At 37.7% G+C, this 127,390-nt stretch overlaps 2 protein-coding genes across 8 annotated transcripts; one reads left to right on the top strand and one right to left on the bottom strand.

Annotated features, from left to right (window-relative positions):
• Positions 1–1,106: 1,106 nt before the first annotated feature.
• sulf2b (sulfatase 2b) lies at positions 1,107–89,403 on the top strand. 7 transcript variants are annotated; one of them, XM_087781253.1, is made up of 25 exons: positions 30,016–30,298; positions 49,616–49,666; positions 66,835–67,069; positions 68,183–68,303; positions 69,990–70,108; positions 70,173–70,324; positions 71,360–71,529; positions 73,666–73,816; positions 75,277–75,376; positions 77,574–77,649; positions 77,735–77,863; positions 79,858–79,914; positions 80,900–81,029; positions 82,873–83,125; positions 83,872–84,055; positions 84,192–84,288; positions 84,653–84,747; positions 84,829–84,888; positions 85,338–85,507; positions 86,387–86,529; positions 86,594–86,717; positions 86,780–86,816; positions 86,915–86,971; positions 87,111–87,184; positions 87,274–89,403. In XM_087781253.1, exons 3-24 carry the CDS (start codon positions 66,910–66,912, stop codon positions 87,139–87,141), a joined length of 2,616 nt encoding a protein of 871 aa, XP_087637379.1. In that variant the 5' UTR covers positions 30,016–30,298; positions 49,616–49,666; positions 66,835–66,909; the 3' UTR covers positions 87,142–87,184; positions 87,274–89,403. The 7 variants fall into 7 exon arrangements, with proteins under 7 accessions (XP_087637377.1, XP_087637379.1, XP_087637375.1 ...); XM_087781251.1 differs by lacking the exon at positions 30,016–30,298 and adding an exon at positions 1,107–1,124 and having other exon boundaries at positions 87,111–89,403; XM_087781249.1 differs by having other exon boundaries at positions 87,111–89,403.
• A 795-nt stretch (positions 89,404–90,198) lies between these two features.
• Positions 90,199–120,390, bottom strand: LOC148059470 (myosin-3-like). The gene is made up of 45 exons (XM_087782388.1): positions 120,323–120,390; positions 117,889–117,988; positions 117,716–117,819; positions 116,473–116,616; positions 116,145–116,301; positions 115,478–115,505; positions 115,192–115,285; positions 108,495–108,587; positions 108,361–108,424; positions 108,202–108,300; positions 106,826–106,929; positions 106,623–106,761; positions 106,437–106,555; positions 106,225–106,374; positions 105,102–105,272; positions 104,846–105,025; positions 104,646–104,778; positions 103,829–103,905; positions 103,672–103,759; positions 103,351–103,468; positions 102,676–102,799; positions 102,485–102,621; positions 102,243–102,413; positions 102,096–102,180; positions 101,287–101,529; positions 101,044–101,220; positions 100,750–100,895; positions 100,522–100,612; positions 100,301–100,458; positions 99,260–99,491; positions 99,063–99,189; positions 97,729–97,847; positions 97,462–97,658; positions 96,620–96,803; positions 96,383–96,548; positions 94,993–95,117; positions 94,816–94,931; positions 94,556–94,742; positions 93,201–93,410; positions 93,013–93,138; positions 92,855–92,945; positions 92,614–92,798; positions 91,626–91,721; positions 91,414–91,548; positions 90,199–90,381 (listed from the first exon to the last, which is right to left on the bottom strand). Exons 2-45 carry the CDS (start codon positions 117,986–117,988, stop codon positions 90,370–90,372), a joined length of 5,802 nt encoding a protein of 1,933 aa, XP_087638514.1. The 5' UTR covers positions 120,323–120,390; the 3' UTR covers positions 90,199–90,369.
• Between the last annotated feature and the right edge of the window lie 7,000 nt (positions 120,391–127,390).

Consider the following 127,390-nt stretch of genomic DNA (forward strand, 5'->3'; position numbering starts at 1 on the left):
TGTCACTAAATATAGCCCTCTGCAGAAAGGCATCCTGGGAGTTCACTGGTTTGTTGGCACCATAAGTAAGGTGGGTTAGAGCCTCCCACTACGTTTATCTGCCGTTTAAAATAACTCGACTGATTGTAATGTCCTTAAAAAAGTCGAGGAGTAACCAGACGGATCGATAGATTTGCTCCTTATGTTGCTTTTCACAAGTAATATTGTGCAACTGACATTCCAGCTTAATTTATTGACTGCAAACAAATATGTTTATTGATTGGTTCTATTTAAGTATTGGCATCAAATGACGAATATTTTGGATCCCTTTGAAGTATTTATAATCCTTTTTTACATTTGCAATCCACACAGGTGGCACACACGGAAAATCACTTCCTCCTCTCCATCGTCTCTCCCTCTCTCTCTCTCTCTCTCTCTCTGCCTCTCATCCATTCTGTCTCTCATTTCCCATTTGGTCCAATTAGTCTTATTAGCAGCTGTTGAAAAGGGCAGATAATCCTCTTAAAACTCAACTCAAACACAGAAAGCCAGCGAGGGACTTGAAGGAAGCCTGCAGGAGACTAAACCCGCTCCGTCTCTCTCGCCATTGAGCCATCGGAGGGTCTTTTGTTGTTGTCATGGTGACCCCGTCTGTCATCCCACCAATCACGGCATTGTTTCTTCGCCCGTGATTGACGGACAGCGATGGTAACCGGTGGCAACCACTTGTCAGAGCCGGGGATGATGTATTTGTTTCGGGGTGTGAGAGCCGAATTGCCGATGTTTTGCTTCTAAAACATGCCGCTTTTTGTTCTCGGGGGGCTTTTGACTTGTGACCCCGACGAGAAGTGCTAATCTGATCTCCGCGGGCTGTTGTTGGAAAAAGTTCTCAGGAGCTTTAAACTCTCATCATGCCGCCCGATTTGTGAGTTGTTTTCAGCTTGACTTAAAGCTAACCTAATAAAGTACCCGTGACCCATTAGCTTGTGTTTGTGGTGTTTAAGGGTTGTTACTTAATTTCACGCCAATATTTCTGTCACTAAGTGATAGTAATTGTCGCAATTTCTCTTTCAGATGCGTGTCGATGTGGTCAAGAAGTTTCAACGTGACTGACGCAACCAAAAAGCAGAGGAAGACTTAACATCGTAAGTTTTGAATCTATATTATTTGCTTTAATAGCAGTCATGTAAAAAAATAACAAGACCCTCACGCCTGCCTTGTTTTCTTAAATTGTAATACATAGTACAACTGAATGTACATTTGTTTGGACAATGGTTATTAAGATAAATAAAGTCGTCCCTTATTTATTGCGGCGTTTATGTTCAAACACACTCCGCGTTAAACTAAATCAATTTCAATTTTCACTTGATTCAAATACCACATATATTTAAGAAATATTAATGTAAACATGAGGTGCCATTCCACAAAACAACCCTCTGAGTAAAGGTGACCGAGGAGCTCCTATAATGCTTTGCCGCCCAGCCAACTAATCACAGCTGGCCATCATTTTGGACTTGGAAACAGAATTTAAGGTGCTGTTCAATTAAATGATGTGATTGTAACATTGTGAATCAAGACTTAAGCATTCTGACCTCTGCTTGCTTCAATATATTTAAATATAAAGTACTTTGTGCAAAAACAATTCTGCAGAAGGTGAACTGCGATATAAAGATGGACCACTGTTGTTCATACTTTAATTTTGGAGCAGTGTTACTACTGGTGTTCAATGATAGTGTAACATAAAACTATTTCAAGTTTATCATTTAAATGTAATTTCTCTTGGTTTAAAATCCAACTTTTCTTGGTTGCTCTACATGAAAAGGGACATAGACCTGTATTTGGTTTTTAAGACGAGTACAAACTGCTGTAGACAATAATGAAACTAAACTTTATACGTTTTCGACAAACCTAGAGCTCTACCTTTGTTTGTTATTGCGTGAAATGATTTGGGGAAATTCCCATTTTTACAGCACTCTTTTTTTACTGCAAGGTCATATATATCGAGCAAATATAAATCCTTAAACTATCTTCTCATGGTTTCTTTTGGCTTTAATTTCTTTTCCTAGACAGATTATCGAATTTCTATTATTCCCGTATTATCAGAAGTCGTGTATGTCGACTTAAATGAAGAATATCATTGATAAAATATGAGCCAAAGTACTTCAAAGATTAAAATATGAATGAGTCGGTAATTGTGTCTAGATAAATGATTCATTCCAGCTTTGTTACGCAAGATATGAAAGTATTAATCAATGTATTATTGTAGTATTGGAGGGGAAACCTGGGCGTGGGAGGAGTTTAGTGAATGACTTCCATACGGCTTTGAACAGGTTCTGGTCCTCTATCCCACGTCTCAGGAGGGAGACTCGTGCACATTTACCTACTTTATATACTGAAGCACATCTGGGATGGATTGTCCTGAAAAACTGCAGTAGCTGCCCTCAATATATGAAGAAGTATTCCAACTGTATCCTCAAGTGTCTAGAAAATGACTGAAGTTCTTTTCACTAGACATAGCACTGAATAATTGAGTACCCTAAATATCTCCGTCTGTCTCTAATGTAATGATTCTTCATCCGTCTTGCCTTTTTTTTTTTTACCCTGTAGTGTATTTTCCAAAAAATGTGTCCTCATCATTCTTGTCCTCAAATAACTTGACGTTATGGCGTCGAAACTGAATCGCTTGTCCAGTGAGGGTGACTTTCGTGTGAAGCGATCTGGAGAGAACCATCTTTTACTTGTTGTTTCCAGAGAAAGAGCCCAGTGTTGGGCAACAGCAGTCAAGAGAACTTTAAAAAATGAACTCGTAAAAAACGTTTGTGATGAAGTGATTCTCAGAAATGTCTTGTTTGGACAACCTTTTTAAAAACGTCATGTGATATTCAGAGGATCCCGGAGGATTAGAAAATCGAACACAAAAATGTCATCTGGTTTCTATGATTACTGGACGTCTATTTTAGGATCATTAATACAAAGTGGGCTTTGTATTAAAATAAAAAAATAAAAGATGTGCGCACACACAGTACCCCTTAATTTAAGAGTTTTTAATTTTTATTTGGTTTTAACTAAATTGATAATAAAATGATTAATTTAGTCATTAAAATGTTTATTTTAAGAGCTATTGATTTCTATCAACATTATTTATAAAAACTTTATTTAATTGTCAGTATATTTATGTTTACGCATCATCAACACACATTTTTGGTTCTTAATTTTTATTGTTCTAATCATTTTATTTATTACTCTAATTATGAATTTAAAAAAATTCTCATTTCTTTATATTCATCATCCTTTTCACACAGAAAATCCACTTTTTTATTATTGGTTTCGAAGCTGATGGTTCCTTTTAAAAAATGAATCTTCCACATTTGTCTGCGGTGAAATGTGAGCCAATTACAACCGCCTACATCAGATTGACTGAAAATCCAGGCCGTCTACAGACTTGTTGTCCACATTGATTTTGTCCATCTGCAGTGTGTCAACAAAGTCACGTGCTTTGTGGGTCAAACTGGAGCTTGTCATTCTGGCCTCAGACAGATTTGAAAAAAAATATTGATTTTTCTCTCCAGAGAGCCTCTCGCGCGTAAAGAAGCCGTCTGTCAGCGTTCGATGTGGACTTAATTGAACTTTAATGTGCGCGTCAATTAAGTTATCAACAGTTGATCGTATCATTCTGTGAGTCGATGTCCCCGTTCATGGATCTAGTGAGACTCGTGGGTCACTGTGGCAGCAGCTTTATTTGAACATTTACACGCATGTTGTTCATGATCCAGGGGCTCTACTGGTGTTGCAAAGGACGTGATTATTTTTTCAAACATACAACATCTATCCAGAATGTCTTGCCTCATGATAAGCTTTGTTCAGGAATTTAACAAACCTTTTTGTTTGTCAGAATTATATACTCAACTGACACTTGGATGTGCCATATTCTATCGAACCAGACAGATTCAATGGGAGATGTTCGGTCGGTAATATTGTTTTGTTCTTGCTTCAAATGAGTGTTGAAGTCAATTTTAAACCTAGAATATGGATTTTAAACTCTTGAGCGAGACATAAAATTACTTAATTATTTAAGTTTGGCTTCTGTTCCTGATGTTTGGCGCACGTGATGTAGATAATATACTTAAAAAACTTCTTATCTAAGGCAATAATGCTTAAATGTTATTTAGAATTTGGATAGAAAGTAAGATGTCTCTGGTACACATTGGTAAATTAGCTCTATATATAGATTTTTCTCCCCTACCTTCATTTCTGAGCATTAACTTTGACATTAAAATTGGATTTTAATTCGCTGAAACGCCCCACTAGCAGAAAACGGAGGCAATCCTCCTACAAAACAACTTGCAGAGGTGTTAAGCATGTCACGAGTAGATCTTCTGAGAAGCTGTTCACGCATGTCCATCTGGGAGGAGACCACAACAATAATCCCAGAGATGAAGGAAAATCGTTACTGTGGCTTAAGATAGTCTGAGAACTCCCTTCAGTCTGATGTCTGAAGAAGTCTTTAAGTCCTCTGAGGAAATAAAAAATTCAATTAAAAGGTTTTTCTGATGGGATTGATAAGGCTGCTAGTTTGAATCCTTGTTGAATTTTACACCAGCTGACGATTAATCCACGCTATAAGAAAAATAATTATTGATAATTTTTGACCAACAGAACATAACTACCTGGTAGTCCTTTAATTCAAAGTGGTGACAGAAGCATTAGTGTTTGTTTACGTAGAAGCAGAAGAATGTTCCGTCCCGAACCCGCCGTCGGGGATTAGCATTAGTGTAGACTTGAGGCATTGCTATGTGACATATTCATAAGCACTAGCAGTATATGCTTCTGGTCAGAAATCCCACTCCCTGCTGACCATTAGCTTATTAAAGTAAGACAACATGTCTTCTGCTGTCAAACGCCATTAAAGTAATTGGAGCAGACGTTCCGGGGGCATACGGCAACAAAAGTGTTTCGGCTCCGTTGGCCTCGCGTATCACAAGATCACTGCTGTGTTTGTGACGGAAAACAAACATTTGAAGAGAAGTTTGTTAGAGTTTAACGTCACATTTTGCGTCGCCTTATCTAAAGTCTCATTATTTTGTTAATATTTCAATTTTTACTTCAACATTCATAAGTAATTTAGTATAAATCTCGCCTGAAATGTTACTGTCGATCTCTGGTGACATGTCACTAGTGAACCTGGACATATGTGTAAAGTTGTTCACTTTTTTATTTAGATTGTTTGTTTTGAAAGGTTCATGCAATATGTTATTTACTTTACTTACTTGCTATTTGAATAACTTTAATTCATTATCACAACTTACCTGCTTAATGAACTCTGAGCCGAGCAGAGAACGAAAAAAGGTACTTTTTCTCAAACAATTTGGCGATTTTTAATAAGACAGCCTAAATGGGATGACGCCCACAGACCTTCTCTACTTATACAGATCCACCTCCAGAAAGAAGCAAGATTGCAGAGCTCATTACGATTCATGAAATCACCATTTGAGAACTCTTCCTCACCCACAGAGTGACATCAAACAATGCCGATATGTGCACAAGTCACGGCTTCGGGAGGGAAGACTTTGTCCTCGCCACGTTAATTACAGAGACTCCGTTTCGTCAACCCGTGAGTCACGGCGTTAATTTATTTCACCATGCGAGCTCTGTGAGAGAAGCTAATGGACATGAGAATGTGGGGAAGTCAATTGGTTGAATTATACGTGTGTCACACACCACTAAGTCTGAGTATATTGGTGTTTGGTTTTTATGGTTCTTGTCGTTGACGGTCGTTTGCGGGCGTTGTTTAGGTCGTGATTCATAACTTGGTGGGTGAGCGGTTTCATATTTTGCCTGCTTTAATGTTCCCGTAGGTTGTTGTTGAGTTCTGTAAAATAATGAATGTAATCTAACATAAACTAGGTAAGAGATTGTGTTAAGGATTCTTGTATTTGGTTGCGAAATGTCTGGACTATTCGGCATGAAGAGGTAGTGAATGCTTGTGCGTTTTCATCACCATCCACTGAATTTCTGGGTAATTTTGCCCGCAAACCGGACATCTGCAGAATTTTAAAAGGGCCATTCATCTTGTTTTTATCGCGAGCGTGTCTTCACACAGGCCTTCTGGATTAATCCACAGATCCTCCGATTAGATCACATTCTTGTATATAGACTTAATACCTGGTTACTCTAAAGTGTGTGCTTGTCCTGACCTGCACTAACCTTTTTATTTTTAATGTCTGAGTTCTCTTGAATTTCTTTTTAGAAAAAAAATAAAACGGAATTTTTCTGCCCAACCTAGCAACACAACCAAAGAGGTGGGCGGATGCTTGGAATCACCATCCTTATCCTGTCTCTCAAACAAACCATGGTGTGTTTTTTTACTCTACAACTCCTATTTATAATGGCTGGGATCCAAGGTGTGGCGATGCCCCAATTTCCCTTTTCCATTGTGTGTACAACTCATAAAGATTGGCAAGTTGCTGATAAACTCTTGAATAGAAGTGTGATGGCTAGATTAGAGCGGTTCCACATTTCACAATACAGAAGTCTACACGTGGATTTGAGTTGAGTGAAGAAGTGTTGGGAGTGTCCATATTATAGTCCAAAAGGTAAACCTGAGTGAAGAACAAACGCGTGACAAAAAGGGATACAATCTGGCGACTGTTGCAAGGCACATTAGTTATGAATAAAACTTCAGACACCAATTGGTACAAATGGGAATCCGTACCTTCCCCTTCTATGGATAGTTTTTTAAAAATTAATTTAAGTGAAATATTAAATAAAAATCCAGTAAAATTGTTACATATTGATCTTGTAGCCGTTGTTATATTTTTTTGTGTTGTAAAACAAACAACTTTAACAATCCATTCAATTTCTTGACTAGTATTATTGAACTTTGAATCAAGTAAAAACAACCAGGAGTGGTTTGAGTGACATGATTTCCATTGTGTTGGCTCACACGCCAGGCAGATAATCAAACCGAACAAAACAAGAAGTTGTCGTTGGTAAAGAATCGCAAAGTGGCTCGGTATAAACAAACTTGAGAATCTGAAACCCCTGATGATTATAATCGCCACATCACAGTCACCTCTTTTTTGTCTGCAGGGAAATAATGGTCCAGAAAATATACATAATCAAATGGAAATCTGACGCCCAGACAAGCGCAGGTGCTCGTGGGTCTCCTCTTCCGTCTGTATCGAAAGAATGTTTTGATATGTGACAGTGAAAGTGCAGCAGTAGAAGTATTGATTAAAGCGCGAGCTGGCTGGATGCAGATATTAATATTTGAAGCCGACTTCTAATGGAGTTCTTTGAAGCTGAACGGTTTGAAGTGCTCTGACACACAGTTAAAGCTCACACAGTCACTGAAAACACTTAAAAGAATCCCATTCCAAAGGTTTCTACGTAAATATGTAATCGTGCTGTAAGTTTCACAATCTCTTGCAGAAAAGAAGCCAAGAGTAAAACTTGGAAAAACATTAAGACCAGAAATCCAATCTTCGATAACAACTAAATTGTATTTTTCCTCAATTTCCGACAATAAATACTACATTAAAAAGTGAACAACATTTTGACATTTTTGTAAAATGCATTAATTTAGTTTGAAAATATGTGGTTTCTTAATTTCAAAACAGTTTTCTATCCTAATCAATCAATATACTTTATTGATTTCCATAGAGAAATCGCACAGAGAAATTCAATCTGTCTATTTTAAGAAAAGGGACATTATTCTTAGCTTCATACCTGAGAAAAATATAACTGTTTCACTAGATTTAAAGGTTTGTCGATCTTGTTACGATCTATATGAGAGTTATGAAGCAAACCATTAATGGAAAAAGGTTTGAAATATTTTGAAAATAAAGGCTTTTAGGGATAAAAGGGCTTTTGGTTCATCTTTTTTCATCCACTCCATTGAAGACCGTCACACGTGATACGGTCACATTTTCTTGCCACACTCCATGTGATGAAATATCTGAATAATTGACAAGTCTTTTTAATCTATAGTCCCTGTGATCTTAGGTGGAACACTCTCTCTCTACTCCCTCCTCAACACCTTGTGATAAAAACTAAAAAAAAAAAACGTTTTATGTTCCTCACTTATTCTTTACTTTGTGCAGCAATTCCTGAACAGGAGCAAGAAATTCCCCCAAAAATCTGTCATTCCGTGTTATCACTTCATGCCTAGTCACGCATGATGCATGTGAAATGGAGCAGATTTAAGAAACTTTTCAAGTTCCTATCAAACTGTGCACAAACACAGCGATACAAGGAGATAAGTGGAGTGAGTTACATTCTCCCCAAAGACCCCACTTAGGTCCGGGTTCACATGCTGCGTCTTTAATTGTTCAACCTTTGATCCTTTTTCCCTCATCTCCGCTGCATCCACTGGGATATTGATAAGGCTGTTCCCAGTGGGAACCATTACCGCCGACTCTTAGGGGGGGGAGAGAGGGGGAAAAACTATCCCTGCTGTGCTTGTTCCGATCCAACCTCTTCAGGTTGATGCTGTAGAAGAAAAAGACCTTCATTTATTATTGAACAAATGGAGCTCACCCGCTCAAAGATGGAGTTGGACCCGCAGAATGCTGAGTAGACAGGAAGTAGACGACGGCCTTTTCAACAGATGTTGCAAATGGGACACAATTGAATTTAGTTTTCTTTTTTTTTTGTAATCTTTGGCAAGGTTATGTTCACATTTAGAGCAGCCTGACTACAGCAGGGGATATGAAGAGCAAAGGAGATGAGGTGAACTTCATTTTCTAATTAAGGAGAGATCATTAAATTCACTTTCAAGTTGACCCAAGACAGTCTGTCTTCATTTTTCCAGGCACCTATAGAGCCCCAAATGTTTGAAGACTGTGGCCAGCAGCTAAAATGTCCACCCTTGCACAACAAAACATGTGTTTCTTATTAAAGACACACTCACACACACCAGACTCACCTTCATCTGTGTCGAGAGTTGCGTAAGCTGTGATCAGTCGTCGTGTTTTCTGGAATCGGGAAGCAAGAGATTTCCAATGAATTGCATGCAAAATGACTCATAAACACACGCATCTGCTGCGATGAGTTCACTGAGAGGGAGCGAGGAGTAAAGTGATTTTGGACAGGTAATTGTCAAAAGGGTTTCAGTAGGCAAGTCTGTATAGAGGCATAGAGGGGAAAGACCACTAGGCTGCTCACACCAGCTAAAACACCTGGATAATAAAACGGAATAAGCGTGACTTTATACATAGTAATTCAGATGTTACATTTATTATTTGAATCTGCTATTAGTGTCATGGTAGTTACCATGTTGTTAAACAAAAAACTTACAATAAAGCTTACCAGCTACCAGATGTTATCTTGGAAAAGGGCCAAATGTACCGACTCTTTTTTATAAATGAAAGTCATCAAATCAAAATTAACCAAAGTCACCTGTGTATAGTTACAGTACTATATCCATTAAACCAATAAATGCAAATTTTCTGTTTCTAGTGGCTTGTGATGTCAAGTTATTTGACCATAATAATAAAATAAAGTACAAAGACATTGGATTAAAAAGTTGACGTATGAATTTTTCATGGCACAATTTGTTTTCTGAATAGTGATGCCCTATCTGGCTTTTATATTTATGCGCCGCATGAAGCTCGAGGGAGGACACACAATAAAACCCACACATTCAGACACACATGGCATTAACTGGGCAGGGTGTCTGTTAGTTTGCTATGAGTCAGCAGATACAAATTTGTGCCTCAGGGAGTGTCAGTGAACCAGGACTTAACCACCTTCACTGTTTTCTATCTCTCGCTCTCGCATAGACACACATTGAGACACACATTTATATCTCCTCATATTTCATCCTATAATTGGTCCCAGTGCATTACTTTTTCTTTTTTCAACATTTGGGCTCTTTGTCCTCCATAATGTTGTTATGGTTTTCTTAAAATGACCCATATAAATGCTTTATAATATTTATTCAGGACATAAAGAAAGGCTGCTGCACACTTCATGCAGAGACCTGTTAACGTTTCGCCATCAACATGTGAACTGTAATTCATATAAACAATATACACTGTGAATCAGACTTAATCTATTCTTAAAAGTCCGCACAGTTGAGACCCATTCAATAAATTCAGGAACATTCCATGCGTGTCTTGTGCAAATCTCACATCTTTGTGGGACAGTAATGCATCCTCAGCCAAAACTTTTACCAAGCTGTATTTTGTTTCAATGTCAGCCGATACCAGCAGAATAAAACGACTATTTCTCATCTAGTTTTAGCAAACACACTGGAGTGTTTGATACTTGCGCTATCTCCCTCCATCTGGCCTCTGTCATTTCTCCTCCTCTGCTGGCCATATGTTGGTCATTAAGTTGTTAGTGTCTGATCAGTGAACCCTCGACTCTCAACATCTAATGACCAGAACCATGAGACTGTCGGGTACCACACAAGCTTCCCCATTAAGTTTGTTTAGTCTTTGAAGAAAGTACTTTTTTCTCAGTGCTGTGTCACTCCTGCTTTTCCACTGGCTGCAGTAAATTCCAACTTTTTATTTAAAGAGAAAACACCTTAACTAATGTGTTGATTTAAGTTTGTCTTAAATGGATGTAAGACCTCAATTGTACTCATCAGTATGTGTCTGTCTGTACAAAACTCTCTTCATTGAAATATTTACATTAGAACATGTGTTTTAGCCCTGCCCTCTGAAAACTTTTTTTTTTTCTGGAGATTAAATCTTGTTCACCATAGCCACGCCCACTATGCTGTCATTAGCCAAGCATCAAAGTTTATCGCCTCTAGTCATTAATCCGGGAAGTCTCCACCTTCAAGGGACCTGTTGTATAAACAAGACTCACCCCTAATAACATTCAAAATGACAAATGGATTCTGATAAACTATAAACTAAGCTCAAGTTGCTTAATAATGGTCTAGCGGTTAACAAATTTTAAAAAAGCAATCGCCCTTCACCAGTTTACCAAATTCATTTTTGAAGGAAACCCCCCTCAGACAGTAATAATCAATAGATTAACGGCCCCCAGAACTGGGGTTTGAGATCCCTTCCATTTGGCACCGCATCAATTGGAGCTCTTACTAAATTTTAAGAAGCAGTTTTAAATCTGATTTGTATCCTGATAAACCAATTTCAGTTAAAGAAAATGCAATAAATGTTCATCCTCTTGGTAAATGTATTCCTCTCGTGATTGGATTCGACTTTCATTTGACTAATTTGTACATGCTGCATCTCAATGTGGTGACTAATGCACTCGCGATCCACTCCAAACCAGTGTGACGTTCCAATACTTGACAGCAAGTTGGATTGGTTTTCAGTGAGAGTCGTTCCTTGACGGGGTTTGCTCTTCAACTCTTTTCTTGTGCAACAAAAGGTCTGGGGAAGTAAATAATCTTAGGGGGATTAGATATTTTTCACTGTCATGACTGGCAGAATCCAAGCCCAAATAGAAAGATTAGACATCTATTATGACTCTGAAACGTTTTTGGATCGGTGGCTGACGTGGGCAATCAATCAAAATGGATCATCTCGAAAGGAATGTACTCAAAATGTCATTCGAGCTCAATTCCATTACCTCAGTGTTCAAAGCCCAGGTGAACGAAAGAGCATTGGAAGGTACCATTTACTTTCTTACTTACTTTTTACATACTGATAAGATTGTTATTCACCCTGATCTTTTTGGGAGTTTACATCATGGTCTCGCATGTTTGCATTATTCGTATTTTACGTTGTTCTCTGGGGAGATTTTTGCCTGATCAAGCGAGTCTAAACCTGTGTATCCGAGTCGATCTACTGTTTAAACCGCGTCATCATCTTGACTATTTCCCAAAGCCCTACTCACACACCCAAAAACACACACACACAAAGACACACACACATGCAGTGAGCCTCAGATGAAAGGTCATATCCTTTTTCAATTGTTTGAAAGGTCAGACTTTTGCTTTACAAATGAATACAAGCATATACTAAATAATTCAGGGCTTACTTCTGCTACTAAATATACATTTGATAAATGATCTATGAATTCACCTTACAATTACACAGACAACTTTTGAATAATCGCACTGTACTTTTACTAGTTTTAAACTTTCTTCCTGCTTCCATTGAGATTTATTTGCTGATTGTCTAAAAAGTTTGAATTGCAAATTATTATAATTCTGAGCACTTTTTTATAGCTTTATTTGTAAATATTATTAGAACATTTTTGACTGCTTATGTATGTAAGCTTCTAAGCTTGTTTTTCACCAAGTGTCATCTTCTTTTGGAAGCAAGTCTTGACCTATCTTGCGAAAAATTGATCATTTTTATTTGTTTTGCATAATTGTAGTTTATTTTGATGGTTAATGCAATTTAGGGACTTGAATTTACATTATTTGATGATTTTTGCTGGAATGAACAACTGAGAGAATAATATAATAATCTGAATTGTTGATTTTAATGTGCTCAACCTTTATTTTGAAACTATTAATAACCCCTAATTTACAAAAATATATCTTAACGAAACTGAAAGTTATTTGTATTGTTAACCATTAAAAAAGAAAAACAAGTTCCTGAAAGTTCTGCTCCAAGAAAGAGTTTGCAAAAGCCTCTGTCAGCAGAATTGTAGAAACTTTCCATTTTAATATTCATGTCATTTGAAACCGTGATGGAGCACAGTGGAAGCAATTTAAAGAAAGGATCCAGTTTTTTTTCCCCTCGATATATCTCCGCACATTTAACCGAACTCCTGTCACGTCGTGGCCATTTCCAACTAGTTTCCCTTCTCCGAGGTCATCGGGGACACGTCGCTGTTGTTTGCTCTCCAGGAACGGGTCAGCAGCGTCGCCGGCAGATGGATAATCTATAATCCCTGATGTATGTAGCTGCCGCTGGTTTAAAATCCTCCCGCGGGATGACCTCGTCGTGTTCGGGGGTCAGGAGTCAACAGGCTGTATCCTGCTTATACAACTGGCCGTGCATCAACACAAGTGACAGGTGGTGTTCACGCTTTTTTTTTTTGTAACGGCATCACCCACACAACGCTTCCTCACATCTTCCTCCCTCGCTGCTGCGCACAATGATTGGATTCTTGCTGTCTGTTTATGATCTCGTGTGATATTTTAACAGGATTAAATTGCTTAATGTTTGCATCCTGTTTAAAATGACGATCGACCAATTCATTTTCACTAATTTTGTGCTTTAATTCTACATTTTTCTAACATTTGAAATAGCGATAATACCGATTAAGGGTCAGTTTTAAATGAGTTTATTAACAATGAAGGAAAAAAAGGGACACAATTCCAGATGGAAATTGAACATGCCACCAATGTTCTGAGTGACTTACTATGTTGCTAAGTTATTCCATCGCAACAGATGTGACGGATCAAGTGATGGAATTCACAAAGACTTCTTTGTGAAGTGAACGAGGTGCGACAATATCTTTAATGTGCGACAGTGACTCGAAGGTGGCTCAAAGGAGGGGATGGTAGGATACAGGTGCAGATGACAAAATAAATTGACATCACGAAAAAATATTTGATTTACAGCATCATGTTTAAAATAAAGTAAATTTACACAAAAATCGACCTAGTCCTATTAAAAAAAAATGAGTGGGGAAATTAATAAGATTTTACAAAATGTTAAACCCTTGTGTGTTTCTGGGTCAAGGTGACCCAGTGGCTGTAAACGAACATGTTTCTGGTATCCCTTGTGTTGTCACTGTAACACTACGTATGTATTTATGGAAGGTAGGAAGCCAGGAAGGTAGTCCCCCTTGATCCAGAGCCACCACAAGGGATACCACAAACACTTTTTTTTTTACCAGGCCACTGAGTCACATTGATCAAGAGGCACCAAAATGGTTTGAAAAATCCATCAGAAATGTATTTTCTTTTATTTTTTCAAACATTGAAAATGAGCTTAACTGCATTTATTATTAAATGGTTGCTACAAAAAAGAAACAAAAAGCTGGGTTTTAAATTGTATGTCATAAACAAAATTATAATTTCCATAAAGATACTTTTTAATCATCTCAACGACCTCGCATGAGCTTGTTAATAAAAGGCAAATTAATCCTTATTGATGCTGCACACATACCTTTATGAAACCTCCAAAATAACCAATGACTCCAGTGATGAACTCTAACCAATCCCAGGAAAGATAGTTATGTTTCTATCGAGTTTGAGAAATGAAGGTTCTGTTTTTCCTCTCCTCCCTCATCGGCTCACACAATAAATGTATCGGGTCCAACGTTGTTTACACAGGAAATTGGGTTTGTGGCTTCGCGCAGAACCGGTTAACACCGTGACCCCGACAACCCAAATATTGCATAACAAGTGTAGATTAGAAGAGGTGTGGAGTGTTATTTTACTTTCTCTGGAGAGAAATAGGTTTAGCAAATATTAAATAAACTAATGACTGAAGTAGACAACGAAAAAAAACGTATGTAATGTATCATCGAATGAATTTCTAAATTTCTTCCTCCCATCATTTCCCAGCAGAGTGACTCGGGATTAAATACCATCAGATTATGTCTGGAACATGACTATTTTTGGTAAGAACCTAAAACAGATGCAGAGTAATCCACTGTGGCTTCACTGTTCATTCAGACAAAGAGACTGGATGACCCCGCCGCTGGCAGACGAGCCCGTGTGAGAGGGGAGACTGTGTCTGGTTTCTGTCCTCAAAGAGATGCTTCCACTAGGGTGGCGAAGAGTCGCGGCCGAGGAGGACGAGGATGTTTGAAGGATTTAATTGTGTTTGAGAGAGGAAGAGTAGAGTCTGCTGAAGCGCTCTGGTTTCCTTCACAGTACAAAAAGCACTTGAAGAAGCACACTGGTGCGGCTCAACTTGGACTGCATTTCTTTCACAGTTTAGATTCTCAGCTGCCTTTATGTGGACTTTTATTCTACTTTTATTGAGTGGTTATCTTGAATATGAGTCGCACTCATGTTTGAGAGACGAACGTCTTTAACAAAAAAGATATTTACTTACTACCCAAGTATTCAGGTTTGAAATTCAATCTGATTTTTACATTTTTTTTAACTCAAACATTTAGAGACCATTAAAAAAAGAATAGTTTCTCACATGACCTTTTACTTTGTGAAACACTTTATCCTCGAACGTGCCGGCTCCTGCCTCGGAGCTTTGTCCGATTTATCTTGCAGCTACTCGCCCGGTTTCTCGACGAAATTATTCAATCATCTCCATGTTTTCCCGACCTCTGATAAGATTTTCTAGCCCCCGATGACCGCCTTGCTCAATTCAGCTGAGGGCTGAACCACTGATTCCTTTACTGTTATTTACTAAGATCGAGGGGTCAAATTAAACCGTTAAGGTTATAGACCGGTTATGTTATATATTCATGCCATGTTTTATGGGTTGCGCCATTATTGATTGTGGTAACACAAGTATTTGAAGCATAAAAAACCCTTTGTAAATTTAAGACCTCGGGCAGCACTTTTGCAAAACTATAATTGTTATTATTTTTCAGCCTTTACGGTAGTGAATCGCAAATTCTGCGAAATGTTATAATCCCAGTTATTCTATCTATTATATACAAATTCGCAAAAAATAAGTTGGTTAATTAACATTTCTTTCTTTAAGCAAAATTGTGTATAAATACAATTCATTGCATATTGATGTCCGAAAACGTATTACGCACACGAAGCATGTTGTAGAAGTTACCTGAAAAGTGGTTGAAAATGTTTGAAGAACTCCATCTTAATGATTGGTTAGCCCTTCCATGGAAGCGGGATTTTCTATCCACCAACATCCGAACATGTCCCAGCGTGTGATTGATTAGAGGGGAAACAAAAAGGGGACATTTGGTGAGGAAATCCATAAGCACACAAAAGAACAGTTGTTGGGGAAACGCTTTTTGAAAATAAGGAAGATAATTTGCATAGACTTATTTCCATATTTTAAATACACATTGCTATGTGTATTTATTTCCCCCTTAGTCATACATATAAGTGCATTTATATCCAATAGTAACAAGCAGACAAGAAAATAGTTAAAATACATGTCAATCTCTATTTCTAAACGCTTTTTTATTTCCTAATTTTGGCACTTTTTGCATTCCATACACAATTATGGGCTATATATATATAGACGTGTTTTGCAAACCTTCCCTCAATTGGTCAGTACTGGACAAGCTAGAGTGGAGGTCGGTTGTGAGCGGTTTACATGTTAAATGTGTTTTAAGTCGATGCTATTTTGTGACACTCTTGTATGTTTTGCGCACATCCAACAAAAACCCAAATGGCTCAATAATTCAATTAAATAATAAGTCAATTAAAACACACGACTTTCCTCTAATATCCCGAAAAAGCTATTTACGGTTTTCATGAAAATAATTGAAATATGGTTGATTTTTAAAAAAATTAAGTAACTATACTTTTGGTATCACATCAGTGGACATGACTTTACTTACTAAATGAATGATCTTTATTAGCCACATCTTGACATTCCTTAGATCTTCCTTAATCATATATTTTGTTGACTCAAAATCCCATTTAAACGGATTAAATAAAAAGCAAAGCCTCATGTCTTTCTGCAGCCTCGGTTTGCGACGGATGAAAGCCGCGCTTAGAGTCGCAGCAATAAACTGTGTCTGAGCCGATGCAGTGAAGAAGAGTTTCATTGTCCAACCTTCGGCCTGTAATCAGAGAGGAATCTGTTTAATATGAAACAAACAGTGGACTACTGTCTTCCCCTGCTACTGTGTGTGTGTGTGTGTGTGTCTGTCCGCTTGTGTGCGTGTGTAGTAACTTATAATAAAATGTTAATAGGCTCCACATGAGCCGAAATGAAATCATGCGATTCCAGTAAAAAGTCGTCGAGAACCGGTAGAAGACGGTTTGGGGAGCGAGAGCCGATATAAGGCGGCGACACTTCCTGCGGATGAGGAGATAGATTGGGAAATTAAAGAGTGAGAAAGTGGAGGGCTTGGGGTGACGGAGGAACACCAACGGGCGGCAGAGTAGAGAGGTGACCTCCTTCGGTATCGATCGGGCTTTCTCGGTCATCAATAACCTGATAGAGATCTGATAGGAGGCTGTCTGGACACACAAACGCACACATCCACCCACACGGCTTCTCGTCAGAGGAGGGAATGCGGCAGCGTTCTCCCAATAACCTGTTATTTGAGTCTGTTTTATTGAGGAATTGAAATAAATATATATAGGAAAAATACAGCACAATACAACAACCTTTAAATCATTTCCCCCAGTTAACATTTTGAGCTTATAAATCATTTATTTTCCCTTTTTAACCACTAATTATTCAGTTAAATTTTTTCTCGTGAGCTGTGTGACACAAATCCTTCTCTAGGAACCCATTGTATCGTTTTTTATTCTACAAAATTCTGTCCATTCTGTAATTTCCTTCTAATCTCCCGCGGAACGATGTTATCGACGTAATTAAGACTGTCGGAGCTTTTAGCTAAATGTCTTTGGGTTAATTCAATTTGGAGCATTTTGTGATGATAATTATTTTATGCAAATAAGACATTTGATCGTTTTTTTTCATCGAGTCGACTATTACTAAACTAAACCATGTGTCAAACTCATTCAGCAGTGTATTTTATTTTGAAGTGAAGTTTCTTCTTCTACATTATTGTGAAGTAAATATGAAGCGAAAGATTAAGTGAAAGGAAGACATTCAACTGCAACTTGAATGAGTTAAATAAGAATTAAATATCAACTCTGCAAACAACAAATACAAATTATACTCATGGGTACAGTTTTCTCATATGTCTAATGCTCTACATCAGGGGCCGCTGACGTTTTTCACTGCAGACTAGTTTAGTTTCGGCAAAATAGTCTTGGACCAACCTTCAGATAAAAACGGCAAATATAAAACGACCTGTCTGACAAAAAGGGAACGTTTAGAACATGAAAAATACATTGTGCTATAATGCAGGTTCGGCAAGAGCACTGGACTGGTTTTTCTACAAGATGTTCTTGTCAAGAGTTTGTTTCTCTCAGTGTGAATGCTGAAGGGATACTTTTACTACTACTTCTATTACGAATTCTACTAATTCTTCTACTACTTCTATTACGAATTTTACTTCTATTACAAATTCTACGAATTCTACTTCTACTACGAATTCTACTACTACTTCTTCTATTACGAATTCTACTACTTCTATTACGAATTCTACTACTTCTATTACGAATTCTACTACTTCTATTACGAATTCTACGAATTCTACTACGACTACTTCTATTACGAATTCTACTACGAATTCTACGAATTCTACTACGAATTCTACTACGACTACTTCTATTATGAATTATACTAATTCTACTACGAATTCTACTACTACTACTAATTCTACTACTACTTTTACTACTACTTCTAATACTTATTCTTCAACTACTAATTCTACCAGTACTTCTACTATGAATTCTACTTTTACTCCTAATTCTTCTACTACTACTACTACTTATTCTACTTCTATGAGTTCTTCTACTTCTACCACTTATTCTACTACTACTTCTACTACTAATTTTTCTACTACTACATCTACTTCTACTTATTTTACTCCCACTTCTAATTCTACTACTACTTATTTGACTTCCACTACTACAAATTCTACTTCTTTTTACATTTTCTTCTTCTCCTTTGTATTCTATATTTTCTTCTTTTTTTTCTTCTCAACCTTTTTCAGTTTATTTCAACGTTTTCACATCAGTCTTTCTCCTGTATGTGATCATTTCAACTGTTTCCACACATCTTCACTTTGAACACTAATACTTTTTAGCATTTCACTTTATAGATTCCGCAGATTCAGCATTAAAACGGCAGTTTCTTCTGGAAATGCACATTTTCTAGTTTTCATTAGTTTATAGTTTGTTTTTTAATAAATGTTAGCTAAACAAGTTCTAAGAGTCACAGACTATTGTTACTTCAGAGAAAATATTTGAGACTGTAATGACAGAACAGGAATTGTATAAATGTTTTTTTCTTTCTCTGCGGCCCGGTAATAAATGCCTCACAGACCAGTAGCAGTAATTGGACCGGAGGTTGGAAAACCTCTGCTCTATGTTTGACATTTCTCAGTAAGAATCTATACATTATACGTTGTTCTATAAAATCATGACTGGTGGGACAAAGCTTAAATTTCCATTAATTTCAATAGTGATTGAAAAAGTTCTGGTAAAATTCAGCTTGAGTTGCTTTACCTTTTCAGCAAAAAGTTTTGGTTGACATGCAACATGATGGGCCTGAATTTTAATGTGAAGTCTGCTTCAAGCCAGTCAGCGCTAATTAGAGAATGTGTATGAGTGTGTGTGTGCGTGCGCAGCATAAACCAGTTAAACTTGCATAATGAATAGCACATATCATGAAGGAAAAATAACTGAAGGATAATTGGTAATTTGGGTTTTTTTAATTGACACAATCCTTAGTTAATTGTGGACAGTAAATGTGTGGTTTGGATTCCTTCATCCACCGTCTGATCATATTTATGTTTATGACAGTCTCCTCATTACGACCACGACGCCGCTGTAGACTGAACTTAACTGTGCTCACCATTGGCTGTCAAAAGGTTTGGCAGGAGATGAGCCGAGCCCGGCAGGTACAAGGGAGAAGCCCGTCGTAGACTTGAGCGACGTGAAGAGCCGGGGCGATGATCACACGGGGAATATTCATTGGTGAAAGATCATAGAAGAAAGAGCCCTTCAGAAATGGTGCTCGTCCGGCCACATGAGCCCATGTTCTTTTAAAGTGTGAGAAGAAAATATTGAATATGATTGATCTCTCCTAGAGCTTGTGTCAAACTTGTGGTCTGGAGGCCACATCTGGCCTTGCCAAGTCCTTTTATTTAGAGTGTGGAATCATCAAAACTTTATAAAGTTTAATAAATCTTTGAGGGAAGAGGAAAACGGGGTTAAGCGAGTCACAATGAGTTATAGCAGCGAGGAAAAACATCCTTTTAAGAGGCAGAAAATGTGAGCAGAACCAGACTCCATGTGGGTAGTCTTCTGCTGGGACTTGCTAGAAATAAAGTAGAAACAGGAAGCAAATAATAATTTCTAACTCGTTTCAGAGTAGGCGGAGAGTGTAAAAATAGTTTAAATGAATTACAAAGAAAATAGGTGGAGAAACGCTGCATAAATGGAAATAATAAGCAAGTTTTAACTTGTTTGAGCATCCGTGAGTGATATCATTTGAGCAGGTGATAAATTAGAGATTTCATTAGAGAATCAAAATGTATGTGATTTTTATATTTGGACTATAGCGATACACTAATCTCAGGATATGATTCCATACGATATATTCAGCTCACCATGCGATTTTATTTTATACATTTCCATTCACTTGCATTATTTTCTGAACTATTTCATAGAAAACATAATTTTAGTGACGTCTAGTTTCACTCTTTTGGTGAAAAATAGAACGAAATTGCGTTGCATTTTGCGCAAGACAAAGTAAGGATTAAAAAGTGCCTAGATAAAGATATATATATATATATATATATATATATATATATATATGCATAAGTGCTTGAAATAAATAAGGTACCGAAACAGTTTAAGATAAAGAGAACATTTTAAAATATAAAATTCACAATAAAAGACGAAAAAGTTGTATAGAACTAAAAGCCAAAATACTTTGTCCCAACATCGACTGTATCCTCTCGTCCTCAGTCATCACTGGGATCTTGTAGGGTTTCGTCATCCCTTGAGCTGTGGAGGACGGTATGACTGTTATAGCGGCTGGAAGTTTAACGGCACAAAAAAAGCTTGGAAAATTTCCAATGATTATATTTTGCACGTACTTATTTGAGATATAGATCATAAAAAAGCTGTGATAAAATGAAATTAGATGTGTAAGCCCACACCCCACCCCTAAAAGAAGTGCTGTTGAAAATTAGATTGGTATCCATGTGACCAGACACGAGGATCTCGATGTTTTGCGAGGATGCTGACGATAAACAGATGTATTATAAAAGTTACTTAGCCTGAACGAAGAAGACGTGCCACAGCTATGCAATCATTTCTGAAGCAGGTGCAAAATTATCCGAAGGCCAGTGTTAAAATTACCATTCAATCGTTATTACCGAAACAATTTAAGGTGAATTAGTTTGGTTTTTTCGTGTAATGAAGTGTCCCGAGGGAGAAAATGATTAAAAACAGAGAAAACATTCTGCTGACGGCAGAGATGTAATCCTGATGCACTGCAAGCCTTCATGTTCTGCACTAATGAGTTTGTTTTTTTTATCACATTGTGAATATTAAATGTTCATCTTCACTCATTTTTACCTCGTTGTTGTCATGACGTGTGTTCTCTTTGTCAACGCTTGGGAGAGAAATACTGTTGTTTTTTTTCTATCTCGCATCATCTCCCCAGGTGTGTGCGTTAGCTTTTGGTAACTGGCATCCACTCGCACCGCGTGTCATCTTGACAAGCTACGTTTACTGGAGGTGTCGGAAAGATTAATGCTTCCATCGAAAACCTTTCCATGATGAATGGTGGCAGACGAAGTAATAAATGGATGAAAATCAAAGTCCATTAATATGGTGACTTATAGAGATTATGGATGTCATAAATTATACAAAGACTTTCAATGAAGTAAGTCAAGCTGAAGATAAAAGAATACAAAAACAATGAAGATTAATTGTCCTTCATAAAATGAAAACGCAGTATCAAAATTCCTTTAAGGTAAATATACATTTAGTTTGTCCCAAGACTTCTAAAAGAGTTTGGCCCCTCTTTTTGAAGAATTACACAAGACTGCTTTATTTCCAGCAATAATTTATTCAAGTTTTAAGATATTTATATGTTAAACATGAGACTCATAGGTTGAGTGGCGTAATGGCTCTTTATTAGCGTACTATAAAAAATAATAGAGGGCCAAATGTGGCCCAATATCCTTCTTTTGTATTGGTTACATGATGATAGTCAGTAAGACTGAAGAAACTGTTTTTAATCCTGACTAAAAAAAAATAACATTGGATTTTATTCAAAAGATTAAACATGTTGAAAGGAATGATGAAAACCACCAAAGGAATACTAATGAAAATGGGCTGCTGGACTGTGTTTTTCTAACATCTCACCTCAGTTGTTCTTCATTTTGACTGCAAAATCGGACCTAGTTCCCATTCTTTTTTTTTAAGCTCAGTGAGCTATAGAATTCATGACAAAGCACATGCCAGTAATATGCGTTTCACGTCAGACATTAGATCTGTTGCCATGGCTACCAACATATATATCCATTTTCAGTCTCCCTCCCTATGCGAATTGCCGTCGTTCCCCCCCAGAGGCCAAATTGTTCTGACCACCTGCAAGCACAAGTGCGCAGTCTTTCCAGTTATAGCTGCAGCACTAGTGCAGCCAGAATCTGTTGCTTGGTAACATCGCTGGTTGTCCGTCATATTGCACCTTTTGTTCTTAAGTTACTTTCAGATGCTGCAAGCTCTTTAGAAAGTTTATTGGAAGGATCATCATGCATCCTTGTGTCAACTTTTATCCAAGGCTACTTAACTCCTTTGCTAGCTGCAATGTGTTGGTACCCAAGATTAAATTTGAATTGTACTTTTGTTAAACCTTGGAAGTTATTGAACTTTAATCATATCTTGGAATCCAAAAAAAAAAGAAACTAATGTGAAAACCCAACTCTCATGACTCACATGTTTCAAATATCCAAGTCTTCCTCTCCAAGATGAATTAAGTCTGTTATTATGACCATGTTTTGAACTTATTACTTTATAGAGTTCTCCCCCGTCTGAAATCTCGGCGAAAGAGAGGTTACGAGAGCGGAGCCCATTATCATGTAATAATGGCTTCACTCCTCCAGCCAGCTAGCCAGCCACTTTGTTTATAGCTTGGGGGTGGAGACTTCGGGGAGTCTTCAGTGGGCATGACTTAAGAACATTTTCTAATATTAATATTTCAATCAAAAGAGTTTTATAAAAACGGACACATACTGATGAGTACAACTGAGGTCCAAGTTCCATTTAATAGACGATTGAATCAACACGTTTGTTGTCTCAAAAATATAAACACTTTACAATCAGACAAATGTTAAGATCAGTGATAGAGAGACGCATATTTATAAAATATTTAGAAAGGGGTTCCCCAAAGACGCTTTCTGATGACCCCCAAAAATGGACAGCTTTGACTCCAGAAACAAGGTCAAGGTAGTCACTAGAGATCAATCAAGTAACCAATAGCAAACACAAATTCCTGGTGTCAAGGGGATCTTGCTTATCCAGTTGCCATAAGGCATCTGCATCTGCTTTGCATTCATTTGCTTAACAGTCTTCTCCATTTCCCTCCTCGTCTTTTTGCAAAAAATAATCAGACTCAGGGTAATTTAAAGTCTCCTGGAATGTCTTTAAGTGGGTTTTTGGGATCTCCTTTGAAGGCGTAAATCTCAGAACTTAAAGAGCATCACCGGGAGATTATGTTTTTGCGTGTTTTGTGTGTTTTTTGTCACCAAAAAAGATGTGAATGGATTTTCTCTGCGAACAAACACGATATATAAATCATGGAGGTTGCGTAATTGGCGGAGGTATGGTTGCTTTTTGCATTTAAAATATCACCGGTTCTGTTTGGTGGACTTCCTGATTAGACGATAAGATGTGGCAGGAGCTCTGTGCACATCCCATAGACGCACACATGGCATCATTAATGTCACACCGACATTGGTACGACACATTTCTCTGAAATCCCAACTGGACTATTGCTTCACTTCTCCCATCTGTGCATCCTTCACTTCATTCAGCCACTCGACTCGCCGTCCTTTTAGCTCTTCACACTCGCATCAACGCCCAATATGTCCATTCCCTCATCCATCAACTGATATTTAGCTCTTCTCATGCCTTTTTTTTTTTTGGTGTCCTTTGTGTCCCCCCCTAATGACCTTCTCCCCCTCATTTCCCATGTCTGTCGGATTGGTATGTTTGTGTGGTCCTGACCGGTGGCTGTTCGTGTGCTGGGGCTTGACTGGGCTTCTAAAGACCGCAGTCAGAGTGAAAAGGAGAGCGAGCGAGCGAGCCAAGACGGATAGAGGGAGAGGGCATAGAGCATATGAGGATTGTGTCTGCTGCTGTGTGTCGGGTGTGTGTGCGCCTCACATACAGTGTACTTTTCTATACGTGCGGGTTCAGGGGGTTGCAGAGAAGGGTCAGTCTAATTTGCAGTTTGTTGAATAGAAACAAGCTCAGAGGATGTGGGGGTATTTGTGTGTATGTGTATGTGTGTGTGTGTGTGTGTGTGTGTGTGTGTGTGTGTGTGGGAGAACGTGTTGGTACAAAAACTGTCGGAACATTATGATCTGGCAGGAGCAGCTGAATTTTTATTTTTTTTCAAAGGTAATCCAACCAACTTTTGCATTTGAGGTTGCGTGTCGATAAAGGCTCAAATGAGTAGCTTATGAGATAAAAGTGATTCATCTACAGAGACTAGAAAATCAAACTGAGATAATTCTCTACACGTCAATCACCTCTCGTTGGCGGAGGTTTGCTGTGGTGTCCCACAAGGTTCTGTTCTTGGTCCGATCCTTTTTCACAATCTATGTGCTTCTACTAGGCAATTTGATTAAAAAATACTATACAATATAACTGTTATGACGATGACACCTTGGATGGCATCCTGGAGGCACACAAAAAAGGATTCCCCTTTGGCTCCCTGTAGAAGTAGAGGATCAGTCACGGTTACTTTAACTGCTCATTTCACTTCCAGCGCCCCTTTAAAATGGAGCTAGTGGGGGTCATTGCATCGAGCTTATATTTAAATAGGACAGTTGGGACTTCAGTCTGCAAAATTTCTCTCAGGAAGAATTTGTTCCTCAGTTGTAAACAAAGCTTTTTCTTATTTAAATATTTGTGACAGAATTCACTATTCATTTATATTAGTTTTTTTAGAGGAAGAATCTTTCTTTTAAATTGTCGTTTAGATTAATTAGTAAGTAAAATTCCTAAGCTTCTTATTTGTAATTTACAACAAAAAGAGGTGTCAATATTGAAGAAACGCTGATGGTTACGAGTCGTTTTTCCCCTCAAGGATAATTGTGAATACTTGCCGACACGACACCAATTTGTTTTCTGGATTGATTTAGATCACAATGACGCATCATGCTGTGGCTGGCTCGTGATGAGACGTGACACATCCCTGACATCCACAGGGAAGACTAGCTGGTAGCTCACCGTGTTCATCACGCGGGTCACCTCAGATTTCCAAGTACATTAATCATGCTGATGTCACTGTTTTTTTCCCCTTGTTTGACCTCTCGCGCTGACCTATGCAGACCGGGAACGCCTCGCTGTCTTGACGCTACTCGTAAGAGTCCAGACCTTCCTGTAACCATGTGAAACGTTTTATTTCAATTGCAGGGGTGACGCCATTTCAAACTCCTGGGTGTCTAATAACATAATTCTCCACAAAACTACGAGATCATGCACTCTGATGTATAGGTGTGTGTGTGAGAGTACTGCCGCCATTTATTAATACTGTCGAGACAGTAAGTGTTGTTCAGGTTGAAAAATGAATTACCCTGCCAGGCCGGTCGCCCGTTCATTCATCACCCCGGTCCGCACACACGTGGGGGAAACACACAATTGCACACATTTTTCTTAACATCGTGCTGTGATAACAGCAGCACCACCATGTTTCGCTAACAACAGTTTTCCAGCCGGAGCAGCACAACTATCAAATGTGTGAGTCACCGTTCTCACGCAAGCTCAGGCAACGTGAATCAAGTTTGTTGCTTACACACACGGCCCGACGATGTTTGTTCATCCTTCCTTTCAGATGTTTTATTTATTCGTTTCCAGGGAGTTTTGGGGGGGAAATCCTCTGATTTCAATTAAGAGTTTGTTTTTGTGTTTCTATGACCGAAATTGCTTGTTTATGGAAGGAGTTTTTGTTTGGAATCTCTGCGAGTTTTGGCAGATGAGGACGGTCATATTTGTAAGAAGAAGTCAAAAATCCAAATGCATCAAGTTGACATGAATAGTATGATATGAATATTTATATTCGCCCTTAAAAAATATGAAGTTTGTTTCTATAAAAATATGATTAATTTGAGTTTAGTTCACTGTTGGGTCAAAGCATTAAAAGTAAGAACCGTCACTGACCTTTACAGAGACTTTATGAATAAGTGCACGTTGCAGCTTGTAAAAAAATGCACAGCATCAAATAAAACGTAATGAAAAGACAAACACAAACAGAACCGTAAAACTGCCAGGCGGTGTGAGAGCAAGCATAAACAATCTTTAAATTGTGTCAATAAAAGAGGTTACGCAAGCAGACCAAAATTTACAGCTGGTGGCAGGTTTCAGTCCCAGTGGATGATGGGTAAAGTGACAATATGCCTGGTAAGATCCCAAGACTGTTTTACAATTCACAAAATGTAACGGACCATCTGCTGTTGTGTGCAAAAGCAAGATTGAGCGACTCTCTGACCCGCACTTTTCCTTCTTGACCTTCAGAACTAAAGTCAGAGTAGCTACCAACACAGTGTGTTATAACTTCTTCCAGGAAAAGCACTTGGACTGTGCATACCTGTGCCAAGGAGACCGCTTCACGAGACCGATAAACATGATTTCAAGAGACTTGCGTCCTGTCCAGTGTTTCCCCGGTCTCTTGCCCAATGAAAGGGATTAAGCGGCACCGGAAATGGATGAATTATTCTCAATTGATTATTACTTTCTGAAAAAAGATGGTATTTTCTCTGAAATAACATTAGACTGTGACTCCTGGCACGTCAACATGCTTGTTTTATTGAAGTTTACTCAAAATTTAAACCTGTAAACTACTGAAAATGAGTCAAAAAACCAAGCGAGGCTTTGATTTGAATCCTTGCGCCTTCATCAAAGCCTTTAGGTTCATCATTTTCTCGTGGGATTGTTATCTGGTTTTCTCCCCCCATTCTTGCCTGCAAGCTGCCATCATCTTCAACCACTTATCTATTGTCAGGCCAATGAGATTTTTTTTGAAGTCTTTACGACTTTCTTCCCGGCAGCCAGAACAGACTGAGTGATCCGTAAGTTCCAAGGCCGGTTCAGAGATGATCTCACCACATGACACCACATCTGCCAGTTGCTCTCCTCAAAACCTCAGAATATACCTATTGAATTGCTTAACCCAGAAGTAAAGAAGACTGCTGTAACCAAATTAAAAGATATATTGACTATTAAATCATCTAAAATAGTTGGATATGATTTCTGATTCTCATGAATTTTCCTCTCGGTGTCTCTGCAGTGTTGTCGGAGCCAAACATGCTGGTCCATTTGTCTTGTGACTCGATGGTATTGACAGCGCTCCTGCCTTTAGGGAGCCTAAAGAGAAAATCAACACCCTGCAGTAAACAGGATTAATGTACAAACGGTGTTTTCTTACTCAACAGAAAAAAGCTGAAGCACCAGGGATAGAACTACCGTTGATAGATTTCCTTATACTGGATGGTACCTCGCGGGCACAATAATCATTTTTCCCCACACAAAGATAGTACTGTATTTTGGATGGTAACAAAAACCGGTGATAAAATCTTCACACGCCACATGATCAGCTACAATGATACATTGAATGATATAGATATATTGAATGATTGATTCAATCATTATCGTAAATCAGTACGTTTTCTAAGTTTGCTCCAAATAAATTGTCACTTGAATCAGACTTAACTTGTAAAATACTGTTTTATGCTGACTCGAGTAGTTTCTTTTAGTGGCCAATGTGTGTTTGACCTTCATTAAAGTGTGTTCAATAATATTTATATACTGCTGAACTACTAAATATACGGTGCGAGACCTGCAAGATTTATAGTAGAGTTGAATATCTTCAAATGAGGGTTTGTTTGTGTGTGAGGTGGTGATGGTTGTGTTTGTGTTTACACAGTGTTTAATGGGAAGAGCATAAGCAGACTACTTGTCCTGCTGTAACTCTGCACCAGTCACTCTTCTCACCTCTCTTTCTCCCCCTCTCTCTCCCCCCCTCTCTCTCTCTACTAAACTGAGGCCACCAGTTACATGGACACACATGAGCAGCTGGGAGTCGTGCCAGCAGCTCAATTTGAGTCTGCCCTCCACCTACTTTTCACCACCTCTCTCTGCTCTGTTTCGTCCCTCTTTATCTTCACCCTCCCTTTTAACACTTAAATTATAAAATCACTTGTTTAATTTGAAAGTGATCCTGTTATGTTTGTTGTGTTGTGAATTAAGCGGTCATTAATCATCATCATGATATTTATTACCAAACACTTACTGGATAATCTGGGGCTTTATTAAGGGGATTCAGAACAACAGTTGAATTACTTTTCTAGCTTGTTCCGCGTATGTCCTGGGGTCACCCCCCTTTTAAACACCCATTTCAGTCCAGCCCGGGCTGGACTCTAGAAGGCTTTTATCTTTGCTGGATGTATGAACTGCACCTTCAGACAAATCTGATTTTTGGAGGGAAACCGTTTGGCTGCACACATCTTCTTGTGGTTATGTAAATTGCAACTATGACTGCTTACAAATGTAATTATTAAGTTCCAATTAAACCCCTCCATCAATGGAACTATCTAATCCCAAAATTGTTCATTGTAATGTTGTAAATAACATTCTTAAATTTCCTGTGTCAAATATAAATCATTCAAGCGTTTACTATGGACATGACGATGTCCAATGTTTAAAACTCTCACGGTGTTTAATTGGGTTATTAAAAAGTTCTTTATACTTACTTAATGCTTATTGTTTTATGTATTGATCATGATTTGTACAAGGTCTGCGCTTACTACTTTTTCTTAACTAGATAGGGTCCGTATAGCTGACCTTATTGCCTTGTAACACTTAACAGATGGACCTAAAACTATTTTCTTCTAGTGTAATGTGAAATGAAGGACATTTTAATCTTGACTGTATACTTGCTCGCTTAGCTTGACAATAACTGGGCTGGCTGTAGTCAGTTTGAAATCTACCAACTCACTTTTATCCATGTAAAAAGGTGAAGATTAGAATCTGAATCACATGTGTCCAACTCAAAGCCCGGGGGTCCAGATACGGCCACGTCATTTATGTGTTGATGGTTGAAGATGAATTAATTTGAAATCAATTGATCGAAATAAAACTTGTTTCTTGTGAACTATAAAAGGCGGCAGTTTAAAAAGCTATGCGAGATATACTACCAGCGTCAAAAATGATTAAGAGAATTTCCAACAACGGCTTACATGAAGGAAAAGACAATCTCACAATCAAACTCATACTTCCTGTTACATTTGGTATTTATACATTTTACTTGGAACATTCATTTTAACAATGTTTTCGGCCCCTAATGTGATTAAGTTTAACATCCCTAATCTAAATTCTCCAAATAGCCTGTAAAGTAAACACATTTATACATTGTTATACCAAATACAGGACATTTTTTATGACACGACAAGGTGAATGTATAAATGATCAGAGTAAGATGTATTAAAACAAATGGTAAAAAAATGACAATAATGAGTAAAAATGATAAATAGAATAGGCAAATTAACAAAGAATGTAATGATAAATATATCAACAACAATAAACATTAGTACACCAGTACAGAGGTGAGGGAGAGAGTATCAACAAAATAAAAACACATTTATTCATTAAATATCCTGACAGCAGCGGGCAGTAAGCAGCGATGAAATCTCTCCTTCCTTCAGCGTGGGTGTATAACTTAGTTTTTTAAAGGAATGCTTGAATGAGTGGTATTTCTGGGTTTAAAAAATGTTTTCCAAAGTAAAAAAATACATCAATAGGAGTATATTTGTTTATCCATCTTCAAATCATGAGGATTTGTTTTTTTGCTTGAGACTTTATTTAACAGACTTTTTTTCATTGTTTTAATCTATTTACCTAACTGCGTCATTACTTCTCAGAAAGTTGTCCGGCTGAAGTAGAGGCTGTGGTTCCCTCCGTCACACAGTCATGACAGTAGTTTTATGATTTGCCGTCCGCAGACTCCGTCCACTTTCTAACAGACATGCCCATTCCAGCCTCCTCATTGGCTGCTCGGCCCCTTAAGCCCCGCCCCTCCGCTCCCTCTCTCATTCTGAGGGGGAGAGTGAAAGTGAGGCGGACGTGTTGCAACAGATGGATCGTCCAGCCGCGGAGAGAAAAGCGAACACGCCGTCACTCAATTCCAAGGAAGGGAAGAGCGAGGGAAGAGAGAGGGTAGAGGGGGGGAAGTGGCAGAAGTAGTGACTTCTCTTCTGAGAAGCTGTGTCTTCAGAGAGTGGAGGATCAAGTGTGTATAGTTTGAGCAGAAGTTGGCTGGATTTGTGTGGAAGAGATGAGAGTGTGATCTGAGTCACCTCCTCCTCCCCCCTGAGGTCAGAGAGGAGAACACCTGCCGAGGTCCAGAGGGAGGAGAGGACTCCCGACAACAAGGAGAAGGAGGTAGGAGGGAGTGTTTCCATTCTACTTATTCCTTGTGTCTGATCCCAAGTTCCACAGCTCGTCATTTCTGGGATGATTTGTTAAGAGTCTTCAGTTCTGCTCTACTTCACTGAGCTCTGAGCTGCTTTGTTTCTCACTGCTGCTCCACTTCTGCGCTCGTACGTCCTCGCCGAGGCTTATTAAAAGTAGCTCCCCTGCTTGTTAGTGGTCAATGTGTTGGTTTGTGTATACATGTATGGCTTCCTGTTGAAGGGACACGTGGGTTTCAGCTGCCACACTGAGGTCAGCTCAGAGAGAGAGAGAGAGAGGACAGAACAAGCAGGAGAGGTGATGGATGAAGGGAAGAGGAAGCAAAGGGAGGTAGGACTTGACCCACCTAGTCCTGTTTTTTACACCACTATTATGTTTTTATAGTGCACTAACAAGGTAACAAATGGCTTCTCGGGGACGATAAATGTTCATTACGGTCATTAAAAACATGTCAGCCAGCTATATAGTGGGATCATAAAACAAATAAGTAAAGCATAAAAGGATACTGAAGCTATTTTCGAGGTGAGGCTGCTCGTTTGTTCGATGCTTATTTAGTTTTTTTCCTCATAAACCTTGACACGATGCTGCGATTTGTGAGGATATTTTGGTGACCACTTGTTTTATTCCTTAGGCTTCTTCAGAGTTTACTGCATGTGTAGTCAATTATTTGTAAATAATAATCAAGATCTCTTCTCTAGTTAACAACTTATATATTTTATACTGTTTTGTGCATGTTTGCAGAGAACATCTCTTTTGCCAGTGTAAGTAAAATTGATTTAAATGCGATATACCACTTTCACTATTGGCTTAAATAACGAAACCATTCGATCAACTTCAGAATTAACAAAAGCCAAATTAAATAAAATTAAAACTATAGCACAAAGAAAAGTTTAACACTTAATATAGTTAATTCTACAAACAATTCTACAAAAAGGAAATGACAAAATAATAATGGAACTTATTAAATGCTTTTAAATGCTTTTTTTGGTTTTTGAAGAGCAGGAATACATGCTGTTTAAATCATTCTTAATGGAATTTAGAGCAGTTTGGAGGACAATTACGTGCTTTCATATCAAGATAATAATGTAATATTTCACACTATGATATTGTTCAGATTATCAGCAGTTATTACGGATGTTTGCTTTCAGTTTTTATATTATACAGCATTGATTGTTGCGCCGTCTTGGTGATGACATCATAAACTCTTGATCTTCCACGCCGACGGCCAAAGTTTAATTATTATCCTTAGCCGACGTGACGAAGCAAATAACAAACAAACATGCTGACCTCGGCTCCTAAAACGGTTTGAGTCATGTTATAAACTGGCGGTGATGTCACTTAGAAAAACATGTGTGTCACACTCTGGCCCACAAGTGATTTCATGTTGCTGCACAGATTTGTCTGTCAAAGATAAGAAACGCTAATTTCGTGACCTTTATAGATGTTTAAGTGTTTTTCGGTTTAGTAAGAGAAAGTATTGATGTCTACAACTATACAGAGACTTCCAATAACGGTACCAAAAATCAAGTAGTTTGGGAATAGATAAGAAGCATGGATATAATTAGGTTGAGTCAAACGCCCGAAAATAAATGGACGTTTGTCAAATAAACATTTTGTTCCCATAACTTGCATTGTTTAAAGATATTTGACACTATCATGATTTATCTTTTTTATACGTTATCTTTCAATGAAAAATAGATACCTTTGTATAGTATCAAGGGACTATCTCTATGATACATTTGTTCCAATATCTTGGCGGATATTTCTTTTGCTTTAAATAGTAAAAGTTAAAGATGTATCAAATATAAAAAGGTTAATCTATCAGAATAATTTAAGTACTTATTTCTCTACTGTATGGACAAGCATCGCTCACTTGTGATGTATGTCAACGGAGATGATTAAGATTTACCGATAAATCATGATTATGTCATCTGATTTCATGATGCAATCTATTCAGTTGTAACTGGGAACCAGAGCAGTTTCTAGTGCGCTTGACATTTAAGTTGGCCGACTGAATGGGTTGTTCATGTTGACGTGAAAAGAAGTGCGATTATTTCGCCCACGGCTTGTCAGTCCCCTGTACCGCTTCATCCATGATAGCCCAAAGCAGTGATTGGATCCTCTTTCTCTTCGCCAGGACCGTCGGAAGGCTTTTAGGATTATTTAGCTTCATTAATCTTTAACTGTAAGTGTAGCAAACTGGTTCAAACTCAGGACAGCGGCTTGTCGGCACGCACGCCGCCATCACTCGCTTGTGCGGCAGTTGTGTAGCTGATAATGACACTGCCTCAAAAAACCATGTTGTGGACCGTCCAACCTTTTGTTCTCCCTGGTCTTCTCCCACTGAATGTCATGTTGTCTCCTCGTGTTTCGTCAACGCTGCCCGGCATGTCGTGGCAAACAAGCTCAGACTCATCTAATGATGAGTAGAAGCTCAGAGCATGGACAGGATGAATCGTTTGTTGTTCAGTGTTTGTTCAGAGGCTCCAGGATTTTGCAAAAAAAAAAAAAAGATCCAGGAGAAGCTGTGTGACCAAGCCTGTGTCTTCCAGAAACCTTTCATGCGTTTAAAAAATATTTATAATTCATAAAAAAAGATTTGCTGCACCTTGCGGTTTAGCTCAACAACACTACTACATTAAACTTTAAGCAGGAGTTGGAACATTAGTATCCCTGTCCCCCTGTATGTTCAAATCAATTGTGTTGGAGTTTCTATTGCCTCACAATTGACATTTCTTAAAAAGATTTTCATTCTTGACTGTAAAGAAAAGAGAATGATTGCGTTGCAGAAAAGGAATGTACTGGTGATAATGCCTATATTGTAGGGCTGTGTACAGGGACATCTGTACCATATATTGTGATACTGTAGTAACAAGTATACATTTGTAGTATTGTCGAGTACTTGACTCTGGTGTTGCAGTATTTACAGACCACATGACTCTTGACGAAGTCGTTACTGCTTTCATTCGTTTTTAAACCAAAATATGTCCAAACATCAGCTCCTGGAGTCGACTGTATCCTCTCGTCCTCAGTCATCGCCGGGATCTCGCAGGATTTCCTCGGTCCTTCAGCATTGGAGCTCTGCTTTTGTTAATTGTAAAATGAAAATAATATTGAATTATTTTACTTGTGGCACTTGTAAAAGCAAAAGAAAAGATGTGATTTAAAAAGAGCAAACGGATCTTTTCACTCCCCAAACCTCACTGTCTTGCAACTCTTTCCGTCTTGTATCTTAAATAATCAACTTTTCCTTCCGTGTCACACGAAATCCTCTCGGCGGACTTGTTGAAATAACATCAGCTGGTTGTAAAACTTTCAAGCTGGCACAGCGCGTCCGTGCCAAGAATGGAGTGCACAATGACATCATTACAGGCTCTCAGCTGATATCACTGGGGCGAAACCATGGCAACCACTGTTGACCCTTGAACCCGCTGCAGTCGGGATCCTGCGGGGCTCAAGAGGCGCACACCGAGGAAAACCAGCTGCATCCGAGCAAACCTTTCCATATCCTCCATGTGACTGATGCAAACATGACTCTTTATTCCTCTCTTACAGAATGATTTATCTTTTCAGTGAATGAATTCCCAATACGTTTTTTAGATTCATTATTCACTCCTAGTGTAGAAGACTGATTAAAGGGGATGGCGGGGGTCCGAAGCATGTGACCCCGTGTGTGAGGTCACGTGTAAAGATGTAAAGAACAGCAGGCGTTCCCTTGTGGAAAGGTATTTCGCCACACACACTGTTATCCTGCTTTCACATCCACAGGCCGACGGTTAACACTTTTCCCACGTCACGTTTTTGACTTAATCTCGATTTTCTTTATATTTGATGTGTCGCCGCCATCCGTTCGCTTTGGTGTTTGGATCAGTTGTCCGACGCGATCCACCCCCCCCCCCCCCTTCTCCGGCTGGTTTGAAGCGACTCGCCTTTTTTTCAGCCCTCGGGCAAGAACTGGACCAATTGTCGATCGTATCCTGAATCGAAGCACTTTAATGAATTCCGTTGTTTTCCCACTGTGGAAAAAAAACAAACGTTCAGCGCCTTCACAGAGTCGAGGTTGAGCTGCGGAGCTTCTCAACCAACCGTTTGTTATACAGCGGGCGAATAAAGCTTTACACCAGGGATGTTGAACACAAGTAGCTGACATCTTTTAGCACTCTAGGTCACTGTCTTGAATAGGGAATAGTAAATTCCTGACAAAATACCTTTTATATCATCCCTGTGCAATTGCTGACGACCATTCTCTGTTCCCTATCCCTTATACATATATTAAAACCAAAAACTTCCAAGTAGGAAACCAAGTATTATGATAAATTAATTCAATAAAGTTGTACTCAGTTTTTAGAAAGCCTTTGTAGTCGTGACAATAGCTGTAAGTACTTCAATGTGTTTGCATGCATCACAGTTGTCTGTCCTTGACTAATTAATCATTTTAATGAGTTCCCTTCACTCTGGTGATGTGTTTAATTTCTAAAAACTACTTTCCACTCCATCATTGTTCCAAGAGATAACTGCATTGAGCAGCACAGCCTCTAGGGGCAGCCGGTAGCAGTTGAGTGCTTATTATACATATGAACGCGCGCAGGGGTCAATTTGGCCGGACTTGTTTGCACTCTGGCTTTATATCAGCTGCCCATAAATCACTCCATAAATCTCCCGCACTTTAATTGTCCTTTTCACTTTGTTTCACTTAGACAGAAGGTCGGCGAGCTGCCTTTTAAAGCCGCTCTGATTGCCGTTCACCCCTCCCCGCGTCGCTCGGTGATAAACCTGTTCTCCGTCTAGCCCCGTTCCCCGGCTCCCTTGTCCTCCCCTCGCCGGAGCAGAATTGATGAAATTGGTAATTGTTATAGACTGCCGCATCGGCTCGTCGACCTTCAGCACCACGCGGTGAGCGGGCGGTTTTAATGGTACCGTTTCTTCATTTGTGGTCCAACACTTGTAAATCCTGAAGGCGACCCAGAGACTACCGGCTCTTGGATGAAGGATGGAGTTGTGATGTAAAAGATCATCACTTAGTGCTTACATTCAGAACCTTTAATCTAAGTATTTCATGGTGGATTTTCACTCTTTGAAGCTCTATTCATCTTAATTACCTCAGTTTTCTTCACAGAACAAATTTCTATTTTACCCTTATTGTTAACGTCCCTAATCTCTGGCCCTAATCTTATCTTAAACACTGGCCACTAGTTTGATACTTATGTTCTAAATGAAAAAGCGCACAATAAAATATAAATTGGTGTATTTATAGTAGCATCTCCAGAAAAAGAAACGGTAATTACTGTATTTATAAACGTACTTCAATAGGCTGGCTTCCTTCCCTAGATAGTTTGTTCACGGAGCAACACTAGACTCATGGCTACAGACAAGAATCTGTTTGCTTTTGGATATCAAGAGGAAACATAGAAAACACCCTGTTTATTATTATTATTATTAATTCTACCAACCTAAAATGTTTTTTTTGTTTTTTTAAACCCTTCTCTGAAACATTTTTATTTTCCTGTTCTTTCCACGGAAGTTTTCTGTGCGACCCCTTCTTTTTTACTGACAAAATAGTATTAATTTCCTCTAATACATCCTTATATTTTTGTACCTTTTTATAAAGTTGTTATTCCCGTTCTCTTCCGAATGTTTGTTTCAGCAAGTTTGTCTTCAATATTTAGTATTTTCTTCCTGCGTTTTTACATTTGAAAAACATTTATATGATTAGTTGTTCTTCTTACATGCTTTTGTAGGCCTCTTATGATCCATTATTTCTTTGTACAGAATGTTTTTATGCAGGAGTAAAGGCCAGTGATATATTTAATCTTACATATGTATCCATTAATGCATTCAAATTGCTGATATATGATATTTTCCAGTTCGCTCATAATGGATAAACATTGTTGCTGGTGTAGCATCCTTACATCCTTCCCTGCGTTGCTCAGGGGCTGTTATGACCCCCAGGAGTGATGCATTTAATGCCTTCGAATTGTTTCAGAATCAAGAATAACTGCGTTTGTTCGGCACCTTTAGCAGGTTTCCTGTTTACCAGCGCAGCTGTGCACAGCAGGAAATTTACAACCCACAGTGTCGTGATTCTTTCATCAGAGAAACGCGTTACTGAAGAGTGATTTATCAGCAGCTGCTTCAATACATCGTTCCGTATAGAGCAGTGGATATACTCGCGTTGAACCTTGGTAACCTTCTTGGAAATGTAAGTTTGATGTGTGTTTTTTCATGACTGATATGATAGATTTTTTGGGGGGAACCTGAATGTAGCTTAACAGAAAATAAACTTCCAGGACAACTTTTCTTGAGTCTAGAGCTCAAGTGTCAAACTGAAACCGCACGAGACGACAACATTCGAACCACAATCTGGGTCACAGGCTGAACAAAATGTACTGTATACTTTTTGTCGAAGTCAACAAGTGGCTGTCCTCGGAGAAGAGACTGAACAGATGTAACGTTGATTTGATTTTGAAGGATTTCAGGGCAAATTAAATCATAAAAGTAACATCTATACATACTAGTTTATTGAGTTTTATCTTGTTTTCTGCAGTTTCCAGATTTATTCTTGACATTCTCTACATCTTCTTGCTGTTAAACTGGTACATTTTTAATCACTTTGCACCTCCTATGATGCTAGGAAACATTTAATCAGTACATATTTTATTATTGATTTAATTTCAAAGTTCCTGTGGGCCACGTAAAATGGGTTCCAGGGCCTTGAGTTCCACACATGTGGTCTAGAGGAGGGGGCCACACAGTGGCAGCTGGCCCATAGAGGGCGCTGGGGCGAGGACCTCCCACAGTTTTTTTTTATTTCTTTATCTTTTAATACTTATAATTATTATTTAGTTTTAAAATAATCATCAATGTTAATGATTTCGTATTTTTGTTGAAGTCTTCTCACTGATAAACTATATTTGCAACGATTCATATCTGGGGTCTCTTTTGAAGAGCCCATCATTGACGTTTTTGTTACTCAGCAAATCATTCACACCGCAAAACTAACAGAGAAGTGTCGCCTCTGAGTATGATTTTCGATGACAATTACTATAGATGATGGTAAACGCTCGCCTGTACAGTAAGATAAATTGGTAGTTTGCGTCACCATTTTGGAAGTTTGAGAAGGTTTCAAAGGTTCGATACCCGCTCTGGACATTCTGAGATATAATTTTTTTGTTTTTTTAATTATTGTTTTTATTTGCAGTCCATTTGTGTGTGTTTGTGATAATCTGGTAGCAAGTACATCTGATGTTCTCGTGCAGAGGACAGGTTGTTGATAGTTTTCCTCTAGTTTTTTTTTTTTTTTTTTTTAATTTTGTTTATTCTGTATGATTGTTTGATTAAAATCTATTTTAATTCGTATATAAACACGGAGCATAAACATAATTATTCATCACTAGCTTTTAAAGTTTTGATTTCTAAAAGTAATTATTATTTTACAAACACATTATAAGTTAAGCCAATTTTTAACCAGTTCCATAAATGGTATAGACAGTGAAATGTACCAGAAAAGAGTCTCACCTAGAATATTTTTCACTTACCGCCAATGAGTCCACAACTTTTCAGCAGTTTTTGGCACTACAGACCAATATTATTGTATTCACGGACCAACTTTCAGATAAAAAAAGTCAAACTAAATCGCATAGTTTGTTTGACTCATTTGCACCAGTTTACCAGTTCATTTTTTTAAATAAACTTGACTTAAACTAGTGTCTTGACGGGTCATAAAGTCGCAGGCAAATTTTACTCGGAAGAAATAACCATCTTTTTTGTCTCCGTTGGAAGCGCGTAATGTATTCCTCTGTCAAAGTAGGTGAAGTATTTTAGGACGGTGCCTGTGCATGGACGCCCGGCTGCTACAATCATCTACACCACCAACGGAACTCCCAGTGGGAGACGAAAATCATTGGTGACCTTCCACAGTCTGCACTTCCTGCTTCCGTCTGTCTTCTCCCCTGCTCTGTCCGTCTCACTCACTCGCTTCTGTTTTATACTCGTGTCACGGCTAATGAAGCCCTGTGGATACACACACACACTTACACACACACACCCACACTTACACACACACACACTCTCCCGCCACACGCACACACACGGGGACAAATTGTGACCTAATGAGCGTCTATTCTAGAATCCAAACGGCAGAGTTGAGCGCGGTTGTGTGTCATTGTCACTTCCTCCTGCCAAGCGTCTGTTTTGATAAGAAAATAACTGAAAAAAGGGGTCGTTTTTTGTGGCCTTTTGACTCGTTCAGCTCCTTGATTTGTGACTTGAGTAACACAAAACTTTTTCAACGGATCGGATTTGTCGTTTGTTGCGTGTTTATATTATTATTTTTAACTGATAATAATTGGATAATGAAATTGATTAACTTAAGGGTTAGAATTTGCTGTTTTGGTGGTTAATATATTAAAAAATAATAATTAAATTATGCACATTGGATTGAAAAAAAGAAGGGATTAAGTAAATTCTCGTCCTAGATTTTTCTATGAAATGGAATATTTCTTTGGCCAAGATTAAAGTTACGGGGTAACCACTGATCAAGAGACGAATCTTGACTTCATGACATTAACTAAAATGCGACATGGAAGCCGTCGAGTGTCCGAGGCCAGGGTGGAGGACGCCCACCAGGCGACGTGAGCGAGGTGGGCAAAAGCCGACGAAATGGGAGGAGGTGACGGTGATGAGAAGAATGGACGCTTGAGAAGCTTTTTCGCTGAACCATGAAATGAGAATTTGAGGGTTTTTATTGATGGAAAACGCCCACACACAAGTGACCACTTAAAATTCCGACCTCATCCAGCACCGCTGACCATGTTTCATGGCAATCTCTTTTCTTGATCAAATGTTAACCCTCCCTCCGCCCCGCCCCGCCCTGCCCCCCCACTTCTCCCGAGTCTCCCCCAGTTTGTAACCGCCGCTGCATCTGTCAGCACTAACCAGCTGCTGAATTGAGGATTAAGTTTCCATTTTTCTCCCAACTTCTTCCTGACGTCTCATCCGTCAGCATCTTCCAACAACATACAGTAAATTGATGGACCCTTTTATACTTCTTGATTAACCTTTAGCAGAGGTCAAACTCACATTTTCCTCCTTAAATATGTAGTGAATAGACCGTAAATGTAACTTATTATATACAATAAGTCATATTTTTATATACATTGAGTCCTATTTTTTTAATGAAATAGTTTTACATTTTCAGGACATTTTTTTTCTTCTCATAAGGTAAGAGGAGGCTTTGCTCCATGAGCCCCGGACATGACATTGTAAAAAACTCGTGGCCACCTTGTTAAAAATCTGAATATTTATGCAGAAACAACTTTGAAACGGGGACTTTGGTTGTGGTTTCCAGTGAAGGTGCGCTAAGTTTGCTCACTCGGCTAAAACAAACTGAGCGCGTCTCCGCTGGAAACCACAACCAAAGTCCCCGTTTCAAAGTTGTTTCTGCATAAATATTCAGATTCTTAACAAAATACAATGAAATACCTACCTTCTAGTCTAACAAATGGTAGTGATATTAGGGTTGTACATTCTTCAGAATAAACAATCTGGTGTCAATAATGTGAGAACATTAATAATGTATAAAGAAAAATACTTTTTTAATGTTTAGTTATTCCACAAAACAATGTCTCTCATTGAGACTAATACCTCAATATTTAAATAACCATATATAAATAACACAAATGAGTATTTCATGGCCACTAAACTTTTTTTTTCTTTTTTAACATTTCATGTCTGGTAAAAAGAGTTTGAAGGTCACATTTTTTAATGACCGTGGTTCATTTATTAGGGCTATTTACTTGTTATAAAAATGGTTATGTTAAAAAAAGAAAAGCAAATATTAAATATAATGTAATAATTCAAAAAAATAAATGAGTTGAAAACGAAAATTAAATGCTGTTAAAATATTGTGATCTGTCAGTGTATTGATAGTTTCATACACCTTTATTTATATAGATAGATAGGTAATTAGATATCTTTTAAAAATTATTAAATTAAATGTGTAAGAAAAAATGTGTATATTAAAATCAGTTTTACGATTGGTATTTGTTTATTGAAACCATAATCTGATGATTTAATTGTTGGAAAAAAAGGCACAATTATTTATATTATTAAAGGACGGGATTAATTAAGTCTAAATTGGCGTTAATAAAATATTAAGTAAAATGTTTAGTATTCTCTGAGGGCAAACGAGTAATAAATGAAAAAATAAGGATAAACTTTAGGGTGAAAAGGGACATTTTAAAAGGATTGTTGGGAATATTCCACGGATTTCCTTTAGCAACAGACATGTGTTCACTGAATATAACTCAATAAATCAAAACGTTTTAAATGTTGCTTTGACGTTAATTTAATCCCACTTTTTGTGAATAAACCTACAATCTCCATTTCAATCCCATCCTGGAGTTAATTAATACGATCTACGCTTCCAAGGGTGGAGCAGAACTGGTTCAGCATATGTTCAACATGTAATGGTTGTGGGTGTCGAGTCTTCTTCTACACCCCGGCAGGCGAAACCGCTCTAATCTCCTTTATTTTTTTCAATATTTTGGGATCTGAATCCGAACAAGTCGACGGGATCGGGTTCAAGTTCAGGTCCTTTTTGCTCCCTGGAGGCTTTCGACTGTGTGGTCTTATTATCTCCTCCCAGTCAACACACTGAACGCCCCAAACCGACCACCAGCTCGGCTAATTGGAGATGTTGTATCACCTCCCTCGTGTCTCTTGCTCTTTCGCTTTCTTTCCTTCTCACACTCACACATTTACACACCGGCGTCCCAGTGGGAATTGGCAGCTCGGAGCGAATTGAGAAAGAGAAGGCAGAAAGTCATTACTTCTCGCGCGAGATTGTGTGTCGGCCAGTGTGTGTGTGTGTGTCTGTGTGTGTGTGTGTGTGTAGATGTATGTGTAATCCTACCATCAGTATGCTGGTCATGTTTTGTAACAGAAGGAAAGAAATTGAAGAGTGAGAGCGAATAAGGGGAGAGGAGAGAGGGGGGGGGGCGGAGAGAGGGTCCAACACCGAGTTCTTTTGATTACAGATGGTAAATGTGCCTTCAGTCACCTCCGCCTCCTCCTCCTCTTCATCGTCTCCTTGTTGCCTCTCATTCAGGGGATTCGAGGAGGGACGTGAGCAGAATTACACTGTACGAGTGTGAGAGTTCTGGTGGAATAAAACAACAAAAAAAAAGTTTAAAAATAAATCGAAATACTGTCGTGATATTTGAAGCTCCTGCTAATGTGCACGCTCGCGTTTTTTTTCCTCCCCAAACAATTGAAAGATGGGTTTTGAAATTAAAGATGCATGAAAAGCCCGCTGGGAAAGCTTGTGTTGAATGTGGAAGTGGTGTGTCGACGGGAAGTTGCAATTACCGGGTTCAGAAGTTCAAGCCCAATTAGGCGGTTCGGTGTCAGAGGCTTGAAACGCTGTTCAAATGTAGAGTCAGAGAGCTAGTTCTTCAATAAATTAGTCGATTTATTTTAATGTTCAACAATACATATCTATGAAATTTGGTTAACCTGATATATCGTTATGTTCATTATCACGATACTGTATCTATATTTAACAGCGCTGTGTCCATTTTTGGCTCTAGATTTAGATTTTAACATCATCATAGTTTTTATGGTTTATATTTCAATAAATTGTGTGTGAAAAAAAAATAGTTATGTTGTTATTCACTATTACATGCAAATATTTACATCAATGGCTGAGTACGAGAGGATACAGTAGACACCTGCAGCTTTTAAAGCTGATGTTTGGACATATTTTGGTTACAAGAAAAATGAAAGCAGTTACGACTTCGTCAAGAGTCATGTGGTCTGTAAATTTTGCAACACCGTAGTCAAGTACTCTGACAATACTACAAATATATCCTACAGTTATATAGATATATAGCGTATTGTTGCCCTTGTATCGTGATACGTTTCTCACTAATAAACATCATAGATGAAGCTAATTTTTGTTGTTTACAGAACAACAATTCTAAGTGATTGATGACTCACGTTGTCTAGATGGAAACGCATAAGACGGTGCTAAAGTTTTGCCTTCGAAAAAAAGTGTTGTTTCTCTACCCTTTTCTCGACAACATTCCCAAAACTAGATAAAAGAAGGCAATGTTTATTCCTTTCATTTTTGTTTTGCCTTGTTATTAAGAAGGTAAATAACCAGAGTTAGTGTGACGTGTTCTCGCCGTATGTTCCCTGGTTGTGACCCAGTAACATGAGCCTCACATTCCAGATTAATGATGCAGGTTGGATACAAACAATGAGTGCACAAAAAGCAACAGCCTTAAGCACATTTTTACTCATTCACCTTGCCTGAAAACGCACAAAAGACGTGTCTTTTTTTTTTTTTTGGAAGGCGTCTGAGGTGAATAAAAGGCACAACCTGACAGGATTCTATCCGCATGATTTACCTGATTTGAGAGGGATTTTAATATATGCACTTTTACTTCTTGACAAAAGATTCAGTAGTATAGTATATTTCATTGGAGTAGTGTGACTAAAATAAAATATTTTTATGCAGACTACAACTAATGGTATAAGGTGTTTTCAACGTCTGCATTTGTAATTTATCGAGTTATGAACGTCATCCTGCATTCATTCCTCACTCACATTCATATAAAGCTGCTGTGTACCACTGAGGTGTGTGTGTGTTATGTTCATGTGATGCCTGACTGTGGTTCCAATACATTTTTAGACTTTTGACAGCTACGACTCGCATAGTCTTATAAACAATTGAAGTAAAATTTAATTGACAAGTGTTTATTGTACTTGTACATTGTTTAAAAAGTTCTTAAATGACTAAATGTAGTGCGTTTTTGTAATAGTACTCTGCGAGGCGTACTATGGAGCGCAGTGGAGTAATACTATGGTAACTTGAAGAGTGATACTACAGGTACTTGCAGAGTAATATCACGTGGACTCACGGAGTAATACTACGCAAACTCGTGGTGTCATAATACGCAAACTCGTGGTGTCATACTAAGCAGACTTGCGGAGTAATACTAATCGCACTCACTGTGTTCTACTACGTGGACTCACGGAGTACTACTACTCGGACTCGCGGAATAATGCTACTCGGACTCACGGAGTAATACTACGCGAAGTAATACTGCGACTAGTAGTTTTGAGATAAGTAATAATTGACACATAAGACTTTGATGTGGGTCTACAAAAAAATAGTTTTTTGAAGTCTACTAGAATGGTTTTGCTGTAATGGGATTAGTCTGTGTTTGAATTGAGATAAAACCCTCTAGTAGTTATATTGTGCAACTGCTTGTAACCGGTTACATGACGGTTACAAGCCACAACTACACGTTTACATTTTTTTATTTTTAGCTTTGACTACCCTAAACGATTGAACAAATAGTGCTGATAGTGATTATTCCTGTTCCAAGCCTGTTGTAGCTGAATAACACAACACCTTATGAAAATCTTTGATCTTTTCCAACTTTTTCACAACGGTCAGATCTTTATTTCAGGTTTTTCCAACACCTGCCTTGAAAGCTTTACTTGTTTTCTGCTTTGAAAGAGCCGTTTTTATTTGCTCTCATCCATTTTAAGGTTAGAAATCAATCTATTTTAAAGTTCGATATGAACCCGATGGCCTCGACAGAATCCCAGCTCGTCTCCCTGCTGACGACTCGGCTCCAGATGACCCGAACTCCTCCACATTCCTCTTTTTGTTTTCTCACATGTTTCTGATCACTGGGAGAAGAGCGAGAGGAGATGGAGCAGAGAAGGCCGGAGGCGGCTTTACAACGGTGACATTTTTCATCTCGCTGATGCAATTCTGATTGATTAACTGGCTGCTTGATCGATCAGCGTCAGGGGCGGCGGGTGACATTGCAGTATTCTGCGACCTCTGACACCATTATCATGTAATGATGGCCAGTATTAGGAATTATGGCGATACGCGTCTGGAGAGAAACGAGTTAAAAGACCTTTTCTCTTGTCTCTTAATGGTTTCTGACGTTTGTGTGCAGTGTTTTCTGTTGGCACCAAATATTCCGTAACAATGGAACATAAATTCATTTATACAAACGAGCTTGTTTTCTGAAGTTTCCCGAGGACTTCCTGATATTTGCTACTTTCAAACAGTGTTTGCATCTATGCTAGCAGAATGTTAAACAGTATAGACTTGTTTTTGAGCTAATTCCTTTCTCCAGGCCACATAAAATGGAATTTGATCCATGTGCTGTTAAGTGATCATTTACGGAAAGACCTTTCGGCTGCTTGCGGTTTATTTTTTTTTAATTTGAGGTCGAAATACTGAATACATTTCCTTGATGTCGGAGATCACCAAAGCAAAAACCCTCCTAACTTAGGCAGAACGATTTAAAGCATTGCGATTCAATTTAGTTATATTATTATTTATATATAATTATATACATTTTCTTATGGCAAAGGCTGCGATTTAACAAAACAAACTAAAACGTGTACGCTGACTCTAAAGTAGATGGAAGCAGAAACAAAAGTGGACAGAGAAAAATCAATGTCAGTGTTTTTCATATACATTTACATAATATTTACATATTACATTTGTGTAGCCAGTTTTTCTTTTTCATTTTTGCACTTTAATTAGTGTGATATTTTAAATTATGAGTAATATTGTCCATCCAAGTTGTGTTTTGTTGTTTTAGTTTTAATATTTTACTAAACGTTTACTCAAATCTATATGTATCATCAGGCCTGGACTACAGAGAAGGACTTTAATATGTTATATGTTCTATCAACTGTAGTGTTGGTCATAATATACAATCATTCTTTAGAATGACAAAAAACTAAATTGAATATTATATTGAAATCAATTACATTTTTCTACCCCAAATTCTGTATCCCTCCTCCTCACTGTACAGACATGACTCTGAACAGCAGTGAAAGTAAAGTAAGGATATTTTTAAAGTTATTCCACACTTTCATGAAGCTTCAAAAAATGAGTCCGACAGCGCAGCCCTCTGAAACGGTTCATGTTTTCACTGGGAGTTTCACAGTGACGCCCGCTGAGCGTTTCTATACTGGGTGGATCTATAAGTCTTGCTAATACCGAGGAATTTCCGCATGTGTTTTGTCCAACTGAAAATCTCCCTTCGTAGCATCTCAACTCGACCACAGTCTATTTCAGTCTCTGCGTGGGCAGGAAGGATTGATGGATGGACGGACGGACAGATGCAACCCTGAGGGGATAATGGAGAAAATGAACGTATTGTTTTGATGACCCTCGTCGCTGGGTGAAGCTCTTCACCAGCATGTTTACAGCTCGCAACATTTAATAGGATCTGACTTCATCAGAGAGAGAGAGATGTGGGAGAGATAAAGAGCAGCGACGTGAAAAGTGAGAAAGACGGAAAGATGTCACTGGCCTTGATGGCGCTGAGGTCACAGTCTGATGCAAATAACCTCTAAAGATTTCTGATGAGTTGATTCATTTCGCCTCTTGCCATGTTTGCCCTCCATAGAGCGGTGATTTTTGACGTGAACGGTTGTGACTTGTATGCCATAAACAATGGCGGACGACGTCTAGAAAGGATGGCAGTGAATGGAGTCGCGATGGAAGGAAAAGTCGATCATCTTTTCCACTCTCGTAGACGAGGTTTTTAAAATCAACACTCGACTGTCGATAATGTCAATTTTCAAAAATGTTGGCTGGCTGAAGGGATGTTGATGGAACAAAGTGGTGGAAGAGGAATGATCCATCACTGACCTAACGGACACATCTGCATGCGATGGAGGAATTTAACTAGCTGAGCGCTGAGGCAGCATATTCCTCTGCCATGGAGCTTATTCCAAATGAATGGAAATTCAGCATGAAATCAGAGGAGAAACTTCTAACAATGATACTAGAATATATGGTTGTCAAGTATTGAAACTAAAATATTGACACCAGAATATTGTATCCGGATATGATACGAATTTTGTTTTAAAGTATCGATTATTTATTTGCTACACTACCTCAGAATTGGTTATCATAGTGGCCGTTTCCGTTCCTTTTTGCATTTTTCTTAAAAACAATTCTTGTAAAACTGATCTTTTCTTAATCCTCATGGTATTGAAAGTTGTATTGAGTATCTACTATCTTCGCTTATCGGTAGCAAGTTGAACATAATAGCATCGTGACAACCCTACTAGAACCATGTTTCTTAAATAAATAACTACTTTACTGATCAGGAATCAAACCTTCATCCCTTTTCTGAAAACAAAAGAATCTATCCATCCCTAAAAACAGTTGATGACCGTGATCAATAACATTTGCTTTAAATGAAGTCAATTTTTCAGTTTAGTTTGCAGATAAGTTGTAGTGGTGAGAAGCCATACAAGACCTTCCTAAATCTAGTTTAAAGGTCATTGGTTTCATTTCCCACTTCACTGTCCATGTGTCAAGAAGGTAATAATCCAAACACTACATGGTTTCGAGTTGATATATTCAAGAACTTTGGGCGAGGTTACAATCTTTCCATCCCAAATATGAACTCCTTCTACTGTTTGCCTCATTTCTCAATGCGAGGGCTTAAGAAGAAAGGGGGGGGGAAAAAAAAGGTTGAACAGCAGCCGAAAAAGGAATAATACCCACCTGCTGTTCCCAGCGAGCCAACATTCTACATCAGATTTTCTGAGTGTGGAGAGCTGGTGTTGTAAGTTGTAAGCACTGTGAAGCACAAAAAACTCTCACACTGGAGTTGTGCTGACAGGTCAGCAGTCCTCTCGTTCTAGGGGGAGGACGGGAGTAATAAATGAGGTGGTGGAGAGAAAGGTGAAGAGGAGGAGTGTGACGGATGACCACGGCTTCCTGTAGCCTTCAGCTATCAGTGAGAAGAAAAAAAAGAAAAATAAATAAAGAGGGGAAATCTCTCAGGATTCTTTGGAGGACGAAGCAAGTGTCCCTCTTGGCTCACTTTGCTGATGTTTTAGAAATATTTAAACCACAGAGATGGATCTATAAACATGAGGTGAAGGAGATGCTGAGAAGTTTGTTCGGTGCTCAGTGTTGTTTCCGATGTTTTAACAAAGATGAGTCACAAATGTTTATGTTAATTATTATCCCCAAGAATTGTCGAAATATCTGATTTATCTAGCTCTCATAAATGTAATTAACCTCTTACCCCTACTACCCCTTAACCCTTAGCTCTACCCCTTCGTCTACCCCTTAAAAAGCAGTCTCAAGGTCTAGAGGTAGAATTGGGACAGTCTGCATTCTGAAAAACAGATTCAGAAGAAGTCAAAATCTGCTGCAAAAAGTACACACAGATGGCAATGCACACAGAAAGATATAGCAGAGGTGTGAGGCAAAAAATAAGAATCGCCTGGAGAGATTTTCCATTTCCTGTCAGCCAGGCAAACTTCCTGTCACCATGTTGATTTACTGTTTCATTATCCTACCTGTGGAGCTGTAAGCCAGCCAGTGCGTGTACCTTTAAAATTCTCATTACGAGTGTAGTAGTGTTTTTCCAGATATTGTTTCAGAGTGTGTGTGTGTGTGTGTGTGTGGCTCGCAGTGATGTAGATATGTGCGGTTTCACCTCAGGCATGAGCCACTGACAGCAAAGGTAATTACAGATACACAATAAGCAGTTATGATTTGTGAGTTACACACTTTCTTTGTTTAAGAGACAAATTTGATGCAGAAAAGCATGAGAGCCATTACAATTACATCTGTTTACTTCTATACATGGTCAACATAAGTAAAGGGGTATTAAACATTTGTGAGTGGTCGACAAACCAGACAGAAATGCACATTAAAGAGGATTATCTTGCTTAATATTAATCAGTCATTCATATGCGCAAACAGGATTTTACAACCTAAATGTACAATGATGCGTTTAATGCCTTTAGCTGGAGCTTAAATCCATGTATCCCTGAATAAACTTTAAATAATCTCTTTATTTTCCCTTTTTATTCAACCTCCAAAGAGATAATTAAATACAGTTAAAATCCCAAATGTTTTTTTAGAACGATGATAAAATGGTGTTAAGTGCTCTGGGATTTGTGACATGGATGTCGTCTCGGTGTGTTCGAGAGGCAGAGCTTCATTAAGGCAGAAGACCGATTTGAAAAGAAAAACTGAAAATTGCCTCAGCTGCCTGTTTTTTTTCATTTTTAATGAGAATTCGCAGGCTAACCCAGTGACATTAATTTGACAGCTGAAGTTGAGTCGGGGAAAAAAAACACACAGTCACACCAACACCTCTCCAGACTAATTGTCATTAATTTATTTCACTTGTTTTAAACTTATTACTGGATTTTTTTTAGTGTATTTAATTATATAACAGCTTTTATTTGAAGGGATTCAAATTCTGTTCAATCTAACTTACCTAAGAAATGACATTTAATTGGCGTAGATAAGGTAAGGAATGGCCAGTAACAAACTAAATAAAGTAAGAATAACAACCGCCTCTCCTCGTTTGCAATGGTGAAGGACAGACTAATGCGGTTTGGTGCGAGTCCTTATGTGCGACCATGACGTTTGCCGATGATATGGTGATGGGAGCGAGGAGAAGCTGGAAGAAAGATGAGTTTATGTGAGAGGAAGGCGGAGAAGAGGGTGCGAGCAGGGTGGAAACGACTGTAACATAAAGTTTTGCGGATAATTAAACAAATTAAAATTAAAAGATAATATAGAACTAGATAAGATTAAAAAAAAAAAGCATTAAATGATGCTGAGATATCGTACAATAAGGTATTATTTATACTATTTATATGCTATTTTACATTTAATTTACATTTTAACTAAATATTATCAGAGTAAATCAAATGTATATGATTTTGATTTATTCAATATTTTAGTAAAAGATATTTAGGCAAAAATTAAGGTTATTTATTGCGAGGAACGTAATCAAAACCTCAAGAAAATCTAGAGAATAAAAAAATGGCTGATCTTCAGACGACCATTTGCTTCATGATTTAGAAAGCTTACATTTGTTCAGGCTTTTCCTTGATTTTTCTGGAACTCCTGTTGTGTTATCAGTTTTATCTTGCCCTTTAAAGTATATACTTTATTGAATATTGTTTTGATTGTTTAAGCGCTTTGTGACCCTGGTCTGGAAAAGCGCTATATAAATAAAAATTACTTACTTACTTAACTCGGATATTATGAGAAAAGAAGAAACATAATGTCACCCGTTAAAAAGCCATAAGTAAAGTAATGAAGCTGTTTTTTGTTCTTCTTCTCTACTGTTCAGTAAATGTTTGTGGTCATTCAGTTTCCATTCAAACAGATTTGTTGATGTGAGTTGTGTATATTTGTTTACATTCTGTTGTGTTTTAACGCAATGTGTTCGTCTGTGTTCCTCGCAGGCATCGACCGAGCTCAAACTCCCACAGCTCCAGGACGGCACGTCTGAGCGGGTAAGTCAATGTTCTAACATCATCTGTAGAAATTCCAACTGTTAAAATATTTCCCGATGCCCCGAAGGTTCCTCACTTTTCACGTCCGATGTGTCTATTAGAGCAGCCCGGAGTCAAACGGTCAAGCAGCACGGCGGCTAACTCACAAACTGATTAGTTCTGCCTTGTTGCCAGCAGAAGGCTGGCAACTGCTGGATACACACACACACACACACAGTGTCACACACACAACTCACAGACATGCACTGGTTGCCAAATGATGTCATGGGCTCAGTAGGATTTCACTTTTACTCTCAGAGGATCTTATTTCGGTCGTTTACCCTTCAAAAATGTACAGTTTTCTCCTGATCTTCAACAGGGATAGTTTTTAACCAAAACATACCTAAGAAAGATGTGATTTCTAACTGAATTCTGGCCTAATTGTTGTCGCGTGTCACACAAAATGAACGCTCTGGCGACTGCCGAACATCTTTAACTTATTAACAAAGGGATTATTTATAACCGTCCCTCTCGAAAAAGAAGCTTTCGAATTATGTTGTTGTTCTGTCACATTCCCACAGTCTTCTAATGCACAAACGAACGTTCCTCTCGTGGGTAAACAATAGAACATTGTTGTAATTGTTCAGAGGAGTGGAGAAATGAGGTGTTTGAAAATGACAGATTCTTCAGAGTCCTCTCTTCAGATTCTCATTCCTAAGGGAACGATCACATGACCAGGATGAGAATAACAGACAGAAATCACACACACACACACACACACACACAACTATTTATCTGTCCTGTTTGAAGTGGAAAAAAACGACTGCACGACCACTCATTAAATAGAGACAAACTGTCTTGTGAATATGTAGACGCCTCTAAGGCAAAACTAAATGAAACCTCCCCAAGAATCTCATGAAATGTTTGAAGCAAACAGTAAAAAAATAGTTAAAATACATTCATTAGCAGTTGAGGAAGCTAGTTGGCGCTGAATATCTTTAAAAAAAAAACGCGTTTGTGTTGTGAACGAACACGGCGAAAAAGTAGCACAAAACGCCAGCCGAAGTGTTTTCATTTCCATTAGCTCACCTATCAGCGCAGACCATAATAACCAGCGTCTGACGTGGTTCCCATGGCAACAGTGTGTGGAAGGAGTTCAGCAGTTAGACTCGCTCCTGCTTCATTTTTTTTTTTTTCTTCTCGCTTTTAAATGGTTTCCATCATCGACGTAGTTGGACTGGATTTGAATCTGAAAGCTCTTTTGTTGTTGGTTTGAAAAGACACACAAATACACACAATCCAGATTACTCACGTACACAGCGATTACTGGGGAGGGAAAAAAAGTGAAGTGGAGTTTTGCCCGATGAGAAAAATATTTTGACATAATCTTAGTTGGCAAAACCAAACCTGATGTAAAGTCTAGTTTTGTTACTAAAGAGTGAATAGAAACACAAAACAATTATACAGGAAAACTTCATCCGGTACTGTAAAATACATTTAAAAAAATAAAAAGGAACTAAATGAAGATGCAGATGGAACTCTCACCGGCAAACAAAAAAGTAAAGAAAGTTAAAAAAAAATCACATGAGTAACTAAAAGCGTTGACAGTGAGGTAACCAGCCCCAAAACACAAATCAATCCGAGAGAAAAAAGACGATAACAATTTGGGAAGAGACCATAGCTGGTCAGGAAAAAAAAACAAAAACACGGAAAAGGACAAACAAAATAAAACGATATAGTCCTGAAATTCTGTTTGTATCCATATGTTGGAGGTAAAAACCTTTTAGGTCATTTTACCCCTTTTGTTTTTCGGGCCTCCGGATCACCTTGACCCAGAGATAACGCATGTTTTTGAGGGATCCTTTGTGTTTTTTCCACAAAAACATTTGTTTTCGGGCCTTTTGGTCACCTTGACCCTGACATAACACGAGGGTAACAGATCTCCTGTTTAATGGGACAAGTACTTCAGGGTTTTGGAAGTTCAAAGGGTGTAAATATGATGTATTATGGCGTAGATTAGCAAATATATTAATGGGTGACTCAACATTTACCATGTAAATGTCAGATAAGGACTTTCCGTTTTCTCATACAACTCGTAAAAACTTTCCAAACTGCAATTTCAAACGTCGACTGAAGTGTATTTCATCTAAAATATCGCACTTGACCCAGTTCACCCAAACCATTCTTTTACATATTGAAAGGTGAAAATGTAATTGTGAAGTCAAAATGCTTTGCCTGTAAGGTAAACGTTAAGAACAATAAAAAAAACCTTGCAGGAATGAGTAAGTCCTTGTGGGCGCAAGTGTAGGAAGACGGCTCGCAGTGAATCCTTGAATCACAGAGACATTCCCACAGTTTGTTTCAATAAAATAGATGCGTTTGGCGTTCCGGCTTCTCTTTCATATGAACCTGCTGCAGTTTTTTAAGATCTGGCTCCGTTTCACAAGCACCTCTTTTATCACAAAATCTCTCCTCACGTCCCACGAAACCGGGAAATATTTTCCGGTTTGATCAGAAGAGAGCGTTCTTATTAAAGTGTGAGCAGCCAGAAAGTTACAAAAACTCTCATATGGTCTTGATCTCAACAGGTTTTATCAATTAAAGACTGCTGATAATTACTTAAAAACTTGTACTTCCATTGATAAGCGCTTAAGTATTGCATGCTTCAGAATACTTTAACTTGGAAAGTAACTTAAATAAGCCGTGGTCTTGAATTAATGTCTATTTATAAGATATTTTGCCATTTTCTTGGCGGATTCCAAAGCCTTGACTAGTTGACGAAAGCGCGACGTGTTGGTTTCCCATTTTTTCTAAGATAAAATGAAAAAAGAAAATCATTTTTTTAACTTTTAAGATATTGGCAGGAACTCTTATTCAATTTGGATAGATCTGAAAGCAAGAAAAGTCTGTTTTCATAAGAGACGGGTTTTTTTCTGGCTGTCATTTTGGTTTCATTTGTCAAGAAAAACTCTCATATTCCAACGTTTTTTTTTAGTTTTTTTTTTTAGGCATACCAGCAGAACACTGAGTCAAATAGCATCTCCATTGATTCAGATCAAACGTGTGTCTAGCATGAACCTACACTCCGGTTTGTAACGTCAATAACATCGTCGTGATGGAATTCTTGCTCCTCCATAGTACTGGGTGTTTTATTCCAACAATAAAAACCCAATGTTTGTGCAAGAAAGACTTATAGATCTTGATAAGAAGGAAAGTTACATTCTTGGCTTCCGAGTACAAAACTTTTCTTCGACCCTTTTTTTCCGTCACGTCCAAACTTATAGTCTTATAGCCTCCGGTGCTGGATGTTTCCCTCCTGTGCATACAGTGGGAGTCTTTACATGATGCACCCACACAGTGCAAGAAGTCAGGGACCCGTCAGGTGTATATAGTTTTGTAACCAGGTAGGAGGAACGAGATGATCCATCCCACGGCAGGAACATTATGGAGTGAGTGAAGGAGAAAAACAAGGAGTGAAGCAGACGAGCGTGAGATGTGTTATCTGACTAATGAACTCCTCTTATCAAGCAGCTGCGCTGAATGACAAGGAGGTGGTGGTGGGCGGGGGGGGGGGGCAGATGGAGGGAGTGACAGATAGATTGATAGACAGTCTTTTGTCCTTCGTGAAAAAAACGGCTCTTCAAAGCTTCGCCGGCCTGACAGTAGAACGCGCTGATGAAATAAAATGTTATTGAAAGTGACTCTCATGGAGCCGAGGGAGTGTCGCTACTGTTGAGCTGCTGGATATGGACCTGATGAGGAGAGCAAATCGTTTTGAGAGGCGGTTCTGCACCTGGAACTTAGTAAATAAAGTGGCAAGTTTGACATCCGGCGTCATATTTCTGTTGATCTTAGTCATGGATTTATTTAAAGTTGTATTGTTATAATTGGAAAAGGACCAATCTTGCGATACGATACATATCACGATACAGGTGCAACGATACGATATCTTGTGATACTAAGGACATATTTTGTAGTATTGCTGATTACTTAACTCAACTGGTGTTGCAGAATTTAAAGACAACATGACACCTGGCGAAGTCGTAACTGCTTTCATCTGTTTTAAAATCAATATGTTCAAACATCAGCTTTAAAAGGTGCTGCAGTCGACTGTATCCTCTCGTCCTCAGTCTTCTCCAGGTACAGACCCCTGCCACCTAGCGGCTGGAATTTTAAATGCAGCACGAAGATGAACACAAATGGCAAGAATATTTGCTTTTTTACTGTAGGGGCGTTAGAAAATATTCATATGGAAAAAATATCGCAATATTATTTTTCACAATATTGTATCAATATTCAACAGCACTGTATCAATACATTTCGGTCTTCAAAATCATATTTTATTCTTATAATTATTGTATTCTTTTTAAATAAAGTGTGTCTTAACACGATTTTCTTTTTTTAATTTACAATTACCATTAAATATTTGTTCATTTTGTTTTGCAATCCGGGGCCACTAGATGTCATCAGTCACCACATCTTCTTCAGCTATAAGAAACTGACTGAGGCTGAGAGGATACAGTCCACTTTGAATTGTGGACATCTTTTTGTTTCAAAACAGACGAAAGCAACGTTGGGTAAAAAGCTTCCTTTTAAAAGGCAGAAACCTCAAGCAGAACCAGACTGACGGTATGCCTCCTGTTTTGAGCGACGGGGAAACAAACAAAAGTATTTTAAATTGGATTAAGAGTGTAGTTTGTGGAGTTAAAAAAGAAATTGCAGTTATATATTAAGTTATGCTGGAGTTGAATCCATAAGAGTCATCAGCGCATGATAAACTGGGACGTGACTTGATACATGAACCATAAAAAATTCAAGATGTTAAGGAGGTGAACGGTGAAGCGAAGCGAACCAAGAAACCAAGAGAGGCGTAATAAAAAATGGATACTATGATATGTGTAAACATTGTGAGTTGGAGGTTATGGAGGTCCCCTCGGTTCCATAGAAAAATAACAGATGTGAAGATGATGCGGGATATTAATAAATCCGAGCTGGAAAAAAATATCTGTTTTCTCAAAACTATTAATTTTTGATGAGTAAAAGGCAAAAGAGGCAAATTTACATACGCTTCGGAGTGCGTCGTCTTATGTAACCTTGGTATGGAAGCAAATGTCTGCCCTCAGACTTCGAATATGAAATTCTAACACGTCATTTTCACAGTATTGAAACCCCTTTCTATGGAATAATGGAATTGTTCCACTTTAGAATAATATGTAAACAATATTCAGTGTAAACAATTAAAGGAAATACAATTTAAATGGAAAAAAACAAAAAATAAAATATATGAAAATTGGAGAGAAAATAGTGCTTGATTTTAGATGGTTCTTAAATTAATTGGTAGAAATCTATATTCAAAGTCTAATGGAACACATTTATTTCCATACTCCTTTTTTTTGTTACAACAAAATATTTACAATAATATAATCTTTTGAATTTAATCTTTTTTCTTTTTTTTTAACACATTGAATATTATTATATATAAGACATTAAATCTTTTTACATATTGAATGGTACACTAAATTTATTTCTACAAAAATTGACAATGGAAAAATGACTGAATAAAAAAAAGAAAAAAATCCATATTCAAAGTCTGATGGCACAAAATTATAAATACTAAATTAAGTTTTATACCGAATTACTTACAAACATGTTTACAATTGCATTTTTTTGGTGGTTTAAAAAAAATAATTACATTCACTTTTTTAATATTTATTTATTATTTCTTCTATATTTTGTATTTTGCACATTTAAATTTACACTGAAGTTTCTAGAAAAATACACACAAAAAATACTGCTTGAAATGAGAAGTCTGTTGATGCTGTAAAATGTAGTACTTATATTAGTACTGATACTGGCACACATTTACTTCAATACTACTCTCTACTAGGTGGTAGTTTAGGTAATTTTACATTAGGTTTTTTTTACATTTAATCTCTAATATTTCTTCTACATTGTGAATTTTATCAATTTAAATTTGCACTGAATTTGTTTTTAGAAAAATACACACCAGAAACTGTTTGAAATAAGAAGTCTGATGTTGATGCTGTAAAATTCTGTGTTATAAATAATAATCAAAGTCTTGACGGCACATATTTACCTCCATACGTTGGCATTGGCAAAAAAAAAAGTTAAAACTTGCAGTCGAAAACTTTACATTTCTTATCTTAAATTGACTATTTTGTTTCCATGATGCTGAATTAAACAGCATGTAGTTTTAGTGAAATATCCTCCTGAAGCGCCGTCTGTAAATTCACCAACCAAATGTTTTCTTGCAGCTAATCTAAGAAAAGGGAACTTTAAGTTAAGGATACAAACCGCAGCCTCTTGAAAAGCTGAAGGATTGTTGTTGATATAAAAGTGCCTCTCTCGGGATTGGAACCGTCTTTTGATGAACAGCCGAGCGGCTTCTCTCCGACACCGATTGATGTGATTAGCTTCTCTTTCTTCCAAATGAGTCCATTGATTCTGTCGCGCTCGACTGTGGCAGTTAAACAGCGGCAGCGTCACGGGGTTAATGTATCAGCCTCTACGGCGATGCTATGAATACTGCAGAGCCAAGTGTTAAGATTTAATTTTGTGTTTTCTTGCAGCAGTCACACGGTGTCCAGAGCTGAATCATTTATCGGGAGTAGATGCTCGATGCTGCTTCTCCGGTGCGTTATTGATGAGGATGATGTCAGCCGGGACACTTTAGCTTCTTGACGGGAACGTCGGACACCTGTGTCCTGCAGATGTGTTGTGTAACCCAAGACTCCTGAGAAAATGCATGTTTTAGCGCTTGTTCCAGGAGGGCCATCTTGTTTTTCTGGCCTCATCCAACTTGTTGTTCAGAGTGTTTCTAATTCATTCTAATCAGCCGACCTCAGAATCCACCATATTGAGTCCCGCCCACATCCCAGCAAACCGCTTTTCTAAACGTGTAGTATTTTAAAATTATAAAGGGAAAGCAATTTTTGTTATTTTGTGATGCAATGCTACGGAACTCAATCTCTGCTCTGGGATGTTGACATTTTTTTGTTTGGCCTTTGTTCCGTTTCCAATGAGTCATGAGCTGGAGAGTTGTCGGGAAAAGGCAGAACTCTAACAGAAGTGACTAATTGAGACCAAAGACACTGATTTTTTTTTTTGTTTTGTTTTCACCTTGAATCTTTGAACACATTTAATACAATCACTGAATTAATTTCCACAAACAAACAATACAAAATAACTGCTTGAAATGTATTTATTTATTTATTCTGTCTGATTTTGATGCTCAAAAAATGTAGTAGTTCTTTTTTCTTTAATGTTTCTAAGATGACCAGTGATGTCCTTTTCGGTTCTACAAACATGTGAAACATCTTAAAATAAATGGTAAGAACATTATGTGAAGAAGGAAAATATAGAAAAAATAGATCATTGTAAAAATCGAATTTGTCTTTTTTATAAAGAGTAAAAATGTGACAAATCAGGTTCGACTTTGTCTTTACATGAACATCTTACTCGATTTTTGTCAAGTATTTTTGTCTTTACATGAACATCTTACTCGATTTTTGTCAAGTATTTTTGTTTTTTTCATCAGTGAATTCACAAAACATGTTTTTTTTTAATCAAATACAAATGGGATTTTTCCTTTTTTTGTCCTGTTCTACTCTCAAATTAAAAAGCAAAACAGAATGAAGTTTAAGGGATTAATAATTCAGTCAATACAATAAGACGATTAGTAAAATTGCTTTCTATCATGTCAAATATTGAATCATTTTCTTTGGTGAATTTGTAGCACATTCATCTTAGTTTTGATCTATATATACCTCATGAAAATGATGAAACTTGTGTTTCATCATTTTTGTGTTTCATCGTGTGTCTTTATTTTCCATTTATTTTTTCTGACGCATCTAATTATTAATAAATATGTACACCTAAAACCATAACACTTCTAAAAGAAATGGTCCACAACTGCTTGGAATGAAGAACGATTGTAGTATAATTTTAATATTTTCGCTTATACTCACAACAGAGCTAGTCCTCCAGTATTGATGATACTTTCACAGAGATCCTCAAGAGCTCCAGTGCTTTCAGTGCCTTTTATCCCTTCATTACTTTTATGTTTTACCTCTGCTTTTACACCAACAAATTGGAGTGTTTGTGGATTTGGATGATCTTTTGGTGACTAAACGTCATGATCTTTCTGGTCTACGTTTTGTTCGAGGCTGAAGTTGTCGCACATGGAAGTGCATGAATGATGCAGTGAAGGAGGTGATATGAGTGGATGAGCGGCTCCTGTGTGCAGATTGAAGATGAACAGACTGGCACCTCCACCTCCCGGTACCAAGTGTGTGATGAATGCTGGACATTGACGGCGGCTCGGCCCTTCAAAGCAAATCATTTTGGCATCCAAATAATCTCTGGACGAAGAATTCTCTGGTGGACCATTAGGAATGCAATTGGATGATTTTTCAGTCAGGTGCTTGTTTTTTTTGTATGTCTGTAGCCATTGAGATTTAAACTTGGAACACTCTGTACTTCCAAAGCAACACATTCCGATTTAAATGTGTCCCAAACGAAAGATCCATATGCGACTCTAAGGGGGAACCATATGGTATGTTTTCTCCCTAAATCGCCTTTGGAATCAAATCAATATCAAGTGTTTAAATACTTATTTACGACCAACTCAAAAGGGGGAAATGATAAATATTCAGACAAATTGTTCTCCCTGAATTGAACCCCCGAATTTTCTCCTGTGTGACCTACTTTACCTGTGACGGTTACAGCTGGGTCATGACCAAAATGGGGGGATAAAAGATCGAGGTGGTTGAAATTGGATTTCTCAGATATGGGTCTCCGATAGGCTTAAGAGCTCTCTTATGCTCCTGAGATTTAAGGTAGCCTCGTTTATTTGCGCTGGCAGGCGCATTCCCGGAAAAAAGAAAAATACATTCTGGGACGGCATTGTTTGCTCGGACACCGAGGGATCCACGATGTTGCTGAAGATTAATATGGATTTGTTGACTGTACGAAAGCTCTCGTTCCATCTTTTGAGTTGCTTTGTGAATGTTGGTGTATGTAGAGTACAGTTCCAGTTTCGGACTATGAATGTTCAGATCCCGATCCTGCAACAATCCTTTTCTACGATGATCAGAGGGACGCAATTTTCAATTGCATTAACATTTCGTCATACTTTACTCTTTACAAATATTTTCTTAACAATCTAAACCCTATAGTTCATGCCGAAAAGTTCAAAAAACATTTAGAATGCAAAGACAAACTACTCAATTGTGGATTCAACAAAGAAGTTTGTTTAAATTCACATCCATATTCCTTATATTCATGGTTTCTCGTTTTAAGCATAAGTAGAAAAGTATCGGATCAGTATTGGATCGGTAGTGGGGAACTGCTAAAAAAAAACTTTCGGCTCAGGATAATTTGTACATCCCTTACGTTTCCCCAAAAATAAAAGAAAATATTGGTTAAAACTAGTTTGTTTCAAGACCCAAGAGCTTCAACTGAGCTCATTTGTTCACGCTTTTAATCCAAAAGAGGACATTTCAATTGAACCATTAGTGGACAGAAATAGAATATTGAGGTCTTTGAAGTACAGACAGGATTATTGTATGGATTAATTTATTGTCGGTTTGGCTCAACCTACAAGTCAGAACTTTTGTTGCTTTAATTTCAATCTTCATAGTCTTCAATATAATAGCTTTATTTTTCTTGTAAACATCCTGTGTAACTATATTTCTCTCTCTCTCTATATATAGCGAGAATTCTGACCCCCTCAAGTAGAAGAACTCACATTTCTCCGATCCTTAAAACTCTTCACTGGCTTCCAGTTTCTTTCAGGATCAACTTTAAAATTCTGGTTCTTACTTTCAGATCTATCTTACATCACTGATGTGATCCAGCCTTACACCCCAGCTCGGGCTCTGAGGTCTGTGGATCAGAATCTACTGATGGTTCCTCACACACACGGTTCAGGACCAGAGGAGAGAAATCCTGCCAGACTGTTGCTCCTAAGCTTTGGAACGATCTTCCTCTGTGTTTGATGATCTACTGACTCCTTTAAGAAACATCTTAAGACGTTTTTATTTGTTCAGGCTTTTCCTTGACTTTCTGGAACTCCTGTTGTGTTATCAGTTTTATCTTGATCTTTAAAGTATATACTTTATTGAGTGTTGTTTTGATTGTTTAAGCGCTTTGTGACCCTGGTCTAGAAAAGCGCTATACGAATAAAAATGACTTGCTTACTATAGAACAAATGTTGGACTCAAGAAATGTTAACATCCCTACGATATGAACTTTAGGTAAGTTAAAAATAAACTGCAAGCTCGCACTTATATGAGTTGAAACATGATACGTGATGAACCAAACGCTGGCATGTTTTAATATATCGTTAATTACTATTTCTATTTGTAATCCAATCTGTGAGAGACGGATGGGAGTGAAGGACGAGCAATGTAGAGGGAAGATACAATAGAAAAACACAGGAGGGAGGAATGTTGGAGCGATGGGAAATCCAATAGAGCGAAAGAGAGAATGTGTGCGCACTAGAGAAGGGTGTTCGTAACAAGGGAGGAGGAGGAGGAGGAGGAGGAGGCGGCAGTGGGAGGAGGGACAGGAGCAGTTGTACCACAAGAGAGTGTGCTGTTGTGGAGAGAGGAGAGTCGTTGCTGGAGGGATTATTGCCATGTATGCCGCCGTAGTTGCAGCTGAACGGACTTAAAAAGAGTGAGAGCGAGATGGTTCACCTGCTGGCAGAGCCTCGGAGAAGGACACCATGAGGAGAAGGTAGGAGTCAGAGGAGCCAGCGGAAAGATTCGGGGTCAATGAGGAGGACAAAGACGATTGTGGAGGAATATGAATAATGAGGAAGTGCAAAAGAGGAAGAGAGACAGAAAATGTTTTTTTGTTCTGATCGCCTTTTGTTCACGTTTAATTTAGTGAGTGTTTCTCTCAGTATATTATTTATTAACTTTTATAAAAGCTTCACTTTTTATTCATATAATTTGTTGTTTTATTTTAAATTATTAATAGTTGTGGTTCGATACAGATTCCTTGTTTTCGCCGTTCAGCCTCTGGCTCCGGAGTGAGACTGAGCAGCAGTGATTTGATATTTCTGCGATAAAACCTCTCGATATTGTGACCTTAACTGACCCGCACTTTTGGAAGATGCTCCCCTTTGTCATCGGGAAATGTAAAGATATCTGATTTCTTTTTAAGGTGTCAAAGTACAACAATTGATTCATGTTGGCTTGGAAATCTATCATGCCTTGCAGACATCTAAAAAACAAAAAACGAATAAGAAGCAGTTTATTTTTTGTTAAATACATTTTTTTGTACGTTGAATAAAAAAAATGGAACGTGCTCTATTGATTTGCCAAGTAAATATCGCTTCTAAAACTACCCTTTATGTGCTGGAGAGAGGCCAGTTCACCGAGGAACCAGGTGGTGAATAATGTTTCCAGACTGATTTTTGCACGTCAAGGGATCCCTAACTCAGAGCTGGTCCCTGTGGACTTTAAGATTGAAGTTTGCCGTTGGAGTTTGCCAACTTTATTATTCTAGAGAATTTAGAATCATTCGAGTTCAGGCTTCTACCTGTTTCATAAACCTTCAATACTGTCTTTAGATTTTTTTTTTTTCACTAAAATGACATTTATTAAAAGCAGTCTCGAATGAGGATTTGAGACGTGAGGTTTGATCAGATGTCGGGTCCGACCCTTGCTTCCCTACCAGCCGACAACCTTCTCAAAAGTTGAATCGCTCAATTCTAGCCTCGTCTCGTCCGCGCCAGTGATCCTGGTTTTTGGTCTTTAATCAATGCCCAAGGTTGAAAGATTTAAACTTTTTTTTTTTTCCACTCCAGCTTCTCTGGTTTTCCGGCTCTCACACCAGATCAATACTTAACCTTGCAGCAGTTCTTATGTTGTGTCATGAGAATTCTGACTTTTTCTTGGCAAACTTGCTCAGGCTTGTATGATGGTGATAAAGGATGATTGAATCGTCGGCTAACTTCGCACTGACGCGTGACTTTCTTGTTCGCTGTGAGAAATCCTTTTGAAGAGTCTGAGCTTTGATGAGGCAAAAAAAACACTATTTCAACTCGCATCATAGAGAATGTGTACACGAAGTCGCAACTGGAAAAAAAAAGCTGAAGAATTGCATCCTGGGTAATAATGGACAGCAATTGATCTGGTCATCAGTCAGGCTGTCTGAGTCCATAAAGGTCAAAAGATGTCAAATATCTCTGACTCGGGGGGTTTATTGTCAATGTCAGTGTCAATCTCGGCACAAGTCGCAGGCGGTACAAGCAGATGCTGATCTTCTCAGAAACAAAACAATATATTCCTGAATGATCTTCATAAAACACACTTTGATTTGAATATGGTTTGATATTTTAGAGGATGAAGTGTTGGTTAAAAAAGAGGGAGGTAGAATATGTGAGTGAAGGAAGTTAAGAGAAGCGTACAATTGCTTTGAATGAAGGTGCCGAAGATTGATAATGTATTTGGCATCCAGTGTTCTTGTGACAGAGAAAATGGAAGAGCAGGTGCAATGGTCGGGAAAAAAAAGGGAGTGAAATGTGTGACAGAGATGAGACGGAAAGAAAATGTTTTGATATAAATGAGAGGCGAGAGATGGCCGTATATACTGTACAGTTGATGGAGGAAGTAGTTATATATATTTATAGAACCAGTTGTAACCTATAACGTTGCTAGTGTTTAAGATAAGTTCAGAATCAAAGAACTTGTATTGCCAGTGTTGTGGTGAAATGCACACCTTTAGTGCCCGGAGTAAACCCAAACAAACTCCACACATAAAGGTCACAAGTTGCCTCAACCCCAAACCAGGAACGTTCCACCCCATGACAAACACAAAAATAATTTAGAGGAATATTGAAAATATCAAAATCATTTTTCAAGGTAAATGTAAACCAATGTTAATGATTTTTGACAACCCGTATTTCGGTAACATGCTCGCATATTAAAGTGATAAATGTGCCAAATGCAACGATAATTCCAACAAGAAGGTCTGTGCACAAGTTCTTTGAACGTTTATTGGGTTAGAGAGTGAGTCGAGAAGTGATTTCCTCATATTTAGGGGAGTGTCAGAAAGAGGGGAAAGACCAGCAGGCTGCTCATTTGTTCTAAACTAGCTGGAAACACCTGGATATATTGCACTGTACGATCAAACATAGGGTTAAACTTAACCTTGGAGAAATTGTCACGAAACACTGACTCATTTCAGTTCTTCTGATTACAATAAAATCCAAATAAACTAAAGATGAATTGTAGCAGTGAAAGGGTTTTACCAGCAAGCATGATGAAATCATCCTGAAGGGGCTATAAAGTTTCCTCCTTGAAGGGATTCCAGTCAGTGGTCAAGATGACTAAGCATTTGCTATGACAGTAAAAACTGCAGACCCGTTTATCGATAACGAAAGGTAAGCGCATCCATATTGATCAGTAGGGTCAAAATAAATGGATACATTTATGGCTCTGACATCTTATATACAGCCCTGACCACAATCACCGTTACCACGGCAACCCCCGTTCTCTTGTGTTGTATTGAACCGGCGAGTTGGCTGTAAGAAAAGCGTTCACCTCTGGCCTCTCACCCCCTTACACCACGACCCTTTGACCCCACCCCCAGGGTTCTTTTTGGGTTTTTTTTTTTTTTTAAACGGATCTCCTGCTGTAGCTGAATTCGCCGGCGCTGATGAATATGGAGGAGAGCTTCCCTCATTATCGCCGCGTCGCTTTATTGACACTCGCCACATTTCATACGGAGGCCGCCGTCGGCCAGCTGCATCCAAGGCGAAGCCCGCCCACAGCTCATGCATATGAATGAGCGCCTGTGACGGGACGGGGAGAACAGGGAGGACGAGGGCACGCGGTGGTGACGGGTGACAGAACGTACGATCCCGCGGGGAGGTGGGAGTTCCTCCGTCGCGGTTCAGGAGAGCATGATTTCACATGTGCTCGCGAGTAATGTATTCCGATAACGCCGAGGATGCACGGTTTGACCTTGTTCTGTTGAACACTGGCATGAATGGAAGTAGTTAACGAGAAGCCGCCGGGTTTATTGATCGGCTCGAGCTTCACACCTGGAACAAATGAAGCTATTACAATCAATACGGTGCGACGGGAGTTAATATTCAAACTGCTAGATGTAATTTGGTTTTGACTATTGAGCAACCCGTAATTAAACGCTCTGTCCAGCTGGTTCACGATCACACCCACAAGCTGTGTCGCATCTTGTTCAACATCAAAATAGTTTGAATAGCACTGAAACGGCACATACCTCCCCCTAAAAGCTAATTTCAAAAACATAGAAACAGTCAAAAAATACAAATACTAAGAACCCAAACTTACAGACATATATGTTTTTAAAATAAAACATTAAGTATTAATGAAATAAAAAGTAAGGCCAGCATTTTTCAAACGTCTTTACATTCATTTAATTCAAACGCAAACCAAACTACCTGTGCAAACCAAAATCCCATCACTTCTTAAAGAACCTCATCACAGCACCGATTTTTTTTGGAGTTTTTCTGTTGAAAAACAAGTATACAAAGGGGAGCCAGACTGTAGTGATCAGGTAAAAATGAAGCTGTATCTGGTGATATTGGACATAATCTTTCAGGGACTGGAGGACTCTATTTTGAAATATGTGTCTCATAATCCCAAAGATGAAAGAGGACTTGTGACAAGAAAGGCTGTTTTCATATTTTAGGGAATTTTAGAAGATTGGATCTGATTTATTTTTGAGAGGTTCTTAATCTCTTAAGTGAAGTAGCCGCGTGATCAACATATTAATAAACCTCTAACAAATATGTAACTTAAGAGAATTTGGTTTCCATTTAATCTAATCTTTAGCCCGGGGTCGGCGCAGGACAGAACTCACGTGGAGTCGAACGGAAATCAACATCTGGACTCGTCTGCTTTAGCGCAGATGTGAGCTCCATCATCTAAACCCAATAAAAGAGTTTGGCCCCACATCTGCCTGAGCTGGATCTCCCGGCGTGTCCTCTTGGACAGGATTCAAAATCAACATATAAGGGTTCTGATGGAAACTTCCTCTCGGACACGCAGAGGATCCTCAGTTGTCCAAATAATGTTGCAGGTTCTCTGCGTGATAGGGAAGAACTCTGCACCTGAACATCATAAAAGCACTAAATCTGTTGAAACGGTTCGATGTTACATTCCTCGAGTCTTTGTTCAACGCTACGTCATGATCAGTTTGTAAAAGGAATAAAGCTAATAACACAAAAGAGCCCTTTGAGTTAGTAAAGGTTAAATATGTCTCATTACATCTTTTTACTTCATATGTCCATCTTTTTTTTTGGTTCCAAAACATTTTTTTTAAAACCTTCAATGCAACTTCATACTTTTTTTAATCTTTTTTTCGACTATAAAAGAAAATTCTGAAGCAAAATCTTTCATTTTGTGCTAATGTGTGGTTACATCACACTTTGCTCATTGTTATTTGTTACAACTAAATGTTATTATTGTTATTATTATTATGAGGTGTGTTTTTTGACACAAACTTTATTATTTATACTTGAAAATAAACACATTTCCTATTTTTCTTTAATAATTTTGTAGCTTAAATATATTGTCACGTTAATGGCATTTCAATTTAACTTTAATCAATCTTTTTTTCCTCAAATAAATCCATATTATTATAATTTCTTGTTCCTATTTTTGCTTCTGGCTCTGAGAAGTGAGTGCCCCTCGCAGCTGTCACAGTTGGTTCTGTAATGTGGCACCTTTTGAATAATGAAAAAAAAAAAAAAAAAACATGTCGGGTTTATCAAGACAAACCACTTGTAAAATGAACCTGTCAGCTCAGCGGACTTTGCCCTCTTTTCAGGGGTACAAATGGCAGCCCTCCACTCCACATTCGTCCGACAGAAACCTGAGGCAGACATTGATCGTGACAGCTGCACAATTACCGCAGCCTCATTACAAACCACCGCTGAAACCGCAGCCATGTTTAATATTTTCACTCTTCCATGCTCGGATAACACAATGACAGGAGGAGCGAGAAAATATGATTTCCTTCCTTGGCGATTAGGTTGACTTAGAAGGCTAATGAATTCAGTTCAATTTAATTTAAAGTGTCAAATTATGAGGGAGACTTCTCTCAAGTCACTTTATAGTTTAAATAACACTTTAGAAGAGAAAAGGAAAACAGTTCCCTTGCGAATTAAGGGGCTAGAAAAACTTAACAGGCAGAATCCTCAAGCAGAACCAGACTCGGTTTAAATGTCCATCTGATGTAACATGGAAAATTAATTCACTTCACCTAACGTCAAGTACAGTATATTTGTTATAATAACTATTAATTGAAGACATTTTTAGAAGGTACTTTTAATTGTGGTTGATTTAATCGGTTTGATTTGTCACATTTGTATCACAAACAAATCCAAACAAATAATTTCTCTGAGGTCGACTTTTCCTCAGAATGCATTATGTTCTCATGAATGTATGTCAAACATGGTGATACAAAAAGCTAAAAAGAATCGGTAGAATCTGATATAAAAGGTAGTGATGGGCCGATGAAGCTTCATGAAGCAGTCTCATATTTTCCCAAGGACAGTAGGGGGCGCCCTCAGCTTAGAGAAAATGTGAGGGTTGCAATAGAATAGAATATAGAGATAAGAGTGACATCTAGTGGAATCGGAAAATAAGGACAGTGCTTCATGAATCTTGACTAATAAAAGGCAGCAATAAATGCATAATACGGACTTGGTAGCAATATTCAGATTGAAATAACGTATGGGATTAGTGTGAATGACTAAGATGGTATTTAAATTGTAGCTGAAGTAAAATGTTTCTACTTTGAACCGGACCAAAATGAACGTGTTCTTCTACACTCGATGAGACCACTTAAAGATGAGTGCTTTATCAAACACTCAGAGGGCAGAAAGCCACTCTTGTTGTCATTACAGCCGCATTAGCATCGCACACCTCGAGCTTGAACGCGCACAATTAGAGGCTTCTGAGACCTGGACCCACATTAACCATCCTAAGGTGTGAACGGAAGAAACCTCTTGACAAGACGCTACGGTGTCAAATTAGTTTCACACATACTAACGGCTATAATGTGGATGCTGTGACATGAAGATAAAACATCTTCTACTTGTTTATAATCCAAATCCATCGTTATCTGATCAGATTTTTAATTAAAAAAATGTTGTTCTTTCATAGAGGTTGAGACTCCGCTGACAAGAAGCAGTCAATAGGCGGACCTTTTGGAAGGAAAGGTCAGGGGGTCGGGAGGCCATGGCGGACCGACTCCTCCTCTTCCTGGTCGTCTCCGTGGCGATCGCCGACTCTCAGTTCCTGTCGGGTCAGCGCCTGAAGACCCGCATCCAGAGGGACCGGCGCAACATCCGTCCAAACATCATCCTGGTGTTGACCGATGACCAGGACCTGGAGCTGGGTGAGAAAACCACGTGACTCTTTAGACCACTTAGACTAATTAATGCTGGAGAACATTGCAGTGTTTGAAATAAGATGAAAGTTATGTTTGATGAAGTAGAACAAACAGGATAATTTGAGCTTCAAAAAATTAAATATTAAAATCAGACTCATACCTTCTTTAATTGAAGATATATTTTGTTTCTACATCCTTAAGTAGTGTAACGCAATCATTTGTTTAATGTTAAGAACTCTAAATAAGCAAACTTAGATTGGATTTAAAATCACAAATTTTCATTCCTGGAATTGTATAATTCATTAATTGTTTGATCGTACAGTGTAATATCCAGGTGTTTCCAGCTAGTTTAGAACAAATGAGCAGCCTGCTGGTCTTTCCACTCTTTCTGACACTCCCCTAAATATAAAGAAATCACTTCCCGACTCACTCTCTAACCCAATAAACATTCTACAACTTGTGCATAGTCCTTCTCAGCTACATTTAAAGAGTTTTTATAGAAAAGGGAAGATAAAAAATGTTAAATAAAGACAATAAAGCTATAAAACGGGGGGGATGTATAAAAGAAAAGACAAAAAAATACAGTTATACAAGTTTAAGGGTATTCAAAATGTACTTTCAACTTTAGTCAGTCACAGGTTCCAAAATGATTCAGAATAAAGGAAGATAAATAGAGAAATATTAGATTTGGAATCATTTCTTGTTACGTAATCATTGAAATAATCTTCAGATTTACATCTGATTAATAAAACGATAAAAACAATGGTTAAAAAACAATAATAAAATGAATAAAACGCGAAAAAAAACAGTTATGAAAACAAAATAAATAATACTAAGGAACAGTAACAACAAGTGCAAACACTACAAAAGTATAAAAATGCAGGGATAAGATTCCTAATTAAACTTTCTGTTGGTTGGAGACAGAAACATGTTTCTTCATTCACCTGCTGTTCCTCCTTGACTTTTGACAACATGTCAGAGTAGAAAGCAGCTGTCAGAGATGACATTTCCGCTGACCTTCTCTCGCATCGACGTGATCTGAACGAGCTGTTGAATCAATTTGGCGTCTGCGAGAGTATTGCACGTGCGTGAACAGATTCCTCGATTCCTCCACTGCAGGCTCAATGCAGGCCATGAACAAGACCCGGCGCATCATGGAGGAGGGTGGGACGTCGTTCTCCAACGCCTTCGTGACGACGCCCATGTGCTGCCCGTCGCGCTCCAGCATGCTCACCGGGAAGTAAGTGAGGCCCTCCGTCTTTTGTGCGCGGCGACGTACAACATGTAAACACAGCTGTAATGTTGCTCTGGAGGCTTCCATGCTGAGTTCTTTTTCCCTTTGGTGTTCAACATCCCGCTGCTAGCGCCGCGTAACACGAACCAGAGAGACGCACTGCTGTGACTGCAGTCACTCAAGTCACGCCTGTTTAGCCAACATGAGCTGGAAAAATTTCCCTCTAGGCTCAGATACGTTTTCCTGAAAAACTCTTTTACTGCACTATGTGTCAAACTCAAGTGTGCATCGGCAAGAATCTGGTGATTCAGGGGCAACTATGAGATATATCATGATACTGTAGTAACAAGGATATATGTGTAGTATTGTCGAGTACTTGACTCAGGTGTTACAGAATTTACAGACCACATGACTCTTGACAAAGTAGTAACTGCTTTCATTTTTTAAACCAAAATATGACCAAGACGTCAGTTTTTGAATCGGCTTGAGTCGACTGTATCCTCTCGTCCTCAGTCTCCACCTAAATATGTCTATACATCAGCTTAAAAAGCTACTGGAGTCGACTGTATCCTCTCGTCCTCAGTCTCCACCTAAATATGTCTATACATCAGCTTAAAAAGCTGCTGGAGTCGACTGTATCCTCTCGTCTTCAGTCTCCCCCAAATATGTCCAAACATCAGCTTTAAAAGCTCCTGAAGTCGACTGTATCCTCTTGTCCTCAGTCTCCACCATATTATGTCAAAACATTAACTTTAAAAGCAGCTGGAGTCGACTGTATCCTCTCGTCTTCAGTCTCCACCAAAATATGTCCAAACATCAGCTTTAAAAGCTCCTGAAGTCGACTGTATCCTCTCGCCCTCAGTCTCCACCAAATTATGTCAAAACATTAACTTTAAAAGCTGCTGGAGTCGACTGTATCCTCTCGTCCTCAGTCTCCACCAAATTATGTCAAAACATTAACTTTAAAAGCTGCTGGAGTCGACTGTATCCTCTCGTCCTCAGTCTCCACCAAATTATGTCAAAACATTAACTTTAAAAGCTGCTGGAGTCGACTGTATCCTCTCGTCCTCAGTCCCCACCAAATTATGTCAAAACATTAACTTTAAAAGCAGCTGGAGTCGACTTTATCCTCTCGTCCTCAGTCTCCACCAAAATATGTCAAAACATCAGCTTTAAAAGCTGCTGGAGTCGACTGTATCCTCTCGTCCTTAGTCAACGCTAGGATCTCTCAGGATTGTATTGTTCCTTTAGCTGAAAAGGACGGCTTGACTGCTGCCATCTATAGACCGGAAGTTTAATTACATACATTTAAATTAACAAAGAAATTGAATATTTGCATGTTAATATTTCGAATCATTTTATTTTACACACACTTCATTGAAATATAAAACCGAAAATAACTAAACATAATGAATAAAATGTGATTTAAAAGCTTCCAAAAAGATTTAAAATCCATACAGTTTTTCAATATCAATACATAAAATAAATAAAAGACAAAAACGCAATTTATTGGTCAATTGATATTTTCAATACACCATTACTTTTTGATATTTAAGTAACGAATGATCATTATATATACAGAGAGTAAAACTACAAGATAAAATCACAATCGGGCTCATACATCAGATGGACATTCTAAGTGCGATCCCTCCAGATCTCCATGATGTTCAAAATAAAAACTCCTCTTCCCAGGTACGTTCACAACCACAACACCTACACCAACAACGAGAACTGCTCCTCCATGTCGTGGCAGCGGCAGCACGAGCCTCGGAGCTTCGGCGTCTACCTGAACAACACCGGCTACAGGACGGGTACGTGAAGAAAAAATATCTCGACGAAAATACATGTTCTGACGGCGTCTTTCTCGCTCACCAGCGTTCTTCGGGAAGTATCTGAACGAGTACAACGGCTCCTACGTTCCTCCGGGATGGAGGGAGTGGCTCGGTTTGGTGAAGAACAGCCGCTTCTACAACTACACTCTGAGTCGGAATGGAGTCCGAGAGAAGCACGGAGCGCAGTATCCACAGGTGCGACTTCACACCTGACATCATTACGTACGAACTGCACCAGCAGGTGGCGATTGGGTTATTTTGGTCGGGTAGCAAGTTGGAGAGGTATGAGTGTGAGGGGTCCTTAACACATGCTCACCAGGAGCCTCATGTAATAAGTGGTGAACAAATGTAATTCTGCAAAGTTCAGGTGTTTTTACTCTTGTATCTCCTGCTGAGAGCGGCTTCTAGTGGTCACGTTGAGAACTGCACTAGAAACACATTGACGTATAACATTGACTTTTTTTTTTGTTTGTTTTTAATTGTGTGGATATCAAAGTATATACAGACTTTTAAATATATTTTTAATTCCCAACACTGAGGATCCTTGTTAACTATGAGAACATCATCTTTTATACTTCCTGTTTTTAATCAGTTATTTCAAAATTCAAAAAATAGGTGCAGGAATTCTAGGGTGAATTCTACTGGCCTCAATTATTATTGCCGGGTTGTTAAAGCAGTAAATAAATATTAACGTTACGCAAAATTGCTCATAATAATAAGTTATAAATGCAGTGATTCTCACAGGTATTTAGCCATGGATAATAAAAGAAGATTGTCAGCATTAATAACAAGATTTCGCTAAGATGTTAGTCTTAGTTTATGTTTACTAATTTATCTATATCACTATTTTTAATTATCATTATTTTATTTTAATTTTCTATTGTACAGTATTTAGTATGTGTACTTTATGTCTTAATTTGATGTGTTTGTGTCGTTAATCTTTATTATTATTTTTCAATTGCTGCCACAACCTAAATTTATGATAAATAATTATTGTATCTATTATATACAGTAAATGGTGTAATATTTTGTTTAATTATTCTGGAGAAAAAAATCTGTTAATTCACAAAGCAAAGCACACTTAAATTCTATGGCTTCCCTGTGCCTTGTTTTGTGCTTTGAGCTTTCGAACTTTTTGCGTCTTCCACTTCTGAAGAACTTAGTTTCCATTCGTGTAGACGAGGTTTGAAGGAAATGCAAATAAAAACAAGAAGTTTGTGTTTCTTCCAGGACTACCTAACTGATCTGATCACAGCTGAGTCCATTCGTTATTTCCGCTACTCCAAGCGAGTTTATCCTCACCGGCCCGTCGCCATGGTCCTGAGTCACGCCGCACCGCACGGACCTGAAGACTCGGCGCCGCAATACAGCACCGCCTTCCCCAATGCATCGCAGCACATGTAAGTTGTTACCATCGTAGCCACACACACACACACACACACACACACACACACACACACACACACTGGGAGGATTGTGTGTCGTAGCTGTTGTGTCTGGATTTAGCCTGCAGCACAAATTATAACTGCTCTATTGTTCACTTGGATTAAAGTGAGTCTCTGAGCCGATGGATGTGTGCGCTTGTGTGTCTCTTTTAATTTATGGAAAGTCAGTTTTTTTTGTTTTTTTTCCCAGTAAAATCAGGAATTATCCGCAAAGCCAAATCTATCTGCATCCTGGCGCTTTTTATGGTGGAGCTTAGGCTGCTTTAGGGGTCAAAGGTCAGAGGATGATTACAGTTCAGTGGGTTCGTCCTGTGGATTCCAAAAATGTTCACCAAAAAAAATAAATAAACCCCACTTTCATTTTAGTCTTTAATACCGACCGAAGGCAATTTAATCACATATTATTACGCATTTGTTTCTCTGGATAAAGAAAAATGTATATATACCAGTTTATTTCCTAACGTTCATCTACATTATAACGTTGTTTTTTTAAATTAAGATATATATTTATATAGAGATAGATAGATAGATAGATAGATAGATAGATAGATGGATAGTTTTGCTCTCAGTCTTGTGGCTAAGAGGTTGCAGGTTCAATCCCGGCTTGTGGTATAGTTGTGTAGTTATGTACACTTAACCCTTGTTGTTGAGATGAGTGAGCTGGCACACGGCCATCAGTGTGTGATTGTGTGCGTGTGCATGGGTGATAAAACAGGCACTATATAAGTCATAAAGATTTAGCACCTTGTTATCTTTCAATATGGAGTCGAGCTAAGAACTGCTTTAATTTTTACTTTTCTTCTCATTCTTTACTCTTTTTTTTCTTTATTTTAACAATCTTCCCGTTTTTTGGATTTCTACACTCGTTCTTCCTTCACTTCTAGGTAGTTTTTTTTTGTTATCCTTATATCTTTTTAAAAATATATAGATCTCTTAATCTTAAAATTACCTCAGAAATTAAATAAAAACAAGATTCAAAACACACACATGGTTAAAGTAAGATATAAAATAATAAATACATTAAATTTAAATACATAAAAATCAACGACCTCACCTATAGTTAAACAACTGTTTAAATCAAATTCTATGTGTTTTCCACTTTCCAGTATTTTACAACGTTTTTATATCTTCAAAAATCTGTGTACAAAAGTGACAAAAACCTTCTTTTTTTTTCTTCCCCAAAACCAAGTGACCCACAAATGTTATTCCTTAACGTCAATGCAGGATTCTGCTTTGGACAAAGATATGTTCAGTAATATTTTGATCTTTCCTAAGGTCACAAAGCCAGACTGTATTCAGTATAATAACTTTTTTTAAATAAATAAAAAAAAAGATCTTTAAACACAACAAAAAGTGAAATATTGACCCCTTATGTTGATTGCATTGTACGCAAGTGTCTGGAGTTATTGGGATTAAAGTAATTTTCCTGATCTTTCTTTATGTGGATCATGGTTTAATTTACCGATAATTCCGCCTCATTAATTTATTTCTCTACCTCTCATGAAGGCTTGATTTCCTCCTGAGACCTTGTCTGATGCTCATCATCCCTTTTCTTTCGTGGAAATGTTGACATTTTCTTCAGAGTTCAACCTCTGATATTCAGTCGCTCTCACTTTGAATCACCATATTTTAAGCTGCATTTGACCTTCAATTTTCTTTAAAAAAAATAACAAAAAAAAAGGTTAAAAAGTCAGCGCTGGTATCTTCATGACTATAGTCCATTAACAGCCCGGTGTGAGACAGATGTTTTCCAACTGTCCGGTTGTCGGGAAGCAGTGGGTCCAAAACCCGAGACGAGGGCGTCGCGGTTTCTCTTGTCTTGGGCGAGAGAATGGATGTATCTGGCGAGGGAGGGAGGGCTGACGAGACTCATTCATTATCCAGACAAAACACACCGACGTCTGCTGTGAACACAGAGGGGAAGTGTGTGTGTTGAAATGTGTAATTAATGCACATCTGTTGTCTTCGTGCATGTGTTTTGTCTCGTTCTGTTCGGGCTCGAACAACGATTCTATCTAGACTTACTTAAATATAATCTGGATGTGTTTCCACCTTTTAATATAACATAAAATTGTGTTTTCTCCTCTGCAGCACCCCCAGTTATAACTACGCTCCCAACCCAGACAAGCACTGGATCATGAGGTACACCGGCGCCATGAAGCCCATCCACATGGAGTTCACCAACGTGCTGCAGAGGAAGCGGCTGCAGACGCTCCTGTCGGTGGACGACAGCATGGAGAAGGTCGGTGTTTCCTTAGCAACTCGTTTTATTACGCGCCGGAGCCGTGTCAGCGTCCTGATGGAGGAGAATATGAAGCCGACGCAAGTAGAAAGAACAGTGGTTGCTATTGTGACATCTTGCTAGAAGGAATACATCAATATATATATTGACATTTTTTCACTTACTATATTGGAACTGTGTCCATTTTTTTGTTGGGACTTTTTTGCTTATAATACCATTTTATTTTATCATAGACCTTTTTTTTTATATTTAATTAAGTGTGTATGAAATAAAATTATTCTACCGGTATTTAGTTTTAAATATCTAATAAAATAAAAATAAAGTATTTTCATAGTTCATTTTGGTGTTTAAAGTTAAACTTCAGGCCGATAGATGGAGGCATTCAAATCAGGAATCAGTCAAATCTTGCGATGACTGAGGACGAGGGGATACATCCTGCTTTTAAAGCTGATGTTAGAACTGAAATTCAAAACATTGAAGTCCAATTACTCAATCCAAAAGAGAGTGGTACAATCACAGGCTCAGTGTCCCCTCATATTGTAACGGAAATGATACAAGTGTATTGAAAAAAATCAAATCGTATCATGTCATGCGATTAGTGCATCGCTACAGCCCTAAATTGTGCTTTGAAAAGTTTACTAAAAATGTAAAAGTTCAATAAAAAAGGCCTGTGGGCATCAAAGCATACATTAATATCACAATCAGACTCAGACTTCCCGTTACTCAAAGTTAGGTAAATATACATTTTGTTTAGCCAGTGATCCAGGCGGCTTTTGGATTTCCCCCCCTTTGTTCGATTGAGTTTGACACCCCTGCTCCAAAACATTGTGAAAGAAATAAGGATTATTTTGCTACATACATACAAATGAAGGAGTAAGTGGATGTGACCCTAGAAGACAAAATCTTCATGTGGTTTTGTGTTTGTTTTTTTTAGGCAACTTTCTCTCACAAATATAGATCCAGTTATCATGACATCATGTAGCAGCAGCGGTTTTCATGCTCCGTGTGCACGCTTGGCAGGTTTTAACTGCCACAATATTTCTGTCGGAACAGAAGCAGCGCTGTGTCCGGATGTGTTTTCACACTCTTTCCTCTATTAATTAGGGAAGTGTTTCACTGCAGGGGGAGCCGTGAGCTGCACGGGGTCAGGAAGGGGTCTCTAGTAATAAGACATTCAACTCAAAATTGGACTCAAAAGAAGAAACATTAATCATCTTTCATTTTAAAATGTTTCTCATAATCATTTCTAACCATTTTTTAAATTGTATTTTGATTTACCAGAAGACATGTCATTGTAAGAAGAATAAACTGTTTTAAATGCTAAAATTGGCCATTATAGCATTTTAAAGTCCATGAAAAGGGATGGACAACCTTTTTTATACTGTTTGTGACTCATGCAATTAAGGGGATTCTTAAAAGTTAATCAAACTTTTAAGAGAATTTTGTTTTTTTTTGTTCAGCTGTATAACATGTTGGTGGAGACTGGAGAGCTGGAGAACACCTACGTCATCTACACGTCTGACCACGGCTACCATATTGGACAGTTCGGGCTTGTTAAAGGTGAGATAAATGTGTCTTTTTCTAGCTTGTGTTTTTTATTTCCCCCTAATTGACACAAATTGGATTTAAAAAAGGACATTTTAACTACTATAACACTCCGTAAGTGTGCAGTAAGACCTACTTAACAAATGTAACCAGTGTTACTCAGGCTTTCCACAGTAACTCCTAAACAATCAGTGAAATGTATAACATTAGTACAATATTCTCTTACAAATAGGCTCAACTCCTGCAGCTGCAAGAGAGAGAGTTGGTTTTGAAACGCTAGTCATAGTTTTCAGTTGAAGTTCGGAGCTTAAAAAGTCTTAAAATGACTTTAATGTAATTTAAAGTTTCATCATCAAAGAGTGGGGAGACCACCAGGCTGCTCAATTCTACCAAACCAGCTCTAAAATTGAACTCGACAATGAAAAGAAAAGTCAATAATTAAATTTCATTAGTGAAAAATAGAATTCATAATCTCAGTCTTAGGCATTTTGGGAGTCCTTTTCTTGTTATTATTTTGAAAAATCCATAGGGTTTTTTTTGTATTTCATTACACAGTTGAAAATTCACAATAAATAATTGAAACAGGAATGATTCTTCAATAGCAATGTTATAAATTAGTTACTTATTAGCTTAAATTGTTGCTCATCTGGTAGACTAATAAAAATAATAATAATATACCACAGAAAAATAAAATGTTTAATTGTCCTGCATACATTTACAAAGAATGATGTACTTATACAAACACATATCCATATTGGCCTCTTCTTTTGTATTAATGTTTTTTTTATTTGTTTGTTAGTTTTAGTTTTTTCAATTGAGCAATAAATGTCAAACTTGGCAACACATTCCTTTACAGAATTGTATGTTAACTTCGCCGCAACAAATCACGCTTTCAGGTGATGTTAGCAGCGCAAAATGGATCGATTTCTAATTCAGATTAGAAAAAAAAGAACGTTCTACCAGATAGTGAAGATATGAAGAATGAAGCTGCACCAAAGGAAAAACAACAGGTGGATGCAGGAAGAAAGACCAGCAGACTGCTCATCACTCACTGATTGCTATTTATTTGGCCCAGTATATGTTTCAAACAAAGAAGATTGGAGCTATAGAGATAGATTTTTTTTGTTGTTGCATTAAATCAAAAAAATTTGTTCTGAAAAATTATATTTTGAATCAGAAAAACAGCCTCAAATGTTTTTCACTTCATATAAGAAAGGAGGTTTCAAAACATTTGAAACGGTTTAAATTTTTTAACCTTTTATTGAAAAGTTTTTTTCATATTGAAGCAACTTTCTTTCCTTGAATATTGAAAAAACAAATCAACCGCAATACTGAACAAAATTCCCCTGATCCAAAATTCAATGAAAGAAAAAACAACTTGTTACTGCACTTTGTAAGCAAGAACATTAAAGACAAATTCTTTCAGTGAATTACTATCATTTAATATTAAACTATTAGAGATGACCTTCAACTGAACTCTATACCCAATGAATGTAGGGTTTAGTAAACTCTAATTTTGAGAGCATTCAGCTGTTCTCCGTTGTTCAGATCATTAAAAGTGGATCTCAGGCAGAGTTAAAATATTCCTAAAGGACATTATGTTATGAATAAAACATCCACATGATTTCATAATCGACTTGGAAGAAGATGAATCCGTGCTCCTCATTCAGGATGATGCTGTTATCCAGTTAGCGCCAGAACATTGTGGCGAAAAACTAAAGTTCTGACAGGACGTCAATCAATGTAAAGTTGTCAAAATGACTGTTACTTACTCTAGATTTTTTATATGGGGGGTCTCGAACTCAATCGCACAAGGGGCAAAAATGTTAACCCCAATTTAAGTCACAGCCTGAAGAAAATGGACTGGCATTATAGTGTGTTATTCCGTCTGGTTTTAAATTATTTCAGGCTAATTAAATCCTAAATATAACATCTGTGCAGGTAATTACAGACGCTTCAAGATGAATTATTCACATTTCTATCTCTGCCTCCTACAAAACACGTAAAAGTTTCAATCTGTGCTTATTTCTCACGATGCTAGTAAACATCCAGTTTAGACTTCGATTTTGAGCTCACATTTGACCTTCTCTCGCTCCCTTCTACCGCTTGAATCTTCTCCTGGTTGCATCTTGGGGAAAAAATATGTTTATGAGTATCTTTTGGTTTCTTGAAATTGTGTTTAACAAAAGTGTCTTTGTGTTGGTGTGTGTAGGCAAATCGATGCCATACGAGTTTGACATCCGGGTCCCTTTTTACATCAGAGGACCCAACGTGGAGCAAGGCAGCATGTAAACACACTTTTTTTCTTTCTTTTCATCACCATTTTTTGTGACTGTCGACTGAAACTCTCAACTTCTTTTTTTTTTTTTTCAGAAATCCTCATATTGTCCTGAACATCGATCTGGCGCCGACCATCCTGGACATCGCAGGACTGGACACTCCACCGGACATGGACGGGAAGTCCATCCTGAGCCTGCTGGACACTGACAAAGCTGCCAACAGGTACTTTCACTCACATGAAGGACGGGTTTTAGCAGCTGCATTGAATATCTTGGTACGACACCAACTATTTACCTTCCTTTAGTAACTAGTATCTAAAGACGAATTTAACTTAAAAATCAATTTAATTATTTTTTTTAAAAGACAAGAAGGAAAACCTCCAGCACATGTGGCAAACTCGTCAAATAATTTTAGGTGGCCCGCGAGATAGTTGTTTCAAAATCAAATCAGATAAACACTGACATCTTTATAGGTTAATATTTAAGATGACATGGATCCGTTAGAGACACTTGGGTCAATTTCTAATTCTCTTTTTCGGACCCTGACCTTGCAACTCCGAAGAGATTTTGGTCCCTTGAGCGATTGACATTGACGTACCTGTGAAGAAGTATTTAAGAGAATTAAATAAAAAATGGGTTCTTATCCTACCTTAAATCTTATTATAAACCTCACCTCAGATTTACTGCACTCAAGTCAATTATAAATCCATTTAAAAAACGTTTAATATGAAGTTTATGATTTACTCAATTTACTTCATTAAAAAAAAACAGTACATTTTATTTTAGATAAGAGAATCTGTCCAAGGTTGAAAAAAAAATGTATAAAATGTTTTTTAATGTTTTAACTTATAGTCCCACTAATATTTAAAAGTCCTTCGTTTTCATCGCACTCTGTGTGAAATCAACTTGACAATGAAGAAGTAAAATAATTCCGTTTGAATGAACTAATTTTTCCAAATGTTTATTCACTCGAACAACGTCTCGCGCTGTGGGCTGTGTTTGCCTAATTCCCCGGATCGTGTTTGCGAGACTAGTGAAGAGCCGAGAACTTGTTTAAGTTTCTGTTCAGCGTCCCGGAGAGAGAAACTGGAAATGTGTCAAACGTCTTTCAGAAATGGATATAAACGAGGAAGTACTCGCTGAATGAAATTGTCCTGGAACGGCTCACCTGGTCTCGCAATAATGGATCCAGAACATCATTTGAAGTGTGGTTGTGTAGCTGCTCGTGATCAGTGTGCACTGTGGACTCATGTTCACCCACTTTGTCCAGAAACTCTCTCTGTTCTCTGAAGCACAAACTACTTTCTTTTCATCTCTGAACTTCAGATACATTTGTGGCCTCACGGGAAGAGAAGCTGAGCTGTGATTTTTATATTTTTGTTCAGTTTTCCAGCAGAGACTGGATGGATGTGAGTTGAAGGAGCTTCATGAACGGCTGTTAATATTCAGGAAGTTCTTAAAAGTAACGTTGAGGAAAAGTGACGATGGAGGAAACTAAGAAGGTTAATTAGAATTCTGCTTTGTTTTTTTTAGCCTCTCAAACATCCTCGAATTGAATCCAGGAGGTTATTTAAACTGTTTTAATATAAACTTCTTGTCTTTTTTTTCTCTCTCCAACTTGATCTCCCGTGAACTCAATTTCCATTTCACTGGATTAAAACATAGAATTAGCATTTCTCACTCGTTCGATCTCCCACGCTCGTCGGCCGTTCATCGCTGTAGTCGTCAGAACGAGTGTCGGAAATATCCCGACAGGACGTACTATACTCCAGTTATCAAGGTTGAGAATAAAAAGGTTATAAGTTTGAATAGACATTTCTAGAACAGGACAAATATTTATTTAATTAAGATTCACTGATCATATTTTTATTTATTTTTATTAAGAAATTAATTAATACTATGAAAGTGTATAAATCTCAACCATTAAACAAATAAAATCATTTAAAAATGTATATATAGTGTAAACAAGTATGATTCTTGTTTCATTAAGTCTCATAAGAGTTTCTGTTTGGTTTAATAAATGTTTGATGAAAACAATAATTGAGTTTCTGATAATGTATTGAACTATATTTAATATCAGCAAATATTGAGGAGACAAATGCATGCAAATGTTTAAAGAAACATGTTTTTAAATTGACACTTTGGCAGTGAGAAGAATAAAAACAGATGTATAAACAAAATAGCTTAAGAGACTGATCAGAATTTTTGTTCCTTCAGGTTTCAAGTGAAGAAGAAATCCAAGATCTGGAGAGACTCGTTTCTGGTTGAACGAGGGTGAGTGCAGTGTTTTCACACTATCATTTCTTTTCTGAGCACATTTTCTTTATTTGACATAATATCCCGTGTGATAGTAATTATTTAATTTTATGTTAAACATTTCTGACATAAAATGTGTTTGTGATTTAAGGGGAAACTTGTGCTACGATACAGATGAATAAAACCTTAATGTTTAACAATAATTATTGATTTTATCTTAATTTTAAATTAAGTATAGACACTTTTGTCCCTTTTTTCCCTAATTGTCTGCTTTAGAAATTACTTTTACTGTGTTTTCTTTTGACTTTATTTTTATTTTTATTGAGCACAATGAAGTTGAACAATTTTCATGTCTTTGGTCGTGTTTATAATAATAACCTCTTCTCACAAATGCCTCTCATCCCTCCTTCGCTTCCTTCTATTTGGTGCCAGCAATAAAAATAGTTAAATATAACTATATTGTATGTGATGTTAAGTGAAAAATATTTACAGATACTTCAGAAATTTTAAATATTTAACTTGGAAGGTTCTTATTTTTATAGCATGACTCACCTTCAAAAGTTCCACTTTAACAAGATCGACATCTATGTTTTCTTCACCTTTTCCGACTTAATGATTTTCATCTTATCCGTGTCGTTCTCTCCTGATTAAGCGTAAAAGGTCAGCGCGGAGACGTGGTCACGCTCTTCGACTCATTAAACAATTGTTTTGGCGCCGGTGGAAGGAAAAGGCCAGAACTGATCCACTTCTCTCGCCTCTCAATTATAGACTGACGCCATCATTTTACGAAAAGCCAGCTTCGGTTTTCCGCTCCCTGGTCTTCGAGACCAAAACAATTTATTGAACTTTCTCCAGAACATGTGGAGGGAATAAATGTAGTTGTAGGTTCTGATTAAAACAGGAAAAAATACATTTATTTTGTGAGATGTTTTACTCAAAGGTCATCCTCCTGACTTTCTTCAAAATTACTGAAAACTCCTGATTCATTTTTTGCTGTCGTCAGGAAACTCCTGCATCAGCATATGGAGGGAAAGCAAGTTTCCCAGGAGGAGAACTTCCTGCCCAAACATGAACGTGTTAAAGACCTGTGTCAGAGAGCCGAGTACCAGACGCCGTGTCAGCAGAGCGGACAGGTAAGAACGTATAAAAGCAGCCTCTCTAACAACCTTAGATTGTGTGTAGCAGTTGTGTTGATTTTTAAAAAAAGACGATCTATCGATGAGTCTAAAAAGCCCTGGTTTCACCATCTGAACTCGGCACAGAAAGCTTTTAAAGAAAACTGTTCATCATCAAACTATGATATAATCTTCTTCGCCATAATGTCTGGAGACTCTGCAGGGGAGGAAGAGCAGCACGACTGTCCGTCACTGCATCTGCTGCCACTGATCCTCGAGGGGGTCTGGCTGTCCTCAGTGAGCCCTCAACCGTATGTCAGGCCCTTAACTGTCAGGACTTTTCTCACCCCAAAAAGAAATTCAGGAGTTAGTCAGTTAGTGTGTGAGACTGGAGATGGGATTTTTCAGCATTTACTCTTTTTTTTCTTCATTAAATTCAGGGATTATTAGTTAATTTACATTTTATGGGGGTAGCCTTGTTTAAAATCTATAGAACACGCTTTTTATTATAACTTCATAAAAATTCTAGGTCTAGTATTTCAGTTCTGGACTTTTATTACACTCTCATTCTGCCAGGTGTTTTTTTTTAGTAGGAATGAGCAGCCTGCTGGTCTCTCCACTCATTAAGTTTTGCACCTTAACTAGCCTTTTGACTACGTTAAGATGTCGAACTCAATACACACTCACAGTGCAACTGACACTTCAACCTATATGCCAACACCACTTTATTTGTCTCACTCCCTCTCAGTTAACTCATCACCGCAGCTGTGTGTGATGAGTGGATTTGGCTTCCATTGGTCGACTAAGGGTGTTTATTTTGAAGAATCTGGCGATACAATACATACCACGGTACAAGAGCAACGATACATATAAATATATATCTTGATACTGTAGTAACATAGATATATTTGTAGTATTGTTGAGTACTTGACTCAGAATTTACAGACCACATGACTCTTGACGAAGTCGTAGCTGCTTTCATTTGTTTTGAAACCAAAATATGTCCAAACATCAGCTTTAAAAGCTGCTGGAGTCGACTGTATCCTCTCGTCCTCAGTCATCGCCAGGATCTCGCGTGATTTCATTGTACCTGTAGCTGTGGAGGACGTAATGGCTGCTGCCATCTAGGGGTCAGAAGTTTAATTACAACACAAAAAAAGAGGAAACCGCGTGAATATTTGCAAGTTAATTGTAGATTTAAAAATCTTAATTGTTTCATTTTAAAACACACTTTATTTAAATATAAACCGTAAGAAAACAACCTCATCACTCTCTCCTCTCACTCGGCTCTGAGAAGAAGTGGTCGTTCAGTCTCTGGGCGTGACCGTGAAACTTAACTGTATCTGGACCTCGTCAGACGTTGAAACAAACAACCTAGAACAGATGAGTCAGCACGCCCTCGAGGTGCTCGCGGCCCTTCAACTCTTCCATGTTCCGAGCGACGACCTGAGCCGACCAAAGACTGGAAAGAAAAGGAGCCACGAAGAGATGAAAACCAGATGACATCTCAGAGACGCAAACTTTAATCCTCTGGATCGAAGAGTCGGACGTGAGAGGAATGAAGGGCCAGAGCAGGAGAAACTCCTCCCCGAGACAGATCTGGTGTTAGCGAGCTTGTTTGAGGTTAATTACACTTGTCAAAAAATCCTTTTGGCCGGCTAAGTTGTCTCTTAGCAACCGGCGCCGTCTCTTGGATCCGCCGGGTGAACGGCCTGAAGTGAACCGTCCGATTACATTTGTCACTTTCTGTTAACGCGGCAGCAAGAGTTTGCTTCTGTTCTCGGCTCCGAGCATTAGTCGGGTGATGGGGAAGTGTTATTGGAAAGTTCTGAGTTTGTTGAAAAAGCTGGATGTGTTGCAGAAGTGGCAGTGCGTGGAGGACTCCACGGGGAGGCTGCGCCTCTTCAAGTGCAAGAACGACCTGCCGGGGAACGAGGAGGAGGCGGAGGAGAAGGAGGCGGCGGCGGCGGTGAGTCGACCGCAGAGGCCCGTCAGCGTCAAGTCGCAGCTCTACAATCGAAGCTCGGACCCCTGCAACTGCGACCTTCAGCCCGTCAACCCGCGGCCCTCCTTCTCCCGCGCCTTCAACAAGAAGTCCCTTTTCTTCAAGAAGAGTAAGTCGGCTGCGTTTGTAGCTGATGAGACGCTGCCCTCTAGTGGTTCGTGTTAGAACTGCGTCTTCTCTTGTAAGCGATAAGACGCATACGTCTTACTTACTTGCGTCAAGATAAGTGGCTTTTTGATATTGTTTAGAGTTCAGTAGGTGGCGCCATTAGTTTAACAATTATAAACAGTTTAAAACATAAATAAATAGTGCAGAGATCGCCATCTAGTGGGCTTTTAAAATAATGACACTGCTTCATGAAGCTTCATACGCTCGTCACTGCTATTCAGCAAATGTTGAATTCAAATAGTTGTGTCTCTATATGGAAGTATATCAGTGACATCAGAATATTATATAATTAAACATTTAAAAATAATTTAATTGTTTTTAAGCATTTAATTACGTTTTCCAATTTTTTTATTGCATATTATTTCCAAATAAATGTATTTTTTTCACAAATTTTCTTATTCCAATTATTCAAAATTACATTTTATACATTCAATATTACTTAATTTGTAGACTTTTAAATTCAATATATAAATTTTTTGGTATAGTAGTGCCACCATTGACTCAATGATGTCATGTGATTGTTTGTGTCTCATTGGCTGAAAGTTTGATCAAGTAGCTCGGTACTCTATTAGTACTGTCTGCTGGCACTTTAATTCCAACATTTTATATTGAATATAAAAGCCTACAAATGAAAAAAAATATATATATAGCATCGTTCACTGCTAACGGGTTATTCGTCTCCAACAGAGTTCAAAGTCCTGAAGAGCTACTCCAGGAACCGCTACACTCGCTCCACAACCCTGTCAAACGGTTACCCCGGCAACCAGAGTTTGACCTGGACCCCAGCCTTGGACGCCGAGGACGAGTTCAGCGGGATGGGAGCGTCTCCCACCGCGCTCACGCCGGCCGACCACATCAAGGTCACGCAAAGGTGAACCAGCTCGACTAGAGTCTCTCTTTCCTGTTGTGTAAACATCGACCTCTATGTGGATTTTATTGTTCATCGAACTCACCTTTTTTTTTTATCTTTAATAATGAATCAAGTTTATTGTTTGTTTCCTCCGCAGGTGTTTTATTCTGGCCAACGCGACCATTAAATGTGACACTGGAGTTTATCAGTCTCTGCAGGCCTGGAAGGATCATAAGCTGCACATCGATCATGAGGTCAGTGTCAGTTGTTCACACTTTAACTTAGTCGGTAGCACCTTTGAAATCTAATAATATTATAATAATACAATAGAAATCTGTAAGAGAGGCTCTAGTGTAAATAAAATGCAATTATTTGTATTGAGTTGAATTAAAATGCAATAGATAAATTAATGTTTGGGAAAAAATGACGAAATAATGTCAATAAAATGGGGGAAAAAACACTATATATTTAAATATTATTAGTTATTATCAGTCTAAAAAGAGACATGGAGAAAAAATGTACATGAATTGTTGCGCAATACCTCATAGATAAACTTATCATTTGATGTCTAATTTATTTATTTAATATTTCCCATAAATGATTTCCCTCCTGTTTCAGATCGAGACCCTGCAGACTAAAATCAAAAACCTGAAGGAGGTGAAAGGTCACCTGAAGAAAGCGCGCCCCCTAGAGTGCGACTGTAATAAATACCTGTAAGTGATCACAAGACTAAGAGTTAAGATGGAGAATAAAACTTGTATTTTTCGTTAAAGTCATGTTCTTGTCATGTGCAGGTACAAGTCCAAACTGAAGGGCAAGTTCCGGTACCGAGGAGGAAACGTTCACCCGTTCAGGTACGAATGTTTAATGAAGATGTTTTGTCTCGTTATTTTTTACACAGAAAGATTATTTATTTCTGATGAAAAAAGGAAAGAAAAAAGAGAATAATATGAGAAATAAACAGAAGAAATCACATGTGGAGTTTTACAAAGATTTACAAATATTTTAATATGGTTTTCAATAATAATAATATATATATTTAAAGATCTATCTCGCATAAATGATTTTTTTGTATTATTCATATATTATTATGTTTAAAAAATATTTATGTAGCTCAAACATCAGAATTAATATTGCCAACAAATTCATGGATTATTTTAGCTGTATTATTAGTTCACCGTCTCCCCACCAGATGGCGACATTTAGCAAGCGATTCATTTGCGACGATGCTACTGCGAATGTTTTGTTAAATTAAATGTATATATATTTCTCAATGATGAAGGTTTTATTTGTGTGGGTGCAGGAAGAGCGGGGCCCGGGACAAAAAGGAGTGGATGCTGAAGGAGCAGAAACGACGCAAGAAGATGAGGAAGTTGATCAAGAGAATCCGAAACAACGACACGTGCTCCATGCCGGGACTTACTTGCTTCACACAGGACAACCAGCACTGGCACACCGCCCCCTTCTGGACACGTACGTACTCTGCACTTTCGTGTCAAGGCTTTAATGTAACTAACTTGTGTCAAGGGATGTGTATTGGCTACGTGTCACGATACAGGGGCAAAAATATAATATATTGTAATACTGTAGTAACAAGGATATATTTTTGTTGTATTGTGGAATACTTGACTCTGGTGTTACAGAATTTACAGACCACATGACTCTTGACAAAGTAGTAACTGTTTTTATTTGTTTAAATTCAAAATATGTCCAAACATCAGCTTTAAAAGCTGCTAGAGTCGACCGTATCCTCTCGTCCTCAGTCATCACCGGGATTTCATTGCTCCTTTAGCTGCGGAGGACTTAATTACTGCTTCCATCTAGGGGTCAAAAGTTTAATAGCAAGACTAACATGAACAAACCCCCCTGAATATTTTCACGCTAATTGTAAATAAAAATCGTTTTTCTTTTAAACACACTCTATTGAAATAAAAACTATATAAACATGGTTTAAATAGGGGTATGAGTAAATATAAATACAGATATACGGCAATATTTCTTCACAATACTTTACTGTATCCATTTTTTCTTTTTTTCTTCAAATTGTATATATATTTTAATTGTATTATTATGGTTGATACTTGAGTAAAGTGTGAGAAATATAATATTTTAGAATTATAATTAAAGCAGATATGCTGTCCTATAATATTCAATACTACAAATATATCCTTGGCTCCTTCAGTATCATAATACATCGTATCGTTACCAGTGTTTCATGATGCGTCGTATCACTAGATTCTTGTCAATACAAACTCCTAACTTGAAGCATGCAAGTAGAGTATCATGAAAACAATAATATTTTGATGCATAAGTGTTGAAAATTGTATTGATAGTTCTTAATTCTCCTCCCAGTGGGTCCGTTCTGCGCCTGCACCAGCGCCAACAACAACACCTACTGGTGCATGAGGACCATCAACGAGACGCACAACTTCCTGTTCTGCGAGTTCGCCACCGGCTTCCTGGAGTACTTCGACCTCAACACCGACCCCTACCAGGTACGCCTTTCCACTTCCTGTCTCCTGGCGAGAGCGCCGCTCAAGTCTCTCTCCGTCCGTCCAGCTGATCAACGGCGTCGGCTCTCTGGACCGGATGGTTCTGAACCAGCTCCACGTGGAGCTGATGGAGCTGCGCGGCTGCCGCGGCCACAAGCAGTGCAACCCTCGCACGCGCTCAGTGGAGCTCGGTGAGACTCGCACGGTTCCCACGCGTGAAAACACGGCATCCATGTTGTATTGTTTTTTGCAGCGGGCGGGCGGGAACACGGGAGCTTCGACGACTACAGGTACACACACGCACACACACACAAATACACACAATTGGCTGCGCAGCTGCTGGTGTGAGTGCGAGTGTGTAACGTGGTGTGTGTGTTTGTCGCATCAGGATGTTTGAGAGGAGGAAGTGGCCCAAAGTCAAGAAGCCGTCGTCGTCCCGAACCTTGTGAGTCTCTTGTGTGTCGCTGCATGTCGCTTACAGCTCGTGTCGACAACACACACACACACACACACACACACACACACACACACACACACACACACACACACACACACACACTCTGACCCCCCACGCCTCTCTGCAGGGGTCCCATCTGGGACGGATGGAAGGGTTAAAGCCTCCTCTCCGGCGGAGTCTGACAAGGAAGAACCACAGTCAGTACGTCGACCAATCAGCAGCCTCGGGGGGGAGACGCCGAGTGGGACATGGAACTCTTCATCTTTCCTCCTCTTCCTCCTCTTTCTCAGGAGAAACCAGTCGGACGCGCTTCTTCATCCTGGATTTTTATTTGCATGAGAACCCGAGGAGGAGCTTCCGTCACTTTTCTTGAAGCGTTTTTTTTTGTATTTAAAGAATGTAAATAATCTTGAAACAGACGTTTTTACGTTGACATCTGCTTTTCAAGCTAGAAGAAACTTTTGCACTCGTTTTGTTGCGTAACACAGAAATATTTCCCATAATCCCTCTTATTTATAAAAGTATCGCCCCTGAAATTCTCAACCAACTAAAAAAAAAAACTGTTTTTGTTTCGCTTTTTTTTAACGTTTCTAAACTGTGACGCAGCCTTATATTACCCATGATGCAATGCGGTGCCCCCCTCTAAGCCGAAAATAATAATAAATATATTTAGTGTTTCCACGAGACGACGGGTCAAGAGGGAACTTTTCGTGTTTTGGTGACGGTGTTCAAAACCCCTTCAGATGCACTCACGGGTTCATTCACGGTGATTTAAAAGGTGTCGTGAGGGGAGGCGTCGTCATGACAACACCTGTGTGGTGTCCATTTAAAGAAGCTCTTAAGATTGAATTTAATCATTTTCAGGACTTTTGCGAACCTGCTGTATTTATTCTCATCACCGCTGCAGTCATGACAGTATATTTTGAGGCCCTTTTTATTCGTGTGAATACGAGAAAAACTTTATATATAATGCAGGCTGAACATTTTATCATTTTGACAAAACAAAAATGTGTCATTGCTTGAGCTGTGTTTGTCATCCGGACAAATGTTAAATAAAGTTATATTCAAACTTTTTTTTTTTTTTTTTTTTTTTAATCACTAGTGGCCTCAGAAGAAAATTGAATTAGTGGTTTAATTAATTAGTTATTAATTATAAGGTCACTTAATGGTGGATATTATGAACATTAAGACATAGATTTTATTTTTTTTATTCACAGTTTTGATGTCATCATTTAAACTTAATGTATAATTCAGGCCCTTTTTCACGTTAATACATAAAAACTTTATATATAATGTAGAGTAAACATTTGATCATTCTTGCAAAATAAACTGTCTTTCCCTGAGCTCTGTTTGTTGTACAGACACAATTTAAATAAAGTTTTATTCAATTTTTTTTTCTTTTCACTAATGGCCACAGAAAAATCTAAAACAATAAAAAAATTAAGCTAAAACGATTGTTCATACGCTTCAATAAAGTTGGGCGTGTCGTCTAATTTCTTTTTTTTTAAGTCCCTTAATGGAGAATATAAAGTAAAAAGTAATTTAAATGATTAATTAATTTTTGATGACGAGTCATAACAGTATAATTCAAGCCCTTCTTATTCGTGTTAATACAAGAAAAACTTTATTGATATTGTAGACTGAACATTTTATTATTTTTGCAAAGAAGTGTCTTTGGTTGAGCTGGTGTTTGTCGTACAGACAAGTGTTGAATAAAGTTTTATTCAAAGTGATGCCACTGAAGAGCTAATAGAGAAACGGTTAAGTTAAAACAATCGTTTATAAGCTTCGATTAAAGTTAATTAAAATAAGATCACTTAAAAAAAACACAGCTAATAAGAAAAGTTTACATTTTTGAAGAGAATCCGAACAAAAGCTAAACTAGAAAAACAAACATTCGTCTTTTCAAACCGTGACGAAGATAATTTAGAAACGATGGCAAATGTCTCTGATGTTCTGTTAGTTGCTCAGCAATAAGTGTGACTGTGAGTGAAAAGTGTTTTCAAGAAACGAAACAAAAAAAAAATTCTTCATGTTTGAAAAACTGTTGAGACTTGAAGACGTTTGTGTTTTGAACCTGAATGTTTTCGGTGCTTCTTCTTCTTCTTCTTCTCGTCTTCTCTCCTCTGACTGTGTTTGAATGTATCTGTGAACGTGTAGCGACGCACACTCTCCTCCTCTCTGGACCTGCCGTGGTTCTGACCCGGACACACACACACACACACACACACACATGTACACACACATAAACACACACACACACTGAAGGACAAACTGCTGAGCACTTTGAGGACTGAACTGAGCTAGGAAGGGTCGTGATGATGTAATCCTGCCATGTGATGCTGACCTAACACGTGTACAGTCGCCACTGACCTGTGGAAACAGTGATAGTCTGTGAATAAAGTGTTGATGCCAAACTGTTGACCACGGATGTCGCCGAAAAATTCTTCTGACTCCAACTCTGGAACTTTTTAATCAGTTGTATATGAAGTACTTATTTAAATACACATTTTTCAAATTGAATGCATTTTCATAAAGTCAAAATATTCTTATTTACATACAAAAGAACATTTTCTGAATTCAATATTTCATTTGTAGCTTCTTAAATTCAATATAAATATGTTAGCACTCTCACATTTTATATTGAAATTAAAGGGCTATTGATTATATGTATATAAATATATGTTCTTTATCTTTAGACTTAGATTGTATCTTGTTCTTTCACTTTATTTCTCTTTGCTCTTGTTCTTATTTTATTTTGATTATTTTTTATGAAAAATGGCTGTATTTGCTGTGGATAATTTGTAAAAAAAAACATTAAAGTTCTACCTAACGTGTATGTATATATATATTGTATATATATATATACACACACATTTATATTGTTGGGTTTATGATAATAAACGTTTAATTTTTGTTTACAATTTGTAAATATTCGATTTTTAAAATGTAATTATTAAAAAAACAACCTTTGAGTATAAAAATGATTTAATTCGAATATTAATTTAAAACGATCTCAACCTATTTATATATTTAATTTAATGTTCAAAAAAACGTTTCAAAGATAAAATGAAAAAACGATTTAATAATTCAAGTCCGTTTAGATGTTTGAAACGTTCAATTCAACCGTTCAATATTCTGACGTCACTGATCTACTTCCGCGATGACTCTTATTTTGAAATAAGAAAACTAAATTCCAACAAACCTCAGCAGTGATTCTATTTATTCTTCAACATCATCCAACAACTCGTCCGTTTCCATGGCAACACAGCAAACTTCACACCCCACTGTCTAAGGTTCATGCAGAGGTCAGAGTTCAAACAAAAGTTTTTTTTTTAAAAAGCGACACAAACTCACAGCAAAACTCACTCGACGCTCGACTGCGTTCATTCAATGACCTGCAGGAGGAGAAGACAGCGTCAGGAACATAGACGCCCCCTGGCGGTCGTTAATGCAACTTTGCATTTAAATATCGCTTAAATGTGAATTATTTGCTTTTGACAATTATTTTACAAGCTCGAAGAGAAACTTAATGAACCTCTTTGGATAATATATTTATGAAACATTCCACTTGAAATGTACATTTTTATTGGTGATACATTCAGTTACAACAAACACATTTAAATAAGCTTTTTTCAAATCATTTCCACGTATTAAATAACAAGTATATATTTAAATGTATAATTAAGAAAGTTTAAGACAGGTAAGGAGGTAAAAAGATAAAGTTGTTCTTCAGTCGAAAAATGATTTTCAATCAAAACCAAAAAGGAATTTAAAACGAAATAAAAACGACTTCAATTGATTTTTGTTGGGATTGAATAATAGACACAAATGTCACGTAATATGGACCTAACGGGAAGAAAATTCAGATTTTAAACATTTTAAAGTTTCTCAACACTTTCTTTTCAACGTATTTCTTTCATTGAAGCAACCTTTTATTATCTAAATATATTGTTTCTATTAACACCTTTTTTTTTATTGAAGCAGCCTTTTAATATATAAAAATATTTTATTATTAATAACTTGTTTTTTCATTGAAGCAACCTTTTCTTATCTAAATACATTTTATTTATATTAAAAACAACTTATTTTTTCACTGAAGCAACCTTTTCTTATCTAAATTTATTTTATTTATATTAAAAACAACTTATTTTTTCATTGAAGCAACCTTTTCTTATCTAAATTTATTTTATTTATATTAAAAAACAACTTATTTTTTCATTGAAGCAACCTTTTCTTATCTAAATTTATTTTATTTATATTAAAAACAACTTATTTTTTCATTGAAGCAACCTTTATTGTCTGAATTTTTTATTTTTTATTTAACCTTTTTACAATTAAATAATACATTATTTCATTGACAGGAAGCATGACATATTTTAAAGTAAATAAACGTATTTTGTGTAATTGATTTGATTGGTGTTGCTCACCTTGCTGGTCTGCTCGCGGGTTCGGATCCTGATCTTGTTGACTGTCGTCTCCGCGATGTCCGCTCTCTCCTCCGCGTCATCGAGCTCGTGCTGCATCTTCCGGAAGCGGACGGTGCTGCAGCTCATCTGCTCCTCCTGGTGGACAGACACTATTACTACACCCTAACGTCCCCAAAGGTAAACAAAAAACAAGATAAAAATCTTCTGCTCACAACATTCTCTGCTTGTCTCTTGTAGCCTTTGACTTTAGACTGAAGCTTGTTGACGAGTTCCTGCATCCTTAGGAGAGTCTTCCTGTCTTCCTCCGACTGCAGAGCACCAGTTAGTGTTTATTATGATAATAATAATAATTATTATTATTATAATTATAATAATACAATTTAATTAAAAGCACCTTTCACAAAACTCAAAGTCACTTCACAAAAAATCACAGAATCCAATTAAATCCAGGGTGGAGGATAAAAACAACATAACATGGTGTATCAGAATCAGAATATATATAATATAATAATATAACATAATATAAAATGTTGAGGTTTTAAAAAAAAAAGCTCTGAATGATTGAATTAAATAATTCAGATATTGAAAGGTTTAATTTGTTTCAGGAATAATGGTAATTTCTTTTAACTTAATTCTTCAACCTTTTTTAATAAACAAAAAGAAACATTTTTAAAGGAAAAAATCAATCTTTTTATTCATAAACTTTTAAATTTACAAGGCTACGAATAAGAAAAATATTGAATTACATATCAAACTCACTGTAAATATATATATATATATATATATATATACTATATATATTCTATTTATAAAAAATGAAATGAATTGTTTAAAAAAAAAGAATGTAACCTTTCAATTGATGAATAATTAAATTTAATTATTCAATCATTACAAATATATACTTTTAATATAGAAATTATTGAATTAATACACAAACAATTTTCAATAATTTTAAAGTTTAAAAGTAAAAAACACATTTTAAATTTTAAAAAAAATCGAATCAGTATTCTAATATTCTAGTTCCAATAATTCAATTTAAATGTAAAATAAAATGGTTTTATTATAGTGTCACCATTTTGGTAAAGCATTAACAAGGTTACGAATAACAAATTGTATTATTGTAATTACAATATCAAAAGCTCTTGTTATGCCATTAGATAAATAATGTATTATATAACTTGTTAAAATGGAGGATCTCACCTGGTAGGTCAACTCTTTGACTTTCCTCTCGTAGCGCCGGACGCCCTTGTTGTAGTCCTCGCTCTTCTTCTGCTCCACCATCAGCTCCGTCTGCAGGTCCCTCACCCTGTTCTCCAGCTTATGCATCTGTTTCTTCCCTCCCTTCAAGGCCATCTGCTCCGTCTCGTCCAGCTTCACCTGCAGCTCTGTCAGGAAAATGCACCGTCAGCGTTTTTTTTCCGACACCTTCGGCGTTTGTTACCTTTGACCGTGGACTCCATGTTCTTCTTCATCCTCCCCAGCATGCTGCAGCTGTCCTGCTCCTTCTTCAGCTCCTCGGCCATCATGGCGGCCTGAGGACACAACAACAGGAGTCGCCTCAGGAACCGCTCGAACCCGGACCTGGACTCGAGGACTCACGTCGCTGAAGGCCTTCTTGGCTTTGTCCTCCACGCTGCGACTCTCCAGCATGACCTCGTCCACCTCGCCGCTCAGCACCGACAGGTCGCCCTCCAGCTTCCTCTTCTGGTTCAGCAGGCCCGTGTTCTGTGAGGAGGAGGTTGGGTCAGGCGTGGTTCCGAACCGACCCTGGACCTTCTCTTCTGTACCTGGGTGGTGAGCAGGTTGGCTCGCTCCGACACCTCCACCAGCTCGTGCTCGGCCACCTTGCGCGAGCGGTCGGTGTGTTCCAGGACGCCTCGCAGCTCCTCCTCCTCCGCCGCCATCAAGGTGCAGCGTCGCTCCACCAGCACCACCTGCTCCTTCAGCTGGTGGGCCGTCTGGATCTTGTCCTCCAGCTCCACCTGCTGCTCCTTCACCTGCAGAGAGACCATCCAGGGGTTCAAATCCACCTTTGAATTCTTTTACTAAACTTACTAACAACATTTATTTGAAATCAACATCGCAAAATGAGGCGCCATCCCTCTCAGTGACGGTGACCTGAACAGCTCCCAAGATGCTTTGCCGCCCAGCCAACCAATCACAGCTGTCGATCACTTTTGGAATGGCAACATCGAATTTAGTATTTTAGCGATAAATAAGTCAGTGTTGTAGAAAGGCATCATGGGAGTCTAGAGTTTGGCCCAATAAGTAAGAGGGTGTGTTTGGCAAAAATCTTGAGATATTTGACGATACAGGAGCAACAATACGATATATTGTGATACTGTAGTAACAAGTATATATTTGTAGTATTGTCGAGTACTTGACTCTGGTGTTGAAGAATTTACAGACCACATGACTCTTGACGAAGTTTTAACTACTTTAACTACTACTTTTTTTTTTAAACCAAAATATGTCCAAACAGTGGAGTCGTGTGTATCCTCTGGTCCTCAGGCATCGCCCAGAATTCATTGTTCCTCGAGCTGCAGGGAATGTAAATCCATCTAGGGGTCTGTAGTTTAATTGCAAGACAAAGATTAACAACCCCCATGAATATTTTCATGTTAATTGTAAATACAAATTTATACATTTTGGGGGGTTTTGTGTGTAGTAAAATGTTTTTTAATTCATAAGTGTGAAATTCAACACTACAAATATATTTTTGTTCCTACAGTATCAAAGAAAAGTTGTTTCTTAAAAAAAAAAAAAAAAAAAAACTTTACAGTGCTGTTGAATATCATAAAATATCATGATAAAAATATTGCAATATTTGTGTGTGTTGATATTACACTAGTCGCGTGTTCTTCAAATGACTCTTGATGAAGTCGTAACTACTTTTGTTTGTTGGAAACCAAAATATGTCCAAACATCAGCTTTGAAAGCTGCTGGAGTTGACTGTATCCTCTCATCCTCAGTCAACATCGGGATTTCCTTGTTTATTTAGCTGCAGTTACATAATGACGGCTGCCATCTAGTGGCATGAAGTTTTATTGCGACACAAAAATGAACAATCTCTGTTATACATTTTATCATATACACACTTTATTAAAGTGAAAACCATCAAACCATGACGTCCATGACTCACCTGTGTGTGCAGGTGTCTGGCGACCTTCTGGCTCTCGGACGCCTCTCTGTTGGCGTGACCGAGCTGCACCTCCATCTCGTTCAGGTCCGACTCCATCTTCTTCCTCAGGCGAACGGCTTCGCTGCGACTCCGGATCTCCGCCTCCAGACTGGCCTGCATGGTCTCCAGGGAGCGCTGGTTGCCCCGCCTGGTGGAGGACAGAGGTCACTGCACCGCCCCCGGAGCGCCGTGAGCGAATATTTTTCCGAGAGCTTCACCACCTTAGATTGTCCAGCTCTTCATCTTTCTCCGCGATCCTGCGCTCCATCTCGGTCCGGATCTGCTGGAGCTCCATCTGGAACCTCACGGTCTTGCTCTCCTCGTGCTCCAGAGTGCCCTTGAGCAAAGACGTCCCAGATCAGGATCAGTACCACGAGGCGTGTCGTCCGAGATCTCACCTCGGCCTCCTCCAGAGCTGCTTTGATGTCACTTTTCTCCACGTCCAGGAGCTTCTTGACTCTCTCCAGCTCGTGGATGGTCTTTCCTTCGTGGCTGATCTGCTCACTCAAGTCCAGGATCTCCTCTGAGGATCATCAGGTCAGAACATTGTGAGACTGATCAGCCGTAAAACTCTAAAACTGCTAAAAGTTACCAGTTCATTTTAGTTCAGTTTATATATTTGTTCTTTTTCATTATTATTATTATTATTTTTTTGTGATTTTATATTTTATTCTATATATTTATTTGGTGTTTTTATTTTAAATTCTTTAAAATAGGATATATATCCATATTTTAAATGAAATGTATATAAAATAAGATATTGCGAAATCTATTAAATGGCACAATTTTTTCTTGGCATTTGTATATTTTATTTTAGATTCCATAAAGAAGGAAACATGCCATAAAATGATTTTATATCATAATACTTCATCTAAATTTATAAACAATCAAAATTAATTTACGGCATAACTATTTTTTTTTTTTTTTTTTTTTATAGTATAGGAAATATGCTGTTTTTAATCCGATTTGTAAAATTAAATGTATAGAAAAGAAATCAGAAGTCATATAGTTTTTCAATATCGAATATATTTTAAATAAATGTATATTAAATATGCCACCATTTCTTTATGGCATAATTCCACTTTTTAGTATTTGATGTATTTTATTTTAAATTCTATAATAGAGGAAATATGCCATAAAATGCTTTTATATCACATTTCCTCATTTAATTGAATTAACAATAAAATATAAATTGTAATTATTGGAATTAGACTTTTAATTGTATAATATTATATAATGTATAGAAAAGAAAATATGACAATTTATTTGATGGTATATCTACATTTTTTCCATTTAATGTATTTTATTTTAAAACAAAATATGACTGTCCTTCCTGGGGCTTTTATTTTGTACAGTCTTTTCCTGGGTTTCCTTTTTTCCGATGCTCTCTTGACAGTCGGTGAGGGCGGTGCTTGGCAAGATCCACGGCTGTCGACGATCAGGCTAATCAATGTCAGCACATGTTCTCTGGACCATCGGTAAACCTCTCAGTAGTTCGCCTAGTGAACCAACTTGAGTTGTGGATTTCATTTTTGTGTTTTTGTAGTGGATCATGCGCCTTGCAGCCACACCTGCCTTTAGTTTTCTTTGACTTTTTAAGTTGACTCTTAAAGACCTTTGTGCCATCTTGTGGACTTTTTTGTGTGAATATTAAACTGTCTTTTGTGAACTTAATATCCTTCGCTCCTGGGTCACCTTGCTAGCTAAACCGTTACAATGACAATCATATTGACGCTAAAGCTTATTTTAGATTTTTTTTTTTTACTCCCAGTAATGCCTAAGAGAAACCTTGGAGGTTCTTGTTCTCTCGCTTGATGGTCTCCAGCTGGTCCAGGGCTTCTTCGTAGCTGTTCTTCAGTTTGAAGAGTTCTGTGCTCAGATTGCGAGACTCTTTCTGAGAAACCTCGAGGTCCGACTGGCTGCCGTCGTATTTCTCCTTCCACTCCATCATCAGCTGAAAAAAAAACAAAAGACGCATTTTTGAGTTTTTGCAACAAAACGTTTTTTTTTTTGAGTTTGTCTGACTTTGTCGAAATTACGCGTCTTCTTTTCCAGAGACACGATGGCCGCGTTAGAACGTTCCACCTCCATCGCCAGGTCCTCGATCTCCGTCTGCATTCGCTGCTTGGTTTTCTCCAGAGAGCCGATCTTCACCTGCGACACCTCCACGCCCTCCTCGGCCGTCTGGAGTTTAACTACCAACTTCTTCCTGCGAGAGATTGACAACGCAAGAGAAGGTGAGTTTCAAAGTGTCGTTCCTATATCTCGGTCAAATGAAGTAGTGATGGACTTATGAAGCTTCATGAAGCTGTGTCATTATTATCAGAGTCTACCAGATGGCGTCTCTGCACTAGTTTCCTTTTGTTTTTAACAACTGTTCTAATGAAACATCTCTATCGTTTAACTGGTGGCGCCACCTGCTGACCTCTAAACAACATGACACTGTTTCATGAAGCTTCCTCACTACTTATAACAGTATAGGTGTGTGTTGACAAAAATCTTTTGGTACAATGCGTATCCTCTCGTCCTCAGTCATTGCAGGGATCTAGCCGAATTTTCATTGCTGCCATCTAGTGGCTGGAAATTGAATGGCAAAACAAAAATGAATAAACCCAGTTAATATTTGCATGTTAGTTATAAATTAAAAAACTTTGTTTTTTTAAATAACTACAAAAATATAAAATGAATCTTGGCGTTGCCTTTAAATATCGATTATTGTGAAAAAATTCATCACAAAATGTAAGTGAGTTAATATCTTTAAAATAAGAGTTTAAACGAATAATATGGACAGTGTCGACTCTACATCGAGGTGTCAATCAAACAAGCAGTCGTGGGGCCAAAACCAAAAGTAAACCCGACAAACTCACTTGACTTCTTCGAGTTCCTCGATCCGAAGCACCGCGTCCGTCTCATACTTGGCCCTCCACTGGCTGCTCTGGCTGTTGGCAAGCGACAGCGCCCTCTGCAGTTCAGCCTTGGCCTCCTGCTCCTCCTCCAGCTGCTCCCGGAGGAGACTGCACTCGTGGCGTGACGCCTGGACGGCGTGGGCGAGCGCCACACGAGCCTGAAGGCGACACGTTTTTAGTAATCCTGCGAGTGAAACATCCATGTTTCATATAAAAACCAACTCTTACTTGACTCTGTTCTTCCATCTGTCGCTTCACGTCGTCCAAGTTCTGACACAGTCCGGCTTTGGAGCGTTGAAGTTGGTTACTCAAGACCTCGCGCTCCTCCAGGCGGCGACTGTACTCGGCTGGTGAGCAGACTTGGAGTCAGTGCTTTGCAAACGCAGATTAAATTGAAGATCAACTCGACAATAAATAAATAAAAAAAAGATCAGTTACAGAGGAAATTTAACATAAAAACTGCTTTTAAAGTCATAAATCAATAGTCGATTTCCTAATTATTACTATATTTGAATATAAATAAATGTTAAAAATATATATATTAAAATATATATATATATATATATATAAAAATACACCGTTGTCAAATCTTATTTACCATGTGTTCAAATTTTCCCGTTTTCAAACATTTTATTTAAGACATTTTAAACACCAATACATTTTTTATATTCGTGAATGTAACGTCTTTTGAGCTTTTTTAAGGATCCACAGGAAGTCTGGGTTGTTCCAAAATAAAAGTAGTTGCATGTTCATGTCATGATCTTTAAGATGACAGTGTTTAAGATAAGTTAAGGGAGACAGATCATTGATGTCAAAAGTATGATTTTTGGTGAAGAAGAATAAACGCGGAGATAAGTAAGATGAATTGAGCTTCAAGGAATTATAAGAGGATATGGAAAGAGTACTTTCTGTTTGCTGAATATACATCTTTGCTGTGTCTCAAATCGCATACTTCTCTTAGTATACTAGAAGTTAGTATGCATCAGGATAGTGTACATACTAACTAGTACGCCAATTCTCAACTGATGGTATGTCTCAAATCAAACACTACTGTTACACACTAACTGGAAATGACGCGCCAGCTTCTTCTACTACTATTTAACATGCTTGCAACCAGCTGTTATCGCCACCTGCTGGCAGCACGTTTTGCAAGTTTGGGAAAAGAAAAAGAAAAAATATGAGAAACTAAATATTCGCAAGATATTTACGCTGGTATCAGCACCAGAGACGTCTCATCCTTCTACTGCTGCTGAAAATAATACACCTGTACGTATATGAATATATATATATATATATATATATACACAGGTATATGCATTTATATATGACGTAACTTCCGCTTACAACGCCACTAAGATGGCGGCCGTTTAGGGTGGTTAGTGTCCATCGAACCATACTCAGTTTTGTGGGCGTTTTAGTACACCAATTAAGTGTGCATGGCGCACTCAATTTTGCATACTAAGAATTGAGACGCACTTACGCACTAAAAATACTAACTTGGAGTACGCTAGTATGCGATTTGGGACACAGCATATGTTTGACCTTTTGAGTTGACCTCTCACCTGTCTCTGTGACGGCTCGAGCTTTCTGTGCCGAGACCTCGGTCAGTTGTCTCTGGAGTTCATCCATCCTGCTCCTGCTCTCGTTCAGCTGGTCCTCGAACCCTCTGCACATCTTCTCCACTGCAGCCTGAACACACACACACACACACATCATCATCAAACAACTCAAACACAACTTCAACACAACGACGACACACCTTGGCTCTGGACAGCTGCTCCACGCTGCTGCTCAGGTCTTCGGACATCAGCCTGAACTCCGCCTTCTCCTTCTCCAGCTTCTGCTTGGCTCTCTGCAGGCCGTCGATCTGCTCCGAGAGCTCCGCCACCATGTCTGCATGCTTCTTCCTCAGCGTCGCCGCCGTCGTCTCGTGGTGGAGGCTGGTCTCCTCCAGCTCGCGGCGCATCTTCAGGAAGTCCGCCTCCCGCTTCCTGAGCACAGGTGTACCAAACTTAATTTTAATTTAATATACAGTATATAGTAAAAATATTTCCGATTTTTTTATTTACAATTCATTACGTCCGTTGATACTATAATGAAATTGTTTTAAAACTAATTTTAAATTACAATTAATTACGTTCACCATAGCTAAAGGAACAATGAAGTCCTGGCAATGAGGACGAGAGGATACCGTAGACTCCAGCAGCTTCAAAATATTTAGTTATATAATGGTTCGGGGCTGTAAGAACATGAAAAAAAGAATCATAGATATTTAATGTTTTAATAAAGTTTGTATAAAATGAAAATGCATTTTAAATATATATATATATATATATATTTAAAAACATTTTTTAATTTACAATCAACATGCAAATATTCAGTGTTTGTTCATTTTTGTGTTGCAATTAAACTTTGGGCTGCTAGATGGCAGCAGCCAGTACGCCCACTACAGTAAATGGAACAAGAAATTCTTGCAATATCCTAATGATGACTGAGGACGAGAGGATGCAGTCCACTCTAGTAGTTTTTAAAGTTGATGTTTGGACATATTTTGGTTTCAAAACAAATGAAAGCAGTTACCAATCCGTCAAGAGTCATGTGGTCTGGAAATTCTGCAACACCAGAGTCAAGTACTGGACAATACTACACATATATCCTTGTTACTACAGTATCACAATATAACGTATTGTGGACACTGTATTGTCAGATTCTTGCCAATACACACCCCTATTCCTGATCACAAAACTCTTTGAAGAGTGGACTTGTATCTTATTCAAGAGCTTCAATATGTGAAGATCACCTGTTGAGTGCGATCTGAGCTGCAGAGGCTCCACCAGCCTCCTCCAGCTTCTCGCCCAGTTCCTCCAGTTCTCGGGCGATGTCGTTCCTCTGGCGCTCGGCCTTGGTTCGCCACGCTCTCTCGGCTTCGAACGACTCCTCCAGCTCCTCGATGCGAGTCTGAAAGCGTCTTCGATTTTATTATATAGTCATAATAAAACAATTTATCTGCTCAAAACAGACCTGAAGCTCCTTGATCTTCTTCTGGAGCTGAGCCACCAAACTCTGCTCGTCCTCCAGTTTAGCCTGCAGCTGACCCAACTCAATGTCTTTTCTGGAGACAAAAGATGAGAAATAAATCATCCGATAATCTTGAAATTGATTATTTAAAAGAACAGATATGCAGAAATATTAAAGCTCTAAAAGTTATATATTTATAAACATTTCTTTTGACCCAGACGTGTCTCTTACTTGGACAATCTTCCCTCCATCTCTTCCTTCTGAGTCTCCAGGTCCCTCACTGAGTCGCTGGACAGCTTGAGATCGCCCTCTAGCTTTCTCTTGGTTCTCTCCAGGTCTATACGCACTTTCTTCTCCTGCTCCAAAGAACTCTCCACCTACAGGTGAAGGTCAGCGTCACTCAAATTCAATCATTTTTTGTCTAAATATATAATATTAAGTTTAGCTACATATGCACAACGCACAGAAAAAGAGCTCTTAATGCAGAAATGTCCCAACATTTTCACCAACCAGGGATTCACTTACATTGTCCACCTGTTGCTCCAGTCGAGTTTTGGCCTTGGCCAAAATATTGACCTTGTCCTCCTGAGTCTGAAGGTCATGCAGTGCCTGCTGGTGGGCTTCCTGCAAGGCGCCCTTCTCCCTCGTCAGGGAGGAAATGGATTCATCGAGGACGCACATTTCCTGGGACAGATTCTTCACCTGAAGGGATTTGTGATAAGAGTCAATATTTTCTTCAACTTTAAACGTCTGTTATTAATGACTCGCCTTATTCTCCACGCCGTGTCGCTCCTTCTCCACTTTGGCCAGGGTCATCTCAAGGTCATCCACGTCCCTCTTCAGTGTCACCACCTCTTCGTCCAGCTGGCGTTTCTTGACCATCAGCTTGGAACTGACCTCCTCCTCGTCCTCCAGACGCTCGTGCACCTCCTTCAGCTTGGACTCCATGGAGATCTTGGACTGGATCAGCTGGTTGCAGCGCTCCTCTGCATCTATAAGGTTGTCTTGCTCCTGAAGGGAAGAACATGAAGACGTGAAGGCTTGTCACGGCCTTAGCTGTTGGCAATAAACACGATTAACTCAGAACGCAGGGTTTTCTTCAACCCAGCGTCGGTTCATACTTCGATAGTTCCTGACTTCGTGTAGCCTCATTTGGATCACCTTTTTTTGGATATTGAGATCTACCTGTCATTTTAGCTGTCAGTGCTTTTGTGTTACTGTTTTTTCTGGAACTTTTTGGTTTTATTCCGATCTCTCTTTTCTGTGCTTCTTCAATGGTTCTTGTGCCTGGCAGCCAACTCTGGTTTTAACCCTTTTTATTTTTTTTGGGTTGATTCTAAGAAATGACTGACTGGACATTGACACAACCTTGTGGACATTTTGCTGTTCTTTGTTGTGTTTTCAATAATACTGCCACGATTTTTGTAAATTTCTCTGCTCTGCACCATAATAGTCTTCCAGTCCTGGCTCTCCTTAAGCAAATTATGATGAGGAATTTGTTCTGTAAAACAATCTACTGCACATATAATATGAATATGTGGGAAAACGACTAAATAAACTTTCAACATTTGACTTACAGCCTGGAGTAGCAGTTTCAAGTCATCTTTCTCCTGCACCAGAATCACCTGCCGCTCCTCCACTTCAGTCCTCTTCAGCTCAGATCTTGGAAAAAAATAGCGTGCTTTGAGTCTGAAACTTAAAAATCACTTTAAAGGAAGAGTTACCTGCCGTAAGCTTCCTTTAACTTTGTCAAGTTGGCATTAAGGACAGCGAGCTCCTTTTCCACTTGAGCGCTTCGCAGCATTGGGCGGAGCTTATAGAAGAGCATCATCCAGGGCCATGTTCGGACCGTGTAGTACGCCCTCAGGTTGAACTGGATCACGGAGACGGCGTACCTAGAAACCCAGAAGACTTGAGACTGCTTCACATTTGACTTCTTTTATTTTACATCTCAACCCACACTGACCATTGTCCGAGCATCTTCTCTCGCTCGTCCCTCATCAGCTTCCCTCTGCACATGGCCTGGACGATGGTCAGGATCTGAGACAGACGATAGTCTCGCATGTCTTCCAACTGGGCCAGCAGGCCGGCCTTGAAAAACACCTGCAGGAGAGATTCATGAGTGACGGTAAGTAAAAGTTGAACACTTGACGGTACCTTTGTGTGGCCAAACTTGTACTGGCTGTGGTCGATGTCCAGGGAGCCCAGCAGCTTCTCCACCGCCTTCTTACTGTCCACGTAGGAATCCTCAGGGATTGCTGACGGATTCAAGATCCGGTAGCTAGAAAAGAAACTCAATTACACTAGATTGCTGGTTTGGAACAAAGTAAAAGCTTTTCTAAATAACATTTGATTATTGTTCAAATGAAGATTGCATATTCTTTCAAAACTATTATCTCCTAACTATTGTTATTGTGCTTCTTAAATTCCTATCCTTGTCTCTGCTTTCTGGTCTTTTGCAGACAGTTGTCAGGTTCCTCACAGTATTGGAACAGACACACGCCTGTCAGCAATCACCACAGCTCTACTTATGCACTGGATTTTCTGTAGACCAGCATCGGCTCGTTGCTCAGTTCTACTTGATAATTCATGACCTGGTACCTCCTTGTACTTCCTGTTTGTTCCTGGACTTGTGTGATTCCTGGCAGTCCTTATTATTCAGATTAGGTAAGGTTAATCAATCTCATTTTATGGCTGGTGACCTCAATTTTCTTTGTTATCAGGGTTAAGACGTCCATGAAAACGAAAAAGGCTAAAAACAACTACTGGTTGAAAGGTCACCACTCTGCCCTTTTATTTCATTATCAAACTTGTCGAGGTTCATAAACTCACCGCTGCTTGAACTCAGCATAAAAGATTCGGTTTGGAAAGCCTTTCCTGCAAATCCTGATTCCTTCCAGGACTCCATTACACCTCAGCTGATGCAGGACCATGAAGGGGTCGATGACGCCTGAATCAAACACATGGATGCAAAATTTCAAGAATCAGAAAAATATACACAAGTATTCCAAGTTGTTTTAAAGATAACTGAACGATAAATTAACACAATTATACACTTTAAGAAGGTGTAAAGTGTATAAAATATTGTTGCTTCTTATATAACAGAAATGACACCTTTGGATAATGGCGACACATTTCTACCACTTTATTCACCTGGAGCTTTGCTTTCGTTGGGAATGATGCAGCGGACAAAATGCGGCTGCGTGCTTCTGAGGTTGGCCATCAGTTTGTTTAGATTCTCCTGTTGACAAATATATTGCTGTTACACAACACAGCTACACAATGGCTTCAGCTACTCAGTTCACATCACCTTGTGTAGCTGAGAAACCGTCTGGAATGAAGCCGCCTTCCTCCTCCTGCGCTTGATCTCTTGCTTCGGATCATTGACTAGAACAAAATGATAATAAGACCAACATCTCCAGCAGCGTGTTGACCTTGTATGGAAGTGTGTCAGTAGCATAATATTGATAATACTGAATAGTTATTTAACCTTTCAAATGTTGAAACTTTGACTATTAGTATTGTTTATTATAGTGTTGGTTTTTTTAAGCATTTAATTATTAATTCATTTTTTTTATAATTTAATTAAATCATTTCGATATTAAAGGTTGAATTATTTTAATTTAATTCATTAAATTGTATTTTGAAAGGTTTAAGTTTATTTTTTAATTTGAATATTTTCCTTTTTACACAATTTTATTCCAATGAAAAAAGAAACGTCTAAATAATGTATTTATTTTTTTTACTTTGTAGCCTTTTAAATAAAAAATGCTTAAACAAACATTTGTATAATACAGTAGTGTCAACCTTTTTATATTGAATTAAAAAGCCTTTTTTATTGTTATTATTGGAATAAGACATAAAACTTTCTTAAAAAAAAGAAATCATTGAAAATATTTTTAGACTTTTAAATTCAATTATTAAAAAGGAAACCTTTCAATACATAATTAATACATAATAATTAAATTAAATTATTCAACAAAAATCCAATGTTTGAAATGAGCAAAATTCTAATAAAGAAAGTTTCAACATTAAAAATAGTAAATTCAACCAATTCAGTATTCTGATGGAACTGATTTACTTCCTTATTTTTATTTAACTTCCATTTCATGGAAGCGTTTCCGTACCTGTCTCGGCACAGATGTAGCTCTCATAGATGGCAGCCATCAACTTGTTCGAGGATTTTTGGAACAAAACCACAACGGTTTCATTTAACGGATCCCGATTTTTGTCCAACCAGCCGATGATGTTGTACGGCACCTGTATCGGTTAAAAAAAAACAACATTACGAACAGACTTCACAACAACACCTCTCGCTAATACTCACCACTCCGGCGTAGTGAACGACCTCGAAGTGCGTCTCATATTTGCGTTTCTTGTCCAAGCGTGGACGCTGGAAGTTTGGTGATTTTCCCAGATGGTTGTCGTACAGTTTGGTTTTAAAGCTGAGGTCTGTGGCCTTGGGAAACATGCACTCCTCTTCCATGATGGAAATGATACCCAAGGGCTGGAGCAACATAAATCAACAGTTTGCTTTTCACCATCATTTGAAGTTGAGTGTAAATCCTTTGCTGCGACGATACCTTCTCTATCAGGTCGATGCAGGCCTGCAGGTCCAAGCCGAAGTCGATGAAGGTCCACTCGATGCCCTCCAGCTTGTACTCCTCCTGCTCGCGGATGAACATGTGGTGGTTGAAATATTGCTGCAGCTTCTCGTTGGTGAAGTTGATGCACAGCTGCTCAAAGTTGTTGAACTGCAAAGACAAAGAGAAGAAACAGTTGTTATTCAGTTTAGGTTTTTAACTGCGATCGCAAAACCATCCATGAAACTAGTCGATTAAAACTTAGATTCGAGAAAGAAAAAATATAACATCTCGTCTAATTTAATGTCTGAAATGTGTTTTATTTTGAAAGAAGATTTTCTCTGAAGTCACATTAGGCTGTAGGTATTAACTAGTGTGTGTAAGCAAGAATCTGACGTAATATGTATCACGATACAGGGGCAACAATACGATGTATTGTGATACTGTAGGAACAAGAATATATTTGTAGTATTGTCGAATACTTGACTCTGGTTTTGCAAAATTTACAAACCACATGAGTCATTTGTGTCAACCGAAATATCTCCAAACATCAGCTTTAAAAGCTACTGGAGTCTACTGTATCCTCTCGTCCTTAGTAATTGCCAGGGATCTTGCAGGATTGTGTACATAAAAACTGCTGCCATCTAGTGGGTGGAAGTGTAATCGCAACACAAAAATGAACAAACGTATATGTTTGAACGCTAATTTTAAATAATAAATAAATTAAATAAAAATAAAAACTACAATTAAAGAACTACTGTAAAAGTTAAACATGATTTGGAAAAAGATATATACAATATAAATAATATAAAAGAATTATTGTGGAGTAAGGATTGTGAATAAATATATATCATCATATCAATATTTTCTAACACACCCCTATTATTGACATTCAGTTAAGTTTAATAAAAAAATAAACCAGTAAACTAATGAAAATGAGTGAACCACTAGTTCACAGCTTTTGCTGATTAAGCATTATGTTGAGATTGATTTTGTTTCAGTTTTTTTGTGAATGTTTCTATATTTGTACTTTTTTCGGTCGCTCTGTCAATTCAATGCTGACAATAAAACAGTTCGCAACAGTAAAAAGGTTGGTGACATTCATTTCTGTGGGTATATTTACATCAAAAATCTCAAATCCAGCGATGTCCAGGACGCCGATGAAGTACTGTCGGGTCACGGCGGTCGACAAGGACAAGTTGATGCGACCCACCAGCCACTTGAACATCCGGTCGTAAGTGGCTTTAGCGAGAGCTGCAGCTGCGAAGTAGACCTGCAAATAGAAACCCACGAGTGGATGATCGACACTTAAAAGAATAGATTCTGAATAAATACCTGTTCCACGGTCTGTCCTTTCACGATGAACTCGTTTCCAACTTTCACCCGAGGATTCAACAGGCCTTTGATGAGGTCGGCTGAGCTGATCCCCATGAGATACGCCGCTTTATCCACACCTGGACGCACAACACTTTTCTATCATGCATTTTATGAAGACATGAATCTCAAGTTGTAAATACACACTCTCTGTGCCGTCGGCTTCAGCCTGCTCCTCCCTCGGTTTCTTCTTGAACTTCATGTTTCCGAAGTGCATGATGGCGCCGACGATCTTGTAGCAGCCGTACTTCTCCTCCGCCGTGAAGCCCAGAGTGTCCATGGCGTGCTGCACACGAGTTGACGTTCACACGGTTGTTTTGAATCTAATATTAAAGTTGTCGATCCCTTACATCCGTCAGCATCAGCTCCTCTCCGTCGTTCATGCCCTCCACTTTGGTTTCCCCCTGAGAGCAGAAGTGGTAGTCGTAGGGATTTTTGGTGACCAGCAGCATGTCTGGAAGAGAAAAGTGAAAACTAGAACATTTGCATTTCCAGAAGAAAAATCAGTGTGAATATGGAATCTGTGACGTGAAATGCTAGAAGAAGAAGTTGATTTTTAAGTAGAAGTAGAATAAGTAGTAGTAGTGGGAGTAGAAGATGTAGTAAAGTAGTAGCATTTGTTGTAGAAGTAGAATAAGTAGTAGTAGTGGGAGTAGAAGATGTAGTAAAGTAGTAGCATTTGTTGTAGAAGTAGAATAAGTAGCAATAGAAGAAGAAGTAGAAGTAGTAGAATTTGTAGTAGAAAATGTAGTATTAGAAGTATTAGAATGTTTAGTAGAAGTAGAATAAGTAGTAGAAGTAGAAGTATTAGTGATAGTAGAAGAAATAATAGAAGTAGAAGTGGAAGTAGTAGAATTTGTAGTAGCCGTAGAAGTAGTAGTACAAGTAGTAGAATTAGTAGTAGTAGTAGAAGAATAAGTAGTGGGAGTAAAATAAGTAGTAGTAGTGTGAGTAGAATAAGTGGTAGAATTGGTAGTAGAAGTAGTAGTAGATGTAGTAGTGGGAGTAGAATAAGTAGTAGCATTAACAGTAGAAGAAGTATTAGACTTTGTAGTAGAAGTAGAATAAGTAGAAGTAGAAGTAGTAGTGGTAGTAGAAGAAGTAATAGAAGTCGAAGTAGTAGAATTTGTAGTAGGCGTAGTAGTATTACAAGTAGTAGAATTAGTAGTAGTAGTGGTAGAAGAATAAGTAGTAGTAGTGGGAGTAAAATAAGTAGTAGTAGTGTGAGTATAAGAAGTAGTAGAAGTAGTAGTAGAAGTAGTAGTAGATGTAGTAGTGGGAGTAGAAGAAGTAGTAGCATTAGCAGTAGAAACTGTAGTAGTAGAAGTATTAGAATTTGTAGTAGAAGTAGAATAAATGGTAGTAGTGGTAGTAGAAGAAGTAATAGAAGTAGAAGTAGTAGAATTTGTAGTAGCCGTAGAAGTAGTAGTACAAGTAGTAGAATTAGTAGTAGTACTAGTAGAAGAATAAGTAGTAGTAGTGGGAGTAAAATAAGTAGTAGTAGTGTAAGTAGAAGTAGTAGTGGAATTAGTACTACAAGTACAAGTACAAGTAGCAGTAGAATTAGAAGTACAATAAATTGTAGAATTAGTAGTAGCTGAAGGTCAAAGTGGAAGGAGTTGAAACATAACTTGAAGGGTTTGAATTGAATGGAAAAAAATATTTGCATTTACACAATAATGATGAATATTTTTTACATTGATTACATTAAAAACAATGTGATTACCTTGAAGTTCTGGCTTCTGGTTGGAAAGAATCTGGTAGTAGATGTGGTAGCTTCTCTCACTCGGCTGCTGGAACACAACTCTGGACTTCTCAAGTAGATCTACAAGATATATGTCGTTAAAATACACTTTATATTCATTTATAAACACTTCAAACCCACATATGTCAATGTCAGCAGACGCCAGTTTCCCCGTTGGTCCAAAATGAATTCGGATAAATTTCCCCTGCATAAACAAAAAAGTATCTCAATGAGGTTTTTGTTTTTAAAAATCAAAACTTCAAAATATTACTTACAAAACGAGATGAGTTGTCGTTACGGATGGTTTTAGCGTTTCCGAACGCTTCCATCGCAGGATTTGCTTCGATGATCTGATCTTCCAAATTTGCCTGAAAACATGGTTAATTGATAAATATTAGAAGTCTTTATAAGTGACGAAAATCTGTAGTTGACTGTATCCTCTCATCCTCAGTCATCTGCCGGACGTTTAATTGAAACACGAAAGAGCAAAAGTTGTTTTATCTTCCATCCAAAGACCATTGTATTTATGGTAAAAAAAAATACAAACACAAATGTGTCATAGAATGTAAATTAAAAACATTTAACCTCTATAAATATTATATTATCATCTATTATCTCTGTCTATTTGTGACGTCAGGCAAATTAGAAAAAAGTTCACAATACTTCATGCATTTTAGGCCTTACATTTTTGTTTTATTTTTTATCAGTTCTATTATTGTTTATATATAATCTGTCTGTCTTTCTAAAGTGTCCTTGTTGTCTGTTGTGGTCCAATGGTTGAGTCTCCGCTCAACACTACAGGGTCATTGGTTCAATTCCCGGCTGGTTCATTTTTAACAGAGCAGAATGGTTCACGTTAGTTGGATAAATATCTGTATCGAAAACTTTCTTGTGTCTAGCTCATTGAGATGAACACCTACATCACAGAGTGGAGATGAAGGACTTGTGTAGGTTCAATTCCCACATTTTCTTTGACTACTTTTTCAAATGTTTAATATAAAGTTGTGAAGATCAAATGCTTGAGTGTGCAGGGCTGTGGTCTAGTGGTCTAGTGGTTGAGACAAAAGTCCCTCCTCAAGTGTAAAGTCCACATTGTTGTGAGTTCAAATCCCACACTTCCAGTCAAGAGAGTGCAATATTTAAGGATATGTTTTATCTTTCTGCCATCATGCTCTACTTCATAAAACTCCACCTCCATTGCATTCTGTCATCGTCTTTCATAACAGCCACGTTGTACCAGTTTATTTTCCCTTTGTTTGAAAAGTAGGATTCAAACTCATGCAGACTAGAGGATTCAAACAAGTGCAGGACTTTTGCTTTAAGATGTAACTTTATTCCATCGTATATCTTGAAGATTAGAATCTAAACTCTGTACATCTTGAGTTAAATAACAAACCTATATTGCGGTGGTTCACATCCCAGCTATATCTTCAACAGTTTTTACACTTTGATTCAGGAGTCTCAGTTGTGACGGCTATGGTCGAGTGGTTAGAGCGCGAGTTGCTGCTCAAGTTTGAATCCTCCGGTCTTCATGAGTTCAAATCCCACTCTTCCAACAAGGGAACATAAACTGAAACACTGATGTGTTTAAAGTGAGCTAAGTGAAGCCCAGTTGTTGCGTGAAGGTCATGACAAGAAAGAAAGATGGTGGACATGAAAGATGGTGGACAAGAAAGAAAGATGGTGGACATGAAAGATGGTGGACAAGAAAGAAAGATGGTGGACAAGAAATATATGGCGGACATGAAAGAAAGATGGTGGACAAGAAAGAAAGATGGCAAAATGCAATAAAGGCAAGCTTGAGAAAACAATGTCAGAACACAAGGAGAAAAATATAACTAGGGATGAACAGAATTTTATTTTTTTATTCTTAAATAAGTCAAAGTATTTTGAATGTGCATCTTTTAATTAATATGTTTAATTAAGAATATTTCTTGTTGCTTCATCACCTACTAATAGCTCAGCTTGTTGAGCACCTGCAACATGTTCTTGAGTTGTTGGTTCAAGTCCAGCTGCAGCACATTATACATTATTTATCTCTAATGGCGGAGTCTCTGCTCAACACATGGAGTCATGAGATCAATTCCTGGCTTGTACATTTTAATAGAGCAGAATTGTTCATGTTAGTTGGATAAATATTAAAATCGAAATTCCACTTCTGTGGTCCAATAGCTCATTGGGATGAACTACTGCATCGCAGAGTGGAGTTAATGACTGTTCTAGGTTCAAGTCCCACATTTGTCTCACATTTTAATATCCTATTGAAATGTTTAGAAACAGAAGTGTGCAGAAAGACCTGTGTTCATGTGGGTAATTAGCTCACTCGGATAGACCCATGTAGTCCATACTAAAGGTTGCATGTTCAAGTCCCACTCACTCCTTGTCTTTTTTTATCACTTCTTTTCAAATGCTCAAACGGAAATATATCCTAATCAAATGATTAGGTCAAGATGTGGTCGAGTTGTTGGAGAAAATATCCCTATTATTGATTGAATTAAGAAGATAAATGCCACGGAGCATGACTTTCACTGGAAATTATGCAACATCTTCACTTTTAAACAAATCTTGTGACAACATAACTTAGTTTCCTAGTTCAAAGAAGTCAGCCTTCGTGGTCGAGTGGTTACAGTGCTTCTTTGTTTTTAAGATTCGAGACCTATTATGACCCGGGTTCAAGTCCACTTCTTTCCTTCACCTTCATATACAACTTAACTTACACCTGACTGTTCTCTTGTGATCCTGCAGGGGGCGACACAACCTTAATCTGGTAATGTTTCAATGATTTGTTGATGGAACTTTGTTGTCTTCTATTATAATCACAAGCTTTTCCTTCAAGAACGTATGTCTTGCTGTTTCGTTCCAACGCAATTTGCATTTCTGCAGGTTGCTGGTTCAATTCCCAGTTAGATCCTCAACACGAGCAATAAAGTCTAAATCTTGTTTTACTTTCACATCAGTGTGAAGTGAGTCTTATAACTTAGTTTCAGTGAAAACAACTCAGCCTTCGTGGTCGAGTGGTTACAGTGTTTGTTTGTTTGTAAGAGTCAAGACCTCTTATGACCTGGGTTCAAATCCACTACTTTCCTTCAACTTAACCAAGACCTGTGACTATTTTCTAGATTAAACTCTTTTGACTTCTCTGTCTTCTGTTGTTATCACCAAGGTTCCTTTCAAGAACGTATAGCTCAGTGTTTAAGTTGACTGCAATTTGGATTTCTGCAGGTTGCTGGTTCAATTCCCTGTTACATCCTCAACACATCAATTTAGTCTGTTATTTCGCTTGAACTTCAGTTTGACGTGACTCTTTTAACTTAGTTTCAGAAGCAACAACTCAACTTCGTGGGTGAGTGGTGAACATGCCTGTTCTTTTTAAGATTCGTGAACTCTTATGACCTGGGTTCAAGTCCACTTCTTTCCTTACCCTTCATATTCAACTAAACTTTGAACTGACTGACTGTTCTCTTGTGATCCTACAGGGGGCGACACAATCTGCACATGTTTTATCATCTAATATTTCAATGATTTGTTGAACACGAACAATAAAGTCTAAATGTTTTTACTTTCGCGTCAGTGTGAAGTGAGTCATATAACTTAGTTTCAATGATCACAAATCAGCTTTCGTGGTCAAGTGGTTACAGTGTTGGTCATTTTTTAAGATTCTAGACCTCTTATGACCTGGGTTCAAGTCCACTTCTTTCCTTCACTTTCATATTCAACTTAACTTGCACCTGACTGACTGATCTCTTGTGATCCTACAGGGGGCGACACAACCTGCACAAGTTTAATCATCTAATATTTCAATGATTTGTTGAACACGAACAATAAAGTCTAAATGTTTTTACTTTCGCGTCAGTGTGAAGTGAGTCATATAACTTAGTTTCAATGATCACAAATCAGCTTTCGTGGTCGAGTGGTTACAGTGTTGGTCATTTTTTAAGATTCTAGACCTCTTATGACCTGGGTTCAAGTCCACTTCTTTCCTTCACTTTCATATTCAACTTAACTTGCACCTGACTGACTGATCTCTTGTGATCCTACAGGGAGCGACACAACCTGCACAAGTTTAATCATCTAATATTTCAATGATTTGTTGAACACAAGCAATAAAGTCTAAATGCTTTTTTATTTTCGAGTCAGTGTGACTTGACTCTCATAACTTAGTTTCAGGAGCAACAACTCAGCCTTTGTGGTCGAGTGGTTAAAGTGTTTGTCCTTTTTTAAGAGTCAAGACCTCTTATGACCTGGGTTCAAGTCCACTTCTTTCCTTCACTTTCATATTCAACTTAACTTGAATGACTGATCTCTAGATGAAACTTTGTTGACTTCTCTGTCTTCTATCATTATCACCATTGTTCCTTTCAAGAAATTATAGCTCAGTGTTTTAGTCGACCGTAATTTGGAGTTTTGCAGGTTGCCGGTTCAATTACCCCTTTTTATACTCACTAAACACTAAATTAGTTTAGTCTTAATGTTGTTTCACTTTAACTTCTTACAACTTAGTTTCAGCAGTGATCACTTAGCCTTCGTGGTCGAGTGGTTACATTGTTTGTTCTTTTTTAAGATCCGTGACCTCTTATGACTTGGGTTCAAATCCACTTCTTTCCTTTACCTTCATAGTTGACTTGTTATCTAGGACCTGAGTGAGTGTTCTCTTGTGATCCTGCAGGGGGCGAAACAACCTGAACAAGTTAAATTATTTAATATTTTAATGATTCATCTTCATGTTGAAACTTTGTAGACTTCTCTGTCTTCTATTATTATTACCAAAATTGCCATCTAGATCTTCTAGCTCAGTGAGTAAGTTGGCTGCAATTTTGAGTTCTGCAGGTTGCTGGTTCAAACCCCACTCACAATTTTAGTCAATAGGTCTAAAATGAAAGTGTAAAATTGTTAATTCACTATGTTCTTGTATGATCTACTGTGGTCAAGTGGTTAGAACAGAAGTCATGGCTCAAGTTTGAAGTTCGTGAGGTTGTGAGTTCAAATCCCATCAAGACTTCTGATTTTATCACTTATTTCCAGACGTTCAACATAAATATATCCTAATCAAATTATAATTTGTGGACAGTTGTGGTCAAGTGGTTAGAGCACAAGTCCCTGATAAGCATGTTGCCCCCAAGGTTGTGGGTTCGAATCCCAAAAGAAACACTGATGTGTTTAAAGTGAGCTAAGCTGCAGCGTGATGCTGATGACATGAAAGATGGTGGACAAGGATGAAAGATGGCGGACAAGGACAAAAGAAAGATGGCGGACAAGGACAAAAGAAAGATGGCGGACAAGGACAAAAAGAAAGATGGCGGACAAGGACAAAAGAAAGAGGGTGTGCAAATTGAAATGCATTGGGGACCTATTGAAAAGTGGGAGGAATCAGGAAAAAAAAAAGATTAAAACTTTTTTTTAAATAAAATATTTGTTCCTTTTTTTTTTTTCCCACTGCCTACTTTTTATCACCCATCCATCCATCTATGCATCCATCCATCATCCTCTCCATCTCCCAACCACTCTCTTTTTTGTCCACTCCAGGACATGCAAATGTCTGAACACATCATATGTTTGGGTTTCCGCTCTGATTTGTGGAACAGTGGGATTTGAACTCGCAACCTTTGGACTTCACACATGAGCAGGGACTTTTGCTCTATCCACTCAACCACCACTGTCCACACATAATTATTTGATTAGGATATATTTATGTCGAACATTTGAACTCAAGTGATAAAATCAGATGACAGATTGGAGGGATTTGATCCCACAACCTCAGGGAGTTCACACATGAGCAGGGACTTTTGGTTTAACCACTCAACCACCACTGTCCACAATTTATTATTTGATTAGGATATATTTATGTCGAACATTTGAACTCAAGTGATAAAATCAGATGACAGATTGGAGGGATTTGATCCAACAACCTCAGGGAGTTCACACATGAGCAGGGACTTTTGGTTTAACCACTCAACCACCTCTGTCCACAATTTATTATTTGATTAGGATATATTTAACTTTAACATTTGGTAGGAAATGATAAAATCAGATGAGAAAGTGGCAGGATTTGATCTCACAACCTCAGGGAGTTGACACATGAGCAGGGACTTTTGGTTTAACCACTCAACCACCACTGTCCACACTTTATTATTTGATTAGGATATATTTAACTTCAACATTTGGTAGGAAATGATAAAATTAGATGAGAAAGTGGTGGGATTTGAACTCACAACCTTGGGGGCTTCGGACTATAGCAGGGACAATTGCTCCAACCACTCGACCACAGCCATTCACACTCCATCATTTGATTAGGATATATTTATGTTTGAGCATTTGAAAAAAATGATGAAAACAGACAAGTACCAAGTGGGAGTTGAACATGCAACCTTTCACATTGAATACTTGAGTCTATCCCAGTGAGCTAATTCACCACATAGATACATGTCTTTCTGCACACTTTTGTTTCTCAATATTTAATAGTAAATTAAAATGTGAGTTAAATGTAGGATTTGAACCTACAACTGCTCATCATCACAACTCTATGATGCAGCAGTTCATCCCAATGAGCTAGAGAAGTGGAATTTTGATTCTAATATTTATCCAACGAACATGAAGAATTCTGAGTATTAAAACTTACAAGCCGGGAATTGAACTTACCACTCAGGGTGTTGAGCAGAGACTCCACCGTTAGACCACGATTTTGATAGTAGTTTTGCTGGTCATGATAAAAAGTTTTACACTGGAACTTGACGTGTTAAAATGATGAGGTGTTTGATTGTTAAAGGATCATTGATCAGGTAAATTGATCGTGTTTTATGTTTGTTTTTCCTCCTTTCGGAGGTTCAGAAAATGTTCTCCATATATATATATATATATATATATGTTTTTTTTAATAATCCCTAAATGTTATCTGGTAATAGCATAAGCATAAAAATTCATGAGTCATTTCACTGCAAATAATACTCATTGAAGCCGAAAGTTTCGTCTACTTACGCCTTTTTTCAGATTGTCTCCAAGAGCAGCAGTGATAGCGAAGTATTGAATGACTCTCTTGGTGTTCACCGTCTTCCCAGCACCAGACTCGCCACTGACGGCAAGAAATACCACGAGGGAATGACAAAACTGTCACCGATATTTCATAGGTTTATTAGTAGGGTTGTTTCAAAAACAATACAGTTTTGTGTCGCATTATAATGATAAAACATTAAATTGAACGTTTAAAAAAAAAAAGTTTTATTAGCAGCAGTTTAAAAAAAAGGTACTTTCACAAACAACTCACGTGATCAGCATTGACTGGTTCTCACGATCTGTGGAGGAAATGAAAACTCATTAATAAGAAGAAATAACACAAAACACTTCAATTATTTTGTGTTGTATTGTTTAACATTTATTTACTCTCCTATTCTTAAATGTATATCAAATATATTGAAACAAAAAATTCAATTTTTTAGGCATTGAATATGTATTTTTTTAAATTTAATTTAGTTTGGTAATTTCTCCATTAAAAAAGGTATATTTATTTTTATTGTATAATTTAATTCAATAATTATCTAAGGTTGATTTTTCTTGAATTTTAAAATATCAAATAGTTTCCAAATATATATATTTTTAATCAAATTTCTTATTGCAATTCAAATAATTTAAAATAATTTAAAATTTATTTTTGAATTATTGGAACTAGAATATGAGCAAAGAATGCATTCATTTAGGAAAAATATATATACATTTATAAAATTATTTTAAAAACACTTATTCAACCTTTCAATATACTAATAATTTAATCCCACCATTAACAATAAATAATTCAACTCCTAAAAAAATGTATTCCAATAAAAAAATAGAATATTCAACATGTTGAATGTAGGCGCTATATAAATAGAGATTATTATTATTATTATTATTATTATTAAATTCAACATGTTGAATATTCCGTCAAAGGTACTCACTCTGCAGGAGGGCGGTATAAGCGTTGTCAGCCACAGAGTAGATGTGAGGCGGAGTCTCTCTGCGACGCCTGCCTTTGTACGCCGCGATCACCTGAGTGTCGTAGACCGGCAGCCACTTGTAAGGGTTGATGGCCACGCAGAAGAGACCGGAATACGTCTGAGTGCAGAGAAATAAAACTAAAAGTTAGTTGACGATGACTTTCTTAGACTTGGAGTTTACGACTCCTGGTTTTCAGGGTCAATAATTCCTGCAAATAAGTCAAAAATGCACCTTTTTTTAAATATTTTTATTGGATTAGATATGATCTGATGGATGACGGTGACTCACGTAAATCATCCACATGCTGTATCTTCTCTTCAGGTTGAAGAGGACGGAGGCTTCGTTGAGGTAAGTCAACGCCGACAGATCCTCCATCATGTCAAACCTGGCCGGGTTCATGGGCTGCAGGTCGTCCTCCTTCACTATTATGAACTAAAAACACACAATTTAGACTGTTCTCATCAAGAAGATCATATATCGTCAAGCATAAATACATCACAAAAATCTCCCCATTGGGTCAAAATTCACTATATGGGATGAACTTTGTGATAATAATAGAAGACAGCGATGTGAAAAAAGTTGGGTTGTGTCGCCCTCTGCGGGTACACAGGAGAATAGTTACTCAGCTCCGCGTTAACAAGTCGACTTCGTGTGCTGAAACACCTTTTAAAGATGCATTTAAAAATGTTTATAACATATTATTTTCAGATTTAACACAAATAATAGTAATTCAAATAAATACATTGAAATGTTTGGCCACATTTGCGAAACATTTTATATATTTAGAGTTTTATTTTTGACTGAAAAACACATTTTTTGAATTGCTGGGATCTATTTTTCCTTAATCAACTGTAGTCTTATTTCAACTGTATAGTGTCTTGAGATAACTTTGTTATGATAAGACACTTTAAATAAAATTGAATTGAATTGAATTAAATTTTAAACTGTTCTTCTCATAAATAAAGTAATCCACAAACATTTGGTTTGAAGAATATGAGGAACATTTAGATCATATACATTTAGATCATATATATATATATATATATATATACTGTATATGAGTTATATTATTGAGTTTAATTATGTCTATACATATTTTTGATATTTATATATATAAATAAAATAATTAAAAAAAAAAAAAAATGTAATGTAACTGCCTTATGTGCTGACACATAAAAGTTGCATTTCAAAAATATCTTTAATATATTATTTTATATTTAGAAAATTTAACATTAAACGAAATTAATCCTGTTAAATAGTAATTTTTGGCCACATTTTTTGTAAAATCTAACGTATTTTATTTTATAAAATATATTTTAAGGTAAATAATATACTTTTATTTTTCTATTTTTTGCCCATGTTTACACATTTTATATTTTAATACTATTATTTTCACCTAAAAAAACAAGTATAAAAAGTTGTTAAAAGTCATCTACAAACATACATAGATCATATGAATATACATGACAAGCACTTGATCTGATCACATATCAACGACTGTTTTTCCTCCCGTCACTCAATAAAAACCCACCTTTCCATCTTTGGCCTCCACCGTGGTCTTGTCTCCGTTCCGCTCTCGAACTTCCACCTCAATATACGCCTCCACGTCGTCCTGCATCCACATGCGCTTCGTGCCTTGTTAGATACAGAAGAAGAATCTTGAGATGCCTTCAAAGACAGTAAAATGAATAAACATGGTGTTACCATCGAAAGCTCCTGCTTTAGCCGCCAGTTGCTCCAGGTTGGTGAGACGCAGGAAGCGAGCGGCTTCTCCGAGCTCCTTGATGTCCAAGAACCGAGACATCTGTGAACACAAGTGAAGAACCAGAAGATATTAAGTCTGATCAAGATGTCGACTTGATATCAAGAAACCCAAAGACTCTTTCAAGCATCTATTGACTTTACACTGAACAAATTACTTTTTTTTAAATCAGTAAAGTGACGCATGAGTCACATTCATGCTCCAGATATTGTTTGTTGAAATTGAATCTCCGGCCTGTGGGCCGTTTGTGGCCCTCGAGCAGATTTTATGCGGCCCTTGACCTCAGACATCAAATGTTTGATTAAACAATATACGGTACATATAAATCTACCAAACATGCTAAACACATATAAACATAAATGACTCGCACATATATAAATACACACAATAGACATAGACACTTAAATTAATATCCTACACACAAAAAAAACACATACAGAAATACAATACAAACACATATACACAAATCAACATACACACATAAACAGACATACACAAACATATTGTACATACACACACATACAAATATACACACATATGCAATATTTACATACACTCATACTGAACATACACACACAGACATTCACAAACAAACATACACATGCACACACTTATAGACACACGTCATACATACATACAAACACACATTCAATACACAAAGAGACATACAATGTGTACACATACACACAAATGCATACATATATAAATAAAACACATTCATACATACATAAACTACAAACTAATACAATACATATTAGACACACATGCATACAATAAATACCTACATGCAATACAATACATACATACGTATATACATAAATACAATAAATACACACACATACACAAATAGACACAGACAAACATACACAAATACACATACATATAAGACACACACGTGCATACAATAAATACATAAAGCACATACATACACACAATAAAAAGATAAATACACACACATACAATGAATACAAAGATACATTTTTCATTTCAGCTCCACTTCCCTTCACCTGCACATCAAGCCACGCCCCCTCATACTTAGGCCACTCCCATCAATTCAACTGTTTTTAAAGACCTCGACAGAAGTTTGATCTTCACAGAGTAAAACAAAAAAAGTTGTGTCTTCACGAGGTTGGAATGTCAAATGTTCGCTGCAAATATATATTTAGTGCAGCTTTACATTGGAATCAGAGCCGCAGCTGCTGCATCAGCTCCACAAGAATCCTTTAATGCTGCGACTTCTATTTTCTTCTTTCAGGTCCATGAACGCTTGTTACATTTATTTATACCTTCAGTTATTTATGTTATTAAATAATGACAGCTCCATTTATTTATACCTTCAGTTATTTATGTTATTAAATAATGACAGCTCCATTTATTTATACCTTCAGTTATTTATGTTATTAAATAATGACAGCTCCATTTATTTATACCTTCAGTTATTTATGTTATTAAATAATGACAGCTCCATTTATTTATACCTCCAGTTATTTATGTTATTAAATAATGACAGCTCCATTTATTTATACCTACAGTTATTTATGTTATTAAATAATGACAGCTCCATTTATTTATACCTTCAGTTATTTATGTTATTAAATAATGACAGCTCCATTTATTTATACCTTCAGTTATTTATGTTATTAAATAATGACAGCTCCATTTATTTATACCTACAGTTAGTTATTTATTGATTATTAAATAACGACAGCTCCATTTATTTATAGCTCCAGTAATTTATTGATTATTAAATAATGACAGCTCCATTTATTTATACCTCCAGTTAGTTATGGATTATTAAATAATGACATCTTGATTTCTATTGACACACAATGTTTGTGATCAGATAAACATGCAAGTTATCTGTGCATATGATTCAAACTGAAGATTTCTGCAACAATTAGTTAAGAGCAGAATTTTTTTGGAGTATTTTCCGGCCATTTACGACTAAACTAACAATATTTAACTTCTAAAAATGACATTTAAAAATAATAGGTGTCATAATTGAGCGTCTTTTTCAATATATCATCCAAAAAATGTAATTGAATTTGTGTGTTTGTACCTTCACGACAGTGATGCCATAACAAAGAACAATAAAACTACACATTTAGCAAAAAAGGAAAATGAAGGACTTTCCAATAAAAAAAGGTTATTATCTAGAAAATCTATGAATTCATTTATATTTCTTACCCCATTTGACGAATAATGATAATTAAAAACTCAAATAAATTAAAATAAAATTAGGCAGAAACCCGAAAATAAAAGATAAAAATAATGCACATTACAGATGATATTTATTTATTTAAGTTTACAGTAAATTTAACTAAATATCTTGCAGGTGATGAAGCAGGAACTATATTATCATCAGTTGCAACTCACAGTGTCCGCCTGTCTGGTCCGAGGTCTCCACAGATGCGCGTCACTGGTCGTGGGATTCGAACTCAGGGATGAGAGGAACGAGTCGATGCCTTCTTCTCACAGCATCACTTTACTTTATAACCTTCACGTGAAGGTCTCCGGGTCACGTGACCGTCTCCTCCGCAGCTAATTGGCCGCGATGGTCGTGCTTGTGGACTTAAAAGGTCGGGCTGGAAGAGCGCGAGGATGCAGGCGAACGAACGGCAGCTAAAGCCTGAACCTGTTTTTCTTTGTCCTGCCTCTTCACCTTCTGATCCAGGAGTTATTTATGGAAACGGTCTGTCCATTGTTCTGACCATCTTTCTGCTGCCTCTGTGGAAGAACACTTGACATGCGACCAGTAGAAACAAACACCAGAAATAAAAGAGTCGATTTCATAACATTTAATATAAGAAATATTAACTATTTTTGCATAAATGAAGTGTAACTTACTCACAAGGAGTTTTTTTTAAAAGAACATAACTAATTTTTTTTTCAGAGTTTGTAAAATATTTTCGGGAAATTGTCATTTTGTTTCAGAATTTATACATTTGTTTCAGAGTTAGTACATTTGTTTAAGTAGTTTGCAAATGTGTTTCAGTTTGTAAATGTGTTTCAGAGTTTGTACATTTGTTTCTGAGTTTTACATTTGTTTCAGAGTTTGTTATTTTGTTTCAGAGTTTGTAAATGTGTTTCAGAGTTTGTACATTTGTTTTAGAGTTTGTTAATGTTTTTCAGAGTTTGTACATTTGTTTCAGAGTTTGTAAATGTGTTTCATAGTTTGTAAATGTGTTTCAGAGTTTGTAAATGTGTTTCAGAGTTTGTACATTTGTTTCAGAGTTAGTACATTTGTTTCAGTAGCTTGCAAATGTGTTTCAGAGTTTGTACATTTGTTTCAGTAGCTTGCAAATGTGTTTCAGAGTTTGTACATTTGTTTCAGAGTTAGTACATTTGTTTCAGTAGCTTGCAAATGTGTTTCAGAGTTAGTACATTTGTTTCAGTAGTTTGCAAATGTGTTTCAGAGTTTGTACATTTGTTTCTGAGTTTTAAATTTGTTTCAGAGTTTGTTATTTTGTTTCAGAGTTTGTAAATGTGTTTCAGAGTTTGTACATTTGTTTCAGAGTTAGTACATTTGTTTTAGTAGTTTCGGATTTGTGTCAGTTTGTAAATGTGTTTCAGAGTTTGTGAATAAGTTTCATTGTAAATGTGTTTGTTTCAGGAAATGTTCGTTTTCTTTCAGCTCATCGTAATTTTATTTCAGAGTTTGTAAAGTAGTTTAGTATTTCTAGGCGACTGTCATTTCTTTCGTTAATAGAAACGATTCACTTTCAAAATGTCACTTTTTGCTTTTTCCTAAGAAAGCTGCTTTTATCTCACTCAACATGTACGGAAGTAGCTGTTTTCCATCAGAATCTCAATAGAATTCTCATATGCACTATATATATATTTTGAGATTTAATTGTTTGGAAATGATATTTTAAACGTCAAACTTTACACGTTGAATTTTTTACACATTCAATTCACCACGGATGCAAAAACAGCATCGGTTGAAACGATATATTTTATAAATATATTTGTATATATTTTTATAATACAGATTACAAGGAAGATTTTCTGCGTCGCACCGACCGAAACAATTTCTCGCCTCGTCATCAGGATGCGACTCTAAGCAGAGCCATTGTTCTCCAAAAACAATTGCCGTAGATTTAGCGGCGCTTATCATCCTCATGCTCTCAGCTTCACACGAGTTATGAAGTGATCCAGTGAAGATCAAGGATGGCTGGAGATAAGCAGTGACGTCACCTGCACATCACACGGTGGCGAGTCTGAAAACCTGGCACCAGCCACTTTACAGCTGAGCCGGAACCATGACCCAGAACTACTGTGGCTCAGATGATGTCAGAGCAAATACAGGAAGTAAACTACACTCCTTATACTTCATTGGACGTCGACAAGGCTTTTATTTTGTCTTCAAAATCTACTTCCTGGAGCAATTTGGTGAATCTTTTGAGCTTAATAACACATCTTAGTAAAAAGAAAACTACATTTATGTTGAATCTGAAACTAATATTGGATAAAAACACAAATTACACAAAAAAAAAGTTAAATTCGTAGAAATCCTGAACAAAACCAAGTCTACGTATAATTTACTGCTCACACATACTTCTTTATTCAACTTTCCGTGTGTAAATATGGGGATTTACGATTAAAATTACAACTAATAAAATAGTTAAACAAGAAAAATGAGTCATATACATTATATATAACGTTGCTATCATCATATTGATCCATTATTTCTATGTTATAATTTGAATTGTTTTATAATAAAACTAACATTTTGTTTAAAGCAACAAGTAAGAGACTTCCAAACAGTGTGAACAAGGTTGTTTTAAGAGAAGATATGAGTTGAAATATAAATGTTAATCTGTGAAACTAAAAGATAAAAAATAATGAAGTGTGTAATAAAGATGTGTAATAGTGTAAAAACTCAAACAATATACTTCATTTTTTTAGATTCAAAACAATTTTTATTTGCATTTATATTTGGGAGTTGTATCTGAAATTGAAATAAGGGAACATTTTGTATTTGTGTTTTGTACATATATATGTATTTATTTATTATATAAAGTAGCTTAAGGTGTATAGAAAGTAGGTATTAATCAGCTTAGCATCAAAATATGAAAATATTTTCTTTAACTTGGATAAACTGAAGTAATAAACGAGCAAAATAGAAGCTGGATCTGTGTCTCGTAAAGTTGAGCCTGACGCTGAAGTAGATTATCAAGTTCAAAAAAATTCAAAATATAACTTTTTATAGATCATAAATCAATTGATTGACAGGCGTGCGACAGTGAGAAGCTCGTTTTAATAGACCTTGAGTCCAGCAGTGATCCCAGCGCAGCCGCCATCCTTCACTGCCGTCATTCCTTCCTCTCGTCCGCTGTTGCAAAGAAGGTTCTGACAAACACTTAACACGCGCCGAGGTTAAGTGGATTGTTGTGACTCGCTCAGGATCACGGGTTCGACTTCACGTGTCGCCGTTTTCACTCCACAGGTTTGGAGACAGACGGTCGCTAAGTGCTGCTAATCGTGTCGGTCTGTCAGTGAAGGCAACGTTTAACCTGACGAGGCTCACGTTAAAGAGCGTCTATGTTTAGAACGCACACACAAAATGACACAAAACTATTTCACACACAGTTTAAGTCGAATGAAACAAGTACTTAATCACATTTTTAATAAAGGAGCAGCTGTTTATACTCGAGCATTTATCTTGTTGATAAATAGTCTTTTTTTCTAAATCTGTTATGTATAGCGCTGAATCAGTAGGAGCAACTGTCTGGTTTCTCTCCAACAAGATGGTCTTGTGTTGCTCTTTATTTCATCAGTTTACACGTTTATTTTAAGAGAAAACTTGACTTAAACAAGTATCTTGACACTCCAAGCAGGTGGCCGTCAACATTGAGTCTGGTTCTGCCCAAGGTTTCTGCCTTATAAAGGGAAATTTTCCTCGCCACTGTCACACTGTGATTCACTCATTGATCATTGTTTTCTTTCCTCCATTATAGTCTTACTTCAACTGGAAAGTAACTTATGATAAGACACTTTAAATAAAATAAAATTGATATTTTATTTGTCACTAACATGACTGACTTTCTTTTAAAAACAAAACACCTTTCAGACAGTAATGATCAACACAATAGCAATGATTTCTGATGGAGAATTGCTAAGCTAGTGTGTTATCATTTTTTCTTAACCTACCAGGTTTCCTTAGATAAGCCATAAGGAAAAACACCAAGCCATCCTGTCCTTCATCTAAAGACCCGAGCTGTGTCTCAAATCGCATACTTGCGTACCTAAACTTTGTATTTTTAGTGCATCTCAATTCTTTGTATTCAAAATTTAGTGCGCCATGCACACTAAATTCTACTAAAACGCCCACAAAACTGGATCAATGGACACTTTCTACCCTTAACAGCCGCCATCTTAGTGACGTTGACGTTGTAAATGGAAGTTAAGTTCTATATATATATATATATATATGAATATACTTACAGGTGCAGTAGGAGGATAACACGTCTTCAGTGCTGACACCGGCATAAATATGTCGCAAATATTTTGTTTCTCATATTTCTTGATCCAAACTTGTAAAACGTGCTGCCAGCAGGTGTCGCTGATAGCGTTCCTACAGCTGGTGGCAATCATCCTTAAATAGTAGAATAAGAAGCTGTCGTGTCATTTCCGGTTAGTTCGTAGCGGCAGTGTTTAATTTGAGACATACTATCTGTGGAGAATTTGGATACTAGTTAGTATGTACACTATCCTGGTGCATACTAACTTCCAGTGCACTAAGAGAAGTATGCGTTTTTTCCGGTTGTGAACTTTGTTTACGTCTCTTGGATCATCAATAACTGACGGAGTGTAAAACAACTCTTGTAACAAAGGGAAAATCGGGGGGACATGACGTGTAAGTTCTGTTTCTCTCTCCTTGTACAAGTAAAATGATGGTGACTTTGAACCATCTCTCAACTCAGCTTGAGGTTTAAGTTAACCTGACACTTTAGTTGAGGACCAACTGCTGCAGACGATACATGTATCGTACGTGTTGAAATGACCGATTCGACTCGTCGGCCGACCACGCCCTCCGAGGTGTCGCACCGCTCATGCCTGAACCCCAAATCCTCGGCAGTAAAATGTTACAATTATAGCAATGATTCACTCTTTCTATTCGTGTGATACCAAGTTAATCTTCATCAGGAGCTGCTAAGCTTCGCGTTATTCACACGTTCGATCGTGTGGAAGAAGCTGCTTCCGTCGCCGCTCGTCGTCCTCCACACGGTTTTTCTTAACGTTTAGTCAAAGTTTCATTTTTTTTGTCGTCTTTTCCCCGAGCCCCCGCTCCACCCATCTTTTTGTCCCGAGGCGTTTATATATAAAGGTTGACTGGGATTGACTCCACATTGCTGAGTAAGCCCTCCAGTTGTCCTCTGCTCCCGACCAGCTGTCTCCTCCCCGACTCGCTCCTCCATCACTGCTCGCTCATCTTTTCTGGAAACAACAACAAGCCGCGGACGGATTGTTGGTCGATGTGTCGAGACACGAGCCGAGCGACCGTCTAATCTCTCGGCATGTATTTATACTGTACGGGAGCATGTCTTGGCCATGACGGATCCATTGTTCCCGCCTTCCATACAAGGGCTGCTTTTGTGGCGTGTGCACCTACATTTGTGTGTGTGTGTGTGTGTGTTTGTTTGGATCTGCCAGCAGGATTTTGAGGCTTTACCGTGGAGCCTCGGAGGAATGCTGTCCTCAGCTGTGCCACCAAGTCCTGCCTGTGTTGAATATCATGGCATGAACATTTGAAAACATTTAAGACATTTAAAAAACATTTTGCAGAAGCCATTATTCAAATGGAAGAAGACACAAAGTAAGTGTTGATCCAAAAATCTGTGAAAAAGCTAGTTTTTGTGTTGAAGGATTTGATTTTGAACTTCTGAAGGACATACAGTAACTCTTGGTAAGATGGTTTTCGCGGGAAAGTTTCTTGTCCAGACGTTTTTTGTTTTTTTTAACACTTGTGTTATCTCAGGGTCAATGTCAAGAAAAAAAGTTGTTGTGGTATCCCTTGTGTTGCATTTGTGTAAGCACCCTGCCTTACATAAATACATATGCAGTTGCAGAGCTCGACCCAGTGACAACACAAGGGATACCACAAATACATTTGTTTTCAGGTCACCTTGACCCAGAGACGACACAAGAGATACCACAAACATTTGTCTTCAGGCCTTTGGGTCAACTTGACCCAAAGACAACACAGGGGATACCAAAAAATAAATTGTTTTCAGGCCTTTGGGCACCTTGACCCAGAAACAACACAAGGGATACCACAAAGATTTTTTTTTTCAGGGCTACCGGTCACCTTAACCCAGAGACAACACAAGGGATACCGCAAACACTTTTTTTCAGGCCTTTGGGTTACCTTTACCCATAGACAACACAAGGGATACTACAGACACATTTGTTTTCAGACCTTCTGGTCACCTTGACTTAGTGACAACACAAGGGATACCACAAACGCATTTGTTTTCAGGCCTTTGGGTCACCTTGACCCAGAGATAACTTTTTTTCCCCAAGATGCCCACATTTAGTGAAAATTAACCAGAGTAATCTCACTTGGAACTTCAAAATAAAAGCTCTTATATAGTAACAGTTCATCATAAAAACGTTTTCATGGGAAGAGAAAGTTTTTAGCATTTAAGGAGAAACATTAACATTTTACATTTTAAATTTAAGATTCTCTGGTTGAATAAAACAAAATAAAATAAACTACAAGCAGACGGAGAGAGAAAGAGAGGATGATTATTTGAATCAAGTTTTTTTTTTAATGGAAGGACATCCCATCGTAATCCTGATCTCATTTCACACGATCATAAAAATGTCAGCGTTATGCAACAGTCGATGATGCTGCATGTGTGTCAAGGTCGTTCCCAAAATAGAAAACTTCATGTAATCTTGTGATGGGAAACCTCCAGCTGTCTCTGCAGCATCAGCACCAGTCGCCCAATCAGAGTCTTACAAACCTTTCTTAGCCATTTAAGACAATTAAATAAGTGATCTTTTCTATTAACTACTTTTAATATAAAGTTAAATAAACATTAGTTTCGCCTCAGATTAAGAGTGACAGAAAAGGGGATTTAAGGATCTTGCAGTTGCTATGGTCGCCATGACAGGTGTGTGTCGGCGCATCTCGTGTGTTCATACGTGTGCGGATTATGTGGCGACTTCTTGGAATAACATTGCATAACCACAGCCGCGTCTGTGAAACAATAGTTTGTGTCAGTGTCTTAACTTTGATTATATATATATATAGCAAAAAATGTTTCTTTCTTATGTCTTAAGCGTAAAGTTCTAATAACATTTGGTTCAGTCTTTTGTTGCTTCTTGTATCGTGTTAACCATCATTTAAACCTGAAACCTTTGATCGACTTAATGTGATTTAAAAGAATGCAATACACTGACTCAACAGTGGGTGGCGACAGAAACAACAGCGGA

This window comes from Callionymus lyra, chromosome 19 (genome assembly GCF_982586985.1).
Source record: "Callionymus lyra chromosome 19, fCalLyr1.hap1.1, whole genome shotgun sequence".
NCBI lineage: Eukaryota > Metazoa > Chordata > Actinopteri > Syngnathiformes > Callionymidae > Callionymus > Callionymus lyra.

Bases quoted from the DNA above. Each gene is read 5' to 3' on its own strand.
- sulf2b (XM_087781251.1), top strand. From the start codon at position 66,910: ATGGCGGACCGACTCCTCCTCTTCCTGGTCGTCTCCGTGGCGATCGCC. The intron at 81,030-82,872 runs GTAAGAACGTAT...GATGTGTTGCAG, and splicing joins CGTGTCAGCAGAGCGGACAG to AAGTGGCAGTGCGTGGAGGA. The intron at 84,889-85,337 runs GTACGAATGTTT...GTGTGGGTGCAG, and splicing joins GGAAACGTTCACCCGTTCAG to GAAGAGCGGGGCCCGGGACA.
- LOC148059470 (XM_087782388.1), bottom strand. From the start codon at position 117,988: ATGTCTCGGTTCTTGGACATCAAGGAGCTCGGAGAAGCCGCTCGCTTC. The intron at 108,425-108,494 runs GTAAGTAATATT...TTGTTTATGCAG, and splicing joins ACGACAACTCATCTCGTTTT to GGGAAATTTATCCGAATTCA. The intron at 94,743-94,815 runs GTGGTGAAGCTC...GTCCTCCACCAG, and splicing joins GAAGAGCTGGACAATCTAAG to GCGGGGCAACCAGCGCTCCC.